The following is a 144,179-nucleotide window of genomic DNA, read 5'->3' as shown; positions in this document are numbered from 1 at the left end:
TTGAATGTTTTCTAGAAGGAGCTGTTGTTGATAAAGGGATCAAGGGATATTGGACCAGGGGAGGGGAGGGGGCAGAGGGCAGAGGGGGTTGGAGCATGAAGCTCCATGATTAGCCAATATCACATTAAATAACATAGCAGGCTCGGAGGGTTGAATGGCCTACTCCTGCTCTTATCTTCTACGTTTCTATGTGTTAGGGATGCATGGACAAAGCGATGCTATTGATTTGAGAGCCTTTCAGAGAAGCAGAAAGGACAAAACTAATCGGCCGAATGGTCTCGCCTTTACTGAATTCTTTCGTCTGCAGCTGAAGCCAACAGTTCCTCCAATCCAAAATACCACGTGCAGCGAATTTGCAGCAAATGTTTCACAATGAAAGGGCAAAACATGCCAGAAGCTGGCTCTCTAGATGGGCAGACCAGAAGGTTAGATAGCCACCAATGCTAACATCACCTGCTCTTTCCTACCCCTCGATAGTCATATCCACTGCTGTTCTCGGATGACACCCAAAAACATCAACTTGATGTAGAGATAATGAAGTGGAAATGTTAAAGACTCACCCTCCTGTTGACATTGAAATAATATGGAATTCTTTAGCACAGTTCCCAGCCTAGGAACGCCCCCAAAGCATCGTACAGCCGATGAAATACTCTGTGAAGACAAGCGATGGCCCAGTGATGTTACCACTTGACTATTAATCCAGACAGCTACGTATTGTCCTGAGGATCCAGGCTCAAATGGTGAAACTGAATTCAAAAATGATCTGGGATTAAGTGTCTAAGGATGACTGTGAAACCATGGCCGATTGTCGGTGGGAAATGCGTCTGGTTCACTGTAGGCCCTTTAGGAAGGATATCGTTATCAGATCTGGCCTAATTGTAACTTCAGACCCACAGTAATACAGCTGATTTTTAAACTTTTTTTTCTCTCTTTTACACTGATCCAGCTCCCTCAGGAGCATCTGTCAGAGTGACGGGATGTCTGACCCTCCTGTTCTTTCATTTTCTTTTTCTATTTCTTTTCCCCACACTACCGCCTAACTGCGGTAGTGCTTATTTTTCCCCCGCACCCATGTTGTGTGTGTGTGCAGGTGTGAGACACAGTGAAAGACACAAGGTGCGCGAATCTTCATTCAATTTCCACCACCAGGAAGAAAGGAAACACCCAAGTGGCCAGTGACAAGCAGTGCCCTTCACATCAAAGGGCAATGCTGCGTGGACAAACAGTGAAGGGGAGGGCAGGGATTAAATCAAAATAGAGTTGGAGGGAGAAATGATGCAGTCCACTCCCTGCTGCGCCCATCTCTCTCTGAAAATCACGACGATATTGGTGGACACCGCGTGTACCTTCTCCAGGGACACCGCGGTTCTGTGCAGCTGATTTTTTAAAACAGTTTTCTTCTCATTTATTTTAAATGTTTATAACTTTCAGTAACTACTTTATAAAAAATGTTGCAGCTGATTCTTAGCTGCCTTCTGGGCAATTAGGGTTGGCCATTAAATTCTGGTCTGGTCCACGTCCTTTCTAATCGAATAAAAGCGAAAACAAAAAGCTTCGTCCCTGCTGGAATTAAGAAAACTAGCAGCCAATTTGCATTCAACAAGCACCTAAAAAGAACAATGTGATAAATGTCCAATCTGTCTAGTGATGCTGATTAAGGGATTAAGTATTGCACCCCTTCCCCACCCAGGCCGAGAGGATCCACCACATTACATGGAGCATAAGTGTCTTTTAATTAATTCCACAGAATCGGTTGAATTGATCTGAGAAGGCAGGTACAGTTCCCTTTTACGCCTCGACCGAAAGTGGACACCTCCTACAGCGCAGCCCTCCCTATGCATCTTTGGATAATGTACTGAAATGGGGCTGAAATCCACGAGATTTCTGCTAGAAATTGAAAATAATCGTTGGGCGTTGAGGAAATATGAAGGACCTCGGAAATGCGAAATAGGGGAGATACAGGTAAACTACCCTAATTGACAGCACATAGACTTTAAAACTCACGTACACATAACATTGTGTTGGTAGTGGTGGGGCAATGATCCAGCTGACGAATCACATCATGTAAATGGCGGAATGGTTTTAGATATTTTCTAATCAAGCTGTTCAGAGGTATTGTATGAAATTCTGGAGTAAGTGGCCTCCTAACTCAGACTTGGAGATGCCGATGTTGGACTGGGGTGTACAAAGTTAAAAATCACACAACACCAGGTTATAGTCCAACAGGTTTAATTGGAAGCACGCTAGCTTTCCGAGAGACGCTCCTTCATCAGGTGATAGTGGAGGGCTCAATCCTAACACAGAATTTATAGCAAAAATTTACCGTGTGATGCAACTGAAATTATACATTGATTGTCTGTTAAGCCTTTCATCTGTTAGAATACAGTGATAGTTTCATTTCTTTCATGTGTAAACTATCACTGTATTCTAACAATGAAAGGCTTAATAGACAATCAATGTTTCAATGTATAATTTCAGTTACATCACACTGTAAATTTTTGCTATAAATTCTGTGTTAGGATTGAGCCCTCCACTATCACCTGATGAAGGAGCGTCTCTCCGAAAGCTAGTGTGCTTCCAATTAAACCTATTGGACTATAACCTGGTGTTGTGTGACTTTTAACTCCTAACTCAGAGGTAGGGTCAGTATCACTGTGCCACAACAGCCGCCAGCTCACTGTCTCTATTTGGAATGTGAATCAATTCCCATTTCAACATCCAGCTTAACAAAGCGAATGCAGCCTAATTATCATTGCTGTCCCATGTCTGATTGTTCTGCTAATGCTTTCCCACAGTAAGTATGACACTCAGCCATTCGAACCATCAAGTTATAGTAAGAAACCATTCGGACCGTTCTATTCGTGTCAGCTGTCAACAGAAAAGCTCAGCTTATTCTGGGGTATACACAAGGAGAATGGCAGCTGTCTTTTCGCTATGGTGAGTAACTTCAAAACTGAGTGGTATATTTTTAAGGTGAATGGCTTTAAAGGGATGTGACAGGCAACTTTTTTTTTCACACGGAGAGTGGTTCGTGTGTGGAATGACCTTCCAGAGGAACTGATGGATGCGGGTAAAATTATAAAGTTAAAAAAGACATTTGGATATGTACATTTGGAAACGTTTCGAGGGATATTGACTAAGCACAGCAGGTGGGAGTAGTTTAGTTTGGGATTATGGTTGGGCCAAAGGATCTATTTCCAATCTGTATGACTCTATGATTGGCAGCATAATGTTCCAGTCTTCATATGCTGTAGGAAAGATAGAAAGTGGGCAAGCGAGAAGGGGGAGTCACATTATTGATTAGAGATAACATTATGAGATCCAAGATGGCGGCGACTCAGCAAGTCTGAGTTTACAGTGCTCTTCCCAAAACCTGGGTAAAGTGAGTTACTCACCCCCACCACACTTACCAAACCACCCAAAAAAAAATTTCTAACCTTAATTAGCTGTTTACTATTATATTTAAGCAGTTTAATATTAAGTGGATAATGAGTAAACCAAAGGGATCCCGCAGCTCTCAGAAAACAAAGACCCCTCCCCCACCCTCCTCTCCTCCTCCGGCTGCAGCTGATGTAAAAACAGGCCTTGAAGAGATGATTGCCAGGCTGGAAACGACACTCGTCAATTTCATCGCAGAATCCAGACAGAGATGGAATGCATTGGAAGAAAAGTTACAAAAGTACAGCCAGGCTCTCGAGGAATTACAGGGCCGAGTGGAGGGGGCGGAGCTAAAGGCCACGACCTCCGAGGCTGCAGCACAAACAGCTGCAGAACAGGTGCGAGCTCTGGAGCAGAGAGGCCGGGCCTTTGAAATCTACATGGATGACCTGGATAATAGAAATCGGAGAAAGAATATCCGTCTTCTGGGCCTCCCTGAACAAGAAGAGAAGGGACAGTTAGTAGTATTTCTGGAGCGATGGTTGCCCCAGCTTTTAAACCTGGGGTCTGAAACTGATCGGGTAAGGGTGGAGTGGGCCTACCGGGTCGCAGTGCGCGGATCTGGCCCAAACCAGCGCCCACGCCCGGTCCTGTTCCGGATGCAGAGTTATAGGGAGAGGCAGATACTCCTGGACGCCTCCAGAAAGCTTGGAAAGGATCCTAAAGCTATGATTCATGAAGGATCCAAGATTATGTTATTTCAGGACTTCTCCCCGGCTTTGGCACGAAGGAGGAAGGCGTTTGATGAGGTGAAGAAATGTCTAAGGAACTTAAATATTCAATACACCTTACGCTACCCAGCGACGTTATGCTTTACCCACGAAGGATCCGAGTATAATTTTAGATCACCAGAAGAGGCTAAGGAACTTTTAGACTCGTTTAAATAAATCGTAAGAGACAATTTATGTTGGCTTGCCTCTTCCACACTCCGTGGGGAGAAATGGATACTTTACTCTACTTTACTTTTGCTTCTGGGAGCAGGGTTGTCTTCTCTTGCTATTTTATGTTATTATACTTAACTGTAATTTGTTGGAGTTGTAATTTTATAGTTATGTGTGTTTGTACGTGGCATTGATGCTATCAGATATACTCAGGTATGGGTGGGGAGGGGTGGGGGTGGGGCGCTCACTGTCAACTCTAGCTCGGTATTATATCTAAATCCTATTAAGGAGCGCCCGGGTTAAGGGTGGGACACTGTTTGGGAGAGGATATGGTGGACCTTTAGAAAGGAAGTAAGGCCCCCTGAGAACAATGGGGAGGATCTCCATTCAAACATGTTTTATTTTTTTTGTTCTTATTGTTTGGAAATAGTTTCCTTTTTATTATACTGTTACGAGTGTATTAGAGAACATTTTCTCTTGTTTGAAGGATGTAAGTGACTCAACTATACACTCTGGATAATTGTGGATTAGATTAGTAGTTAACTGAGTTTCATTGTTTTTCTTTCTTCTTTAGTATCATTCCTTTGAATTTTGATGATTATATATTTAAGATCTATTTTTATATTAATGTTTGTGCTTGAAAGTTCTGTTTATTTTTGTAAATCTGTCAAAATATTAAATTTCTAATAAAAATATCTTTAAAAAAAAGAGATAACATTATGATTGTACTTAGGGAAGATATTCCTCGGAGTTTATCCAGTGAAATTATTTGGGTAGAACTGCAAAATAAGAAAGAGATGATCATCTTACTGGCATTGTAATATAGCCCTCCAAATCCCCCACCCCCAACTGTCAGTGGAAAATTGAGAAGCAAATTTGTAAGGAGATCTCAAATATCTGTTTAAATAATAATTGTAATGAAATAGGATTTTAACTTTAAAAACATAGGACTGTCATGGTGTTAATGACTTGGATGGAGAGGAATTTAAGTGTGTACAAGTATTTTTTTTAATTTTAGTATGTGAGTGTGCCAACTAGACAAGGAACAAAACATGACCTTCTCTTAGAAAGTAGGCGGGGCAAGTGATTGAGGTATCAGTGGGGGAGTACTTTGGAGCCAGTGATCATAATTCTATTAGTTTTAAAATAATTGTGGAAAAGGATAAACATGATCTAAAAGTTAAAGTTCTAAATTGGAGTATGGCCAATTTTTACAGTGTTTGGCAAAAATTGATTGGGAGAGGCTATTTGCAGGTAAATGGGAGACCTTTAGAAATGAGATAACAAGAGTCCAGAGACAATATGTTCATGTCAATGAGAAGGACAAAGTTGGCATAGGGAATGCTAAATGACTAGAGAAATTGAAGGTTTTGTCAAGAGTAAGAAGGAAGCATATGTCAGGTACAGGCAACAGGGAACAAGTGAATTCCTCAAGGAATTTAAGGGCAGTAGGAGTTTATTCATGAGGGAAATTAGGAGGGCAAAAAGGGGATATGAGGTAGCTTTGGCAAATAGGGCTCAGGAGAATCCAAAGAAATTCTACAAATACATTAAAGACAAAAGAATAACTAGACAGAGATGTAGCCTCCTTAAAGATCAACAAGGTCGTCTAGGTGAGAACCCTCAGAAGATGTGAGATACTAACCAAATATTTTGGAGCATTATCTACTGTGGAGAAGGCTATAGAAGCTAGGCAACTTGGAGAAATAAACAGTGATATCTTGAAGTGTGTCTATTTTACAGAGGAGGAGTTCTGGATGGCCTAAGATGCATGAAGGTGGATATACCCCTGGGACCTGATCAGGTATCTCCCAGAACATTGTGGGAAGCTACAGAAGTGATTGCTGCACCCTTTGCTGAGATATTTGTTTCATCCAGGGAGAAGCCGGAAGACTGGAGATTGTCTAATGTGATGCCATTATTTAATAAAATTGGTAAGAAAGTCAGGGAAATAAAAACTGGTTAGCCTGACATCAGTGGTTGGTCAGTTTTGTTTGGAGGGGGCTCTGATGTCTAGGATTTACATGCATTTGAAAAGGCAAGGACTGATTAGGGATAGTTAACTTGACTTTATACATGGGAAATTGCATCTCAATAACTTGACTGAGTGTATTGAAGAAGGGACAAAGAAGATTGATAAAAGCAGAGCAGTAGATGTTGCCTGTGTGGACTTCAGCAAGGCATTCAACAATGTAGAGTGGTTGGCAAAGTTAGATCGCATGGAATTCAGGGAGAGCTAGCTATTTAGATACAAAAGAAGATAAATGACAGAGGAGGTGTTGGAGGGTTGCTTTTCAGACTGAAGGCCTGTGACCAGTGATGTACTGCAAGGGTTGGTGCTGTGTCCATTGCTTTCTGTGGTTTATATAAATTATTCGAATGTGAAAGTAGGAGTTATAATAAATAACTGTGCAGATAAAACCAAAATTGGTGGAATAGTTGTCAGTGAAGAAGGTTATTTCAGAGTATAACAGGACCTTGATCAAATGGTTCAAGGAGTAGCAGATGAAGTTTAATTTAGATAAATTTGAGGTGTATTTTGGTAAGGCAAATCAGAGCAGGACTTGCAAACGTAATGGTAGGGACCGAGGTAGTGCATTTTGGGGGTGCAGATTCACATTTACTTGAAAGTAGAGTCACAGGTAGACAGGGAATGACATAGGTATTCGGTGTGCTTGCCTATATTGGTCAGTGCATTGAGTATAGGCATTGGGATATTATGTTGTGGCTGTACAGGACACTGGAATATTATACAGGACAATTTTGGAATACTGTGTTCAATTCTGTTCTCCCTCCTGTAGGAAAGACATGAAACTTGAAAAGGTTCAGAAAATATTTACAAGGATGTTGCTGGGTTGGAGTGTTTGAGTGACAGGGAGAGGTTGAACTGGCTGGACCTGTTTTCCCTGGAATGTTGAAAGCTGAGGGGTGACCTTATAGAAGTTTTTGTAAATTATGAGGGGCCTGGATAAGGTGAATAACCAAGGTCTTTTTTCCCAGGGTAGGGGAGTTCAAAACCAGGGTACATAGGTTTAAAGTGAGAGGAAAATGATTTAACTTTTTCATGCAGAAGATGGTGAATGTATTGAATAAATTGTTGGAGGAAGTGGTGGAGGCTGGTACAATTATGACATTTTAAAGGTATCTGGATGGGTACATGAATAGGAATGGTTCAGAGAAATACAGACCATATGCTAGCAATGGGACTAGGTTAGTTGAGGATAGCTGATCAACATGGACAAGATCGACCAAAGTGTCTGTTTCCATGCTGTACATCGCTATGACTCTATTAGTGCAATTGCAGGATTGGGATCAGATATATAACAAAAATGTATTCCCTTATTAAAAAGAAAATTTGAGGAATATAACTCTTTCCCATGTAGCCTCCACAGTTCTTCTCATGGAACCAATAGCGAAGCAGCTGAGTTGTGTGTGCTGATTGCAATTGCAACCAGTTTTCAAACATTTCCCTTGATCACTATTTCTGTTAGCGCTGTTAACTGGAAAACTACTTAGTGATGCAGAATGGTGCCCTCAACTTTGATTCAATTCCAGAACTGGGTGAAGTTGACTTGAAGGGGTATATTTTTCTTCTCACCTAGCCTGAGGCACAGTGAGCCTCGGGCTAAACTACCACCAGTCAGCTCTCTCTAAATGAGAGAGCAGACCTATTGTCTTCTCAGACTATGGCGACTTTATTTACATAGTGAATCCAAGCAAAGGTAAACATTTGGAATATAGACACAGGTAGAGGAGGCCAACTGTTTGGAGCAGGTGGTTTCTGAGCTGTCAGAATAATGCTGGTTTTCCCAAGAAAGGCAACTCACAACACAGCATATGAGGTTCTGACACATTTTTATCTAAATTTGGCCAACAAAGTGAAACTTTGGAAAACTTGTCCTCAGCACATGATTGAATGAATAGGATCCATTGCAGAACAGGATATATATATTCTTAAAGAATTACACTCCTGGGTCAGATGACAGATACATTTCACAGATGTGAGGTGGATTAATTTAACTTTTAATCAAATGAATTATCTACTGCTTCAAATGTGGATCTGGATGGAATTTGTTAGAAAGGATTGATATTTGCTTTGCATCTTGCAAGGGATAGTGTCGTCTTCTTTTGAAGGCATCAAGGGGTATGGGGTGAATGGGGAAATATGACACTGAGATACTGGATCAGGCATGGTCATATTGCATGGTGAAACAGGCTCAAACAGCTGAATGGACCAGCCTACTCTCAGTTACCATTCTATATTTCATAAACAGGAGACCTCCCAATAATAATCATATTGTTAAAGCTGCTGTAAGTCACAGACCTGAAGCAGCCAAGTTGCACACAAGATCCCTCAAAGAATAGTAAAATAAATGTAAAAGATCTAATTTAGTGATGGTAATTGAAGATAAGTATTGGTCAGGGCTCCAAAAGATATCAGTTGCTTTCATCGTGCCCCATGGATTCATCTGCATTTATTTCAAACGGCCATTGGAAGAAGAAAAAAGACAAGAATTGCAAGTGACAAAATGAAACAGGAACAGGAATAAAGCATGTTTCCCAGAGCCTGCTCCATCATTTAAAACAATTATGACTGACGCTTTGTCTCAATACCCCACCTCTCCGATTCATTGAAAGAACAAAATTCTTGTCGAGTGGGCTTTGAATATATATTCAGAGCTGACCTCAATGCTTTGGGGTAGAAAGTTCCAAAGGTTCACGACCTGAAATGAAGAAAATTCTCTCACTCTAGTCCAGAACAATCAACTCATTAACCTGAAGATATGGCCCCTTCCACTCTTGTTCCCGATCCTTCATTCAGGAGAATCAAGACTTGTGTCTACCCTGTCAAGACCTTTCCAAAAATCTGTATTTCAATTCAGTCATCTCTCATTCTAAACTCCAGAGTATAAGGCTCTATATAATAAATGACACCGTGGATGTGGTAAAGAGAGATTGCATGACACAAATGTTTGAAATATAGGTAGGAAATTAAATTATGAAGAGGGTTTAAGCAGGCTATACAAGGAGTAAAGAATAAATTATAAGAGTGGGCAAAGATCTTGGAAATGGAACATAATATGGCTAAGTATGAAACTGCCCATTTTTGCAGGTGACAAAACAGATTTATTTATCTATTTTAACACTGCATGCTGTACTTTTGGATTCTTGAAAATCTAATTTTAAAAATGTGGGTTTGTTAGTGTGGTTGAACTTGCAATAACTTTTTAATGGCCATGATTTCAAGTGAGAGGAAGGTAACTACACAGAGGACTTAGTGGAAGAATGTTTGAGACACTGACTTTCATTTTTAGCTACTGCTGGGAACTCATTTGAGGGAGAAACATTTCTCAAGATTTGAAATGCACAGAAGTCATTTGATGGAGTAAAATGTGCCAGGCAGTATTCCCTAGAAAGGAATTTAAAGCTGTGATATCCTCTTAGAATAAAAGCTATTATTAATCCTAGACCAGCAAATTGATACACATTTAATCGAAAATAAGTGAATTTAAGTATTTGAGGTCCTTATAAAGAAAGGTATTGAAGGGATAGTATTGCATTGAAAGAAGCTAAATCTGGAATTTAAAAATAACTATTAAGAAAATGGTATGTACAATTCCAAACTATTTTTTGAAGATGAAGAGAGTTCATCAGCTGGACTTGGTCTTGCTAGGAATTCAGCAACTAAATTTTTTTTCTCGATTTGCAACATGTTTGTGAGTTGATCCAGAGTGTACCTTGTGATGCAGAGCTGATTCTGTTCAATTTACAAAGGGTTTTTGGGATATTACGACTGTGTTCTTAATAATCTAGTGGATTGTTTTGTAATTGTTTTTCTCTGATTCTGTTGTTAATAAACGTTTCTTTTGTTTTATTCTTAAAGTAGACAAAAGTCTGGAATGGATGATACCTGAAAGAAAGTTAACTTTGTACTGGCTAGAGTTTAAAGGAGTAAGAGGCAACAATGTGAAATATACAAGATCCTGAGGGAACTTGACAGGGTGGAAATAGAAAAGATGTTCCCACCGCCCCCATTGTTTGGAAAGTCCAGAACTAGGAATCAACTATGGGTCACTAACTTTCTTTCTCACATGAGTTCATGAGTCTTTAGAATGCTTTTCCTCAAATATTGATGGAAACAGATTGTTTGCATGATTTGAAGGCAGAGGCAGATAGATTATTCATAAGTGATGGGGTCGGGGAGGGGGGAGGGTTCTGTGGTGGAATGCAGTGAAAGGTTGTTGCAGACTGGAATGTGGAGTAATCAAATCAGCCATGATCTTATTGAATGATGAAGTAAACTTGCTCATGAGATAACTCCCCTCATGTCCACAGCCACCTGATGAAGGAGCAGCACTCCAAAAGCTAGTGCTTCCATTTAAACCTGTTGGACTATAACCTGGTGTTGTGTGATTTTTACCTTTGTATACCCCAGTCCAACACCAGTACTTCCAAAGCACTGAATTATGGATTGGCTATGGTATAAGAAGAAACCATTCAACATGTGTTTGCTGGCAACTTAGAAGAAAAACTCACAGTGCAACTATCTCACATTTGCCGTTCTTCCCCTGCAGTTATTCAACTACAGAAAATCATCCAATCATGAGAAATAAATGTAAAAAATGCTTGTAATCCTCAATGGGTCTGGCATCACCTGTGGATAGAGAAGCAGAATTATTGTTTTGATTTAAACTTAATGCTTCTTTATGCAACTGAAAAGAGGGAAGAGATGGAACAGAGGAAGAGCAAAAGACAGGTCTGGACTTGGGATAGACAAAAAGACACTAAATGCCAAAGATGATACAGAGCAAAAGGCAAAAGGATTGGTTATGGTTGTTGTAATGAAACAAAGCATTTGTCCACATTTAGTATGAAGAATAGAATAATGAACAACTCCAAAAACAAACACAAGGAAGACATTTATCAGACTGACACATGGAATTAAATCAGAATTAAAACTGGGAACAAAGTTCTGAAACTGCTCATATCAATATTGAGTCCATAAGGCTGTAAAGTGCCTAATTGGAAATGAGGTATTAGTCTTTGAGCTTGCATTGAATTTCAATTGAACATGCAACAGGTCAAGCTCAGAATTGTGAGGAAGAGGGCATGGCGATGAATTAAAATGGAAAGCATTGGAAATGCTTATTTTCAAATTCTGACATTAGAGGAGTGTGCAAAGGTTTCCAACAGCGTGAATCACTGCTCTTTAAAAAGATGGAAACTACAAAACAGGGTACACAAGAGTTGACAGAATAAGGAGAAAAGGCTGTTTTCAAAAGTATGACAAGGTCCTTCTTTTGTTTTAGGACAGGTATAGAAACCATGCGTATATAAAGCATAAACCCAAAGTTATGACATGTTCTCACTCGGTCTAGATGAGAGTGGTGCTGGAAAACTGGTCAGACAATTCTGATTCCTGATGAAGGGCTTTTGCCTGAAACATCGATTTTCCTGTTCCTCAGATGCTGCCTGACCTGATGTGCTTTTCCAGCACCATTCGAATCCAGACTCTGATTTCCAGCATCTGCAGTCCTCACTTTTGCCTATGTTCTCACTAGGGGCAATTTCAGGGTACACCTGCTAGATGGCAGATATCTGCTACGTGAATTGGTCAGCTCTGTTGACAATGGATCATAAACAAGCATCACCAACAAACTTCCCATTAAGTACAATAGGAAGAAATGAGTTCAATGAAGAGGCACAGAATGAAAAGCAGAAAAGGCATGCCAACCTTTCATAAAATACAACTGGGATCATTATGGCAATATCGAGGTACAACCTTTTAGAAAGATGTCCCAAACCATATGCCAGGAGTACATGGAGGTTGGAGAGAATGCAAGCAGGGATGGGGAATCTCAGATCTGGGTTGTTCTCCTTAGAGCAGCAGAAGTTTAAAAAGATTTGATAGAGGTGTGTGAGGGTCATGCACAGTTTTTCTCAGGAGAATAAAAACGAAATGTTTCCATTGACAGTCATATTTTTAACTAAAGGAACCAAAGTGTATGTAACTGACCATAGAAGAAGAGACATGAGCACTTTGCACAGCAAGGTTTATGTGCAGGAGAATGCAATTAGCAAGATGATGTGTGCTAATTCAATTGTGACTTTTAAAACTGTATGAGATAAATTGTTCTAGGCAAAATAGGTTTGCAGTGCCAACAGGAAATAGAGAAGAGGATGTCTCTAATCTTATGGGTTTTTTTTCAAAACCGTGCCACAGGCAGAATAGACTGAATAGCCTCCATTTGTGATGCAAGAATCTATGAGTCATTCAAGTATCAAAATGTGGAGTAAATGCACTCTTTACATTCCAATTAGTAGTTTCCAAATCTTTTAAGAAGGATCAATAACATTTAGGGTTCACCGAATCTCTAGGAATGTCTGCTGTCAGTCATTACAAAAACAGAAATTGCTGGTAAGGCTTAGCAGTCTGACAGTATCCGAAGAGAGAAATCAGAGTTAAAAATTTAGGTTCAATGCCCTTCCTCAGAACTACCTTCCCAGTAGTTAGTCTATTTTGAAGGGAATGAGTTGCCTTAGCTCCCAGGCAAATCCCAAGCTGAACATAATGCTGGATGTCTGAAGAAATTGAGGGTTGGTCAAGAATACAAAGGAAGCATATGTTAGGTATAGACAGCAGAGATTGAGTGAATCCTTCAAAAAATTTAAAGGCAGTAGGGATATACTTCACAGAGAAATCAGGAGGATAAAAAAAGGAAATGAGGTAGCAGTGGCAAATGGTGTTAAGGAGAATCCAAAGGCAGTCGACAAATATGTTAAGGACAAAAAAGTAACTACGGAGAGAATAGGGCCCCTTAAGGATCAACAAGGCTGCTAGAGTGTGGAATTGCAGGAGATCAGGGAAATGCTAAATGAGTGTTTTGCATCACTTTTTTTATACTGTGGAATAGGATATGGAAGATGGAGAACATGGGGAAATAGAAAAAAAACACTTTGAAAACTGTTAGAGAGGAGGTAGTGTTGATAATCTTAAACACAGCAAGGTAGATAAATCCGTACGAGCTGATCATGTGTCCACATAAATCTGTGGGAAGTGAGAGAAATGATTCCTGGGCCCCTTGCTGAGATAGTTGTATCATTGATAGCCACAAGTGTGGTGCTGGAAAACTGAAGGTTGGCTAATGTGGTGCCACAATTTAAGAAAGGTGGTAAGGAAAGGCCAGGGAACTTTAGACCAGTGAGCCTAACATCGGTGGTGGGCAAGTTGCTGGACGGAATCCTGAGTGATAAGATTTACATGTATTTGGAAAGGCAAGGACTGACTGAGGATAGTCAACATGGCTTTGTGCATGGGAAGTTTTGTCTCACTGACTTGATTGAGTTTTTTGAAGAAGTAATGAAGAGTATTAATGCAGAGACAATGGTGGAGGTGATCTATATTGACTTCAGTAAGGCATTCACAAGGTTGCTCATGGTAGACTGATTAGCAAGTTGAGATCATATGGAATACAGGGATAACTAGCCATTTGGATGCAGAACTGGCTCAAAGGTGGTAATGGAGGGTTTTTTCAGACTGGAGGCCTGTGACCAGTGTAGGTCTGACTGTAGGTTGTGGAAATGGCACAGGGTGATGCATTGTATACGGAGATTGGTGGGGTGGAATGTGAGACCAAGGGATTGGAAGTGTGGGGTTCAAGAGTGGAGGTACAGAAAGTGGAGGAGTTGTGCTGGAGGACATCATTGACCACATGGGAGGGAAAATTGCTGTCCTCAAAGTAGGAGACTCCGCCAACAGAGATATATTTCTCTCCCTACCCCATCAACATTCTGCAGAGACCATTTCTCCCAGAGTCCCTCATTAGGTCCATGCCTCCCACCAACCCACATTCCACATTCCTTCCCTTGTTACCACAAGATATGTGAAACCTATGTCCACACCAAGCCCCCACCTCCATTCAAGGCCCCAAACGATCCTTCCACATCTGGCAGAGATTTTCCTGCACATCCAAACACCTCATCTACTGTGTCCATTGCTCTCGACATGCTCTCCTCTACATTGGGGAGACAGGATGCCAATCACAAAAGGTTTCAGAGAACATCTCTGGGACATGAGCATCAAACAATCCCACCATCCTGTGGCCGACCACTTCAACACCTCCTCCCACTCCGCCAAGAATATTCACGTCCTGGGCCTCCTTCACCACCAAATCCTAGCCACCTGTCACCTGGAGGAAGTATACCCCATCTTCTGCCTTGAGACCTTCCAATCACATGGCATGACTGTCAATTTCACCAGTTTCTTCATCTCCCCTCCCCTCAACTCATCCCATATTCAATCCTCCAAACGCAATACTGCCCTCTTGAACTATCCCGCCTGTGCATCTTGCTTCTCACCTCTCCCTTCCACCCTCTGCTCCGATCACCACCAACCCCATCTGCACCTAACTATCACCTTCCAAGCTACTTTCCTCCAGCCTCACCCTCTCCTGTTAATTTCTCAGCCCCCTTCCCCCAACCCCTTCCTCTCTTCCTCCCTCCCCCGAGATGCGAGGGGAAATATTTTAAAGGGATGTAAGCAGCAACTATTTCACACACAGGGTGGTGCGGACGCTGGTATTATTACAAAATCGACAAGGCATCTGGATGGGTATATGAATAGGAAGGGTTTAAAGGGATTTGGGCCAAATGAGACTAGAACTCTTTCGGATATTTGGTCGGCATGGAAGGGTTGGACCTGAGCGTCTGTTTCCATGCTGTACAGCTCCGTGACTCGATGACAAAACAGATTATCATTGTTCTCACAAATGTATGTAACAGATCAAGAGGACGGTAAGACAGTTCCAAAGTGTGCATAGCATTATCAGATCATCTCAATTATATACTTTCCAGAACTCAGACTCAGTCAGTTGGAATTTGTTTTTGTTAAATTCAGTCAAACTGACGAGGCTGCTTTGAATTGTCCAGCGGAACGTGGTGATGATAATCCTCGAAGGGACGGTCTGTGATGCCGGTACTCTCAGGGTGGTGTGGCAGTGTTTCATTTCGAGTAGCTGTTGGGCTTTTCCTCGGGCAGCAATTATTGTGGATCCGGAATCACATACAGGCCAGACTCGGTAATGAGGGCAGACTTCACCCCGGGAAGGGTATTTCTTTTAACGACAATCTCTTCAATCGGTTTTTTGCTGTTGCTGCTTTTAAAACTGGGCATAATTGTCAGAATTTAAAATTCCAGGCCCCGTGATGGAATTTCATCTCATACTTCCAGGTCATTAAACCATTAGATGATGAATTCAGTAAATTCAATAACATAACCACTTGTACCCCGAACGTAGATCTTTGTTGGGGATGCTTTCTTTTGGGATCAACGGGATCATAAACAATAGCTTTAATTCAGTTAATTCGGATTCCAGAGCAGATATTTCTTTGATAATGTATTTGGAATCTACCCTTTGAGAGAGTGGAGCGAATTCACAGTTCAATTTGATCGTTTTGCCCCCGTTGTGTCTGTTTCACTCTTCGCCCCCACTCACTCTGTTCCCACATCCCTCTGTCCCTCCACCAATTCTGCCGGCTCCCATCTCTCAGCATGGCTTGAGCGAACAGGTTAACTCGGAGCTGCTTCAGTTACAATCTTAAACTGAATTTTGAATTAACACTTCCGATGACTGTGAAATCAAAAGAAACAAACGAGAAACGGTTAAAGAGGCGGAGAATAAGTCTTCTCACGTTTTATAAACGAGAGACTCAACTGGGGGGTTCAATTTATGCTGAGCAAGGAAATTCCCGCCTTTGAGGAGGGGAACGGAAGACACCTTGCCTCATTTATTGTTATAACCCTGAGCAGCAGGAACAGAGTACAGAGCGAGCCGGTCCCTGCACGATGTTCCGGGTGATTGTGGCGCTAGTTTTATCTTGTACGTACTTATATTTATTTAGACGTCATGTTAGTCCACCATTCATCATCGTTTTCAATCGAATTTTGTTCTTTTTTTTCAGATGGGCGTTTGGGTGAATGTTTCTCACAGACAACGATGTCATATGTGAGCAAGCTCGGTAAAAGTGTCAGATTTAAGTGTACCGTAGACAGCGGGAGCACTATAGTCCATTGGTACCAGCACCGAGAGGGTCAGGCGCCCTCCAGAATACTTTATTATGACAGCAAGGTCAATCGGGATCCGGGATTCGGCAGCAGGTTTAAAGCGGATAAGCAGAACACTGTGTGCACTTTGATAATCAATGATATCGTGAAGGAAGATGCTGCCACTTATTACTGCGCCTATTGGGATAGCACAGTGTTCAACAGAGGCAGAAATGCTTAACAAAAACACGGCGCTTCAGATCGCTCCTCCCTCAGCCACCACACAAACATTAACTCCTATTTATAAAGCGCCGTTAACATACTAAATCGTCCCAATGTATCTCAAAGGATACATTGTTAAAAAAATTCAATGCGAGGCTAAATATATGTCGGCGGATGTGTATTTGAAGCTGCCTTTTTATTTTGACTTGTGAGGGGGCAATTAACACAATAAAAACCGAAAGAACAGCGAATGCTGCAAATCAAAAACAAAATCAAATTACCAGGAAACGCTCAGCAGGTCTGGGCGCATCAGCGGAGAGAAATCCGAGTTAACGTTTCGTGTGGAGTGACCCTTGCTGTTCCGAGAACTGATTTCTGAGGAAGGCTCCCTGCTGAGAGCTTTCCAGAGAGTTTTGCTTTTGCCTCCGTTTTAGTCAAGGATTGGAATGTAGCACCGGTTTCGGAGAGGAGATGGGATGGCACCTGGGACGATCGGGAGGGATGTGGGACTGTCACTTTTGGAATGTACAGAAACAATGTGTTTTTCTAAAACAGGTTATTGATGAATTCGAGCACTGTACTGTCCACGTGACAGAATGCATAAATATCCAATTAATTCTCGTTGAGTTTGAGTGCGACCTCGCAGTCTTTTTTGGCGTAAAGTTACCCAGTGTTGGCTCAATAAGGGGTCGTTGACCTGGACCTGGAGGCACCTGATGTTATTTCGTCCAATACTCGACTGCAACAGCTTGAGAAAAAAAAAGACATTCTAGAATGTCTCATTCATTCACAACCAAGAGAGTTAAGTGATGAAGACAGATTCAACAATTTTGGCTGGCATGCCCTTCAGCTTACATGGTGAAGGGCCGATCTAATTGAGCGGCTGGAAAGGATGCGGAAGAGGCGGAGTTGGACAAAATCAGAGGTCAGACTTTTTACCTGACGAAGGAGCAGCGCTCCCAAAACTTGCGATTTCAAATATACTTGAAATGAGAAAGATCTGGGAGATGTTATATAAAGAATAATAAATTTCTGTGGTGGGGAAGATCCGGAAAGATTGGACAAAATCTTAAAATTAGAGCCGGGTCACTCAGGGATGATTTCAGAAAGCGCCGAAAATGGAGTTCCCACCCCCTAAAATGCTCAGATGTTCAGGATCCAATTAAACCTCATGATTCTGCTGTTGCTGTTTCCACATCCTCTGGACCCACCTTTTACTTCCCATTACTATCACTGTTTCCCTTGCACCGCTATCCGTTGAGATATCTAACTCTCCCATCCTCCACCCGGTCACAGATTTCCCTTTGGTTGATTCCTCCCCCTTCCCTATTTCCCTGCCTTCTCTCTGGGTTAAAAACCCTGTCGACATCTCAGCGTTTTCCAGCTCAGGTTTCTGAAACGTTAGCTCGGTTTCTCTCTCCACAGCTACTGCTGGAGTATTTCCAACATTTTCTGTTTATATTGCAAATAACCGACCTGGAGGGCAGGGGGCGGGGTTCAACCCTGACCAATGTCTCACTGACTGGTTTGAAAGAAGCGATTCATTTCTTTTTAGTTTCTATCCAGCTGCTTGAGAGAACAGTTGAAGACCGAGTGAACATGTCGCTGTATTACTGGCTCATTGTGGTAACCGCATTGCCCTGTATGTGTTTCTGACGCTATTATTCAGATATCGTTGTTCATTTGCAACCACCAAGCGGTTATTTGTAACCCTGTATATTCTTTCCTTAGGCGGATATTTTGCACAAACATTGAAACAGACTGTCCCATCTATTACCAAAAATGTGGGTAAAATCGCTCAATTCAAATGCGAAGTCGAAGGAATAACCGTCAGTGACAATTACCCCCTTCACTGGTACCAGCAAAAACCCGGTCAGGCACCCACCCGAATCCTTTATTATGGATCAGGCACAACGCGGGATCCGGGATTTGGTGATCGGTTCAAAGCTTGGAATTTTAACAAAAACGGATTCTCCCTCAGAATCGAAAAATTACAGAAAGAGGACACGGCCACCTATTACTGTGCGTACTGGTTATATACACACTGCGAGGCATCAGCACAATGTTTGTACAAAAACACTGAACCATTCGAAGCTAAGCTATCAGAGAAACCCACACACTCCTCCCCTAGTTGGGTAAAGTAGCAACAACACCACAGCTGGATTTGTGTCTGAGCTTTTTCCGCCTGAATCTGTGAATTCGCCAGCCAGCAAATTGATCAACTTACCTCTTCTGATCTTGGAGCGATAGCACCGGGAGTCGACTCACTGTGGAGTTCGCGGCTTTGGGGAGAGCAGGATTCGCGCTGGCGATGTTGCGGTGTTGTTCCCCCTGTGCGGGAGGGTGGAGTTTATACTGCGGAGATCTGGGCTGAGTGAACAAAGACGTACAACATAATATTTCTGTTTTGCTTGGAGTAAATTGAAATTTGGGAACTTATGCTTGAAAGGATATTGGAATCCAGTAGACACTTCTGAAAGCAAGCTGGACAAAGATTTGAAATTATCCAGGAAATTGGTGAGGACGTACCTGGAATTTTGGATGTAGTTTTGGTCTCCTTATCTGAGGACGTTGTTGCTATGGAGGGAATGTAGCGATGGCTCACCACATTAGTTCCTGGAATGGCGAGACTGACGGATAAACAGGGAATGTGTCTGTTTGGGTTGTGTTCTCTAAAATTAGGAGTGGGAATCTCATAGAAGCTTATAAAATTCGAACCGAATTAGATTCGTTAGATGCAGGAAAGACGTTCGAGTGGTGGAGGAACCACTCCAGAACCCTGTGGCACAGTTTAAAGAATAAGATAAGCCAATGATCTTTTAGGAATGAGATGAGGCGAAATTACTTCAGCCAGAGAATTGTGAACCTGCAGAATTCCTTATTACAGAAAGTTGTCGAGTCCAAGCATTGAATGTTTTCTAGAAGGAGCTCAATGTGGCTGTTGTTGATAAAGGGATCAAGGGATATTGGAACAGGGGAGGGGAGGGCGGGGGGGGGGGGGCAGAGGGGGTTGGAGCATGAAGCTCCATGATTAGCCAATATCACATTAAATAACGTAGCAGGCTCGGAGGGTTGAATGGCCTACTCCTGCTCTTATCTTCTATGTTTCTATGCGTTAGGGATACAGGGACAAAGCGATGCTATTGATTTGAGAGCCTTTCAGAGAAGCAGAAAGGACAAAACTAATCGGCCGAATGGTCTTGCCTTCACTGAATTCTTTCGTCTGTAGCTGAAGCCAACAGTTCCTCCAATCCAAAATACCACGTGCAGCGAATTTGCAGCAAATGTTTCACAATGAAAGGGCAAAACATGCCAGAAGCTGGCTCTCTAGATGGGCAGACCAGAAGGCTAAATAGCCACCAATGCTAACATCACCTGCTCTTTCCTACCCCTCGATAGTCATATCCACTGCTGTTCTCGGATGACACCCAAAAACATCAACTTGATGTAGAGATAATGAAGTGGAAATGTTAAAGACTCACCCTCCTGTTGACATTCAAAGAATATGGAATTCTTTAGCACAGTTCCCAGCCTAGGAACGCCCCCAAAGCATCGTACAGCCGATGAAATACTCTGTGAAGACAGGCGATGGCTCAGTGAAGTTACCACTTGACTATTAATCCAGACAGCTACGTATTGTCCTGAGGATCCAGGCTCAAATGGTGAAACTGAATTCAAAAATGATCTGGGATTAAGTGTCTAATGATGACTGTGAAACCGTTGCCGATTGTCGGTGGGAAATGCGTCTGGTTCACTGTAGGCCCTTTAGGAAGGATATCGTTATCAGATCTGGCCTAATTGTAACTTCAGACCCACAGTAATACAGCTGATTTTTAAACTTTTTTTCTCTTTTACACTGATCCAGCTCCCTCAGGAGCATCTGTCAGAGTGACGGGATGTCTGACCCTCCTGTTCTTTCATTTTTTTTCTATTTATTTTCCCCACACTACCGCCTAACTGGGGTAGTGCTTATTTTTCCCCCGCACCCATGTTGTGTGTGTGTGCGGGTGTGAGACACAAAGTGCACAAATCTTTATTTAATTTCCACCACCAGGGAGAAAAGAAACACCCGAGTGGCCAGTGACAAGCAGTGCCCTTCACATCAAAGGGCAATGCTGCGTGGACAAACAGTGAAGGGGAGGGCAGGGATTAAATCAAAATAGAGTTGGAGGGAGAAATGATACACTCCACTCCCTGCGGCGCCCATCTCTCTCTGAAAATCACGACGATATTGGTGGACACCGCGTGTACCTTCTCCAGGGACACCGCGGTTCTGCGCAGCTGATTTTTTAAACAGTTTTCTTCTCATTTATTTTAAATGTTTATAACTTTCAATAACTATTTAATAAAAATGTTGCAGCTGATTCTTTTTTTCACAATCCTTTTTTTTCCCTTTACCCCCGCACTACCGCCTAACTGCGGTAGTGCTTATTTTTTCCCCGCAACCATGTTGTGTGTGTGCAGGTGTGAGACACAGTGAGAGACACAAGTGCACAAATCTTTATTTAATTTCCACCACCAGGAAGAAAGGAAACACCTAAGTGGCCAGTGACAAGCAGTGCCCTTCACATCAAAGGGCAATGCTGTGTGATCAAAACAGTGAAGGGGAGAGCAAAGACTAAATCAAAATAGAGTTGTAGGGGGAAATGATGCACTCCACTCCCTGCTGCGCCCACCTCTCTCTGAAAATCACGACGATATTGGTGGACACCGCGTGTTCCTTCTCCAGGGACACCGGGGTTCTGTGCAGCTGATTTTTTTTAACAGTTTTCTTCTCATTTATTTTAAATGTTTATAACTTTCAATAACTACTTTATAAAAATGTTGCAGCTGATTCTTAGCTGCCTTCTGGGCAATTAGGGTTGGCCATTAAATTCTGGTCTGGTCCACGTCCTTTCTAATCAAATATAAGCGAAAACAAAAAGCTTAGTCCCTGCTGGAATTAAGAAAACTAGCAGCCAATTTGCATTCAACAAGCACTTAAAAAGAACAATGTGATAAATGTCCAATCTGTCTAGTGATGCTGATTAAGGGATTAAGTATTGCACCCCTTCCCCACCCAGGCCGAGAGGATCCACCACATTACATGGAGCATAAGTGTCTTTTAATTAATTCCACAGAATCGGTTGAATTGATCTGAGAAGGCAGGTACAGTTCCCTTTTACGCCTCGACCGAAAGTGGACACCTCCTACAGCGCAGCCCTCCCTATGCATCTTTGGATAATGTACTGAAATGGGGCTGAAATCCACGAGATTTCTGCTAGAAATTGAAAATATTGGTTGGGCATTGAAGAAATATGAAGGACCTCGGAAATGCGAAATAGGGGAGATACAGGTAAACTACCAGAATTGACAGCACATAGACTTTAAAACTCACGTACACATAACATTGTGTTGGTTGTGGTGGGGCAATGATCCAGCTGACGAATCACATCATGTAAATGGCGGAATGGTTTTAGATATTTTCTAATCAAGCTGTTCAGAGGTATTGTATGAAATTCTGGAGTAAGTGGCCTCCTAACTCAGATTTGGAGATGCCGATGTTGGACTGGGGTGTACAAAGTTAAAAATCACACAACACCAGGTTATAGTCCAACAGGTTTAATTGGAAGCACACTAGCTTTCTGTGCGACGCTTCTTCATCAGGTGATAGTGGAGGGCTCAATCCTAACACAGAATTCATAGCAAAAATTTACAGTGTGATGTAACTGAAATTATACATTGAAACATTGATTGTCTGTTAAGCCCTTTCATCTGTTAGAATACAGTGATATTTTCACTTCTTTCATGTGTAAACTATCACTGTATTCTAACAGATGAAAGGCTTAACAGACAATCAATGTTTCAATGTATAATTTCAGTTACACCACACTGTAAATTTTTGCTATAAATTCTGTTAGGATTGAGCCCTCCACTATCACCTGATGAAGGAGCGTCGCTCCGAAAGCTAGTGTGCTTCCAATTAAACCTGTTGCACTATGACCTGGTGTTGTGTGACTTTTAACTCCTAACTCAGAGGTAGGGTCAGTATCACTGTGCCACAACAGCCGCCAGCTCACTGTCTCTATTTGGAATGTGAATCAATTCCCATTTAAACATTCAGCTTAACAAAGCGAATGCAGCCTAATTATCATTGCTGTCCCATGTCTGATTGTTCTGCTAATGCTTTCCCACAGTAAGTATGACACTCAGCCATTCGAACCATCAAGTTATAGTAAGAAACCATTTGGACCGTTCTATTCGTGTCAGCTATCAACAGAAAAGCTCAGCTTATTCTGGGGTATACACAAGGAGAATGGCAGCTGTCTTTTCGCTATGGTGAGTAACTTCAAAACTAGGTGGTATATTTTTAAGGTGAACGGCTTTAAAGGGAGGTGACAGGCAACTTTTTTTTCACACAGAGAGTGGTTTGTGTGTGGAATGACCTTCCAGAGGAACTGATGGATGCGGGTAAAATTATAATGTTAAAAAAGACATTTGGATAAGTACATGAATTTTAAAAAAAAGGTTTGGAGTGATATTGGCCGAGCACAGCAGGTGGGAGTAGTTTAGTTTGGGATTATGGTTGGGCCAAAGGATCTATTTCCAATCTGTATGACTCTATGACTGGCAGCATAATGTTCCAGGCTTTATATGCTGTAGGAAAGATAGAAAGTGGGCAAGCGAGAAGGAGGAGTCACATTATTGATTAGAGATAATATTATGATTGTACTTAGGGAAGAGATTCCTCGGAGTTTATCCAGTGAAATTATTTTGGGTAGAACTGCAAAATAAGAAAGAGATGATCATCTGACTGGCATTGTAATATAGCCCTCCAAACCCCCCACCCCCAACTGTCAGTGGAAAATTGAGAAGCAAATTTGTAAGGAGATCTCAAATATCTGTAAGAATAATAATTGTAATGAAAGAGGACTTTAACTTTAAAAACATAGGACTGTCATGGTGTTAATGACTTGGATGGAGAGGAATTTAAGTGTGTACAAGTATTTTTTTTTTAATTTTAGTATGTGAGTGTGCCAACTGGACAAGGAACAAAACATGACCTTCTTTTGGAAAGTAGGCGGGGCAAGTGATTGAGGTATCAGTGGGGGAGTACTTTGGAGCCAGTGATCATAATTCTATTAGTTTTAAAATAATTGTTGAAAAGGATAAACATGATCTAAAAGTTAAAGTTTTAAATTGGAGTATGGCCAATTTTTACAGTGTTTGGCAAAAATTGATTGGGAGAGGCTATTTGCAGGTAAATGGGAGACCTTTAAAAATGAGATAACAAGAGTCCAGAGACAATATATTCATGTCAATGAGAAGGACAAAGTTGGCATAGGGAATGCTAAATGACTAGAGAAATTGAAGGTTTTGTCAAGAGTAAGAAGGAAGCATATGTCAGGTACATGCAACAGGGATCAAGTGAATTCCTCAAGGAATTTAAGGGCAGTAGGAGTAAATTCATGAGGGAAATTAGGAGGGCAAAAAGGGGATATGAGGTAGCTTTGGCAAATAGGGCTCAGGAGAATCCAAAGAAATTCTACAAATACATTAAGGACAAAAGAATATCTAGACAGAGATGTAGGCTCCTTAAAGATCAACAAGGTCGTCTATGTGAGAAGCCTCAGAAGATGTGAGATACTAACCAAATATTTTGGAGCATTATTTACTGTGGAGAAGGCTATAGAAGCTAGGCAACTTGGAGAAATAAACAGTGATATCTTGAAGTATGTCTATTTTACAGAGGAGGAGGTTCTGGAGGGCCTAAGATGCATGAAGGTGGATATACCCCTGGGACCTGATCAGGTATCTCCCAGAACATTGTGGGAAGCTACAGAAGTGATTGCTGCACCCTTTGCTGAGATATTTGTTTCATCCGGGGAGGTGCCGGAAGACTGGAGATTGTCTAATGTGATGCCATTATTTAATAAAATTGGTAAGAAAGTCAGGGAAATAAAAACTGGTGAGCCTGACATCAGTGGTTGGTAAGTTTTTTTTGGAGGGGGCTTTGATGTCTAGGATTTACATGCATTTGAAAAGGCAAGGACTGATTAGGGATAGTCAACTTGACTTTATACATGGGAAATTGCATCTCAATAACTTGATTGAGTGTATTGAAGAAGGGACAAAGAAGATTGATAAAAGCAGAGCAGTAGATGTTGCCTGTGTGGACTTCAGCAAGGCATTCAACAATGTAGAGTGGTTGGCAAAGTTAGATCGCATGGAATTCAGGGAGAGCTAGCTATTTAGATACAAAAGAAGATAAATGACAGAGGAGGTGTTGGAGGGTTGCTTTTCAGACTGAAGGCCTGTGACCAGTGATGTACTGCAAGGGTTGGTGCTGTGTCCATTGCTTTCTGTGGTTTATATAAATTATTCGAAAGTGAATGTAGGAGTTATAATAAATAACTGTGCAGATAAAACCAAAATTGGTGGAATAGTTGTCAGTGAAGAAGGTTATTTCAGAGTATAACAGGACCTTGATCAAATGGTTCAAGGAGTGGCAGATGAAGTTTAATTTAGATAAATGTGAGGTGTATTTTGGTAAGGCAAATCAGAGCAGGACTCGCAAACTTAATGGTAGGCACCTAGGTAGTGCATTTTGGGGGTGCAGATTCACATTTACTTGAAAGTAGAGTCACAGGTAGAAAGGGAATGATATAGGCATTCGGTGTGCTTGCCTGTATTGGTCAGTGCATTGAGTATAGGCATTGGGATACTATGTTGTGGCTGTACAGGACACTGGAATATTGTACAGGACAATTTTGGAATACTGTGTTCAATTCTGTTCTCCCTCCTGTAGGAAAGACATGAAACTTGAAAAGATTCAGAAAATATTTACAAGGATGTTGCTGGGTTGGAGTGTTTGAGTGACAGGGAGAGGTTGAACTGGCTGGACCTGTTTCCCTGGAATGTTGAAAGCTGAGGGGTGACCTTATAGAAGTTTTTGTAAATCATGAGGGGCATGGATAAGGTGAATAACCTAGGTTTTTTTTCCCAGGGTAGGGGAGTTCAAAACCAGGATACATAGGTTTAAAGTGAGAGGAAAATGATTTAACTTTTTCATGCAGAAGATGGTGAATGGATAGAATAAATCGTTGGAGGAAGTGGTGGAGGCTGGTACAATTACGACATTTTAAAGGTATCTGGATGGGTACATGAATAGGAATGGTTCAGAGAAATACAGGCCATATGCTAGCAATGGGACTAGGTTAGTTGAGGATAGCTGATCAACATGAACAAGATCGACCAAAGTGTCTGTTTCCATGCTGTATATCGCTATGACTCTCTCAGTGCAATTGCAGGATTGGGATCAGATATATAACAAAAATGTATTCCCTTATTAAAAAGAAAATTTGAGGAATATACCTCTTTCCCATGTAGTCTCCACAGTTCTTCTCATGGAACCAATACCGAAGCAGCTGAGTTGTCGTGTGTGCTGATTGCAATTGCAACCAGTGTTCAAACATTTCCCTTGATCACTATTTCTGTTAGCGCTGTTAACTGGAAAACTACTTAGTGATGCAGAATGGTGCCCTCAACTTTGATTCAATTCCAGAACTGGGTGAAGTTGACTTGAAGGGGTATATTTTTCTTCTCACCTAACCTGAGGCACAGTGAGCCTCGGGCTAAACTACCACCAGTCAGCTCTCTCTAAACGAGAGAGCAGACCTATTGTCTTCTCAGACTATGGCGACTTTGTTTACATAGTGAATCCGAGCAAAGGTATACATTTGGAATATAGACACTGGTAGAGGAGGCCAACTGTTTGGAGCAGGTGGTTTCTGAGCTGTCAGAATAATGCTGGTTTTCCCAAGAAAGGCAACTCACAACACAGCATATGAGGTTCTGACACATTTTTATCTAAATTTGGCCAACAAAGTGAAACTTTGGAAAACTTGTCCTCAGCACATGATTGAATGAATAGGATCCATTGCAGAACAGGATATATATATTCTTGAAGAATTACACTCCTGGGTCAGATGACAGATACATTTCACAGATGTGAGGTGGATTAATTTAACTTTCAATCAAATGAATTATCTACTGCTTCAAATGTGGATCTGGATGGAATTTGTTAGAAAGGATTGATATTTGCTTTGCATGTTGCAAGAGATAGTGTCGTCTTCTTTTGAAGGCATCAAGGGGTATGGGGTGAATGGGGAAATACGACACTGAGATACTGGATCAGGCATGGTCATATTGCATGGTGGAACAGGCTCAAACAGCTGAATGGATCAGCCTACTCTCAGTTACCATTCTATATTTCATAAACAGGAGACCTCCCAATAATAATCATATTGTTAAAGCTGCTGTAAGTCACAGACCTGAAGCAGCCAAGTTGCACACAAGATCCCTCAAAGAATAGTAAAATAAATGTAAAAGATCTAATTTAGTGATGGTAATTGAAGATAAGTATTGGTCAGGGCTCCAAAAGATGTCAGTTGCTTTCATCGTGCCCCGTGGATTCATCTGCATTTATTTCAAACGGCCATTGGAAGAAGCAAAAAGACAAAAATTGCAAGTGACAAAATGAAACAGGAACAGGAATAAAGCATGTTTCCCAGAGCCTGCTCCATCATTTAAAACAATTATGACTGACGCTTTGTCTCAATACCCCACCTCTCCGATTCACTGAAAGAACAACATTCTTGTCAAGTGGGCTTTGAATATATATTCAGAGCTGACCTCAATGCTTTGGGGTAGAAAGTTCCAAAGGTTCACGACCTGAAATGAAGAAAATTCTCTCACTCTAGTCCAGAACAATCAACTCATTAACCTGAAGATATGGCCCCTTCCACTCTTGTTCCAGATCCTTCATTCAGGAGAATCAAGACTTGTGTCTATCCTGTCAAGACCTTTCCAAAAATCTGTATTTCAATTCAGTCATCTCTCAGTCTAAACTCCAGAGTATAAGGCTCTATATAATAAATGACACCGTGGATGTGGTAAAGAGAGATTGCATGACACAAATGTTTGAAATATAGGTAGGAAATTAAATTATGAAGAGGGTTTAAGCAGGCTATACAAGGAGTAAAGAATAAATTATAAGAGTGGGCAAAGATCTTGGAAATGGAACATAATATGGCTAAGTATGAAACTGCCCATTTTTGCAGGTGACAAAACAGATTTATTTATCTATTTTAACACTGCATGCTGTACTTTTGGATTCTTGAAAATCTAATTTTAAAAATGTGGGTTTGTTAGTGTGGTTGAACTTGCAATAACTTTTTAATGGCCATGATTTCAAGTGAGAGGAAGGTAACTACACAAAGGACTTAGTGGAAGAATGTTTGAGACACTGACTTTCATTTTTAGCTACTGCTGGGAACTCATTTGAGGGAGAAACATTTCTCAAGATTTGAAATGCACAGAAGTCATTTGATGGAGTAAAATGTGCCAGGCAGTATTCCCTAGAAAGGAATTTAAAGCTGTGATATCCTCTTAGAATAAAAGCTATTATTAATCCTAGACCAGCAAATTGATACACATTTAATCGAAAATAAGTGAATTTAAGTATTTGAGGTCCTTATAAAGAAAGGTATTGAAGGGATAGTATAGCATTGAAACAAGCTAAATCTGGAATTTAAAAATAACTATTAAGAAAATGGTATGTACAATTCCAAAGTATTTTTTGAAAATGAAGAGAGTTCATCAGCTGGACTTGGTCTTGCTAGGAATTCAGCAACTAAATTTTTTTCTTGATTTGCAACATGTTTGTGAGTTGATCCAGAGTGTACCTTGTGATGCAGAGCTGATTCTGTTCAATTTACAAAGGGTTTTTGGGATATTACGACTGTGTTCTTAATAATCTAGTGGATTGTTTTGTAATTGTTTTTCTCTGATTCTGTTGTTAATAAACGTTTCTTTTGTTTTATTCTTAAAGTAGACAAAAGTCTGGAATGGATGATACCTGAAAGAAAGTTAACTTTGTACTGGCTAGAGTTTAAAGGAGTAAGAGGCAACAATGTGAAATATACAAGATCCTGAGGGAACTTGACAGGGTGGAAATAGAAAAGATGTTCCCACCGCCCCCATTGTTTGGAAAGTCCAGAACTAGGAATCAACTATGGGTCACTAACTTTCTTTCTCACATGAGTTCATGAGTCTTTAGAATGCTTTTCCTCAAATATTGATGGAAACAGATTGTTTGCATGATTTGAAGGCAGAGGCAGATAGATTATTCATAAGTGATGGGGTCGGGGAGGGGGGAGGGTTCTGTGGTGGAATGCAGTGAAAGGTTGTTGCAGACTGGAATGTGGAGTAATCAAATCAGCCATGATCTTATTGAATGATGAAGTAAACTTGCTCATGAGATAACTCCCCTCATGTCCACAGCCACCTGATGAAGGAGCAGCACTCCAAAAGCTAGTGCTTCCATTTAAACCTGTTGGACTATAACCTGGTGTTGTGTGATTTTTACCTTTGTATACCCCAGTCCAACACCAGTACTTCCAAAGCACTGAATTATGGATTGGCTATGGTATAAGAAGAAACCATTCAACATGTGTTTGCTGGCAACTTAGAAGAAAAACTCACAGTGCAACTGTCTCACATTTGCCGTTCTTCCCCTGCAGTTATTCAACTACAGAAAATCATCCAATCATGAGAAATAAATGGAAAAAATACTTGTAATCCTCAATGGGTCTGGCATCACCTGTGGATAGAGAAGCAGAATTATTGTTTTGATTTAAACTTAATGCTTCTTTCTGCAACTGAAAAGAGGGAAGAGATGGAACAGAGGAAGAGCAAAAGACAGGTCTGGACTTGGGATAGACAAAAAGACACTAAATGCCAAAGATGATACAGAGCAAAAGGCAAAAGGATTGGTTATGGTTGTTGTAATGAAACAAAGCATTTGTCCACATTTAGTATGAAGAATAGAATAATGAACAACTCCAAAAACAAACACAAGGAAGACATTTATCAGACTGACACATGGAATTAAATCAGAATTAAAACTGGGAACAAAGTTCTGAAACTGCTCATATCAATATTGAGTCCATAAGGCTGTAAAGTGCCTAATTGGAAATGAGGTATTAGTCTTTGAGCTTGCATTGAATTTCAATTGAACATGCAACAGGTCAAGCTCAGAATTGTGAGGAAGAGGGCATGGCGATGAATTAAAATGGAAAGCATTGGAAATGCTTATTTTCAAATTCTGACATTAGAGGAGTGTGCAAAGGTTTCCAACAGCGTGAATCACTGCTCTTTAAAAAGATGGAAACTACAAAACAGGGTACACAAGAGTTGACAGAATAAGGAGAAAAGGCTGTTTTCAAAAGTATGACAAGGTCCTTCTTTTGTTTTAGGACAGGTATAGAAACCATGCGTATATAAAGCATAAACCCAAAGTTATGACATGTTCTCACTCGGTCTAGATGAGAGTGGTGCTGGAAAACTGGTCAGACAATTCTGATTCCTGATGAAGGGCTTTTGCCTGAAACATCGATTTTCCTGTTCCTCAGATGCTGCCTGACCTGATGTGCTTTTCCAGCACCATTCGAATCCAGACTCTGATTTCCAGCATCTGCAGTCCTCACTTTTGCCTATGTTCTCACTAGGGGCAATTTCAGGGTACACCTGCTAGATGGCAGATATCTGCTACGTGAATTGGTCAGCTCTGTTGACAATGGATCATAAACAAACATCACCAACAAACCTCCCATTAAATACAATAGGAAGAAATGGGTTCAATGAAGAGGCACAGAATGAAAAGCAGAAAAGGCATGCCAACCTTTCATAAAATACAACTGGGATCATTATGGCAATATCGAGGTACAACCTTTTAGAAAGATGTCCCAAACCATATGCCAGGAGTACATGGAGGTTGGAGATAATGCAAGCAGGGATGGGGAATCTCAGATCTGGGTTGTTCTCCTTAGAGCAGCAGAAGTTTAAAAAGATTTGATAGAGGTGTGTGAGGGTCATGCACAGTTTTTCTCAGGAGAATAAAAACGAAATGTTTCCATTGACAGTCATATTTTTAACTAAAGGAACCAAAGTGTATGTAACTGACCATAGAAGAAGAGACATGAGCACTTTGCACAGCAAGGTTTATGTGCAGGAGAATGCAATTAGCAAGATGATGTGTGCTAATTCAATTGTGACTTTTAAAACTGTATGAGATAAATTGTTCTAGGCAAAATAGGTTTGCAGTGCCAACAGGAAATAGAGAAGAGGATGTCTCTAATCTTATGGGTTTTTTTTCAAAACCGTGCCACAGGCAGAATAGACTGAATAGCCTCCATTTGTGATGCAAGAATCTATGAGTCATTCAAGTATCAAAATGTGGAGTAAATGCACTCTTTACATTCCAATTAGTAGTTTCCAAATCTTTTAAGAAGGATCAATAACATTTAGGGTTCACCGAATCTCTAGGAATGTCTGCTGTCAGTCATTACAAAAACAGAAATTGCTGGTAAGGCTTAGCAGTCTGACAGTATCCGAAGAGAGAAATCAGAGTTAAAAATTTAGGTTCAATGCCCTTCCTCAGAACTACCTTCCCAGTAGTTAGTCTATTTTGAAGGGAATGAGTTGCCTTAGATCCCAGGCAAATCACAAGCTGAACATAATGCTGGATGTCTGAAGAAATTGAGGATTGGTCAAGAATACGAAGGAAGCATATCTTAGGTATAGACAGCAGAGATTGAGTGAATCCTTCAAATAATTTAAAGGCAGTAGGGATATCAGGAGGATATAAAAAGGAAATGAGGTAGCAGTGGCAAATGGTGTTAAGGAGAATCCAAAGGCAGTCGACAAATATGTTAAGGACAAAAAAGTAACTACGGAGAGAATAGGGCCCCTTAAGGATCAGCAAGGCTGCTAGAGTGTGGAATTGCAGGAGATCAGGGAAATGCTAAATGAGTGTTTTGCATCACTTTTTTTATACTGTGGAATAGGATATGGAAGATGGAGAACATGGGGAAATAGAAAAAAAACACTTTGAAAACTGTTATAGAGAGGAGGTATTGTTGATAATCTTAAACACAGCAAGGTAGATAAATCCGTACGAGCTGATCATGTGTCCACATAAATCTGTGGGAAGTGAGAGAAATGATTCCTGGGCCCCTTGCTGAGATAGTTGTATCATTGATAGCCACAAGTGTGGTGCTGGAAAACTGAAGGTTGGCTAATGTGGTGCCACAATTTAAGAAAGGTGGTAAGGAAAGGCCAGGGAACTTTAGACCAGTGAGCCTAACATCGGTGGTGGGCAAGTTGCTGGACGGAATCCTGAGTGATAAGATTTACATGTATTTGGAAAGGCAAGGACTGACTGAGGATAGTCAACATGGCTTTGTGCATGGGAAATTTTGTCTCACTGACTTGATTGAGTTTTTTGAAGAAGTAATGAAGAGTATTAATGCAGAGACAGTGGTGGAGGTGATCTATATTGACTTCAGTAAGGCATTCACAAGGTTGCTCATGGTAGACTGATTAGCAAGTTGAGATCATATGGAATACAGGGATAACTAGCCATTTGGATGCAGAACTGGCTCAAAGGTGGTAATGGAGGGTTTTTTCAGACTGGAGGCCTGTGACCAGTGTAGGTCTGACTGTAGGTTGTGGAAATGGCACAGGGTGATGCATTGTATACGGAGATTGGTGGGGTGGAATGTGAGACCAAGGGATTGGAAGTGTGGGGTTCAAGAGTGGAGGTACAGAAAGTGGAGGAGTTGTGCTGGAGGACATCATTGACCACATGGGAGGGAAAATTGCTGTCCTCAAAGTAGGAGACTCCGCCAACAGAGATATATTTCTCTCCCTACCCCATCAACATTCTGCAGAGACCATTTCTCCCAGAGTCCCTCATTAGGTCCATGCCTCCCACCAACCCACATTCCACATTCCTCCCCTTGTTACCACAAGATATGTGAAACCTATGTCCACACCAAGCCCCCTCCTCCATTCAAGGCCCCAAACGATCCTTCCACATCTGGCAGAGATTTTCCTGCACATCCAAACACCTCATCTACTGTGTCCATTGCTCTCGACATGCTCTCCTCTACATTGGGGAGACAGGATGCCAATCACAAAAGGTTTCAGAGAACATCTCTGGGACATGAGCATCAAACAATCCCACCATCCTGTGGCCGACCACTTCAACACCTCCTCCCACTCCGCCAAGAATATTCACGTCCTGGGCCTCCTTCACCACCAAATCCTAGCCACCTGTCACCTGGAGGAAGTATACCCCATCTTCTGCCTTGAGACCTTCCAATCACATGGCATGACTGTCAATTTCACCAGTTTCTTCATCTCCCCTCCCCTCAACTCATCCCATATTCAATCCTCCAAACGCAATACTGCCCTCTTGAACTATCCCGCCTGTGCATCTTGCTTCTCACCTCTCCCTTCCACCCTCTGCTCCGATCACCACCAACCCCATCTGCACCTAACTATCACCTTCCAAGCTACTTTCCTCCAGCCTCACCCTCTCCTGTTAATTTCTCAGCCCCCTTCCCCCAACCCCTTCCTCTCTTCCTCCCTCCCCCGAGATGCGAGGGGAAATATTTTAAAGGGATGTAAGCAGCAACTTTTTCACACACAGGGTGGTGCGGACGCTGGTATTATTACAAAATCGACAAGGCAACTGGATGGGTATATGAATAGGAAGGGTTTAAAGGGATTTGGGCCAAATGAGACTAGAACTCTTTCGGATATTTGGTCGGCATGGAAGGGTTGGACCTGAGCGTCTGTTTCCATGCTGTACAGCTCCGTGACTCGATGACAAAACAGATTATCATTGTTCTCACAAATGTATGTAACAGATCAAGAGGACGGTAAGACAGTTCCAAAGTGTGCATAGCATTATCAGATCATCTCAATTATATACTTTCCAGAACTCAGACTCAGTCAGTTGGAATTTGTTTTTGTTAAATTCAGTCAAACTGACGAGGCTGCTTTGAATTGTCCAGCGGAACGTGGTGATGATAATCCTCGAAGGGACGGTCTGTGATGCCGGTACTCTCAGGGTGGTGTGACAGTGTTTCATTTCGAGTAGCTGTTGGGCTTTTCCTCGGGCAGCAATTATTGTGGATCCGGAATCACATACAGGCCAGACTCGGTAATGAGGGCAGACTTCACCCCGGGAAGGGTATTTCTTTTAACGACAATCTCTTCAATCGGTTTTTTGCTGTTGCTGCTTTTAAAACTGGGCATAACTGTCAGAAATTAAAATTCCAGGCCCCGTGATGGAATTTCATCTCATACTTCCAGGTCATTAAACCATTAGATGATGAATTCAGTAAATTCAATAACATAACCACTTGTACCCCGAACGTAGATCTTTGTTGGGGATGCTTTCTTTTGGGATCAACGGGATCATAAACAATAGCTTTAATTCAGCTAATTCGGATTCCAGAGCAGATATTTCTTTGATAATGTATTTGGAATCTACCCTTTGAGAGAGTGGAGCGAATTCACAGTTCAATTTGATCGTTTTGCCCCCGTTGTGTCTGTTTCACTCTTCGCCCCCACTCACTCTGTTCCCACATCCCTCTGCCCCTCCACCAATTCTGCCGGCTCCCATCTCTCAGCATGGCTTGAGCGAACAGGTTAACTCGGAGCTGCTTCAGTTACAATCTTAAACTGAATTTTGAATTAACACTTCCGATGACTGTGAAATCTAAAGAAACAAACGAGAAACGGTTAAAGAGGCGGAGAATAAGTCTTCTCACGTTTTATAAACGAGAGACTCAACTGGGGGGTTCAATTTATGCTGAGCAAGGAAATTCCCGCCTTTGAGGAGGGGAACGGAAGACACCTTGCCTCATTTATTGTCATAACCCTGAGCAGCAGGAACAGAGTACAGAGCGAGCCGGTCCCTGCACGATGTTCCGGGTGATTGTGGCGCTAGTATTATCTTGTACGTACTTATATTTATTTAGACGTCATGTTAGTCCACCATTCATCATCGTTTTCAATCGAATTTTGTTCTTTTTTTTCAGATGGGCGTTTGGGTGAATGTTTCTCACAGACACCGATGTCATATGTGAGCAAGCTCGGTAAAAGTGTCAGATTTAAGTGTACCGTAGACAGCGGGAGCACTATAGTCCATTGGTACCAGCACCGAGAGGGTCAGACGCCCTCCAGAATACTTTATTATGACAGCAAGGTCAATCGGGATCCGGGATTCGGCAGCAGGTTTAAAGCGGATAAGCAGAACACTGTGTGCACTTTGATAATCAATGATATCGTGAAGGAAGATGCTGCCACTTATTACTGCGCCTATTGGGATAGCACAGTGTTCAACAGAGGCAGAAATGCTTAACAAAAACACGGCGCTTCAGATCGCTCCTCCCTCCGCCACCACACAAACATTAACTCCTATTTATAAAGCGCCGTTAACATACTAAATCGTCCCAAAGTGTCTCAAAGGATACATTGTTAAAAAAAATTCAATGCGAGGCTAAATATATGTCGGCGGATGTGTATTTGAAGCTGCCTTTTTATTTTGACTTGTGAGGGGGCAATTAACACAATAAAAACCGAAAGAACAGCGAATGCTGCAAATCAAAAACAAAATCAAATTACCGGGAAACGCTCAGCAGGTCTGGGCGCATCAGCGGAGAGAAATCCGAGTTAACATTTCGTGTGGAGTGACCCTTGCTGTTCCGAGAACTGATTTCTGAGGAAGGCTCCCTGCTGAGAGCTTTCCAGAGAGTTTTGCTTTTGCCTCCGTTTTAGTCAAGGATTGGAATGTAGCACCGGTTTCAGAGAGGAGATGGGATGGCACCTGGGACGATCGGGAGGGGTGTGGGACTGTCACTTTTGGAATGTACAGAAACAATGTGTTTTTCTAAAACAGGCTATTGCTGAATTCGAGCACTGTACTGTCTACGTGACAGAATGCATAAATATCCAATTAATTCTCGTTGAGCTTGAGTGCGACCTTGGAGTCTTTTTTGGCGTAAACTTACCCAGTGTTGGCTCAATAAGGGGTCGTTGACCTGGACCTGGAGGCACCTGATGTTATTTCGTCCAATACTCGACTGCAACAGCTTGAGAGAAAAAAAGACATTCTAGAATGTCTCCTTCATTCACAACCAAGAGAGTTAAGTGATGAAGACAGATTCAACTATTTTGGCTGGCATGCCCTTCAATGGTGAAGGGCCGATCTAATTGAGCGGCTGGAAAGGATGCGGAACAGCCGGAGTTGGACAAAATCAGAGGTCAGACTTTTTACCTGACGAAGGAGCAGCGCTCCCAAAACTTGCGATTTCAAATATACTTGAAATGAGAAAGATCTGGGAGATGTTATATAAAGAATAATAAATTTCTGTGGTGGGGAAGATCCGGAAAGATTGGACAAAATCTTAAAATTAGAGCCGGGTCACTCAGGGATGATTTCAGAAAGCGCCGAAAATGGAGTTCCCACCCCCTAAAATGCTCAGATGTTCAGGATCCAATTAAACCTCATGATTCTGCTGTTGCTGTTTCCACATCCTCTGGACCCAGCTTTTACTTCCCATTACTATCACTGTTTCCCTTGCACCACTATCCATTGAGATATCCAACTCTCCCATCCTCCACCCGGTCACAGATTTCCCTTTGGTTGATACCTCCCCCTTCCCTATTTCCCTGCCTTCTCTCTGGGTTAAAAACCCTGTCGACATCTCAGCGTTTTCCAGCTCAGGTTTCTGAAACGTTAGCTCGGTTTCTCTCTCCACAGCTGCTGCTGGAGTATTTCCAACATTTTCTGTTTATATTGCAAATAACCGACCTGGAGGGCAGGGGGCGGGGTTCAACCCTGACCAATGTCTCACTGATTGGCTTGAAAGAAGTGATTCATTTTTTTTTAGTTTCTATCCAGCTGCTTGAGAGAACAGTTGAAGACCGTGTGAACATGTCGCTGTATTACTGGCTCATTGTGGTAACCGCTTTGCCCTGTATGTGTTTCTGACGCTATTATTCAGATATCGTTGTTCATTTGCAACCACCAAGCGGTTATTTGTAACCCTGTATATTCTTTCCTTAGGCGGATATTTTGCACAAACATTGAAACAGACTGTCCCATCTATTACCAAAAATGTGGGTAAAATCGCTCAATTCAAATGCGAAGTCGAAGGAATAACCGTCAGTGACAATTACCCCCTTCACTGGTACCAGCAAAAACCCGGTCAGGCACCCACCCGAATCCTTTATTATGGATCAGGCACAACGCGGGATCCGGGATTTGGTGATCGGTTCAAAGCTTGGAATTTTAACAAAAACGGATTCTCCCTCAGAATCGAAAAATTACAGAAAGAGGACACGGCCACCTATTACTGTGCGTACTGGTTATATACACACTGCGCGGCATCAGCACAATGTTTGTACAAAAACACTGAACCATTCGAAGCTAAGCTATCAGAGAAACCCACACACTCCTCCCCTAGTTGGGTAAAGTAGCAACAACACCACAGCTGGATTTGTGTCTGAGCTTTTTCCGCCTGAATCTGTGAATTCGCCAGCCAGCAAATTGATCAACTTACCTCTTCTGATCTTGGAGCGATAGCACCGGGAGCCGACTCACTGTGGAGTTCGCGGCTTTGGGGAGAGCAGGATTCGCGCTGGCGATGTTACGGTGTTGTTCCCCCTGTGCGGGAGGGTGGAGTTTATACTGCGGAGATCTGGGCTGAGTGAACAAAGACGTACAACATAATATTTCTGTTTTGCTTGGAGTAAATTGAAATTTGGGAACTTATGCTTGAAAGGATATTGGAATCCAGTAGACACTTCTGAAAGCAAGCTGGACAAAGATTTGAAATTATCCAGGAAATTGGTGAGGACGTACCTGGAATTTTGGATGTAGTTTTGGTCTCCTTATCTGAGGACGTTGTTGCTATGGAGGGAATGTAGCGATGGCTCACCACATTAGTTCCTGGAATGGCGAGACTGACGGATAAACAGGGAATGTGTCTGTTTGGGTTGTGTTCTCTAAAATTAGGAGTGGGAATCTCATAGAAGCTTATAAAATTCGAACCGAATTAGATTCGTTAGATGCAGGAAAGACGTTCGAGTGGTGGAGGAACCACTCCAGAACCCTGTGGCACAGTTTAAAGAATAAGATAAGCCAATGATCTTTTAGGAATGAGATGAGGCGAAATTACTTCAGCCAGAGAATTGTGAACCTGCAGAATTCCTTATTACAGAAAGTTGTCGAGTCCAAGCATTGAATGTTTTCTAGAAGGAGCTCAATGTGGCTGTTGTTGATAAAGGGATCAAGGGATATTGGAACAGGGGAGGGGAGGGCGGGGGGGGGGGGGGGGCAGAGGGGGTTGGAGCATGAAGCTCCATGATTAGCCAATATCACATTAAATAACGTAGCAGGCTCGGAGGGTTGAATGGCCTACTCCTGCTCTTATCTTCTATGTTTCTATGTGTTAGGGATACAGGGACAAAGCGATGCTATTGATTTGAGAGCCTTTCAGAGAAGCAGAAAGGACAAAACTAATCGGCCGAATGGTCTTGCCTTCACTGAATTCTTTCGTCTGTAGCTGAAGCCAACAGTTCCTCCAATCCAAAATACCACGTGCAGCGAATTTGCAGCAAATGTTTCACAATGAAAGGGCAAAACATGCCAGAAGCTGGCTCTCTAGATGGGCAGACCAGAAGGCTAAATAGCCACCAATGCTAACATCACCTGCTCTTTCCTACCCCTCGATAGTCATATCCACTGCTGTTCTCGGATGACACCCAAAAACATCAACTTGATGTAAAGATAATGAAGTGGAAATGTTAAAGACTCACCCTCCTGTTGACATTCAAAGAATATGGAATTCTTTAGCACAGTTCCCAGCCTAGGAACGCCCCCAAAGCATCGTACAGCCGATGAAATACTCTGTGAAGACAGGCGATGGCTCAGTGAAGTTACCACTTGACTATTAATCCAGACAGCTACGTATTGTCCTGAGGATCCAGGCTCAAATGGTGAAACTGAATTCAAAAATGATCTGGGATTAAGTGTCTAATGATGACTGTGAAACCGTTGCCGATTGTCGGTGGGAAATGCGTCTGGTTCACTGTAGGCCCTTTAGGAAGGATACCGTTATGAGATCTGGCCTAATTGTAACTTCAGACCCACAGTAATACAGCTGATTTTTAAACTTTTTTTCTCTTTTACACTGATCCAGCTCCCTCAGGAGCATCTGTCAGAGTGACGGGATGTCTGACCCTCCTGTTCTTTCATTTTTTTTCTATTTATTTTCCCCACACTACCGCCTAACTGGGGTAGTGCTTATTTTTCCCCCGCACCCATGTTGTGTGTGTGTGCGGGTGTGAGACACAAAGTGCACAAATCTTTATTTAATTTCCACCACCAGGGAGAAAAGAAACACCCGAGTGGCCAGTGACAAGCAGTGCCCTTCACATCAAAGGGCAATGCTGCGTGGACAAACAGTGAAGGGGAGGGCAGGGATTAAATCAAAATAGAGTTGGAGGGAGAAATGATACACTCCACTCCCTGCGGCGCCCATCTCTCTCTGAAAATCACGACGATATTGGTGGACACCGCGTGTACCTTCTCCAGGGACACCGCGGTTCTGCGCAGCTGATTTTTTAAACAGTTTTCTTCTCATTTATTTTAAATGTTTATAACTTTCAATAACTATTTAATAAAAATGTTGCAGCTGATTCTTTTTTTCACAATCCTTTTTTTTCCCTTTACCCCCGCACTACCGCCTAACTGCGGTAGTGCTTATTTTTTCCCCGCAACCATGTTGTGTGTGTGCAGGTGTGAGACACAGTGAGAGACACAAGTGCACAAATCTTTATTTAATTTCCACCACCAGGAAGAAAGGAAACACCTAAGTGGCCAGTGACAAGCAGTGCCCTTCACATCAAAGGGCAATGCTGTGTGATCAAAACAGTGAAGGGGAGAGCAAAGACTAAATCAAAATAGAGTTGTAGGGGGAAATGATGCACTCCACTCCCTGCTGCGCCCACCTCTCTCTGAAAATCACGACGATATTGGTGGACACCGCGTGTTCCTTCTCCAGGGACACCGGGGTTCTGTGCAGCTGATTTTTTTTAACAGTTTTCTTCTCATTTATTTTAAATGTTTATAACTTTCAATAACTACTTTATAAAAATGTTGCAGCTGATTCTTAGCTGCCTTCTGGGCAATTAGGGTTGGCCATTAAATTCTGGTCTGGTCCACGTCCTTTCTAATCAAATATAAGCGAAAACAAAAAGCTTAGTCCCTGCTGGAATTAAGAAAACTAGCAGCCAATTTGCATTCAACAAGCACTTAAAAAGAACAATGTGATAAATGTCCAATCTGTCTAGTGATGCTGATTAAGGGATTAAGTATTGCACCCCTTCCCCACCCAGGCCGAGAGGATCCACCACATTACATGGAGCATAAGTGTCTTTTAATTAATTCCACAGAATCGGTTGAATTGATCTGAGAAGGCAGGTACAGTTCCCTTCTTTCATGTGTAAACTATCACTGTATTCTAACAGATGAAAGGCTTAACAGACAATCAATGTTTCAATGTATAATTTCAGTTACACCACACTGTAAATTTTTGCTATAAATTCTGTTAGGATTGAGCCCTCCACTATCACCTGATGAAGGAGCGTCGCTCCGAAAGCTAGTGTGCTTCCAATTAAACCTGTTGCACTATGACCTGGTGTTGTGTGACTTTTAACTCCTAACTCAGAGGTAGGGTCAGTATCACTGTGCCACAACAGCCGCCAGCTCACTGTCTCTATTTGGAATGTGAATCAATTCCCATTTAAACATTCAGCTTAACAAAGCGAATGCAGCCTAATTATCATTGCTGCCCCATGTCTGATTGTTCTGCTAATGCTTTCCCACAGTAAGTATGACACTCAGCCATTCGAACCATCAAGTTATAGTAAGAAACCATTTGGACCGTTCTATTCGTGTCAGCTATCAACAGAAAAGCTCAGCTTATTCTGGGGTATACACAAGGAGAATGGCAGCTGTCTTTTCGCTATGGTGAGTAACTTCAAAACTAGGTGGTATATTTTTAAGGTGAACGGCTTTAAAGGGAGGTGACAGGCAACTTTTTTTTCACACAGAGAGTGGTTTGTGTGTGGAATGACCTTCCAGAGGAACTGATGGATGCGGGTAAAATTATAATGTTAAAAAAGACATTTGGATAAGTACATGAATTTTTAAAAAAAAGGTTTGGAGTGATATTGGCCGAGCACAGCAGGTGGGAGTAGTTTAGTTTGGGATTATGGTTGGGCCAAAGGATCTATTTCCAATCTGTATGACTCTATGACTGGCAGCATAATGTTCCAGGCTTTATATGCTGTAGGAAAGATAGAAAGTGGGCAAGTGAGAAGGGGGAGTCACATTATTGATTAGAGATAATATTATGATTGTACTTAGGGAAGAGATTCCTTGGAGTTATTTGGGTGGAACTGCAAAATAAGAACGAGATGATCATCTTACTGGCATTGTAATATAGCCCTCCAAACCCCCCACCCCCAACTGTCAGTGGAAAATTGAGAAGCAAATTTGTAAGGAGATCTCAAATATCTGTAAGAATAATAATTGTAATGAAAGAGGACTTTAACTTTAAAAACATAGGACTGTCATGGTGTTAATGACTTGGATGGAGAGGAATTTAAGTGTGTACAAGTATTTTTTTTAAATTTTAGTATGTTGGTGTGCCAACTAGACAAGGAACAAAACATGACCTTCTCTTAGAAAGTAGGTGGGGCAAGTAATTGAGGTATCAGTGGGGGAGTACTTTGGAGCCAGTGATCATAATTCTATTATTTTTAAAATAATTGTTGAAAAGGATAAACATGATCTAAAAGTTAAAGTTCTAAATTGGAGTATGGCCAATTTTTACAGTGTTTGGCAAAAATTGATTGGGAGAGGTTATTTTCAGGTAAAGGAATGGTTGGAAAATGGGAGACCTTTAGAAATGAGATAACAAGAGTCCAGAGACAATATATTCATGTCAATGAGAAGGACAAAGTTGGCGTAGGGAATGCTAAATGACTAGAGAAATTGAAGGTTTTGTCAAGAGTAAGAAGGAAGCATATGTCAGGTACAGGCAACAGGAATCAAGTGAATTCCTCAAGGAATATAAGGGTAGTAGGAGTATATTCATGAGGGAAATTAGGAGGGCAAAAAGGGGATATGAGGTAGCTTTGGCAAATAGGGCTCAGGAGAATCCAAAGAAATTCTACAAATACATTAAGGACAAAAGAATAAGTAGACAGAGATTTAGGCTCCTTAAAGATCAACAATGTCATCTATATGAGAAGCCTCAGGAGATGTGAGATACTAACCAAATATTTTGGAGCATTATCTACTGTGGAGAAGGCCATAGAAGCTAGGCAACTTGGAGAAATAAACAGTGATATCTTGAAGTGAGTCTATTTTACAGAGGAGGAGGTTCTGGATGGCCTAAGATGCATGAAGGTGGATATACCCCTGGGACCTGATCAGGTATCTCCCAGAACATTGTGGGAAGCTCCAGAAGTGATTGCTGCACCCTTTGCTGAGATATTTGTTTCATCCGGGGAGGTGCTAGAAGACTGGAGATTGTCTAATGTGATGCCATTATTTAATAAAATTGGTAAGAAAGTCAGGGAAGTAAAAACTGGTGAGCCTGACATCAGTGGTTGGTAAGTTTTTTTGGAGGGGGCTCTGATGTCTAGGATTTACATGCATTTGAAAAGGCAAGGACTGATTAGGGATAGTCAACTCGACTTTATACATGGGAAATTGCATCTCAATAACTTGATTGAGTGTATTGAAGAAGTGACAAAGAAGATTGATAAAAGCAGAGCAGTAGATGTTGCCTGTGTGGACTTCAGCAAGGCATTCAACAATGTAGAGTGGTTGGCAAAGTTAGATCGCATGGAATTCAGGGAGAGCTAGCTATTTAGATACAAAAGAAGATAAATGACAGAGGAGGTGTTGGAGGGTTGCTTTTCAGACTGAAGGCCTGTGACCAGTGATGTACTGCAAGGGTTGGTGCTGTGTCCATTGCTTTCTGTGGTTTATATAAATTATTCGAATGTGAAAGTAGGAGCTATAATAAATAACTGTGCAGATAAAACCAAAATTGGTGGAATAGTTGTCAGTGAAGAAGGTTATTTCAGAGTATAACAGGACCTTGATCAAATGGTTCAAGGAGTAGCAGATGAAGTTTAATTTAGATAAATGTGAGGTGTATTTTGGTAAGGCAAATCAGAGCAGGACTTGCAAACTTAATGGTAGGGACCTAGGTAGTGCATTTTGGGGGTGCAGATTCACATTTACTTGAAGGTAGAGTCACAGGTAGACAGGGAATGACATAGGTATTCGGTGTGCTTGCCTATATTGGTCAGTGCATTGAGTATAGGCATTGGGATATTATGTTGTGGCTGTACAGGACACTGGAATATTGTACAGGACAATTTTGGAATACTGTGTTCAATTCTGTTCTCCCTCCTGTAGGAAAGACATGAAATTTGAAAAGGTTCAGAAAATATTTACAAGGATGTTGCTGGGTTGGAGTGTTTGAGTGACAGGGAGAGGTTGAACTGGCTGGACCTGTTTTCCCTGGAATGTTGAAAGCTGAGGGGTGACCTTATAGAAGTTTTTGTAAATTATGAGGGGCCTGGATAAGGTGAATAACCAAGGTCTTTTTTTTCCCAGGGTAGGGGAGTTCAAAACCAGGGTACATAGGTTTAAAGTGAGAGGAAAATGATTTAACTTTTTCATGCAGAAGATGGTGAATGTATTGAATAAATCGTTGGAGGAAGTGGTGGAGGCTGGTACAATTATGACATTTTAAAGGTATCTGGATGGGTACATGAATAGGAATGGTTCCGAGAAATACAGGCCATATGCTAGCAATGGGACTAGGTTAGTTGAGGATAGCTGATCAACATGGACAAGATCGACCAAAGTGTCTGTTTCCATGCTGTACATCGCTATGACTCTTAGTGCAATTGCCGGATTGGGATCAGATATATAACAAAAATGTATTCCCTTATTAAAAAGAAAAATTGAGGAATATAACTCTTTCCCATGTGGCCTCCACAGTTCTTCTCATGGAACCAATAGCGAAGCAGCTGAGTTGTTGTGTGTGCTGATTGCAATTGCAACCAGTGTTCAAACAGTTCCCTTGATCACTATTTCTGTTAGCGCTGTTAACTGGAAAACTACTTAGTGATGCAGAATGGTGCCCTCAACTTGGATTCAATTCCAGAACTGGATGAAGTTGACTTGAAGGGGCATATTTTCCTTCTCACCTAGCCTGAGGCACAGTGAGCCTCGGGTTAAACTACCACCAGTCAGCTCTCTCTAAACAAGAGAGCAGACCTATTGTCTTCTCAGACTATGGTGACTTTGTTTACATAGTGAATCCGAGCAAAGGTATACATTTGGAATATAGACACTGGTAGAGGAGGCCAACTGTTTGGAGCAGGTGGTTTCTGAGCTGTCAGAATAATGCTGGTTTTCCCAAGAAAGGCAACTCACAACACAGCATATGAGGTTCTGACACATGTTTATCTAAATTTGGCCAACAAAGTGAAACTTTGGAAAACTTGTCCTCAGCACATGATTGAATGAATAGGATCCATTGCAGAACAGGATATATATATTCTTAAAGAATTACACTCCTGAGTCAGATGACAGATACATTTCACAGATGTGAGGTGGATTAATTTAACTTTCAATCAAATGAATTATCTACTGCTTCAAATGTGGATCTGGATGGAATTTGTTAGAAAGGATTGATATTTGCTTTGCATCTTGCAAGAGATAGTGTCGTCTTCTTTTGAAGGCATCAAGGGGTATGGGGTGAATGGGGAAATATGACACTGAGATACTGGATCAGGCATGGTCATATTGCATGTTGGAACAGGCTCAAACAGCTGAATGGATCAGCCTACTCTCAGTTACCATTCTATATTTCATAAACAGGAGACCTCCCAATAATAATCATATTGTTAAAGCTGCTGTAAGTCACAGACCTGAAGCAGCCAAGTTGCACACAAGATCCCTCAAAGAATAGTAAAATAAATGTAAAAGATCTAATTTAGTGATGGTAATTGAAGATAAGTATTGGTCAGGGCTCCAAAAGATATCAGTTGCTTTCATCGTGCCCCGTGGATTCATCTGCATTTATTTCAAACGGCCATTGGAAGAAGCAAAAAGACAAAAATTGCAAGTGACAAAATGAAACAGGAACAGGAATAAAGCATGTTTCCCAGAGCCTGCTCCATCATTTAAAACAATTATGACTGACGCTTTGTCTCAATACCCCACCTCCCTGATTCACTGAAAGAACAAAATTCTTGTTGAGTGGGCTTTGAATATATTCAGAGCTGACCTCGATGCTTTGGGGTAGAAAGTTCCAAAGGTTCACGACCTGAAATGAAGAAAATTCTCTCACTCTAGTCCAGAACAATCAACTCATTAACCTGAAGATATGGCCCCTTCCACTCTTGTTCCAGACCCTCCATTCAGGAGAATCAAGACTTGTGTCTATCCTGTCAAGACCTTTCCAAAAATCTGTATTTCAATTCAGTCATCTCTCAGTCTAAACTCCAGAGTATAAGGCTCTATGGTCAGCCTCTAATTTTCACATTAAATACCACAACATGAAGGGTCACACCCTTGCAACTTTACTAATTGCTCTCCTTGGTCAGTACTGCAGGTTCCAACTGATTATGTCCATTGTTCAATATTCTGTGGTCTCTGTATTCATAAATTACCTAACTTACATATTTTCACCGGCAGAGAAATCTGTTGCTCAAACCTTGACTCAGTCTCCATTCGCAATGACCAGAGCTCTGGGGAATACTGCACAGTTTGAGTGTAGGTTTGAAGGGATCAGTTTTGACAATGCGATTATCCACTAGTATCGGCAGATCCCAGGTCAAAGGCTGCAGCGCATGTCATACTTTAAGAATCTGAAATATAAATGACGTGGAGGACAGTATAAGTGGTCTGATCTAGGTAAAAACAATGCGTGCAGATGCTGGAAACCAGGTTCTGGATCATTGGTGCTGGAAGAGCACAGCAGTTATGGCAGCATCCAATGTGCAGCGAAATCGTCGTTTCGGGCAAAAGCCCTTCATCGGGAAGGGCTTTTGCCCGAAACATCGATTTCGCTGCACTTTGGATGCTGCCTGAACTGCTGTGCTCTTCCAACACCACTGATCCAGAAGATGGTCCGATCTAGCAAGTTTGCAGATGACACTAAGATTGGTGGAGTAGCAGATAGTGAAGGGGACTGTCAGAGATTGCAGCAGAATATAAACAGATTGGAGAGTTGGGCAGAGAAATAGCAGATGGATTTCAATCTGGGCAAATGCAAGGTGATGCATTTTGGAAGGTCTAGTTCAAGAGCGAACTATATGGTCAATGGAAAAGCCCTGTGGAAAATTGTACTGAGATCTGGGAGTTCAGGTCCATTGTACCCTGATGGTGGCAGCGCAGGTCGATAGAGAGGTCAAAAAGGCACACTGCATCGGACGGGGCATTGAGTAGAAGAGTTGGCAGGTCATGTTACAGTTGTATAAGACTTTGGTTCAGCCATATTTAGAATACTGCATCCAGTTTTGGTCACCACATTATCAAAAGGATGTGGATGTTTTGGAGATGGTGCAGAGGAGGTTCACAAAGATGTTGCCTGGTATGGAGGGTGCTTGCTATGAAGAGAGGTTGAGTAGATTAGGATTATTGTCATTAGAAAGACCAAGATTGAGGGGGGACCTGATTGTGGTCTACAAAATCATGAGAGGTATAGACAGGGTGGATAGCAAGAAGCTTTATCCCAGATTGGGGGTCTCTATTAATATGCGTCATGAGTCCAAGGTGAGAGGGGAAAAGTTTAAGGGAGATATGTGTGGGAAGTTCTTTATGTAGAGGATGGTGGGAGCCTGGAACGCAATTCCAGTGGAGGTGGTAGAGGTGGCTACCATTTCAGATGTAACTGGACAGATACATGAATGGGCAGGGAGCAGAGGGATACAGATCCTTAGAAAATAGGCAACAGGTTTAGATAGAGGATCTAGATCAACACAGTCTTGGAGGGTGGAAGGACCTGTTTCTATGCTGTGATTTCATTTGTTCTGTGTAATCTGTTTAACATTCAGCAAGATATCGCTGACTTAAAAAACTTGCTTCAAAAAAATTCTGCGACCAAAATCTGCAACTTGCTCATGAGGAATATCAAGGAGGATGACTCTGGGGTTTATTTCTTGCTTTCTGGGCTAGCACAGTGACTGAAAGCCAAGGAAAACAAAAAGTTAATGCTGTCCTGCTGATTCTTTACAAGCTGTTATCATACAAATGGCAGGAGTAGTGTTTTGAGATTTCCACCAACTTTAAATTCCATGGTGTGCTGCACAAGCAATTCATTGCTTTTAAGGGGTTCTGTGCATTGTTTTGTTAAACTGAGGAGAACAGATATTTTGCTAATCCCGTGAGATTTAATTATGACAAGTGTGACTGTTCTATAAATGGATGTACCAATCCACTTACTGTTTAGATGAACAGTTCCATTCCTTAATCATTGTCGGAGAATTGAGCCCAATGGATCTGAGACCACAAACAAGGATTGTAGTGAAATTGACAAGTGGTTTATTACACAAAACAATATCACGGAAGATAAATTTACAGAGTGCATTTTCTTGGCCATGTCTGATTTTTATGTTAGCCTGTTTGGTCAAGACTGGAGCACTCTGGGTAGTTTCTGTATATGTTGGCAGGCTTGATTTCTGTGTCTTACAGGCCAGCTTCTGTGCTTTTTTATGTTGTCATGCTGAGGGTGAGCAGGGTGGCAGATCTTTTTCACCACATCTTTTTCACACAATCATTTTTGAGTAAACCCAGTAATAGGGTTCAAAGCCTACCATTGTCAAATGACCATCAATGAATATGTCATGTAAACTAACACATCACATCCAATATGTATTGCAGTTGCATTAAAAAAAAGGAATAGTGTGGCCATTCAGCTCTTAGAGTCTGTTCTGACATACAGTGAGTTCATGGTGGGTTTGTGATGTAATTCCATACAACAACTGTGGATTCCCATCTGTAAGATAATGTTTCAAGACTAGTCATCAGAATCCTGGCAAATTCACATACCAGAACTGAAAAATGTATTGCTGGAAAAGCGCAGCAGGTCAGGCAGCATCCAAGGAGCAGGAGAATCAACGTTTCGGGCATAAGCCCCTCTGTTTGTAGAGCGAGGAAGAGAGCTTTGTCAAGGAAGGCATTCTTGCAAGAGAATTCGCTGTAGGTTAAAATCAACTAGGAGAAAGTGAGGACTGCAGATGCTGGAGATCAGAGCTGAAAAATGTTGCCCGAAACATCAATTCTCCTGCTCCTTGGATGCTGCCTGACCTGCTGCGCTTTTCCAGTAACACATTTTTCAGCTCTGATCTCCAGCATCTGCAGTCCTCACTTTCTCCAAATTCACATACCACTCTGGTGGTTGAGTGATTTCATTTTAATAAAGTAGACTCAGTAATACAATGAAACTATTGGATTGTCTTGAATACTAATTGAGTTTCCTTATAACTATTAATCAATGAAACCTGTCACCTATATGTGAACCAATCACGCAGCAGGAGCATTGCCCCTGGCCAGCCTGAACAAGTCAATGGAATGTATGAAGTGCTGCAAAAAAAATTCAACTAAGAATAAAACAGGAGAATTGATAACCTTTGGCATTAGATACTGCACAATACTTCTCACTCATACCTGCATTCTTGTATCTATAGACTGTTCAAGTAATGAAATGACAGAGTCATACCTTAAATCAATGTCCCAAGTTTGACTATCTCCTTGTAAGCCTGTACCAAAAATGCAGGCAGTGCCTCCATATACAGATGGAGAGACCAGCGAGGAGTTTTCAACATTAACTCTGAAACCAATGAAATTTCATGTAGATATTTTTAAATCAACAAGCTCAGACATGTTTTGACACACCTCTAAAGCAGGTGGGACTTAAAGCCGAAAATCCTGGTCCAGTGAAAGGGGCATTACCACTGTACAACTTCAGCCCTTAGAAACTCCATCTCTGACATGAACTTTATTGTAAACAGGCAAAGATAAGATGGGTGGGAAACTTCCAGCTGATGATGATCTGCCGTCCTCAACTGACTAATCAGTGTTCCTCCACATGAGAAAATACTGGACATTGTTGCGCCCATAGTCAAATGGTTCCATAAAGCTCTAACTGCAATACTGGCATCTACGTGACTGTGTACAATTTCTCAAACAAGTCTTCTGCATTAAAATTACGACAAATCAAATTAGCCAATTACTTCCCCTAATAGTCTGATTTCAGTTTTCTGAAAAACGTTGGAAAGTCCAAATTGATAGTGTTATCGAGCAATATTTTGTGTCTACTTCTGAGGCAGGAGTCCTGGGATCAATTCTCACATGGTCAGAGGTGTGTCATAATATCTCTGAACAACTTAGTTAACATTATCCAGACAGCCACAACATGTTCAGAGATTTCAGCTTGGTTCTACCTGGACTACTCACCTCCATTCCTTATCACAATCTTAGTCCAAATGTAATAAATTACAGCACAGCGTCACTTACCTTAAAAGTAAGGAAGCATTTAACCAAATATGGCATCACAGATCCTCAGTAGAGTTGAGGTCAGTGAGAATTGTGGACCAGGGTCTCTGCAACAGCCAAAATCATGCATAGCACAAAGAGACCTGATGTTGTTGGAAGCCAATCATTCCAGTTCTGAAACATTACCATGGGAGACCATCAGAGTGGTGACCTAGGTTCAAACATTTTCAGTTGCTCCAACAATTCCTACCATTATGAGATCAGAAATAAGGATATTTGCTGGATTGCCATGTACATGACTATTCATGACTCATCAGATATTGAATCTGTTTATGTCTTACTGTAGCAGAACATGGACAAGATTCAGGCTTGAGCTGAGAAGTTCACACAGTCATAAGCAAAGACCGTCTGTAACAAAAGAGAATTTATCTCCTTCCCATGGCATTCAACTACATTACCATCACGCAGACCAACGCCATCGACATTCTGTGGACTACCATTGATCAGAAAACTGACTAGACAACTATATAAATGCTGTGGTTAAAAGTTAAGGTTAGGTATGTTATGGGAAAAAAATCTCAACTCCTCACTCCCTAAACATTGTGTTCCTTTACATATATTCCTGTTCATCTTGAGATTATGACAGTTTATTCTGAAAGTTTATCCTCCTCTTTATTATCTTCTGGTCATCTTTTGTTGGTTTCTAAAATGTTTGCAATCCTTAGGCTAGCAACTAACTTTTGCCATACCCATTTGTTTTCTCTTTCGATATGATGATATCCTCAATTGCCCTTGTTAACCATAGCTGATGTATCTCCTTCCACAAATCCTGTTTCATCATTGGGATATATCTTTATTACAAGACATGAAGAATTTTCTCGAACATCAACTATTGTTTCTCAACTATCTTTGTTGCCAAACTGCTTTTTCCAGTTCACTGCAGTCACTCTGCTCTCACTCATTTCCAATGACCTCCATTTAACCCTGACCTGATTTTCAACAAATACCAGAGTGTTTTTCCAAATTTTCACTAACAGAAATTTTATTATTGTTACTTCATGCCATACTTGGTCAATTACATTTTTGATGTCAGAGCAGTTATTGTCATCTCACCTCCAGCATTCAGATTTATTGCTTGGACAAAGCTATCAAGAGCTCAGGAGCTGAGTGGTTCTGGTGCAACGTTATCTAAGGGTTAATGATCAGATTTCTGAGAATATGGTAGTTGATAGCACTGTTGATCACATTTTGCTTCATTTTATGTATGATCAACAACAAAATTAGGGGGGGTGATAATTGATTGGATTGGATTTGTCTTGCTTTTTGGGTTTATGACATACCTGGGCAATTTTCCATATCTTCAGGTAGATGCCAGTATTACAGCTGTACTGGAGCAGTTCAACTAAGTTTGCAGCAAGGGTTTGGAGCAGAGATCTTCAGCACTGTTTACAGACTATTGTCAGGGGCTATAGCCCTTGCATATCAGTATCTTCAAATATCTTTTGACAATACAGGTTGTGGATTAAATGGGGTGAAGCAAAGCAGATTTTTATAAAGGCCTGAGCCATATCTTTTGCACAGACGTGCTTCTGTCCAATCACTGAAGACGGATATGTTTGTGGAACCTACTGCTCAAGAGAATTGTTTAATTGTCCACGACAATTCATGACTAGATACATCAGGATTGCACAGCTTAGCTCTGATCTATTGGTTAACAAAGTACCTATGTCTGTTGATCACTTAAGAATTTGCTGTTTGTCAGGAAACAAACTCTACATTGTAGCTTCACAGAGTTGATACTTTTTTTTTGGTATTCCTTGTGCTATTTTATTCTGGTGTACCCTCCTGCACACTTCACTAAACTATAGTTTTTCCTAATCTGATGGTAAAGATGCAGTGGTGAATCTGTTGAAATAACTTTCCAAAACCTCCTAGATATGGGAGTAGTATCAGACAAATATGACAGTTGTATTTGCATTTAATAAAGTGGAGAAGGATAAATTTGCAGTCACAGGATAATCAGTCAACCAGCAGTAGTAAACGTTTGTGAAGCCATTAATCTGACAACAAATTTAACTCTTAAAATCTATAGGCAAATAATAAATAGAAATTGTGTAGCACTGTTGTTTTAAAATATGGATAAGAAAGTAAGTTATTAAAAGGGCATTAGCAAGATAAAATGGCATATGAGAGTGAGCAGAGATCTGAGGAATGGAGTGCAATGTGGAAAAGTATGAAACCTTTCATGTTGGCAGGTGATGAAACAGACCGATATCTGTATTTTAATATTATATACTCCAAGTTTGGGTCCTTGGAATTCTAACTTGAAAAATGTGGGTTTCTTTGTATTTTGGAGTTAGCAGTTAACTGGAAAACTAAATAGATACAGTTCCAAGTAAGAGGACATTACTCATGCTCAATGGGGAACCAAACAGGGGGCTTGGAGGAAGAACGTATGAGATTTGGACTTTCATCTTAACGTGAACTGCAAAGTCATTTGCAAGACAAGCATGCATCAAGCTCTGAAGTGAGCACAAATCACTTCATGGACTAAAATGTGCTCAGCGGCATTCCTAAGAAAAGGAGTTCAAAGTTACATCATTATCTTAGGATAAGAAGTTATCATTAATCTAGATCAACATGTTCATGTACACTTAATGGAAAACAAGGGGCATTAAGTCTTTGAAGTCTTTTTATAAAGGAAGTTAAAAATCACACAAGACCAGGTAATAGTCCAACAGGTTTATTTCGAAGTACAAACTTTTGGAGCACTGCTCCTTCGTCAGGTAGCGAGTTCATCAGATGACTAGCTACCTGACAAAGGAGCAGCGCTCCAAAAGCTGGTTCTTTGAAATTGACCTGTTGGACTATAACCTGGTGTTATGTGATTTTTCATTTGTCCACCCCAGTCCAACACTGGCACCTCCACATTATGCTCATAGAGAAAGGAATTGAGGTTTGGTTCTCGGCTACCTTCATACTATATTTCGAGGGTGTCTGGTCTGGCCCGTAACTTCCCCATTGTAGGAAAATCCAGAAATAGGGAATGCTTAAACATAATGGATCAGTAATTTAGGATAGGAGTGAGGAGATCTTTTTTCTCACATGGTCATTAGTCTTTGGTACACTTTTCCTCAAATGTTGGTGAAACTAGAGTCTTTGAATATTTTGAACGTAAAGATTGATGGATTTTTCATAAGCACAGGGGTGAAGGGTTGTTGGATAATGAGTAGCAACCAGGTGAGACTAAATGCTAAATATGTCCCAGAACAAAAATAATTGGTCATGGTTGTAGTAATGAAACAACACATTTGTCCACAGATAACATGAATAATAGAATAATGAACAGCTGTCTCTAAAAATAAACACAGGAGAAACATTTATCAGACTGACACATGGAATTAAATCTGAACCAAAACTGGAAATGGAGTTCTGAAATTGTTGAAATCAATACTGAGTCCAGAAGGCTGTAAAGTGCCTAATAGTAAAATAAAGTGTTGGTCTTTGAACTTGCATTGAATTTCAAATAAATATGCAACAGGTGAAGCTCAGAATTGTGAGCAAGGTGCTGAACTAAATTGGCAAGCAGCCAGGACTATGTATTTTCAAATTCTGAGGCAGTTATAGACCAGTGAGCCTTACGTCTGTTGTAGGAAAGGTTTTGGAAAGGATTATCAGAGATAGGCTTTATAATCATCTAGCAAGCAACAATTTGATTGGAGATAGCCAACATGGTTGCACCAAGGGCAAATCGTGTCTCACAGACCTCACTGAGGTTTTTGAGAAGGTGACGCATGTGGATGAAGGTAGGGCAGTTGACGTGATGTACATGGACTTCAGTAAAGCCTTTGATAAGATTCCATATGGTAAGCTTTTAGACGAAATGTGGAGGCATGGGAGTGAGGGTGATTTAGCAGTTTGGATTAGAAACTAGCTTTCTGTAAGAAAGCAACGAGTCATGGTTGATGGAAAATATTCAGCCTGGAGTCCAGTTGCTAGTGGTGTGCCACAAGGATCTGTTTTGGACCACTGCTGTTTGTCCTTTTTATAAGTAACTTGGACGCAGGCATAGGTGGATGGGTTTGTAAGTTTGCAGATGACACCAAAGTCGATGGAGTGGTGGAAAGTGTGGAAGAATGTTTCAGGTTGCAGGGGAATTTGAATAAACTTCAGAATTGGGCTGAGAGGTGACAAATGGAGTTCAATGCAGCTAAATGTGAGGTGATTCACCGTGGGAATAATAACAGGAAGGCAGAATACTGAGTCAATGGAAATATTCTTGGTAGTGCGGGTGTGTAGAGGGATTTTGGCACCTTTTAGATCCCTGAAAGTTGCCACCAGGTTGATAGTGCTGTTAAGAAGGCATACCGTGTTAGGTTTTATTGGTAGAGGGATTGAATTCTGGAGCCGTGATGTCATGGTGAAACTATACAAAACACTAGTGCAACCTCAACTGGAATATTGTATACAGTTCTGGTTGCCCCATTACAGCAAGGATGTGGAAGCATTGGAAAAGGTGCAGAGGAGATTTATCAGGATGTTGCCTGGTCTGGAGGGAAGGTCTTATGAGGAAAGGCTGAGGGACTTGAGTCTGTTCTCATTGGAGAGAAGAAGGCTAAGGGTGGGGGGGGGGGGTGCTAATAGAGACATATAAGATGATCAGAGGATTAGATCGGGTGGACAATGAGAGTCTTTTTCCTAGAATGATGATGTCTGCCTGTACAAGGGGGCATAGCTGCAAATTGAGGTGTAATACATTTAAGACAGATGTCTGAGGCAGGTTCTTTACTCAGAGCATGGTAATGGCGTGGAATGTCCTGCCTGCCAATGTAATTAACTTAGCTACTTTAGGGCATTTAAGCAGTCCTTGGATAAGCATATGGATAATGATGGGAAAGTGTAGGAGGATGGGCTTAGATCAGTTCACAAGTCGGTACAGCATTGAGGGTCGAAGGGCCTGTTCTGCGCTGTATAGTTCTATGTTCTGTATGATGACTTTCAGTGTTTGCAGTTTGAGGTACACACAAAGATTGAGGGTATTTTCAGCTCAAGGTTCTGGCAGAATTTGGGATGAAACAGAAAAATCGTTTTCCTCCTGTCCAATAGTCACTTAAATAGGAAAGGTAGATTTGAGGGTCCTTGTGTTGCAATGCCCCTACATCTGCACCAGGAGATCTGGGTTCAATCCTGTATGCTCCAGAGGTGGATGATAACATCTCAGAACAAGTTGATGAGAAAATAAGAAAACGTAGATCTGCAATGCTATTTTCAATTGATCGGTTGGAAGGAGACAAGGAAACGTAGCAAAACATAAACAGGAAATGTCTACACAATGATTGATTAACACTTCCAATGGAGACAGGGCAATGTAGTTTAGGTGACGAGCCAACTGAAGTGAAACTATCTATAACAGGATGAAAACACTCACCCATTCAATGGAAGGTCATCCTTGAGGCCACAGGAAGATTCAGCATTGGGTGAAACTGATTAACATAATTTCCAGATTTCTATTGGCCCCTTGAGCAAATCTAAAACAATTCCATGTTGACTACATCATCATAAATTGCAATTTTACTAACCGCTTTCTGTCAGTACAACAGGCCCCAACTGATCATTTCCATTGTTCAATATTTTGCATTCGCAAATAACCTGATCTGTAATCTTTTTCACCGGCAGGGAGATCTGTTGCTCAAACCTTGACTCAATCTCCGATCTAAATGACCAGAGCTCCAAGGAAGGATGTACGATTTGAATGTAAGTTTGAAGGGAGTGATTTCGACAATGTGATTTTCCATTGGTACTGGCAGATCTTGGGTCAAGGATGTTATGTTTCAAGAATCCGTTTGACATTCAACAAGATTCCGTTGACAAAATAGCATTCGCTGTAGAAACTTTGGAGACAAAAATGTGCAGCTGACCGCCATTCTCACACGTCTTCAGTTTTTATCACGATCACCAGAAGAATTCCAGCCTTATAGCCATTTGACCACCTCAGGCCAGCAAAAGGAGTCAGGCCACAAAGGATTAACCCCCTGTGAATAAGATGGCACTTGAGCACAAACACAACAATCAGTTTCTTTCCCCGTCATTTGGGCACTCTGATAAGCCAAATTCAAAAAGGCTTTATGTTTTAGTTGCCTTCCCAGGGACAAAGAGGTGTCAGCCTGAAATTCTTCCACCCTCGAAGTGAACCCCCCCCCCGACAAAGTCACCAAAGTCACCAGTATCCACTGTATTTCCCCCCCTTAATCCTTGTCTGTCCCTTCATTGACTCACTTACAGTCAGTTCTATGAATCCAATGACGTTGTCCTTGCACTTTTACAATGGCAGAGGTGGTCAGCAACACCTGAAATGGTCCTTTCCACCTTGACCCCAACTTTCTCCAGTCCCGCAGATATTTTCCCACTCTTTCACCACTGCTGTAACAGTATCATCAGTCATTGGTATGGCTTTGATCCACCTACTAAATACATCTACTATTACTAGACAATATTTATAATAACGTGCTCAAGGTAATTCAGTAAAATCAAGTTGAAGACCAGCAAAAGGCCGGCCAGGCAAAGGGATGGTTCCAGAACATAGGACATCTGTTTTACAGCATTTGACTTTTTACATATCAAACATGCTTCAGCTCTTTTCTTAGCTGCTTTCTGGAAATCCGGGTCCCATCAGGTTTGTAATAAAGTATTAACCATTCCCTCCTTGCCCAAATATGTACAATTATGCACATAATAAATTAAGATAGGTCAAAGCAAAGAAGGAACAAAAAATTGTCATGCAGGGCTAACCCACAGCTTGGTTTGAGTATTGAGGGAGCACCCCATTTGCTCTTCAGCAGGGGCTTTCCCCCTGTAATTTCTGTATCTCCCCCAAGTCTCCCATACCCGTCCTTACACTGTGTGTAATGGGATTTTGATGGGAACCCAATGGGACTAGAAGTTTGGGGAGGGGGTGAAGCTACCTGCTTGGCAGCAGCGCTTACCCGCTCATTCCTTTGGAGACTATGTCAGTTGTGCCAGTGTGAGCCAAACATTTGATAACTGCCAGACTGGTTGGACAAAAACAGCATGACTAATAGGCTGTCCCTTGGAAGTTAAAAAATCCTCTATGTTAGCACAAGGCTCCTTAATTGTGGTCACATCAAAAGCACACTGAGAGTCAGTATATATATTTATTGACTTTTCCTTATGCAAGCATATCGACTCCTGCAGTAGTTCCAAGGTAACAAAAAGGACTCTTCACTCTACAGTGGCCACATCACGGTAAAAACGAGGGTCTGCCATGTATCCCTGAGATTTCACTGTCTTGTTCTGAGTCCCAAAGTACAGGGCCTGCCTGTCCCCATTTCTAAGATCCCTTCAGAAAAGGGTTACTCAGCAGTGGTCAGTGGATGGGCATCTGAGTGAGGTTCCACCCCCACTGGGTACCCTGCTCTCAATCAACCTCATCAGGGTTGACACATGGGGTAGATGGATTGCAAAGTCGCTGGCCATATTTGGTTTTTACCTGTAACATGGATGGATCATGGTTTGGGTTCATTCAGGCCTTCCCATTAGAACCCACTTCTCCCCTCATTGCCAACTGGGAATTGTTCTTGGATCAGTTTATATTGTTTGTCCGGATTATGTCAGTGACACCAGAAGGAATACATTGCGAAAGCATAGAGTTAAACAAAGGTAAGTTAGCTTCTCGATTAAAGGCTTGATCGCCTACACATGTTCCATAACAGGCAACAAACTGCTTCCACTAATCACCTCCTGACTTCCCAGGTTTGGGTTTGAATTCCAGTACGTCACTTATGTTTACAGGCTGTTGTAAGGCTCATTCTAATGACTGGATTAAGTAGTCCGCCTGGGCATTATTGTTGGGGAATCTCTCCTTCAAGTCCTCGTAACTGCAGACAGGCCCTGCAACCACCCTGGCCCATCTATCCTTGCCACTTGGTGACTTCTTCAGGGCACAAGATCATATAGCAAAGAGCAAACAAGTCTCAAAGAGTGGCATTATATATCTGTATTGTCCTTCGGACAGATTGAGCATTTTGGGCCTGGTTTCCCCTTGCAGTCAGGGACTTGGTTCATTAACAGTATTGTTTTCCAGGAAGGTCCTTGGTTGAGGATGGTCCAGGCCGCTCATCACATGATGTTGGCTATTTAAGCCAGTGATCGATACTGGATCTTTCATCTTCAGAGTAAGGGGTAGGTTTAGAATCAGGAGATGTTCATGGCTCAGCAGGTATTAGATTAGATTACTTACAGTGTGGAAACAGGCCCTTCGGCCCAACAAGTCCACACCGACCCGCCGAAGCGCAACCCACCCATATCCCTACATTTACTTCTTACCTAACACTACGGGCAATTCACCTGACCCGCACATCTTTGGACTGTGGGAGGAAACTGGAGCACCCGGAGGAAACCCACGCAGACACGGGGAGAACGTGCAAACTCCACACAGTCAGTCGCCTGAGTCGGGAATTGAACCCGGGTCTCAGGCGCTGTGAGACAGCAGTGCTAACCACTGTACCACCGTGCCGCCCATATCCTGGGATAAAATCCCCATTCCTCATCCCTATCACTGTCATCCCCATCCTCAAGTAGTGTTGGTATGCCAGACATAGGCTCAGGATCCTGAGTAGATCTTAGGTTCATTTTACAGTGCTGTTGCGTCAATCGTTTTTGTTTTATCTTCCTCAGCCTTAGTGTTCTTATAGTGTTTTTCCTGTTCCCTTTTTTTGCCTCCCATCTATCCATTCACATTCAGTTTTAACATCTCCCAGCTTTGGGAGTTGCATCTGTCGAATAAAACTCTATCCCCCTATCACATGCATTATTCCGCCACTGGCCGGAAAGGTACCTTTCCATTTAATATTGGTTTTATCCTTCCATTCTTCAATTAATAATTTACCCAATTTCTCACAATTTTCTTTCAAATTAGGTTTACCGCCTGTTCACAAGAGATCATTCCCAGGCCCCTAGTTTCCTAACCAAATAGAGGGTACAGAATCAAGACTTCAATGTCATATACATAATATAATAAAATGTTTAAATAATAACTTTACAGTCATTAGTAACATCTCTAGCACTTCCATTTTAATTTTCTAAATTTTCAAAAAGTTGATTAACTATCGTTCTGCCCTAAAACTTTCAGTGCACCCACTGCATCTACTGTTTTAGCTGCTGATCCATTTTGTTCATGCTCAGTGTTGCAATTTCCCCAAGAGTGACCTTTCTTTTACAAACTTTGCTTTCAATTCTTTAAAATTTCCTTTTTTGCCCTGTCATTAATACATTCAATGTAAATATTCAAGAAATTCATGCATCCTTACTATCCGGAAATAGCTGAGTAATCAAGAGAACTTCATTAAAAACTCCAACAATTAGACTTTTATACTCTTAAGCAAGTTTATCATATAACACAAAATCTGAATGACTACAGCACAGAAGGTTATTGAACCAATTGTTTCAGTGCCAGTTCTTTGCATGAGGAGCACAGCAAGTCTTGCTCTCCCTTAATATTTCTTCTCTTGCTCTGCTTCCTACACTTTCCCTCAATTTACCTTTATTTCTATTGCCAATTACACTTACATTACTCAATTTGTTTTAAGAGATGGTCCAGATGAAAATTAATCATTACAGCCATGCTTCAAATTAACCATGAGGCAATGACACAGATCACTGACAATGTATAAAGTTATAAAAGCCAACTGATCTTGCCAATTAATTCTGATTTGATCATTCAGGACTAATACAAATGGTTTAAAATATATTGACATACATAACCATATTCTCTACTTGAGAGATTGAAACTGAACAAGTGGCTGTGGCATTTCACTGTTAATTAATAAGAACAAACAAATTTTAATGTCACAAAATGATTCAAATCTGCTTAGGGTTGTATACAGAAAATTCTATCAGGATTGTCCTATTATTTGAATACTAACCAACATTTAATCTTTGTTAAAATAAATCAAATTCCACTCAGCTATTAAATTACATGTTCTGCTTGCATTCTGAACTGCTGTAGGTCTGATTTAAACTACCAGCACTCCAATTTAACCTTCATTAATTCCACAGATTTTAAAAGGCACCAAACCCAGAAAAACAAATTAATATGGTCAAGCCCATATAGGAAATTAATACTTTCATGTTTATGAGCATAAACATACCAGTTTAGAACCATAGAGATAATCAATTTATCATGCCTGTTTTTACATTCACAAAAATAAACTCAGAACTGAATAAAATGTCATTTACAGCATAATGTTATCTCCAACTAACCAAATGACTAAACAGATAATGTTTAGAATTATCATGTCAATTTGTCGATTCCAATAATGCTATTGTATAGATGTATCAATAAAATGTAAATGAATGCTTCTCTGGCTACCATAATCATCTTCATTAAATATTCTGGGTGAAAGGTTATTGATGGTAGACTGGAATATGGAGTAACTATGACAGTACTTCTGTTGAATAAAGGGAACTATGGAGCTATGAGGGAGGAGCTGGCCAAAGTTCAATGATGCAATACCTTAGCAGGGATGACCGTGGAGGAACAATGGCGGATATTTCTGTGTATAATGCAGAAGTTGCAGGATCAGTTCATTCCTAAAAGGAAGAAAGATCCCAGGAGGAGGCATGGGCGGCCGTGGCTGACAAGGGAAGTTAAAAAACATATAAAGTTAAAAGAGAAAAAGTATAACAAAGCAAAGATAAGTGGGAAAACTGAGGACTGGGAAGCTTTTAAAGAGCAACAGAGGATTGCTAAGAAGGAAATACGCAGAGGAAAAATGAGGTACCAAGGTAAACTGGCCAATAATATAAAGGAGGATGGTAAAAGCTTTTTAAAGTATATGCAAGGCAAAAAAATGGCTGGGACTAAAATTGGGCCCTTGAAGACAGAAACAGGGGAATATATTACGGGGAACAAAAAAATGGGTACTTCAGATCTGTGTTCACTGGGGAAAACACAAGCAATCTCCCTGAGGTAACAGTGGCTGAAGGACCTGAACTTAAGGGAATCTATATTTGCCAGGATTTGGTGTTGGAGAGACTGTTAGGTTTGAAGGTTGATAAGTCTCCAAGGCCTGATGGTCTACATACCAGGGTACTGAAGGAGGTGGCTCAGGAAATCGTGGATGCGTTGGTGATTATTTTCCAGAGTTCGATAGATTTGGGGTTGGTTCCTGAGGATTGGAGGGTGGCAAATGTTATACCACTTTTTATGGAAGGTAGGAGAGAGAAAGCAGGAAATTATAGACCAGTTAGTCTGACCTCGGTGGTGGGAAAGATGCTAGAGTCTATTATAAAGGATGAAATTACGGCACATCTGGATATTAGTAGCAGGATAGGACAGAGTCAGCTTTATGAAGGGGAAATCATGCTTGACTAATCTTCTTGAATTTTTTGAGGATGTAACTCTGAAGATGGAAGAGGGAGATCCAGTAGATGTAGTGTACCTGGACTTTCAGAAAACTTTTGATAAAGTCCCACACAGGAGGTTAGTGAGTAAAATTAGGGTGCATGGTATTGGGGGAAAAGTACTAGATTGGATTGAAAATTGGTTGGCTGATAGGAAACAAAGGGTAGTGATAAACGGCTCCATTTCGGAATGGCAGGCAGTGACCAGTGGGGTACTGCAGGGATCCGTGCTGGGACCACAGCTTTTTACAATATATCTTCGTGATATAGAAGATGGTATCAGCCATAACATTAGCAAATTTGCTGATGATACAAAGCTGGGTGGCAGGGTGAAATATGATGAGGATGTTAGGAGATTACAGGGTGACCTGGACAAGTTAGGTGAGTGGGCAGATGCATGGCAGATGCAGTTTAATGTGGATAAATGTATGGTTATCCACTTTGGTGGCAAGAACAGGAAGGCAGATTACTACCTCAATGGAATCAATTTAGGTAAAGGGGCAGTACAGAGAGATCTGGGTGTTCTTGTACACCAGTCAATGAAGGCAAGCATGCAGGTACAGCAGGTAGTGAAGAAGGCTAATAGCCTGCTGGCCTTCATAATAAGAGGAACTGAGTATAGAAGCAAAGGGGTGCTTCTGCAGCTGTACAGGGCCCTGGTGAGACCACACCTGGAGTACTGTGTGCAGTTCTGGTCTCCAAATTTGAGAAAAGACATTCTGGCTATTGAGGGAGTGCAGCGTAGGTTCACGAGGTCAATTCCTGGAATGGGAGGATTACCTTACACTGAAAGACTGAAGCGACTGGGCTTGTATACCCTTGAGTTTAGAAGACCGAGAGGGGATCTGATTGAGACATATAAGATTATGAAAGGATTGGACACTCTGGCAGCAGGAAACATATTTCCGCTGATGGGTGAGTGCCGAACCAGAGGACACATTTAGGACAGAGATGAGGAGAAACTTCTTCACCCAGAGAGTGGTGGCTGTGTGGAATACTCTGCCCCAGAGGGCAGTGGAGGCCCAGTCTCTGGATTCATTTAAGAAAGAGTTGGATAGATCTCTCAAAGATAGTGGAATCAAGGGTTATGGAGATAAGGCAGGAAGAGGATATTAATTAGGAATGATCAGCCATGATCGTATTGAATGGCGGTTCAGGCTCGAAGGGCGGAATGGCCTACTCCTGCACCTATTGTCTATTGTCTAACTAGATCATCCATGATCTTATTGAATGGTGTAGCAGACTTGGTCATCAGATAGTCTGCTTTGTAAGTGTGTGTATCTAATCAAGTGGTGTCTTTGACTTATTGGAGCAGCTTGACATGGCAAATGGTGTTAGCATTCTCTCTATGGATTTCCAAAAGTCACTTGATAAGGAATCACAACAGATTTTTTGTCTGCATTGGAAACCATAGAATTAAACTGACAGTGGCTGTATTGACAATAAATTGTCAACATATCAGAAAGCAGGAAATAATGGTGAATGTACGTTATTTTCCTCAGTCCTCTGAATTATAGAATGGCTATGGTATAGCAAGGAGCTATAAAACCTGCTAGCAATCTGGAAGAAAAATTTATTTAGTGCAACTATAACACATTTTGTCTTTTCCCCTGCAGTTTTTCAACTTCAGAAAATTATCCAATCATGAGAAATAAAAACAACAAATGCTAGTAATACTCAATGGATCTGGCATCACCTGTGGATACAGAAACAGAACTATTGTTTTAACTTAAACCCTTTGTTTCTTCTCAACTTCATGTTTAATGCCACTGAAAAGAGGGAAGAGAGGGAACAAAGGAAAAGAAAAGGAAGGTCTGGGATTGAGTCGATGTCAGAAGAGACTAAATGCCAATGGTGTCACTGAACAAGAGGCAAAAAGATTGGTCATGGTTTTCATAATGAAACAAAACATTCATCCACACTTAGCATGGAAAGTAGAATAACGCACAGCTCTCTCCAAAGATAAACACAGGGAAAATCTTTATCAGACTGATACTTGCAATTAAATCTGAACCAAAACTGAACAGCTCTGAAATTGTTCCAAGTTTGTATTGAGTCCAGAAGGTTGTAAAGTGCCTAATAGAAAAATGGGGTGTTAGACTTTGAGCTTGTATTGAATTTCAATTGAGCACACAACAGGTCAAGTCAGAATTGCAAGCAAGAAAGCATGGTGCAGACTTAAAATAGCAAGCAACCAGAAATACGTATTTTCAAATTATGAGACTGGAAGAAAGTGTGCAACTTTTCCACCAGGATTCATAATTTAATAGGTGTAATTTACACAAGGGGTTGGTAGGATAAGGTGAGAAGATTGTTTTGTTTAAGGGTCACAGAATCCAACAGCAAAAGATTTGTGCAAAATCTTTAAAAATAACAACTTAAACCCAAGGTCATGACATGCAACACCAGGGGACATTTTAGGGTACACTTGCTAGATTGCAGACATCTGTTAAGTGACAAGCTCAGCTCTCTAGACAGTGGACAATAAACAAGCATCACCAACAAATTTCCCATCAATAGCATTGGGAATAGTGGGATTAATTAAAATGCACAGAATGAAAAGCAGAAATGGTGCACTAGAATTACATAGATTACTGAATAGACCCCAACCAAGATTATTATAGCCATATCAAGATACACCCTTTTAGGAACATGCCACACCTTTATACCAGTGGTGTGATGGAGATTGGATAGGGATTTTCAGTTCTAGGGTGAAGTTGAGTTGTAATATTTTCTTCTTTCAATTGGAGAAGTTAAAGAAAAATGTAGTGCAGGTGTTTGGTGGTCATGCATAGTTTTACTAGAGTAAATATAAAGGCAATGTTTCCACTGGCAGTTTTGAGTTTATTTTTTAACCAAAAGAAACAGAATGTAAATAATTGGTAAAGAAGATGATGAGACATAAATAGCTTGCACAGCAAGATTTTTATGTTGTAGAATGCAGTCAGAGAGGGAATGGGTTAATTCAATTGGGTTAGATAAATTGTTCAAGACAAAATAGGTTTGTAGAGACATGATAGAACAGTGGAGGATGTGTCTAGTCTGATGGTTCTTTCAAATGGCTGCAGCTGAACGGCATAGACTGAATGGTCTTTGTTTACAATGCAAAAATCCATGATTCATTAAATTTTCAACAGTGGGATTAGATGCACCTGGTACATTTCAATCAACAGTTTCCAAATCTCTTGAGGAGTAACAATAACACACAGGGTCCATTCAGTCTCTAGGAGTCACTATGCCCAGTAGTTAGCCTATTTTTAAGCCAGTGAGTAGCTTTGGATCCCAGTCAAATCTAAATGCAATACTTCATCAGCAAGTAGATTACCATAGATCTCTCACAAATTTATGTGACAGGCACAAAGATTAAAAGATGGATTGGCAGTTCCAAAGTGTGTATAGATTTATCAGATCCTTTCATTTGTTCACTTTCCAGAACTCAGAAATGCAGTCATTTTTTTCTAATTCAGTCACACTAATGACGCTGCTTTGTATTGTTCAGCACAAAATTGTCTTGATGATCCTTGAAGGGGGTGATGTGTGGTGCAGGTATTCTCAATGTGGTGTTGTAGTGTTTCATTTTGAATAGCTGATGGGGTTTTTATATGACAGTGTTTGCTGTGGTGCTGGAAAAGCACAGAAGGTCAGGCAGCATCTGAGGAACAGGAGAATCAACGTTTCAGGCATAGGCCCATCATCAGGAATACCTCACTTTCTCCCAGTCTTTGCTGTGGATCCAAAATCACACATAGTGCAGACTCAGTAGTGACAGCAGATTTCCTCATTTGTTTTAACAATGTTGTCATTTATTGGACAGTGTTGCCGACACCTTTTTAAAAGAAAATGATTTAATTGTCTAAATTTAAAATTCCAGATAAGGTGTTGGAATTTCAAACGTACCTCCAGATAATTGATCCATTATATCATGAGTTCAGTAAGTCCAGCAACATAACATACAAACATAAGAAATTGGAGCAGTAGTAAGTCAACTGGCCCACTGAGCCTGTTCCCCCACTCAATAAGATCATGACTGATCTTTTCGTGGACTCAGCTCCATTTACCTGCTCGCTCACCATAACACTTAATTTCTTTCATGTTTGAAAATATACCTAACATTGCTATAAAGCCACTTAAGGAGGTCGCCTCACTTGCTTCTCTTGGTAGGGAGTTCAACAGATTCACAACCCTTTGGGTGAAGAAGTTCCTCCACAACTCAGTCCTAAATCTTCTTAGCCTTATGTTGAAGACATGCCCCCGATTCTTGTATCACCTGCCAATGGAAACAACCTCCCTGCTTCTATCTTATCTATTCTCTCCATAATTTTATATGTTTTTGTAACATCTGCTCTCATTGATCTAAGTTCCAATGAGTATAGTCCTGGTTTGCTCAATCTCACATCATAAGCCAACTCTCTCAACTCCAGAATCAATCGATTGAACCTCCTGTGCACCCCCTCCAGTGCCAGTACATCCTTTCTCAAATAAGATACCGAAACTGTACACAGTACTCCAGGTGTGGCCTCAGCAGAACCCTATACAGCTGCACCACAACCTCCCGATTTTTAAACTCCACCCCTCTAGCAATGAGGAACAATATTCCATTTGCCTTCTTAATTGCCTATTGCACCTGAAAACCAGCTTTTTGCGATTCATACACAAGGACCCTCTGCATAGCAGCATAGCACAACTTTTCACTATTTAAATAATAGTTTATTTTCCTGTTATTCCTACCAAAATGGATAATATCACATTCACCAACATTGTACTCCAACTATCAGACCCTTGCCCACTCACTTAACATATCTTTTTTCCTCTGCAAACTTTCAGTGTCCTCTGCACACTTTGCTGTTAGTGTCATCTGCGAATTATGACACACTACACCCAGTCCTCAACTCTAAATTATGTATATAAATTGTGAACAAGTACAGTCTCAACACTGATCCCTGAGGCATACCATTAGCCAACCAGAAAAACACCTATTTATCCCACTATTTCCTTTCTGTTAGTTATCCAGTCTTCTATCAATGCTAAAACATTACCTGCAATGCTGTACACCTTTATTTTGTAAGGCACCTTGTTGAATGCCTTCTGCAAATCCAGATACATCATATCCACTGGCTCCTAGTGGCCCACCGCAGTCATAATGTCCCCATAGAATTTCACAATTTTAGTGAAAATGACCTGCTTTACATAAATCCATGCTGTTTCAGTCCTATGAGACAATTTCTATCCAGATGTCATGCTATTTCTTCTTTGATTATACATTCAAGGTATGTTCCCACTACAGAAATTGAGGTGACAGGCCGATAGTTACTTGCCTTTTGTTTACCTCCCTTCTAAAACAGTGGCATTATGTTTGCTGTGTCCCAATCTGCTGGAATCACCTCAGAGACCAGCAAAGTTTCATAAATTTCCACGAGCCATTGGCCAGGAAACCTGTCTACTTTTAGCCCCGTTAGCTTGCCTAACACTAGCTCTTTAGCGATAATGATCATTTCTAGGTCCTCATGGTTCATAGCCTCCTTGTCAACAAGTATTAGCATGTTTTTCGTTTCCTCTACTGTGAAGACCGACACAAAATACCTGTTCAACGCCTTGGCCATTTCATCATTTCCCATTATTAAATCCCCCTTCTCATCCTCTAAAGGTCCAATGCTTATCTTAGCCACTCTTTTTCATGTTATATATTTGCTACCCATTTTTATTATCTGAGCTGGTTTATTCTCATAATCTATCTTACCTTGATTTTTAGTTCTTTTTTTTCATGGCTTTCAGTTGACTTTTAAATATTTCCCAATCCTTTAGTTTCCACTATTCTTTGCCACTTTTTATGTATTACATTTCAATTTGATACCTTGTTTTTTTTCTTTAGTTATCCGTGGATGATTATCCCTTTCTTACAGACCTTCCTTTTCACTTGTATATACTTTTGCTGAGCACTGTGAAAAATGGCTTTGAAAGTCCTCGACTGTTCCTCAATTGTCCCACCATATAGTCTTTGCTGCAACCTACCTTGACCAACTCCTCCCTGATACAATTGGAGTCTCCTTTGCTCACACATGAGACACTGGTCTTGGATTTTACCCTCTCACCCTCCATCCATTTTTAAAATTCAATCAGACTGTGATCGCTCCTTCCGAGTTGATCCCAAACTGAGTTCTTTAATTATTTGTCTCATTATCCAGGCTTTTTGACTCTGATCTCCAGCATGTGCAGTCCTCACTATCTCCAAGGTGACAGGAAAGTTACACTGGATGATTTGGTTTTCCTTTCTGAAATATCCAGCATCAATGTTATACTATAGTTGAACTGAAAAACTTAATGCATTATGGGAGCTTCAAATAGAGCCAGTGTAAAATAATGTGAGCGGGACTAAGAACATTACTAAAATAAATCTTAGTTTGCAGAGCATTTGCAATAAGTGGATGAATTAGTCATGCAAATACGTGTAAGCGGGTGACAGGTTGTTGGGTTTACAGAGACTTGGCTGCGGGGATGGGACCTGAATAGTTAGTGGCATTCAGTTTTTAGAAAGGGCAGGTAAAAAGAAAAAGGCGGGGGGGGGGGGCTCAGGATGGCATTGTTGATTTAAAGAGGACATTAACACAATAGCGAGGAAGGATATGGGCTCCCAAACTGCAGTGTTAATGGTGGGAAAGACTTTATCAAGAAATTTAAAGATACAAGCCATAAAGGTACAGCTGTAATTACAGGCAACTTTAATTTGCATATAGGTTGAGCAAATCAAATCAGTAATTATGCTATAAAGGATTAATTCCAGGAATATGTATGACATGGTTTTATGGATCAAAATGGAACTATAAACCAGTGAGCCTGACGTCAGTGGTGGACAAGTTGTTGCAGTGAATCCTGAGGGACAGGATGTACATATATTTGGAAAGATGAGACTGATTAGGGATAGTCAACATGGCTTTATGTGTGGGAAATCATGTCTCACAAACTTTTTTTTTGTAGATATTTTTATTGAAATTTAACATTTTTGCAAATTTACAAAAATAAACAAAACTCTCAAATACAAACATTGATGTACAATTAAATCATATATACAATAGTCATAATTTAACAAAGAAAAGAGAAAGAAAGAAAACAAAAAAAGAAAAAAAAAGAAACGAAAAAAGAAAGAAAAAAAAACTCAACTTTCTACTAATCTAACCTATAACTAACCAGAGTGTATACCTAAGTCTCTTACATGCTCGGAATGTATAAACATCAAATATAATAAAACCCGTATTCGCGCAGGATTCCTCTCCCAAGGGGCCCCGGAGCAGCCCGGTCTGAAATCTTCACTAAATAAAAGCCCTTGTTAGGATAGCCGAAATATCTGCATTTATATAATTCAAAAAGGGCTGCCATATTTTATAAAATAATTCAGTCTTTCGGTGCACCATATTTGTGAGGAAGTCAAGGGGGATATATTCCATAATTAATCTGTGCCAATTTGAAAGTCCAGGGGGCCCTCAGCCACCCAGTTCACCAAAATATTTTTCCTTGCACAGAAAGAGAGAATAGAAAATAGTCTCTTCCCATGCATATCCAGAGATGAGAGGTTCGAAAAGCCCAAAAGGAGAGATACAGGGTCCACCCTAATTTCCGTTCCTAAAATTTCTGTCAGGGTATTTGCCACTTTAGTCCAGTATCTGCGGATTTTCTGACAAGTCCACAGACAATGTACAAGAGTACCCACCTCTATTTTGCATTTAGGACACATTGGAGATGCTCCTGCCTTAAATTTTGCCAGTCGAGCCGGAGCTATATGGGCCCTATGAAGTATCTTTAGTTGGATAGCCTGAGTTCTGTTACAGATAGCAATTCTTCTAGCATTTTCCCAAATGTCATTCCACATATCCTCAGAGATTTCTAGCCCCAAGTCCTGCTCCCATGTTTTAAGCAGGTCATCCATGACTCCTGAGACTCCATCATGTAGCAAATGGTATATAGTACTAACGGAGGATGCCCCCGCTGGTCGTAAGACATTACGTTCTCTGTCTGATTTATAAAGACTATCTATTAATGTAGTCTTCCTCTGTATATAATCTCGAACTTGGAAGTATCGAAAGAGATCCCCATTAGGTATTCCGAATTTCAGACGCAGCTGCTCAAAGGACATCAGGATCCCATCTTTAAATAGGTCCCCTAAGCATGAGATGCCCCTGGATCTCCAGAGTTTAAAGGTGGCATCTGTAATCCCCGGTTGGAATCCCCATGCGCCTACTATTGGAGCATGGGGGGATGTTTTATGTGAGTTACCCTCATTTTGCCGCATTATATTCCAGGCCTTAATTGTGTTTAATATTATGGGATTTTTACAGTGGTCTGTAATGATTTTCCTCTTATCTGAAAATAAAAGGTTAATAAGTGGGTATTTTACTTGGGAGGCTTCGATATCCAGCCAAATTGATTGTGGATCAAATGAAACCCAATCAGCTATGTAACTTAGTAGGGAGCTTAACTGATATTTCCTAAAGTCTGGGAAGTCCAGTCCTCCCCTTGCCTGTGGAAGCTGTAGCTTCTTCAGCTTAATAAGGGGCCGTCTATGGTTCCAAATAAAGGAGCCCAACCAGCCATATAATTTACGTAGGGCTAGCCTTGGCAGCATCAGCGGGAGCATTCTCATAGGATATAAGAGACGGGGCAGAACATTCATTTTAATTAATGCTATTCTCCCTAGCCAGGAAATCGGAAGGTCTATCCATCGCTGGAGGTCCTGCCTTATCCTTTCCATTAATTGTACAAAATTAGCCCTATACAGCTGATCAAATACTGGCGTGATAAAAATACCTAAATATAAGAAGCCCTCCAGGGACCAACGGAAGGGAAAAGGGGATCCGTCCATTAAGTGGGGTATCATAGCCAGACCACCCATTGGCATGGCTTCCGATTTTGAAAAATTAATTTTATAGCCTGAGAATGCACTAAATGTATTAATAACTTGAATTAGATGAGGCACTGACATTAAAGGATTACTGAGGAATAAGAGAACGTCATCTGCATAGAGGGTAATTTTGTGTTTACCTGTACCAATCCTCGGGGCCGTTATATTAGGATCAGTCCGGATGGCTTCTGCTAATGGTTCGATTATCAGTGTAAACAACAATGGTGAGAGAGGACATCCTTGACGGCAGCCCCTACCCACACTGAAGCCATCCGATCTTAACCCATTAGTAATAACAGCTGCTTTGGGGTCATTATACAATGTTGAAACCCATTTGGTAAACACCTGTCCAACGCCAAACCTTTCCAATGTGTAAAATAAATATGACCATTCAACCCTATCAAATGCCTTTTCCGCATCCAATGAAATTACTACTCCTGGTATCTTTCCCTGATGACAGGCTTGGATCATATTCAAGACCCTTCTGATATTATTGGATGATCTGCGGCCCTTAATAAATCCCGTCTGGTCCTCCTTTATAATATATGGCAGTACCCTTTCTAGTCTTAGTGCTAACATTTTTGAGAGAATTTTAAAGTCTACATTTAGTAAGGATATTGGTCTGTAAGATGCACAATCTTCTGGGTCTTTTCCTTTTTGGAGGATAAGAGAAATATTTGCTTCTTTCAGCGTGGGCGGGAGACAGACCTGACTATGCGCAAAATTATACATATCCATAAGTGGGTCAACCAATATTCCTGTAAATTCTTTACAGAATTCAGCTTGAAAACCATCCGGGCCCGGTGCTTTTCCGCTCTGAAGTTGCCTAATTGCCTCAAGTATTTCTTGGACTGTTAAAGGGGTATTTAGGGCCGACACCTGTTCCGGAGTCAGGCCCGGGAAGGTCAAATTTTTTAAAAATGACTGCATCCTCCTAATCCTATCTTCACAATCCTGCGATCTATATAGTTCAGAATAAAATTCTTTAAAGGTCGCATTGATCTTTTTATGATCATGAGTCAGGGTACCTGTACTTTCCTTGATGGTCGGAATAGTTTGAGGGGCTTTCTTTTTCTTTGCAAGAAATGCTAAGTATCTACCCGGTTTGTCGCCATATTCATATAATCTTTGTTTCGCAAATAATATTTCCCTTTTAGCCGTTTGAGTAAGCGCGGTGTTTAAAGCTGTCCTAAGAGCTGTAATCCTCTGCAATTTTGTGATAGAAGGTCTATCAGCGTATGCTGTTTCAGCTGCTTTTAGGCGAGCTTCGAGCAGACGCTGTTGCTCTCCCTTCATTTTCCTCTGGGTCGCTGAATAGGAGATGATCAAACCTCGTGCACAAGCTTTGATGGTCTCCCACATCATTGACGGATTGCTAGCCGTACCAGTATTAATTTCTAAAAAAGTTTTAAGTTCTTGGGAGAAGTACTTTAAAAATTTGCTATCTTTTATCAGGAAGGGGTCCATACGCCAATGCCGAGCAGATGTCCCATTGTTCTTTACCTTAGTTTCCATGTATACAGCGGCATGGTCAGAGATTGCTATAGTACCTATTTTACAGGTTGCTATAGAGTTTAGAAAAATCGATGGGGCAAAAAACATATCAATTCTTGTGTGACATTTATGTGGATTAGAGTAGAAAGAAAAATCTCTACCCTGTGGATGGAGACATCTCCATACATCTACCAATCCTAATTCTTTATTCAGGTCCGCCAGTTGTCTAGATCTGGGAGATACTCCAACGGCACTCTTGGGAATCCTGTCTATTTCCGGATCCATAATACAATTAAAGTCTCCCCCTATAATTGTATGACGGGCACCAAAGGCCATCAGTTTTGAAAAAGCTTCCGTTATGAACTTAAAGGGGTGTGCCGGGGGGCAGTATACATTTAAGATCCCATATTCCTCTCCATTTATGAGGGCTTTAATCAAAATATATCGTCCAGATTCGTCTTTTATCTGATTTAGAATTTTCAAAGGGAAGTTCTTCCGGACAAGGATAACGACTACCCTGCTTTTTGAATTAAAAGAGGAAAAAAAGGCCTGATCAAATCCGCACTGTCATAATTTTAACTGTTCTTTATCCGACAGGTGTGTCTCCTGTAGGAGAGCTATATCAACTCTCTCCTTCTTAAGATTTGATAATATTTTCTTCCTTTTAACTGGCGAATTACTCCCCCTGACATTCCAGGTGCACCACTTAACCGACTGTTCAGCCATAATCATCTGGACAGATCCGAGACCTCTCGGGAGGGGAAACCCTATCTAGAACATCCCAAGCATGGAGCATACAAGATTTACAAAAGTAAAGACTCTCTGATACACTCAAAACAATATAACAAAAACCTCTTTCTAAGTATAAAAAATATAAAACATTCCGAATTGGAGATTTTCTCCCTTGTTCCCAGGGAGCGTCACTTCCTCTCCCACAGTCCATCTTACCCTCTTCCAACCAGTGCCCCACCCTTGACCCAGGTGTTCCTCAATACAATGAGGAGAATTCAAATATAATATAAAGCTAGAGTTAACAGTGAACACCCCACCCCCACCCACACCCACATCTAAATATATTTGGGAATATTAATACCATATATAACTATAAGATTACAATCTCAACATGTAATACTTAAATATAATACCACAAAATAACAGGGGAAAGAAAAACAACCCCGCTCCTAAAAACAGAAGTAAAATAGAATATGGTAACCACCTTTCCCCATCAACATTAACCAAACGCCCCAACATATATATATATATATATATATACATACACACATAGGGGGAAAGATAAGAAAAGATGAAGGGATGTAAACCAAAATAATGGGAAAGGCAGACCAGCGTCCACAATCTCTTACAGTTTATTTAAGAGAGTCCAAGAATTCCTTAGCCTTCTCCGGTGATCCGAAGTTATATATGGATCCTTCGTGGCTAAGGCGTAGCGTCGCTGGATATCGTAAGGAGTACTGGATATTTAAGTCCCTTAAACACTTCTTCGCCTCATTGAATGCCTTCCTCTTTCGGACCAAAGCTGGGGAGAAGTCCTGGAACAGCATGATCCTGGATCCTTTGTGGGTCATAGCTTGGGGATTTTTCCCAGATTTCTTGAGGCTTCCAGGAGCATCTGCCTCTCCCTATAGCTCTGCAGCTGGAACAGGACCGGGCGTGGGCGCTGGGTTGAGCCGGGCCCACGTACTGTGACCCGGTAGGCCCATTCTACCCTTACCTGGCCTGATCCATTATGCAGATTTAAAAGTTGTGGCAGCCAATGCTCTAAGAATGCTGTCAGCTGATCTCCCTCTTCCTGCTCGGGCAGGCCCAACAACCGAATATTTTTTCTACAGACATCGATTTTCGAGGTCATCAATGTGGTTTTCTAGGTTCTGGACTCGATTCTCGAGAAAACGGATGTGGTCAGCTGTTGATTTTATCCCAGTCTCTGAGGCTGCGGCCTTCGACTCCACCTCTCTGACTCGGCACCCCAATTCCTGAATGTCTCTGCCCTGCTTCTGCAGCTCGGCTGATAGTGCTTCTCTGCTCTGCCGAGACTCATCGATAAAAGCATCAATCTTCGCCTCCCACCTGGCAAACATCTCCTCAAAGCTCATCTTCACTGGTAAATCTCCTGAAGTAGCTGAAGACACCTTTGTTGCAGATGAAGAGGGAGAGGGTGGGGGAGGGGTCCCTGCTTTCTTAGAGCCGCCTGTTCCCTTCCCTTTACTCATTTTCCAGCTAGTATTAGACTATTTAAATGTACTAATAGGTAACTATTTAAGGTTAACAACTATTATAAATGGTTTAGTGAGTGTGGTGGGGGTGGATAGCCCACTTTTCCCAAGTTTTGGGTAGAGCACTGTGGACTCAGTCTTGCTGGGTCGCCGCCATCTTGGATTCCCCCCATGTCTCACAAACTTGATTGAGTTTTTTTTTGAAAAAGTAACAAAGAGGATTGATGAGGGCAGAACAGTAGATGTGTGTGTATGGACCAGTAAGGCGTTTGACTAGGTTCCCCATGGGAGACTGGTGAGCAAGGTTAGATCTCATGGAATACAGGGAGAACTCACCATTTGGATGCACAATGGCACAATGGTAGAAGACAGAGGGTGGTGGAGGGCTGTTTTTTCAGACTGGAGACCTGTGACCAGTGGAGTGCCACAAGGATCGGTGCTGAGTTCTCTACTTTTTGTCATTTACATAAATGATTTGGATGCGAGCATAAGAGGTACAGTTAGTAACTTTGCAGATGACACCAAAATTGGAGGCGCAGTGGACAGTGAAGAAGGTTACCTCAGATTACAACAGGATCTGGATCACATGGACCAATGGGCTGAGAAGTGGCAGATGGAGTTTAATTTAGATAAATGAGGTGCTGCATTTTGGGAAAGCAAATCTTAGCAGGACTCATACACTTAATGGTAAGGTCCCAGGGAGTGTTACTGAACAAAGAGTGCAGGTTCATAGCTCCTTGAAAATGGAGTCGCAGGTAGATAGCATAGTGAAGAAGGCATTTGGTATGCTTTCCTTTATTGGTCAGAATATAGGAGTTGGGAGGTCATGTTGCGGCTATACAGGACATTGGTTAGGCATGCAATTCTGGTCTCCTTCTTATCGGAAAGATGTTGTGAAACTTGAAAGGGTTCAGAAAATATTTACAAGGATGTTGCCAGGGTTGAAGGGTTTGAGCTACAGGGAGAGGCTGAATAGGCTCGGGCTGTTTTCCCTGGAGTGTCAGAGGCTGAGGGGTGAACTTACAGAAGTTTATAAAATCATGAGGGGCATGGATAGGGTAAATAGACAAAGTCTTTTCTCTGGGGTGGGGGAGTCCACAACTAGAGGGCATAGGTTTAGGGTGAGAGGGGGAATGTATAAAACAGACCTAAGAGGCAACTTTTTCAAGCCGAGGGTGGTACATATATGGAATGAGCTGCCAGACTAAGTGGTGGAGGCTAGTAGAATATGTAAAAGTCATTTTGATGGGTATATGAATAGGAAGGGTTTGGAGGGATATGGGCCAGGTGCTGGCAGGTGGGACTAGATTGGGTTGGGATATTTGGTCAGCATGGACGGGTTGGACCGAAGGGTCTGTTTCCATGATGTACATGTCTACGGCTCTATGACCCAATCTAGAAGCTTTCTCCCTCGTAAGTTCCGTTAGGTACTGTTCAGGAAATTACCGTGGATACATACCATGAACGCCTCCTCAAGACTGCCTTGACCGACTTGGTTTGACTGATGAATATCCAGATTAAAATCCTCCCATGATAATCGCCGTACTACTTTTACATGCATCAATTATTTCTTTGTGTTTTTTTGCTCACCCCGCCGTGATGTTATTACTGGTGGCCGATAAACTTCGCCCATTAGTGAATGACAACCTGTACCCCGAATGTAGATCTTTGCAATGCTTGCCGTGGATTTCCCACTGGAATAAGCAGGATAGTAAACAATAACTAAAGTAATTCGTTCAGAGCACCTATTTTGCCGATATTTCGGGAATCTAACCATCGAGCAAGTGCAGCGAATTTGCTAATCCTATTGCCACAGTTGTGTCTGCTTCACTCCTCACCCTCACCACTCCACTCACTACTGTCCCCAGTCTAACTGTACACATCTCCCAGGCTGGACTGGACTGAGCGAGCAGATGAATTCGGAACAGCTTGTTTAAAAGTTACAATCCTAAACGGAATTTTGAATTAACACTTTCCGTGGTCTGTGATACCAAAAGAAGTAAACAAGGAACAATTAAAGACAGAGAGTAAGTGTTCTCACATTTTATAAAGAGGCATTAAACTCGGCAAGGAGCAATGTACGGCAGATGCTGGAATCTGTACTGAAACTAAGAAATGTTGGAGATCACAGCGTCCATGGAGGGGAAGCAAGTTAACATGAAGTGACCGCTCTGATGAAGAGTCTTCTCGACTTGAAGCGTTTGCTTGCTTTCTCACAATGGTTGCCGCCTGAGCCGTTGAGTTCCGTTGGGGGCGGCACGGTGCACAGTGGTTCGCACTGCTGCCTTTTCGCGCCAGAGATCCGGGTTCAATTCCCACCTCAGGCGACTGACACGTTCTCCCCGTGTCTGCGTGGGCTTGTTCCGGTTTTCTCCCACAGTCTAAAGATGTGGGTGAATTGGCCACGCTAAATTGCCCGTAGTGTTAAGTGAAAAGGTAAATGGGGGGGGGGGGTTGCGGGTCGGTGTTGGGCCGAAGTAATCTAATCTTCAGCAGTTTTCTTTAAAGTGGGCGGGTTCAATTTATGCAGAGAAAGGAAATTCCCGCCTTTGGGGGAAAGAGGCGGAAGACACCTCGCCTCCTTTATAGACATAACCTTGAACAACATTAACCTCGTATCGAGTGAGCGAGCCAGTCATTGCACGATGTTCCGGGTGATTGTGGCGCTAGTTTTATCTTGTACGCACATATTTATTTAGGCGTTTTGTTAGTCCACTATTCATCATCGTTTTCAATCGAATTTTGTTCTTTTTTTTCAGATGGGCGTTTGGGTGAATGTTTCTCACAGACACCGATGTCATATGTGAGCAAGCTCGGTAGAAGTGTCAGATTTAAGTGTACCCTAGACAGCGGGAGCACTGTAGTCCATTGGTACCAGCACCGAGAGGGTCAGGCGCCCTCCAGAATATTTTATTATGACGGCAAGGTCAATCCGGATGGGGGATTCGGCAGCAGGTTTAAAGCGGATAAGCAGAACACTGTGTGCACTTTGATAATCAATGATATCGTGAAGGAAGATGCTGCCACTTATTACTGCGCCTATTGGGATAGCACAGTGTTCAACAGAGACAGAAATGCTTGACAAAAACGCGTCTCTCAGCTCGCTCCTCACGCAGCTAGCATAAAAATAACAACTTACATTTATAAAGCGCCACTAACGTCGACACATCATAAAAGGAAATTTAATACAAGGCTAGGTGTGTGTCGGCGGATGTGTATTTGAGGCGGGCTCTAATTTTTTAATTGTGAGGGGCCATTTTGGGTATGATATGAGTTAAAGATGTGTTGCTGGAAACACATTTTCCGCTCTGATCTCCAGCATCTGCAGTCCTCACTTTCTCCTATGATCTGAGTTAGCCTTTAATCGTTGTTAAGTGCCGAGTTGGATTTGTGAGAAACAAAGTTCACTCACTGCAATAATTTCAGTCCGAGACAAGATCTGAATCAGCAGAGCTCTTTATTTCACACTTGCAAGTGGGTGTGATGTCCACAAGGCAGGGACAAAACACACCGAATTCAACAAGCACTCGATATTTATACAATTTGGTTCCTATATGTTTGTTTCTTATTTCATTGTCTCCCCACCACACCGTTTACATCCTCCACTTCCCTAAGACCCTCCTGCTTATCTCGTGTCTTATCCGGTCTTGTCTGTGAAAAACATGCTCATTCCTATTCTCAGGGCTGTTTGCCCTTACCCTGCTTCCCTAACCATTATTTACTCCTTCCATTGGTGCCTTCCTCTCAGCATCCTGCCATTAAGACTCGTTTAATTGTGTTTTGTTCCTGTGTTTCTGTAAAAGTGGGAAACAGATGTTTATACAGGCATATTGAGTTTAACTGTCTGTTTTCACAGCATCTTATCACGAAGCCCTTCTAACTAAGGTTACCATTTGTTACATTCTTAGCAAACCAATTAGCATTTCCTCCACAGAGTTCACATTCTTGTTGACTCAGCTCCTGGCTGAAACAATTACGCACTGATGGAGTTCACTTATTTTTTATATAAAGAATTTTAGAATTGCAGAAGAAACATAAATTTCCTATATCTCACAGATTTGAATTAGATAGAATGTTTTATTAAATTTCATGAAATCACTTAAGATCAATTTTCGTATATTCTTACTCAAGCTAAAAGAGCGGTGTGTTAAACTGCATAAACACGCTCAGAGGCAGCACAGATTCTGTGAAATTGCGAAGTGGCTGAACCAGCCTTAACCCGGGGGCCTTATTCGGAAACGGAATATGAGGATGACCCGGAACCACAGGAAGAAGGACGTCATTGAATTTAGCCAAGGATGGGAATGAAGCACATGCTTCGGAGAGGAGTTGGGTTGGCACCTCGGAAGATCGGGAGTGGTGCAGAGGTGGTGTTGCCACCTTTCCAATTTGTAAAAAAAAATGTGCTTGGCTAAAACAGGCAATTTCTGAATTTGGGTCAAGCACTGTCCACGTGACAGACGACGTATAAATGTCTGTTGAATCCTAGTTGAGTTGGAGCGTAACCTCGGATTTTTTTTCGCTGTGGACGACTCGCCCAATGTTAGCTCAATGAAGGATCGTTGATCTGTACCGGAAGGCTCCTGATATTATTTCGTATCATAATCTACCACAAAAGCAAAAAAAAACATTTTGGCAATGACCCATCCATTCACAAGTTAAAATGTTAAACTGTGATGACAAATTCAATAATTTTGGTTTGCATTCCCTTGATTAAGAACTGGTTTATTTGAGCTATTTGAAATGAGAAAGATTTGGGAGTGCGTAGATAAGGAGCAATAAAGTTATTTGGTGGGGAAAGAGTACAGAAACATTGGACAAAATGTTAAAATTATTGCCGGGGTCACTCAGGGATGATTTCAGAAAGCGCCGAGGAGTGGAGTTCCCACCCCCTACAATTTTCAGAAGTTCAGGATCAAATTAAACTTCATGATTCTGCTGTTGCTGTTTCCACGTTCTCTGGACCACCTCTTGTTTCTGTTCACTTCCCATTACTATCACTGTTTCCCTTGCACCGCTATCCCTTGAGATATCTAACTCTCCCATCCTCCACCCGGTCACAGATTTCCCTTTGGTTGATACCTCCCCCTTCCCTATTTCCCTGCCTTCTCTCTGGGTTAAAAACCCTGTCGACATCTCAGCGTTTTCCAGCTCAGGTTTCTGAAACGTTAGCTCGGTTTCTCTCTCCACAGCTGCTGCTGGAGTATTTCCAACATTTTCTGTTTATATTGCAAATAACCGACTTGGAGGGCAGGGGGAGGAGTTCAACCCTGACCAATGTCTCACTGATTGGTTTGAAAGAAACGATTCATTTCTTTTTAGTTTCTATCCAGCTGCTTGAGAGAACAGTTGAAGACCGTGTGAACATGTCGCTGTATTACTGGCTCATTGTGGTAACCGCATTGCCCTGTATGTGTTTCTGACGCTATTATTCAGATATCGTTGTTCATTTGCAACCACCAAGCGGTTATTTGTAACCCTGTATATTCTTTCCTTAGGCGGATATTTTGCACAAACATTGAAACAGACTGTCCCATCCACGACCAGAAATGTGGGTAAAACCGTTCGATTCAAATGCGAAGTCGAAGGATTAACTATCAGTAGCAGCGATCCCCTTCACTGGTACCAGCAAAAACCCGGTCAGGCACCCACCCGAATCCTTTATTATGGATCAGGCACAACCTGGGATCCGGGATTTGGTGATCGGTTCAAAGCTGAGAAATCTAAAAATAACGAATTCTCCCTCAGAATCGAAAAATTACAGGAAGAGGACACGGCCACCTATTACTGTGCCTGCTGGATATATACACACTGCGAGGCATCAATGCAATGTTTGTACAAAAACACTGAACCATTCGAAGCTAAGCTATCAGAGAAACCCACACACCCCTCCCCTAGTTGGGTGAAGTAGCAGCAACACCACAGCTGGAGCTGGGTCTGAGCCTTTTCCGCCGGAATCCGTGAATTGGCGAGTGATGTGACGCCAGCCAAGTCTCAGCCGTGTTGATCAACTTACCTCTTCAGATCTTAGAGGGAAAGTACTGAGAGCCGACTCACTGTGGAGTTCTCGGCTTTGGGGAGAGCAGGATGCGCGCTGCCGATGTTGCGGTGATGTTCTCCCTGTGCGGGAGGGTGGAGTTATTTCTTTGCGGAAATGTTTCTTTAGTCAGAGTGTGGGCAGTGTCAACCCGCCCAATGTCGCTGGTGGACGGGGCTGGATCAGGGAAGCCTGGGTGTTATTTAGCTCTGGCCCCACTGCAGCAATAAAGGACACGCCAACATGTAACTTCGCGTTACTTCACAGACGGCGTCCTGAGCTGAGTAAACGGAGATACTGTACAAAACCATGCTTCTGTTTTACTTGGAGTTAGTTGTGATTTGGGACAGTTCTGCCTGAAAAGATGGTGGAAACAAATCCTGGAGTCAGTTCCGAAAGCAAACTAGGTAACGATTTGAAATTATACAGGACATTGGTGAGGACGCACTTGGAATATTGTGCGCAGTTTTGGTCTTCTTATTTGAGGAATGTGCAGTGAAGGTTTACCACATAGACTCCTGGCATAGCAAGGCTGACTTATCACCAGAGGTTGAGTCGGTTAGGATTGTATTGAGTGGAAGTTAGGAGAACGACTAGAAATCTCATAGAAACCAATATAATTCTAACACCACTAGACTGGTTCCATGCAGGAAAGATGCTCCCGGTGGCGGAAGAATCCAGGACCAGGAGTCCCAGTTTAAGGAATCAGGTAAGGGCCTTTTAGGACTGAGATGTGGAGAAGTATCTTCAGCCCAGAGAGATGAAAATCATTACTACAGAAAATGTTTCAGGCCACAAATATTGAATGTTTTCAAGAAGGAAGTAGATATAGCTCTTGATGTGAAAGGGAACAAAGTAAGTTGGGATGGGGGAGGAAGAGGGTGGTAGGGAAGGCAGGATAAGAGTATTAAACTCCATGCTAAAAATGTGTTGCTGGAAAAGCGCAGCAGGTCAGGCAGCATCCAAGGAACAGGAGATTCGACGTTTCGGGCATAAGCCCTTCTTCAGGACTCCTAGCAACACATTTTCTAGCAACACATTTTCAGCTCTGATCTCCAGCATCTGCAGACCTCACTTTCTCCTATTAAACTCCATGTTCTAGATTAGAGTGATGTTGGAAAAGCACAGCAGGTCAGGCAGCATGGAGAAGCAGAAAAATCGCTGTATTCCTGATGAAGGGCTTTTGCCTGAAATGTCGATTTTCCTGCTCCTCGGATGCTGCCTGACCTGCTGTGCTTTTCCAGCGCCACTCTAATCTAGAGGAGAAAGTGAGGACTGCAGATGCTGGAGACCAGAGTTGAAAAAATGTGCTGGAAAAAACACAGAATGCCAGGCAGCATCCGAGGAGCAGGAAAATCGACGTTTCGGGCATAAGCCCTTCTTCAGGAATCACTCTAATCTAGACTCTGGGTTCCAGCATCTGCAGTCCTTGATTAGAAAGCTTTTCCAAAGAAGCAGAACTGACAGAACGATAGAGGCTAACATTTTTTTCCGATCCAAAATATCACGTTTAGCGAATTTGCTGCAAATTGTAACTTCAAAAGACCCCGATAACTGGCTCTCCGGATGGACAAGGCAGGAGGTTAAAATAGCTGCCAGTGTTAATATCACCTGGCGGCTCTCCCGATTATGAAGTCATATCTGCTACTATTTTCAGATGATGTCCTGAAACACTAACTTGCTGTCGGGAGCGTTGAAGCAGAAAAGTTTTTTCAATAAATATTTTTATTGAAAAGCTTTTTAAAATCTTTCACAAAACATTTATATATAAAGAAAAACAATCATCCAAACAGAAAAAGCAAAACTATAAAGAACAAGGCCATAACATTGTACTTTTGTTACTAAACAACCCACTATTCTACCAAAACAAACCTATCTACTTAACTAAAACTAAACTACAAACTTATTGAATAAATACTAGCTTAAATTACATTCAAGTTACTTAAATTAGATAATGTCTTACTACTTTATTCCATCACACCTCCACTGAGGCTCCCAACCCTAGGAGTATCCCCTACAGTACCCATATTCTTTTCTTTCCAATCTCCTCCTTCTGTGGCCCCACAGGCACCCATAAAGATTCCCACGGCTATACCATGGCCCTGATTAATATTGCTGACAAGTCAGTTTCAATATATTTTAAAAAGGACCACCACATCCTATAAAATTGTTCCGTTTTGTGGTGCACCATATTTGTGAAGTAATCTGGGGGGAGATCCTCCTTCACCATCTTACACCATCCCATAAGACCTGGTGGTTTTTCTGATTGAGTAAGATGTTCTTCCTCGCGCAATGGGCCAGGATATTATACAGTCTCTTCCCATGTTCCCCAGAGAGGGGAAGTTTGGCAGCCCCAAAAGAAGAATGACTGGATCCATATTAATTTCAGTCGGTGGCACGGTGGCACAGTGCTTAGCACTGCTGCCTCACAGCACCAGAGACCCGGGTTCAATTCCCGCCTCAGGCGACTGACTGTGTGGAGTTTGCACGTTCTCCCCGTGTCTGCGTGGGTTTCCTCCGGGTGCTCCGGTTTCCTCCCACAGTCCAAAGATGTGTGGGTCAGGTGAATTGGCCATGCTAAATTGCCCATAGTGTTAGGTAAGGGGTAAATGTAGGGGTATGGGTGGGTTGCGCTTCGGCGGGTCGGTGTGGACTTGTTGGGCCGAAGGGCCTGTTTCCACACTGTAAGTAATCTAATCTAAAAAAAATACAGCGCAGAACAGGCCCTTCAGCCCTCGATGTTGCGCTGACCTGTGAATTATTCTCAGCTGGCCCCCCTACACTATCCCAAAATCATCCATGTGCTTATTTAAGGATTGTTTAGATCTCCCGAAAGTGGCTGAGTTGACTACATTAGCAGGTAGGGCATTCCATGCACTTATCACTCTCTGCATAAAGAACCTGCTTCTGACATCTGTCTTAAATCTATCGCCCCTCAATTTGTAGTTATGCCCTCTCGTACGAGCTGACATCATCATCCTACAAAAAAGACTTTCACTGTCTCCTCTATCTAATCCTCTGATCATCTTGTATATTTCTATCAAATTCCCTCTTAGCCTTCTTCTCACCAATGAGAACAGGTTCAGACTTTCCTCATAAGGCCTTCCCTGCAGACCAGGCAACATCCTGGTAAATCTCCTCTGCACCTTTTCCAATGCTTCCACATCCTTCCCGAAATATGGGGACCAGAACTGTACACAATATTCCAAGTGTGGCCACACCAGCGTTTTGTATAGTTGCAGCATGATATTGTGGCTCTGGAAGTCCCTCTACAAATGAACCTAACACACCATATGCCTTCTTAACAGCACTAAACACCTGGGTGGCAACTTACAGGGATCTATGTACATGGACTCCAAGATCCCTCTGCACATCCACACCACCAAGAATCTTTCTGTTAACCCAGTACTCTGCCTTCCTGTTATTCTTCCCAAAGTGTATCTCCTCACATTTAGCTGCATTGAACTCAATTTGCCACCCCCAGCCCAATTCTGCAGTTTACCCAAGTCCCCGTGCAATCTGTAACAGTCTTCCAAACTGTCCACTACTCCACCGACTTTAGTGTCATCTGCAAATTTACTAATTCATCCACTTATGCCTGTGTCTAAGTTATTTATAAAAATGACAAGCAATAGTAGTCCCAAAACAGATCCTTGTGGCACACCACTAGTAACCGGACTCCAGGCTGAATATTTTCCATCAACCACCACTTGCTGACTTCTTTCAGAAAGTCAGTTTCTAATCCAAATGGCTAAATCACCCTCAATTCCATGCCTCTGCACTTTCTCCAACAGCCTACCACGTGGAACCTTATCAAAGGCTTTACTGAAGTCCATGTATACCACATCAACTGCCCTAACCTCATTTACATGCTTGGTCACCTTCTCAAAAAACACAATGAGGTTTGTGAGACATGACCTGCCCTTGACAAACCATGTTGACTATCTGAAATCAAATTGTTGCTTGCTAGATGATTATAAATTTTATCTCTTATAATTCTTTCCAAAACCTTTCCTACAACAGAAGGGATTGATAGGAAGGGTGAGGGGAGTTACAAATTTAAAATATTCTATATGAATGCATGAAGCATTAGAAATAATGTGGATGAGCTTGAAATTGGCAGTTACGATGTTGTGGGGATGACTGAGACATGGCTTCAAATGGACAGGGCTTGGGAAATGAATATTCAAGGCTATAGGTGCTATTGTAAGGACAGACTGACTGGCAGAGGGGGTGGGGTGGCCCTGTTGGTAAGGAATGATATTCAGTCCCTTCCGTGGGGGGACCTAGAATCAGGGGATGTAGAGTCAGAATAAGGAGCTGAAATTGGCCTGTCGTAAAGATATTACTACAGTTGTTATGGGGATTTCAACACGCAGATAGTCTGGGAGAATCAGGATGGTACTGGACCCCAAGAAAGGGAATTTGTGGAATGCCTCCAAGATGGATTCTTAAAACAGCTTGTGCTGGAGCCTACCAGGGAGAAAGCAATATCTGGTGTTGTGCAACGAACCGGATTTGATCAGGGACCTTGAAGTAAAGGAGCCATTAGGAGGTAGTGACCACAATACAACAAGCTTTAATCTGCAGTTTGAAAGGGAGAGGGTAGAATCAGAAGTGACAATGTTTCAGTTGAATAAGGGGAACTATGGAGCTATGAGGGAGGAGCTGCCAATGTTCAATGGTGCAATTCCCTAGCAGGGATGGCAGTGGAACAACAATGGCAGGTATTTCTGGGTATAATGCAGAAGATGCAGGATCAGTTCATTCCAAAAAGGAAGAAAGATCCTAAAGGGAGGCAGGCCGTGGCTGACGAGGGAAGTTAAGGACCATATAAAGACAAAAGGGAAAAAGTATATCATAGCAAAGATGAGTGGGAAATCGGAGGACGGGCAAACTTTTAAAAAACAACAGAGGATTACAAAAAAGGAAATATGCAAAGAAAAAATAAGGTACAAAGGGAAACTGGCCAAAAATATAAAGAAGGATGGTAAAGGCTTTTTTAGGTATGTGAAAAGAAAAAAAATGGTTAAGACTAAAATTGGGCCCTTGAAGACAGAAACAGGCAAATTTATTACAGGGAACAAAGAAATGGCAGAAGAGTTGAATTGGTACTTTAGATCTCTCTTCAATGGGGAAGACATGAGCAATCTCCCAGATATAATAGTGGCTGAAGGACCTGAACTGAAGGGAATTTATATTAGGCAGGAAATGGCGTTGGAGAGACTGTTAGGTCTGAAGGCTGATAAGTCCCTGGTACTGAAGGATGTGGCTCTAGAAATCGTGGATTCATTGGTGATCATTTTCCAATGTTCTACAGATTCAGGATCAGTTTTGCAGATTGGAGGGTGGCTAATGTTGTCCCACTTTTTAAGAAAGGAGGGATAGAGAAAACAGAGAATTATAGACCAGTTAGTCTGACCTCAGTGGTGGGAAAAATGCTGGAGTCAACTATAAAGGATAAAATTACGACACATCTGGATAACAGTAATAGAATAAGTCAGAGTCAGCATGGATTTATGAAGGGGAAGTCATGCTTGACTACTCTTCTGGAACTTTTTGAGGATGTAACTCTGAAGATGGACAAGGGAGATCCAGTGGATATAGAATACTTGGACTTTCAGAAAGCCTTTGATAAAGTCCCACGTGGGAGGTTAGTGAGCAAGATTAGGTATTAGAGGCAAAATATTGACATAGATTGAAAATTGATTGGCTGACAGGAAACAAAGAGTAGTGATAAACAGTTCCCTTTCAGAATGGCAGGTGGTGACCAGTGGTGTGCCACAGGGATCAGTGCTTGGACTGCAGCTTTTTGCAATGGACATTAATGATATAGATGAAGTTATTAAAAGTAATATTAGCAAATTTGCTGATGATACAAAGCTGGGTGGCAGGGTGAAATGTGAGGAGGATGTTAGGATACTACAGGGTGACCTGGACAGGTTAGGTGAGTGGACAGATGCATGGCAGATGCAGCTTAATGTGGATAAATATGTGGCTATCCACTTTGGTGGCAAGAACAGGAAGGCAAATTACTACCTAAATTGAGTCAAGTTAGGTAAAAGGGCAGTACAATGAGATCTAGGTGTTCTTGTACATTAGTCAATGAAAGCAAGCATGCAGGTACAGCGGGCAGTGAAGAAAGCTAATAGCATGCTGGCCTTCATAGTAAGAGGAATTGAGTGTAGAAGCAAAGAAGTCCTTCTGCAGCTGAACAGGGCCATGGTGAGACCGTGCCTGGAATATTGTGCGCAGTTTTGGTCTCTAAATTTGAGGAAAGACATTCTGGCTATTGATGCAGTGCAGCGAAGGTTCACTAGGTCAATTCCCGGAATTGCAGGACTATCTTACGCTGAAAGATTGAAGCGAGTTGGCTTGTATATGCTTGAGTTTAGAAGGCTGAGAGGGGATCTGATTGAGACATATAAGATTATTAAAGGATTGCATACTCTGGAGGCAGGAAGCATGTTTCTGCTGATGGGTGAGTCCCGAAGCAGAGGACACAGTTTAAAAATAAGGGGTGGGCCACTTAGAACAGAGTTGAGGAGAAACGTCTTCACCCAGAGAGTGGTGGGTGTATGGAATGCTCTGCCTCAGAAGGCTGTGGAGGCCAAGTCTCAGGATACTTTCAAGAAAGAGTTGGATAGAGCTCTTAAGGATAGTGGAATCAAGGGTTATGGGGATAAGGCAGGAACAGGATACTGATTGAGGATGATCAGCCATGATCATAATGAATGGTGGTGCTAGCTCGAAGGGCAAAATGACCTACTCCTGCACCTATTGTCTATTGTCTATAAGTAAGGCTCACCGGTTTATAATAACTTGGGTCATCTCTACTGTCCTTCTTGAATAAGGGCACAACATTTCCAATCCTCCATTCCTCTGGTAGTAAACCTGTAGACAATGATGACTCAAATATCAAAGCCAAGGGCTCTGCTATCTCCTCCCTAGCTTCCCAGAGGATCCATGGATAAATCCCATCTGGCCCAGGGGATTTGTCTACTTTCAATCCTTCTAGAATTGATAACACCTTTTTGTAATTAACCTCAATCCTTTCTAGCCTAATATCTCATATCTCATTATTCTCCACTACAATATTCTCCTTTTCCTGAGTGAAAACCAATGAGAAATATTCATTTAGCATCTCTCTGATCTCCATAGGGTCCACGCTCAACTTCCTACTTCTGTCTTTGACTGGCCCTATTCCTACCCTAATCATCTTTTTATTCCTCACATACCTATAGAAAGCTTTAGGGTTCTTCTTTATTCTATTTGTTAAAGACTGCTCGTGTCCTCTGTTTGCTCTTCTTAATGCTCTCTTTAAATGTTTCCTAGCTGATCTGTAACTCTCCATCGCCTCATCTGAACCATCTTGCCTCATCAACTCATAATCCTCCTTCTTCTTCTTAGCAAGAGATGCAGTTTCTGTGGTAAACCCCAGTTCCCTTACCTTATCACTTCCTCCCTGCCTAACAGGGACATACCTATCAAGGACATGCAATATCTGTTCCTTAAACCAGCTCCACATTTCCATTGTCTGCATCCCCTGCATTTTGCTACCCCATTCTATGCATCCCAATTCTTGCCTAATCGCATTATAATTGACCTTGCCCCATTGATAACTCTTGACCTGTGGCATGTACCTATCCCTTTCCATTGCTAAACTAAACGTAACTGAATTATGGTCACTCTCTCCAAAGTGTTTACTTACAGCTAAATCAAACACTTGGCCTGGTCCATTACCAAGCACCATGTCCAATGTGGCCTCCCTTCTTGTCGGACCTTCGACATACTGTGTTAGGAAACCCTCCTGTACACATTGGACAAAAACTGATCCATCCAACATACTAGAGTTATAGCATTTCCAGTCGACGTTGGAGAAGTTAAAGTTCCCCCATAATGACCACCCTGTTCCTTTCACTCCTACCCAGAATACTTTTGCTAATTCTCTCTTTCACCTCCCTGGAACTCTGCGGAAGCCTATAAAAAACTCCAAGCAATGTGACCTCTCCTGTCCTGTTTCTAACCTCAGCCCCCACTACCTTAGTAGATGATTCCTCATCTAAAGTTCTCTCAGCCACTGTAATGCTATCCTTGACTAACAAGGCCATACCTCCTCTTCTTTTACGGCCTTGCCTGTTCTTAATGAAATATCTAAACCCTGCAACCTGCAACATCCATTCCTCATCCTGCTCGATCCATGTCTCCGAAATGGCCACAACATCGAAGTCCCAGGTACCTATCCATGCTGCAAACTCATCTACCTTATTTCGGATACTTCTGGCATTGAAGTAGACACACTTCAACCAGTTTGCTGTCTGCCACCACATTCCTGTAACCCTGAAATCCTATCCCTGTCCTTCCTTCTCTCATCCTCCTGTGCACTGCAACTACACCTCCAGTTCCCATCCCCCTGCTGAGCTAGTTTAAACCCACCTGAATAGCACCAGCAAATTTCCCAGGCAGGATATTAGTTCAAGTGAAGACCGTCCTGTTTGTACAAGTCCCACCTTCCCCAGAATGAGCCCTATTATCCAAAAACCTGAAACCCTCCCTCCTGCACCATCCTTGCAGCCACGTGTTCAGCTGATATCTCTCCTTATTCCTTGCCTCGTGATCACGTGGCACGGGTGACAAACCAGAGATAACAACTCTGTTTGTTCGAGCTCTCAGCTTCCGCCCTAGCTCCCTGCCTTACATCCCTATCCCTCTTTCTACCTATGTCGTTGGTACCTACATGGACAACAACTTGAGGCTGGTCACCCCCTCCCTTCAGGACCCCAAAGATACGATCCGAGACATCACAGACCTTGGTACCTGCGAGGCAACACACCAACCGCGAGTCTCGTTCACTCCCAACAAACCTTCTATCTGAGCCTCTAACTATTGAGTCCCCAATGACTAGCTAGCATTTCTGGTGCCATATGAGCCCTATATAAGATCTTCAATTGCATAGCCTGTGCTCTGTTACATACTGAAATTTTCCTTACATTTTCCCAGATATCTTCCCATATCTCCAGTGAAATATCGTGTCCTATCTCTCGGTTCCACGCCTTATGGAGTACCTCCATATCCTCCAGAGCACGTCCTTTCTGTAAATGAAATAATGTACCAAGTGAAAGAGTACTCATATACTGGAGTCCCTTTTCTTTACACCTGATACATAACATTGGGCCAGGAGTGTGGTCATCCTCTGTATATAGTCCCTTATCTGGAAGTATCGGAAAAGGTCCTTATTGGATAATCCATATTTCTGACTTAACTGACTGAATGACAAAAAGACCTCTCCCTCCAAAAAATCTCCCAAACATAGAATTATTTTCTTCTCCCATGTCTTAAAGCCAGAGTCCATTGTCCCAGGTTGAAATCCTTGGGCTCCTACCAATGGGGTAAATGGCAAAGTCTTAAACCAATTGCCCTCATCTTGCCACATTATCCTCCAAGCTTTCACCGTAATCAAGATATTTGGACTATTGCATTGCTAGGTCATTGATTTCATCTTATCCATAAATAATAAATTAATTAGAGGACATTTCGACTGTGAGGCTTCAATATCAAGCCATATCAATTCTGAATTCCCTCGTACCCAGTCACCAACACACGTTAACAAAGCATTTATTTGATATTTCTTCAAATCCAGAAGATCCACCCCTCCCTCAGCTTGCTAAAGCTGTAATTTAGTGAATTTAATTAGAGGACGTCTATGGCACCAAATAAAGGACCCTAGCCAACTATTAATCCTCCGTAATACTTGTCTAGATAACAGTAATGGGAGCATTCTCGTGGGATGTAGCAGTCAGGGAAGGACATTCATCTTAATCAGAACTATTCGGTCCAGCCATGATAATGGTAATCCCTCCCATCGCTGCAAATCCTGTTTTATCCTCTCTAGTAATTGTACAAAGTTAGCCTTATATAGCAGGTGGAAGGAAGGGGTAATAAAAATTCCCAAATACAGAATATCTTTTGGTGACCACCTAAACGGGAATTGCTTTTTATTCTTCAAGTTATGCATCTCCACGAACCCCACTGTCATATAACCTGAAAACTACCATATGAATTAATTGATTGGATCAGTCGGGGAATAGACTTCTCCAGTTCGGCCAAGAATAAAGGGATATCATCAGCATATGGGGTAATATGGTTCTCCCATTCCCACCTTTGGCGTTACTGTTTCAAAGTCTCTTCTAATAGTGTCGGCTAATGGTTCAATCGCCAAGGTAAATAGCAGCAGTGATAAAGGGTACCCCTGTCGACTACCTCTTCTAATATTAAAATTATTTGACTGAATACCATACTGCTACCCATCTGGCAAAGGATCCCCCCAAACCAAGACGCTCTAGAACCTCAAATAGATATAGCCATTCTATCTGATCAAAGGCTTTTTCTGCATCAAAGGAGACCACCTACCCTGGAATCAATCTTTGCTGACATAACTGTACGGTATTCAGTACTCTCCTAATATTGTTAGAGGGACTGCGGCCCTCAATAATATCTATCTGGTCTTCTTTTATAATACGGGACAAAACCTTCTCCAACCTCAGAGCCAACATCTTTGATAAAATTTTGAAATCTACATTCAATAGCGAGATTGGTCTCTTTAAAGTATATTCTTCGGGGTTCGTCTCTTCCTTTAAAATAAAGGCGATTTTAGCTTCCGTAAGAGTAGACGGCAGACAATCCTGTGTATAAAAGTATTTATACATCCCCAGAAGTGGTTCCACTAATATCTTTTATGAATTCCTTATAAAATTCAGTTGGGAATCCATCTGACTAGATTAGATTACCTACAGTGTGGAAACAGGCAATTCAACCCAACAAGTCCACACCGACCCGCAACTCACCCATATCCCTACACTTACCCCTTCACCTAACACTACGGGCAATTTAGCATGGCTAATTCACCTGACCTGCACATCTTTGTGACTGTGGGAGGAAACCGGAGCACCCAGAGGAAACCCACACAGACACAGGGAGAATGTGCAAACTCCACACAGTCAGTCGCCTGAGGCGGGAATTGAACCCGGGTCTCTGGCACTGTGAGGCAGCAGTGCTAACCACTGTGCCACCATGCCACCCTGATCTTGGTGCTTTGCCACTTTGGAGATGTTTTATTGCTTCCTGCACTTCCTGTACTGTTAGGGGCGCATTCAAAAGGGAAGCCTGCTCCTTACTCACATTGAGGAGGTGCAGATTTTCAAAGGACTGCATTCCCATTGTACTATATTTGCTTTCCTCCAACCGATATAACACATCAAAATATTCCCTAAACCTAGCATTGATCTTTTTTGAATCAAGGGTAATTGCCCCAGTCTTCTCCCTGACAGAGATAATAGATTGGGAGGCTTTTTTTCTCCTTACTAAATAACCCAGATGTTTACCAGGCTTATCTCCGAATTCAAACAGTCTTAGTTTGGCAAAGGAGATCTCTTTTTTTAGCCACTTGTGTGTATTGAGTCGCGGGCAGCCCGGAGAGCTGTGACCCGCTGAAGTTTAACCAATGACGGTTTATTATAATATGTTTCAATTACCTTCAGTCAGGCCTCCAGCAACTCCTGCTGCTCCTCCCTCTGCCTTTTTCTAGTCGTTGAATACGAAATAATCAGACCTCATAAATATGCCTTAGTGGTCTCCCAAAGTATTGCCGGATTACCAGCTGTACCTGAATTAATATCCCAAAAGGTCCTGAATTCCCTTGTAATATATTCAATAAATTTACTATCCCCTAACAAAAATGAATCCATGCGCCAGTGATGTGCATTTGTTCCACTGCCCTTGGCTTTAATATTTAAGTATACTGGCGGATGATCCGAAGCAGCTATATTCCCTACTTTACACACAAATATTCTGTCCAGACAATCAGATGGCATAAAAATATATCAATTTGCTTATGACATTTGTGTGGGTTGGAATACAACATGAAATCTCTTCCATTAGGGTGGGGTTACCACCACACATCCACTAATCCCAACTCATCGCACATGTCCACGAACCGTTTAGACTGCCAGGCCTTTGGCACCTTGTCAATCTCTGGATCTATAAACCTTCTCCAATAATCATACATTGAACCCCAAGATTAAATAATTTAGCCCCTGCATCAATTAGAAATTTAAGAGGGTGCGTCGGGGTACAATATACATTCAGAACACCGTATTCTTCTCCATGTATTAGGGCTTTCAAAATAACAAACCTTCCATGATCATCCTTAATCTGTTCCATTACTTGTAAGGGGAGGTTCCTTCTTATCAGTATAGCTACCCATCTATTCTTAGAACTGAAGGATGAGAAAAACACCTTGCCATAACCACCCCCTGCTCCCCCGCACCCTCCCCCCCTCCACTACCCACCTCACCCCCAATGTTGTAGTTTCAAATGTTCCTTGTCAGTTAGGTGCGTCTCTTGCAGCAGGGCAATATCCACCCTTTCCTTCCTGAGGCCCGACAAGACCTTTCTTCTTTTAACCTTTTATATTCCAGGTGCACGACCTGAACAAATCACTAGCCATGGTCATCGAGAACAGCCCGTGGTTTCCCAGGAAGAAGTAACTTATCTGAGGCGTGATGAGTTACAAAGATACTAACTCGATGAAATCTAAGAACTATTCCAATAGATCTAATAAAATAACACTACATTTAACTGAAGCAAATACCCAAATAATCCCCCATTCACTCAGGATCTTCCCTCTGCCCATAAGAGGCCCCCTTCCCAATCCCTATTACCATCTTAACTCCCTCTAGCTGAGGCTGTGCCTTAGCCCCAGGCAATTCACAAATAATAAAGACTTGTTATTTACATTCTGAAACAGTGGATACCTCTCCCCCAATCCACCCCCACCCCCACCCCTGCCCCACATCGTAGTCAGAAATATAGTCACCCCAAATGCAAAATCAAAGCAATGTCATTAAAAAGAAGGATCCTAGCTATTACCCAGTCAATCGATAGATAAAATAGTTCCAATTTAACAAATTTTAAACAAAAGCATACATGTACAACCAATAATCACAAAAAAGGGGACGAGGGAAAGTGGGGGAGGGGGGGTAATTCGAAAAAAAAATGCAAACCAATGTTCCCAATAATGCCCCCTCCCCTCTCATCCCAATTCAGGTCCTTCATTTCAGAGATTTCACAAATCCTTTGCCTTTTCAGCAGAGTCAAGTCATATATTGATCCCCCATGTGTTTTGCGCAACATGGCCAGGTACCTCATGGAGTATTAGATACTTAAGTTCTGTAATTCTTTTTTATCATCATAAAATGTTCTTCTCCTCTTGACCAGGGTCCTGAAAAATCTTGAAAAAAACATTATCTTTGAACGTTTATACATTAAGACTTGTGAATTCTTTCCCAGTCTTCTTGCTGCTGCTTCCACTATTTACTGTTTTTCTTTTTACAGGAGCTGCACTACGACCACACAGGGGTGCTGTTCCAGCCTGGACCTACGTGTTGTGATCCAGTAGGCCTGCTCCACACTTACCAGGCCTGACTCCAAGTATAGCTGCAGAAACCTTGGGAGCCATCCCTCTAGGAAGCCAGCGAGATCCTTGCCTTCATCACATTCTGGGAGGCCCAGAATCCGTAAGGTTTTACTTCTATTTTTATTTTCTAGATTATTGACTTGATCTTGAAGGACCCGAACCTGGTCTTCCTCCTGAGGCCTCAACCAGGGTCTCTAATGCCGTGGTCCTTTCCTTCACTGCCTCCAGTCTTCGTTCCAGGAGCTGCATTTCCTTCTCATGCTTTTTTAGCATGGCAGACAGTGGCTCCACTGCTGCTTGAATCCAAGCAAACTCTGAGAGTAAGTACTGCTGTCCTGCTGGATCCAAAGGGACCATCCAGAGACTGAGTACTGGCTGCAGGCACCCCCGATGCAGTAGGGGAGTGCCCTGTCTGCTAACCTCCTTTAGGCCCTTTTCCTTTACCGGTCTTCATCCTGGCCTGAAGGTGTTTCAGGTGAAATCATCAGTAAGTTTAAATTAATACTTTTTCCTCCTTGGAGTGGTTAAAAATGGGGTAAAGGTCCACTTTGCCCAGGGGTATGGCAGAGAGCTCAACACAGCAGACCACTCAGACTGCTGCCATCTTGGATCCCCCGAAGCAGAAAAGTTAAAGATCCACCCTCTGGTGACATTGAAAAACAAAATCAATTCGGTAGCACAGTTCAAATTTAGGAATGCCCAAGCATTTTACAAACCTCAGAATACGAAGAGAGATGATGGCTCAGTGATATTAGCACCAGATTATTAATCTAGACTGGTCACAGGCCTCTAGTCTGAAAAACAACCCTCCACGACCACCCTCTGTCTTTTACCTTTGACCCAACTAGCAGTAGCAAGTGGCAAGTTCTCCCTGTATTCCGTGAGACCTAACCTTGCTCATCAATCTCCCATGGGGAACCTTGTCGAACGCCTTACTGAAGTCCATATAGATCACATTTACCACTCTGCCAACATCAATCATCTTTGTTACTGCTTCAAAAAGCTCAATCAAGTTTGTGAGACATGATTTCCCACACACAAAGCCATGTTGACTATTCCTAATCAGCCCTTGCCTTCCCAAATACTTTTACATCCTGTCCCTCAGGATTCCCTCCAACAACTTGCCCACCACCGACATCAGGCTCACTGGTTTATAGCTCCCTGGTTTGTCCTTACTGCCCTTCTTAAAAGGTGGCACCACGTTAGCCAACATCCAGTCTTCCGGCACCTCATCTGTGACTATCGATGATACAAAAATTTCAGCAAAAAGCCCAGCAATCACTTCTCTAGCTTCTCACAGAGTTTTAGGGTATACCTGATCAGGTCCTGGGGTTTATCCACCTTTATGTGTTTCAAGACATCCAGCACTTCCTCCTCTGTAATATGGACATTTTGCAAGATGTCACCATCCATTTCCCTACATTATATATATTTTGTGTCCTTTTCCATAGTAAATACTGATGCAAAATACTCATTTAGTATCTCCCCCATTTTCTGGGGGACCACACAAAGGCCACCTTGCTGATCTTTGAGGGGTCCCATTCTTTCTGTAGTTACCCTTTTGTCTTTAATGTATTGATAAAAACCCATTGGATTCTCCTTAATTCTATTTGCCAAAGCTATCTCATGTCCCCTTTTTGCCCTCCTGATTTCCCTCTTAGGTATATGTGTTGTTTTTCAGACTGGAGGCCTGTGACCAGTGGAGTGCCACAAGGATCGGTGCTGGGTCCTCTACTTTCTGTCATTTATATAAATGATTTGGTTGTGAGCATAAGAGGTATAGTTTGTAAGTTTGCAGATGACACCAAAATCGGAGGTGTAGTGGACAGCGAAGAAGGTTACCTCAGATTACAACAGGATCTTGATCAGATGGCCAATGGGTTGAGAAGTGGCAGATGGAGTTTAATTCAGATAAATGCGAGATGCTGCATTTTGGGAACGCAAATCATGGCAGGACTCATACACTTAATGGTAAAGTCCTAGGAAGTGTTGGTGAACAAAGAGACTTTAGAGTGCAGGTTCATTGCTCATTGAATGTGGAGTCGCAGGTTGATAGGATAGTGAAGAAGGCGTTTGGTATGCTTTCCTTTATTGGTCAGAGTATTGAGTACAGGAGTTGGGAGGTCATGTTGCGGCTGTACAGGACATTGGTTAAGCCACTGTTGGAATATTGCATGCAATTCTGGTCTCCTTATCAGAATGATGTTGTGAAATGTGAAACGGTTCAGAAATGATTTAAAAGGATGTTGCTGGGGTTGGAGGATTTGAGCTATAGGGAGATTCTGAACAGACGAGGTCTGTTTTCCCTGGAGTGTTGGAGGCTGAGGGTGACCTTATAGAGGTTTACAAAATTATGAGGGGCATGGACAGGATAAATAGACAAAGTCATTTCCCTTGGGGTCAGGGAGTCCAGAGGGCATAGATTTAGGGTGAGAGGAGAAAGATGTAAAAGAGATCTAAGTGGCAACTTTTTCACACAGAGGATGGTACGGGTATGGAATGACCTAGCAGAGGATGAGGTAGAGGCTGGTAAAATTGCAATATTTAAAAGGCATTTGGATGGGTATAAGAATAGGAAGGGTTTGGAGGGATATGGGCTGGGTGCTGGCAGGTGAGACTAGATCAGGTTGGGATATCTGGTTGGCATGGATGGGTTGGACTGAAGGGTCTGTTTCCATGTTGTACATCTCTATAACTATGACTCTACTGCCTTTATACTCTTCTAAGGATTCACTCAATCTATCCTGTCTATACCTGACATATGCTTCCTTCTTTTTCTTAACCAAACCCTCAATTTCTTTAGTTGTCCATCATTCCTTATACCTACCAGCCTGTCCTTTCATCCTAACAGGAATATACTTTCTTTGGATTCTCGTTATCTCATTTCTGAAGGCTTCATTTTTTCAATCTGCCCCTTTCCCTGCAAACATCTGCATCCCATCATCTTTTGAAAGTTTTTGCCTAATACTGTCAAAATTGGCCTTTCTTCAATTGAGAACTTTGAGTCTGAGCTAATTGAGAAGTTCACGAGGTAACCTTGCTCAGCTCACATGTCTGATACAATTACTTTACAAAATGGCTTCTTTGCAAGGAGGGCAAACTTTTGACCATAAAATGGCATCCTGACGCATTGTGCCAGAATTGCTTCAATGTTAGGCTTAGAATAACGTTTTTTGAAGCTCGGAGCAGACTCCTGCTTTTTAAGCACTGAATCATTCCATACCTGAGGCTGAGATGTCACCATAAGTTTGCATTTAAACTGATTCATTAGTCTACAAATTAAACATGCTTTCTTTTCAGGGTTGTGATTCAAATTCAAATAAGACAAAGGATCTGATTAGTTAGAATTGACAGTGGGCAGTCTGTAAGGTCTGTAGAGTGGTCTGCAAGGATAGCAAGTAAGTTAACAGTCCATCCATATTACCTTTTATAGAGTTTGTATTTAATAACCAGTGGCTACTCAATATCATCATAAAATCCCAAAATGGCAATTAAATTGAATCCATAGCAGGTAAGCACTAAGAGTTAATTTTCTACTGGCTTCAGCAGACTCAGCACTGAAATGGTCTCTCTCTCTCTCTCTCTCTCTAGTGTCCTTTTGAACTCTCAAGTCAGGGTCTTGTAACAGCAAAGATGTTTTTTTTCTCTGTGTCTGCCCCGTTTGCAAGGGGGAAGTAAGAACCTATTGTAATTGACAGGATCTGACATTAATTACAAAGTTTTTGATAGTGCTGAGTTTCGTTTCAGGGTCAGAATCAAACACTGGCATTAATTTCACAAGGAAATGGCCGTGAATATTATCACTTGGTGTCCTGTTCACACGGATTCACCGATGGTAAGGCAAATGTTCTTAATTGCCTTACAGCATCCTGTTATCACTTAGTGAGCCCAGATGCCCCTATCTTCTGCATTCCTTAAGTTCCCCCTTTTTCTGAGCCTTCCTGCCTGTCTATTTTCTAGTGCAGTAAATGTGTTCTATAATTCAGCATTACATTTTATCTAAATGTTTAAAGACAAATTTTAAGGTTGCAGACCTTCTCACTCTGGGTACTTAGGGGTGGCCAATAAATACTGGACTGGTCAGCATTGTCCAGTTCAGTGGATGAATAAAAATATATAAAGAGATTGGTCACTGTTGAAATTAGAACAACTGATGTCCTCGTTGCTTTCAAATAGCACCGAAAAAGAGTAATATGAAAAATATCCAGACAATCTGTTTTGTGATGTTGGTTAGGGATTTGTATTGCACCAATTCCCCACCCAAGTCGAAAGGACCCACCACATAGAGTCACAGAGTCATACATCCCGGAAATTGACACTTCGGTCCAACCAGTCCATGCCGAACATAATCTTAAACGAAACTAATCCTTCCAACCGGCCCCTGGCCCTCATTCTTCCAAACCTTTCCTATTCATGTACGTACCCAGGTGTCTTTTAAACATTGTAACTGTGCCTGCATCCATCACTTCCTCAAGAAGTTCATTCCACGCGAACCATTCTCTGTGCAAAACAATTGCCCCTCATGTCTTTTCTTTAAAATCTCTTTCCTCTCACCCTAAAAATGTGCCCCATAGCTTTGAGATCCCACATCCTTGGGAACACACACTTAAAATTAACTAATCTATACCCCTCATGATTTTATAATCCCCTGTATTGTAGAGAGTTCCACATGTGTCTTTCAAGTCGTGGCACAGAATATTGTATGGGGAGAAAGTGAGGTCTGCAGATGCTGGAGATCAGAGCTGAAAATGTGTTGCTGGAAAAGCGCAGCAGGTCAGGCAGCATCCAACGAACAGGAAATTCGACGTTTCGGGCATAAGCCCTTCTTCAGGAATGAGGAAAGTGTGTCCAGTAGGCTAAGATAAAAGGTAAGGAGGAGGGACTTGGGGGAGGGGCGATGGAGATGTGATAGGTGGAAGGAGGTCAAGGTGAGGGTGATAGGCCGGAGTGGGGTGGGGGCGGAGAGGCCAGGAAGAAGATTGCAGATTAGGAAGGCTGGATACAGACTCCCTTTAACGCCTTATCTGAAAACGGTATTCTGGCAGCCCTGTGCTTCCTGGAATGTCACTTTGGATTATATATTGAAACGGCCTTAAACTCTGGCTTCTTGTAGCTGAAACCTCCAGGAACTGAAATGGACCATCGGACTTGAGGAAATAACCAAGTGCATAGGAAATGCGAAATGAATGAAATGGCAGATAAGTCCCGGAATCACAACAATCACATCAATTAGAACTAAATGCGTACACGAGCTTTATGTAGAGAGCGGTGATACTATAATCTATCTGACGAAGCAGATCATGTAACTAGTAGGAGAGGGGAAACATTTTAGATAATTTCTAATCAAGCGGTTCAGAGATATTGTAACAAAACTCAGCAGTAGATGGCCTCCTGGATCAGAGCAGGGACTCACCCCCAGCAGCATTGTTTTACACTGTCTATATTCGGGATGCGAATCATTTCCTGTTTAATTATCCGGTTTAACACAATGAATGCAACCTAATCATCATTGTTGCACCATGTCGCTCCATTGTCTGGTTGTTCTGTTGATGCTTGCCCCCAGTGAGTGCGACACCGAGCCGTTGGAACCACCAACCAGAGACCATTTGGCCTGTCGTATTCTTTTCGGCTCTTTCCAGAAACCCTCACCTTGTCCCAGTGCCCTGTCTTTTCCATTGGCAATGCATTTCTTTTCTTTTTTCGAGTTTCTACAACTCTCTTCAGAAAGCCAGAGATGAATCTGCCTCCACCGCTCTCTCAACCAGTGCCATCCACATCCTAAACATTTGCTGTGTGAACATTTTCCCCTCATGAAGCTTCTCTAACCGATAATCGTAAATCTGCGTCTTCTGCATTTTGTTGCATCAGTGGAAACTGATCCTCCCTATCCACTTTCTTTGTGATTTCTGTCTGTCTCCTCAGCTATGTGACTTTTCGATATTTTCTATTTGCAGGTGAACATTTTGCCGAGGTCTTGAGACAGTTACCAATATCGATCACTAGGCCCAAGACATCAACAGTCAAAATAGCATGCGTCACACAACACACGGAAACTATCCACTGGTACTAACAACAGCCCAACCAGGCACCTCGAAGGATAATTTATTACAGCAAAAGCGGCGTTCTGCTGGATCCGGGAATCCCCTCTCAGTTCTCAGTTGAGTAAAGTGTTTCTTCGTTCTTCCTTGTAATTGATAACATTGAACCGTCTGTTGCTGCCATCTATTACTGTGCCTATTGGTTCCCCACAGTGAGAAACAACAGTAAGAATCTCATAGCAAAAGCCCCAAGGCTGCCTTCTACCCAGCGCAGTCGCACAAGATTCCAGACCACAGATGGAGTCCTTGTTACTGAAATTCCAAATCGCAAAATCGAAGTCAGAATTAACTTCAATGTCAACATTTCAGAGTCAAATGGATTTGCTGCTGTAAATTCAAGGATTGACGTGCAAAAAGTGATTAGAGCGAACTGGTGCAGGGATTCAAGCGTTGCTTCCATCGTGCAGTGGTTATCACGTCTGCTTTACACGGTATGGGCGGCACGGTGGCCCAGTGGTTAGCATGGCTGCCTCACAACGCCAGAGACCCGGGTTCAATTTGCACATTTTCCCCGTGTCTGTGTGGGTTTACCTCCGCGTGCTCCGGTTTCCTCCCACAGTCCAAAGATGTGCAGGTTAGATGGATTGGCCATGCTAAATTGCCCGTCGTGTTAGGTGCTGGAGTAAATGTAGACGAATAGGTCTGGGTGGGTTGCGCTTCGATGGTCGGTGTGGGCTTGTTGGGCCGAAGAGCGTGTTTCCACACTGTAAGTAATCTAATCTAAAACAAAATCTAATCTACTGAAGCTCACTTGGTTCGTTTGACCTTTCTTCCGCGGTAGATGAATTTGAGAACCTTTGTGGCATATGCCTTTTGGTGGTTCTTTTTAGCTTTTTTTTAACTTCTCAATGTGTTAAGGTGAGGTAATAAATGGTTCTGAATCAGTTTGTGTAAATTCGAAGAATATTGAATATAATTGATGTTCATAGCCATTTAATAATTACTCAATAAACCAGTAAACCCATCTTCCCTGCTTGTTTTAACAATGCATTTTCTGTGGCAAGTTTCCTGCATGGATCAATTCCAACCCATCTCCAATGATCCTATGCATTGGTCTGAATTTCCCACTCGACCTTAAAATGTGTCTTTGTAAAGCAATGCGCGCACATCATGAACAACTCTTGATTTCCTTCATTTTGAAAGATACGTTATTCCCATTGTTTCCCCCAATTGTCAGTAGGGCAAACTTCCAGAGTCTTAATTTCAAATAGTTTGCAATCAAATAAACAGGCACCGCGAAACAATTGATATTAGATCTTAATCTCATTTTATTTTTGTAGTGTCCTGTATTGAAAGGAAAACATGGCCAACGGTTGGTCAATGTTATACTCTTTTTTTGATTGCTCACGTGTATAGTTTAGAAGCAGCGTCTTACAGACTCATTAGAAACACTTCACATGTAAAATCTCCCGCGAGTTACATTCCCATGTGCTCTTCCTGAATTCAGAATAAATTGGAATGTTTCACACTGCCCAGCAATGCTCTTTCAGGGCTTGAGACAGACTGTTGGGCTTTGGTTTCTGGAGTTTAGTCAGGATTGTGGTCGTGCCACCGGAAACTGTGGTAACAGTCACCATGTGGGGGTCAGTGGCGGAGAGGAGCGACGAGAAGCCGAGATTCCCTTCACTCCTGGATCTCAGACATACCTTACACCGTTTCAGGGGTAAGCCGAACATCTCATTTTGATCTGCATTTAATTTTGCTCAGGCTGTTCACTCATTCTTCCAGCGGGCAGAGTCGGGTGGTTATAGGTTTGTGAGTGCCTGGTGTGATGTTAAGCGTATTGCACCGGTTACTGTGTTATTGTCATCTGGGAATCAGCGACAGACAAGCTACCCATTTGAACATGAGAACAGAACAACCAGGAGCAGGAGTGGGCAACTCAGCCCCTTGAGTCTGCTCTACACTTTAATACGACCTTGACTGATCTCGCCTCGACCTCAGCTCCACTGACCTGTGCTCTCCCCATAACTCGTTAACACATTACTAATTAAAACTTTGTATCTGATTTATTTAGTTTCCTGGTATCCACGGAATCTGAGTTAGTGATTCTGAAGAGATTCATAAGCCTTTGAAAGAAGCAACTCATTCTCATTTTTGTTTAAAATTTGCCAACCACACATCTATGACTCAATGAGAACCCTTTTCATCCTTCTAAATTCTTCAGAGAATAGGCCTCAACTGCTCAATCTGTCCTCATAAAACAAACCTTTCAACTCTGGAATTAATCTTGTGAACTTTCTCTGACGCCTCCAATCCAATTACATCCTTCTTGAAGTAAAGGGAGCAAACATGTGAAGGATGTAAATAACAAATTCTGCTTACCTTCCCTATTCCACATGCATTAGGACACTCAGATCCACTTACATATATCGACATTACTGTCCACTTTAATAATAAGTTGCCTTTTTATTCTTTTGACCAAAATGAATAACCTCACATTTATCCACGTTTAGATCAATATGCCGAACTTTGGTTGACTTCCTTCAGCTTCCTATATCCATTTGCAAATTTCTTATTTCATAGTTGAAACTTATTTTCCCACTTGTTCTATCTAGTATCACCTGTAAATATGATTATAGTACATTCTTTCCATTCACCTCGGTCTTTAAGATAGATTGTAAATAGTTGGGGCCCAGGGACGATTCCAACTATTTACAACTTGCCAACCAGTAAAAGGCCCATTTATTCATACTCTGTGCTCTCAGGTTCACATTTAACCCCTAACTTCGTGTGATCGTACCTTGTATATTAATCTTTTGTGTGCAACCTCATCAAATGCTTCTAGAAACCTATACATACTACAGTCATAGAGTCATAGAGTCGTAGAGATATGCAACATGGGAATAGACCCTTCGGTCCAACCCGTCCATGCCGCCCAGATATCCCAACCTAATCTAGTCCTACCTGCCAGCACCAGGCCCATATCCCTCTAAACCCTTCCTATTCATATACCCATCCAAATGCCTCTTAAATATTGCAATTGTACCAACCTCCAGCACTTCGTCTGGCAGCTCATTCCATATACGTTCCACCCTCTGCGTGAAAAAGTTGACCCTTAGGTCTTTTTAATATCTTTCCCCTCTCACCCTAAACCTATGCGCTCTAGTTCTGGACTCCCCGATCCCAGGGAACAGACTTTGTCTATTTACCCTATCCATGCCCCTCATAATTGTTCAGAGGGCTTCCATTATGCACTACCATATTACTTCTTCAAGCTACTCTAGCAAATGAATTAAACACGATTTACGCTTCATTAAACCATGCCGACACTGAAGGATTCTGTTTTGACTTTCCAAATGTTCTTCTACTCATTCTTTAAGAATGGATTCCCACAATATCCCAAAGCCAGACATTAAACAAACTTGTCTATAATTTTGCATTCTGCCTTCTCCTGCCCCAGTCCCTATTTGAATAAGGGCAGTATATTAGCACTTTTCTAATCAACTGGAGCCTTTCCAGAATCCAAGCAATTTTGGAACGTCATCTATTGGTGCAATTGCAGGACTTGGATCAAACAAACAGGAAAAACAAAATTCCAATATCAAAAAAAGGAATGATAATTCTTCCTTACGTTTCAGTGGTTCTTCTCATAGAACCATCAGTAAAACAACTATACCACTGTGCACAGTATTTGAAATTGTACGCAGTGTTTACATGTTCCCTTTATTCCCTGTGAGGGTTCTGTTACCTCCATTGGCTGGACAGCTGGTTTACGATGCCGAGTGATGCTCCCAGCTTGGATTCAATTCCTGCACTAGATGAGGTTACCATGAAGGGCTCTACTTCTCAACTTCTCATCGAGCCTGAGGCCTACCATCAACCTAAATGAGAGAACAGTTTCTGTCGTCCTCTGGGACTACGGTGACTTTATTTGTATAGTGAATCCAAGCAAGGATAAACATTTAGAGTACAGAGACAGACAGAGGAGACCAGCTGTTTGGAACAGGTGGTTTCCCAGTTGTTAGAATGACGCCGTTTGTTATACCAAGAAAGGCAACCAACAATACAGGACATGAAGTTCTAACACTATTATTTAACTTTGGATAGAAGAGTGAAACTAAGTAAAACCTTTCCTCAGCACAGGATTTAATGAATAGGGTCCATAACAGAGTGGGATGCATATGATTTTTAAAAAAAGATTAGTCTCGTGGTCAGGTGACGGATACATTTCACAGCTTGTGAGGCAGATTCACCTGACTTCGAAGCACACGAATTATCTCCTGTTTCAAATGTGAGCCGAGATGGAATTGGTTAGAAAGGATTAGTATTTACATTGCCTCTTGCAAGAGTTAGTTTTTCTTTTATTTTGAAGGCATTAAGGGGTATGGGGTAAAAGGGGGAGCATGGCACTCAGAGGCGAAGGCATGATCATGTTGCGTGGCGGAACAGCCCCGAAGAGCCTAATAGACTACCCTGCCCTAGTTTCTATCTTATGTTTCATGAACAGAAGACTTCCCAAAAACATTTCACGTTATTAAAGCTGTTGTAAATCACAGATATGAAGCGGCCAAGTTGCACAAAAGATCCCCCCAAGAGCAGTAAGGTAAATATGAAAGATCTAGTTCAGTGATGATAGTTGAAGACAAATATCGGTCATGGCACCAAAAGAAATCCTTCGCTTTCTTCGAGCTCCGTGGATTCATCTGCATTCACTTCGAACGGCTATAAGTGGAGCAGAGAGAAAAATAGCAAGTGACAAAATAGGAAACAGGAATTGGAATTAACCGTGATTTCTGGAGCCTGCTCCGTCATTTAATACAAGTATGACCGATGATTTGCCTCAGCTCTCCATGTCACTTGATTCTCTGAAAGAAGAAAATTCTTGTTGTATGGACTTTGAGTATACTCAATCCCAGAGCCAACCTCAATCCAATGGTTCACAACCTTCAGTGAAGACATTTCTCCTCGTCATAGTCCAGAGCAATCAACTCCTTAATGTAAAGTTGTGGCCCCTTCCACCGCCGTTATAGATCCTCCATCCCGGGAAAACAACAGTTGTACAAAACCTTTCAGAGTATTTCGTATATTTCAATCCGATGACCTCTTTCTTCTAAAGAATATTAAGGAATATTGGTCAACCTTTCACTTTCGGACAACCCTTCCCTTCCCGGAACAGATCGAGTGAATGTTTGCTGCACCACCTCCTATAATGATGTTTCCTTCCTTAAACTAAAACTGTGACGCTCTCATCAAAGGCACACCCACTTGCAGCAAGGCGTCTTTAGCCTCAAACCTGATACCACTGTATGAAAGACAAACATACGATTTACCTTCCTAATCGCTTGGGACACCCAAGTGCTAACTTTCTGCATTCCTTGTACGAGTACAGCCAAACTTCCCAGTATGTTATTTTCAGTGGCGAGTGTTAAAGAGAGGAAGTTGTAAGGGCGCCTGGTCAGACCTGACCCAGTAATATTACCATCTCTGGTCGCCTACATAAAATACACTGGGAGCAGTCACGGAGATGTCACAGGATAATTTTCGTTGCTCGTAGTTTGAGCTACACTCAAAAATTGAGGATATTTTCGCCTCGAGGTTCTGGCAGGGATTGGAGTGGGGCGGAGAAAATCCACACAACACCGAGTTATAGTCCAACAGGTTTATTTGGAAGCACTAGCTTTCGGAACGACGCTCCTTCGTCCGATGGTCGTGGAGAATAAGATTGTAAAGTGTCTTACAATCTTATTCTCTGCAACCACCTGATGAAGGAGCAGCGCTCCGAAAGCTAGTGCTTCCAAATAAGCCTGTTGGACTATAACCTGGTGTTGTGTGTGTTTTTTAAACTTTGTACACCCCTGTCCAGCACCGGCGCCTCCAAATTCTGTCTAAAATTGTTACTGAATAGAAACGGTAGAGCTGAGCGTTCTTGCTGTACAGTGGTAGTGCATCGACATCTGTACCAGGAGGCCTGGGTTCAAGAGGTGTGTGATGCCAACTCTGATTAAGTTGATGAGGAAAGTACTAAAAGCGTAGATTTGCAATGCTATTTTCAATTCAATTGCTGGAACGGGGCAAGGAAACGCAGGAAAATGTGTACAATCTAAAGTCTCCGGCAACAGTAGAAAGTAACTTGCGCAGCGAGTGATCAAAACTTGCAAAGTGTGGTTGAGGTACGGGCAGATTTAAATGAAGCTGTGAATGCTCAGCTACTCAATGTAACCGTCACCTTTGATGCTACGGGAAGATCCAGCATTCGTTTAAAGAGATTGACATCTTTTCCGGTACTGCTTGAGTCCTCCGCGGATATTAGTAAATTCGAATCAGTTCCTTGTTGACTCCACCAACATGAAGGGTGACATCCTTACGATTTTACTAACCGCTCTCCTCGGTCAGTACAGCAGGTTCTAACTGATTATTGCCATTGTTTAACATTCTGCGATCTCTGAATTCACAAATATTCTGATTTGCATCTTTCACTGGCAGGAAAATCGGTCGCTCAAACCTTGACACAGTCTCCAATCTCAATGACCAGAGCTCCGGGGAAGACTGTACGGTTTGAATGTAAGTTTGAAGGGAACGATTTCAACAATGCGATTATCCATTGGTACCGGCAGATCCCGGGTCAAAGGCTACAGCGCCTGCTATATTTCAAGAATCCGTCCGAGACTCAGCAAGATGTGACCGACAGAGTACTAAATGCTGAAAAAAACTCTGAGACCAAAACGTGCAGCTTGCTCATGAGGGCGATCAAGAAGGAGGATTCTGGGGTCTATTACTGTGCGTTCTGGGATAGCACAGTAACTGAAAGGCAGGGGAAACCCGCACAAAAAGCGATCGCCATCCTGCTGATTCTTTGCAAGCTGCCGACAGACAACCAACAGGTGTACCCCTGGGAGATTTCAAGCATATTTAAACACCGCGCTGCGCTACACACGCAATTCGTTATTTTCAGATGTTCTTTACATTGTATTGTTAAATTGGGGATAAAATTATTTTGCAAATAACATCCAGTGTGATCATGACGGGCGTATGATCTGATTCCATATACCTACTGTGGGTCCGCATCGGTAAATTGGAAGGTTACTGCGGGGATAATATTCATTCAGATTCCTGGAATAAGGGTCTGTGTATAAGTTCACATAGCACTATGGTAGTTAACTTTGGTTTTAACGTTGACTTTAAAACCCATGAAATTGCATGTGGATATTTTAAAACCATCTTGTTCAGTCAGATCATGACATACCCCTGAAGCATGGCATACCTTTGAACCCGGACCTCCTGATACAAAGGTCATGATTTGACCATTGACCCCTTAGAAATTCCTTCTCCGATAGGAATTTTCATGTAATCAGATCAAAGAAGGTTGGGAAACTCCAGCCGATGATGATCTGCCTTCCTCGACTGAAGAAACAATGCTCCTCCACATTGCATCCATTGTCAAATGTTTCCATAAAACTCCAACTAAAATCCTGGCAACTAACTGACTGTGCGAAACATTGCTCAATCCTCTACGTGACGAATCAAATTGGCTAATCCCTTCTCCAAACATTCTTCTGTAAAGTGACGGGAGGTGTAATTGATATTGCTATCAAGCAATACTTGGTGTCAGAGGCCTGAGGCCAAGTGTCATAATACCTCTGAACAACTTACAATTATCTATACAGCAATATGTTCACAGATTTCAGTTTTGAATCTGCCAGGGCCACTCATCTCCAGAGATTTTCATCATCATGAAGTGCTTTGAGAGTGTCCTGATAGCACCCCCCCCCCCCCCCCCCCCCCCCCAGCGACTGGACGCCCTGAAGTTAGCATATGGACCCAACTGCTCAACATATGGTGCCACTTCCACCACCCTCCATCTGGCCCTCACCCACCTGGAGAAGAAGGACTACTGTTTGTGGATTTCAGTTCTGCACTTAACACCATCATTCCACAGCACTTGATTGGAAACCTGAGTTGGCAGGGCCTAAGTACCTCCCTTTGTAACTGGATCCTGAACTTCCTGACTGGGAGACTTCAGTCAGTCTGGATTGGGAAAAGCATCTCTAACACTATCGCAATGAACATGCCCCCCAGGGCTGTGTGCACAGTCCACTGCTCCTCACCCTGCTGACACAGTACAGGTGCACAGGTTGAATCATGTCATCAAGTTTGCTGATGATATGACTGTAGTGGGTCCCATAGGCAGGAACAGATAGTTAGCATACAGAGAGGAAGTGCAGCGGCTAACAGACTGGTGCAGAGCCAAGAACCTGTCTCTGAATATGGACAAGACATAAGAAATGGTTATTGACTTCAGAAGGGCACTGAGCAACCACTCTCCACTGGGTATCAATGGCTCCCCGGTGGAGGTCGTGAAGAGCACTAAAATTCTTGGCATACACATGGTGGAGAATTTCAGTTGGACCCTCAACACCGGCTCCATAGCCAAGAAAACCCAATAGCGTCTCTACTTTCTATGTAGGCTGAGGAAAGCCCACCTCCCATTCCCTATCCTCACCATATTCCACAGAACTCACCATATTCCATTGAGAGTACATCGCATCGCTGCCTGGTTCAGGAATTGCACCGTCTTGGATCAAAGGACATTACAATGGATAGTGAGGGCAGCTGAGAAGATCATCAGGGTCTCTCTTCCCTCCATTACAGGCATTTGCTCCACATTCTGCATCCAAAAGGCTAAAGAGGATTGTGGAAGACCCACACAGTTCTCACTCAAACTCTTCTCCCTCCTGCCATCTGGCAGAAGATACTGGAGCATACTGTCTCTCACAGCCAGACTATGCAACAGTTTCATCTCCCAAGCCATCAGGCTCCTTAACACAGTATAATCAGACTCTTTCCCATCTGAAATTCTTTTGTATTGCAGCTAGCAAAATGTATAGGATTCACCATTCTTTTATTACACTGTAACTCGTGTGTATTGCACTTCTTATGCACTTTATGCCATGTACGATTGTATAGTTTGTGCTGTCCATGTAGCACCCTTGGTACTGGAGAAATGTTGTCTCATTTTTACTGCATCAGTTGTATATGATAGAAATGACAAGCTACTCTACTCTACTCTACTCTAAGAAATGTATAAAACCAGAGCTCAGTATTACTGACCTTAATAGCAAGGAAGGTTTTGAACAAGAATGGCATTAAGGAGACTCAGTAAGATTGACATCAATGAGCATGATTGACCAGAGGTCTGTCCGATAGTTGGAATCATACATAGCAAAAAGGAGATACCTAAGGTCATTGAAAGCCAATCATTCCAGTTCTGTGACATCAGGGGGGTGACCAGAAATAAGAATGATCAGAAATAATAATATCTGCTGATGATTGCAGTAGTCATAATCATTCATGATTGATCAAGTATTGAATCTCAGCCTATCCATAGCAGAATCTAGACAACATTCATGGTTGAACTCAGAAGTTCTCACAAGTGCTAAGCAATGACCATCTGCAACATAATGGAATTTAAACACCTCCCTGTGATTTTCAACTGCATTACCACCATTAAGATCAAGCTCCTGGGGCTATCATTGACCAGGAAACAAAATAGTCAACTACGTATTATCTGTGGTTAAAAGACAAAGTCGGGGGCTGGTTTTGTTGTGAAAAAACTCAATCCCTCACTCCCTAAATCCTGTCGACCACTTACACATCAGCAGAATGGTGAAATTATCACCAATTTCCCGGATGACAGAGGCTATAACAACAATCAAGATGGTGAACACCATCCAGAGAAAAGCTGCTCACTTAACTGGAACTTCATTCAACACACTTTCCATCAATAATTTACAATAGCAGCAATGTGCTCTGCAATATGTTCTAAAGCAAAGTCTCATTTTCAAAAGAGAAAAGATAGTAGGTTCATGGGAACACCACCATCCCTATAAGATTTCCTGCAAACCCCACACTGGAATCATATTACTGTTTTTCTCTGTCATGAGATCAAAATGTTCATACTCCCACCTTAACTATGCTGAGTGCACGTGCATGTGCAATGACTTATGTAGTTCTGGAGTGCACATACTACAAAATATGAATAACCTTTAATAACAAAATATGTTTAGCCCCAGATTTAGATTTCTCAAATTAATTAGCATGTGTTGCTTATTTAAAAAATGCCTGGGTTTTCCTGTTTTCAAGCTTAACTAAACTTCATTTTCATTGTCTTTTATGATCTCACTGGATAGTGAAACTAGATTATATAAACTTTCACAAAGGTTAAAACCAAAAATTACAAGTGTTAATCCACATTATATTCTATGTTGTTTCCAACTTAGTAAATGTGTATATTTGTTTGCAGTATCTTTACGCCATCGTCAACACTTGTGTTTCCAAACATATTTGCGTTATCTACAAACTTGGCGACAGTTCATTTACTTCCCTTATCCAAGTCATCATAGAGTCATAGAGTCATAGAGATGTGCAACATGGAAACAGACCATTCGGTCCGACCCATCCGTGCCACCCAGATACCCCAACCTAATCTAGCCCCACCTCCAGCACCCGGCCCATATCCCTCTAAACCCTTCCTATTCATATACCCATCCAAATGCCTCTTAAATGTTGCAATTGTACCAGCCTCCACCATTTCCTCTGGCAGTTCAGTTCATATACGTTCCACCCTCTGCGTGAAAAAGTTGCCCCTTAGGTCTCTTTTATATCTTTTCCCTCTCTCCCTAAACCTATGCCCTCTATTCTGGACTCCCTGACCCCCGGGAAAAGACTTTGCCTATTTACCCTATCCATGCCCTTCATAATTTTGTAAACCTCTATAAGGTTACCCCTCAGCCTCTGATGCTCCAGGGAAAATAGCCCCAGCCTGTTCAGCCTCTCCCTGTGGCTCAAATACTCCAACCCTGGCAACATCCTTGTAAATCTTTTCTGAACCCTTTCAACTTCTTTCCAATCAGAGGGAGACCAGAACTGCACGCAATATTCCAAAAGTGGCCTAACCAGTGCCCAGTACAGCCGCAACATGACCTCCTGACTCCTGTACTCCATACTCTGAGCAATAAAGGAAAGCATACCAAACGCCTTCTTCACTATCCTATCTACCTGTGACTCCACTTTCAAGGAGCTATGAACCTGCACTCCAAGGTCTCTTCGTTCAGCAACACTCCTTTGGACCTTACTGTTAAATGTATAAGTCCTGCTAAAATTTGCTTTCCCAAATGCAGCACCTCACATTCATCTACCATTTCTCAGCCCATTGGCCCATCTGGTCAAGATCCTGTCGTAATCTGAGGTAGCCCTCTTTGCTGTCCACTACACCTCCAATGTTGGTGTCATCTGCAAACTTACTAATAGTACCTCTTATGCTCGCATCCAAATCATTTATGTAAATGACAAAAAGTAGAGGACCCAGCACCGATCCTTGCGACACTTCACTGGTCGCAGGCTTCCAGTCTGAAAAACAACCCTTCACCACGACCCTCTGTCTTCTACCTTTGAGCTAGTTCTGTATCCAAATGGCTAGTTCTCCCTGTATTTCGTTTGATCTAACCTTGCTAATCAGTCTCTCATGGGGAACCTTGTCGAATGCCTTACTGAAGTCCATATAGATCACATCTACTTCACTGCCATCATCCATCCTCTTTGTTATTTCCTCAAAAAACTCAATCAAGTTAGTGAGACATGATTTCCCACGCACAAAGCCATGTTGACTATCCCTAGTCATTCCTTGCTTTTCCAAATACACGTACATCCTGTCCCTTAGGATTCCCTCCAATAACTTTCCCACCACCGAGGTCAGGCTCACTGGTCTATAGTTTCCTGGCTTGTCCTTTCCGCCCTTCTTAAACAGTGGCACCACGTTAGCCAACATCCAGTTTTCTGGCAGCTCATCTGTGACTATCAATGATGCAAATATCTCCGCAAGAGTCCCAGCAATCACTTCTTTAGCTTCTCACAGAGTTCCCGGGTCATAAATAATTGTGGTCCAATACTGACCCCTGATGCACACTACTTATTACAGGTTGTTATTCTGAAAATGTTCCCCCCACCCACCCCTTATACCAAATGTCTGCCAAATTGTTTGCAAGCCTTCGTTTCACTAGCTAATCTATAAACCATGCTAATTATTTCTTCCAATAGAGTGGTCTCTAATTAATTATCTTAATGTATGGTATCTTGTCAAGCACCTTCTGAAAAATCCAAATATCTTACATGCATTGCTTCCCTTTATCTATTTTGCTTGTTACATCCTAAAAAAAGATCCTAGTAAATTTGCCAGGTATAACTTCCCCTTCTTGATACCATGCTGATTCTGCATGATCATATTCTGTATTTCTGAATGTTCTCTAATTATATCCTTTACAAAAGACTTGCATTTCCCCAATATCAGTCATTAAGCAAACTGGCCTAGAGTTACCTGCTTTTTCGTTTTCTTTTTTTTTAAGAAAAGCGTTACAGTAGCAATTTTCCAATTCTCCAGAACCATTCAGAATCCAAGATTTGTGGAAGATTGCTATGAGATTACTATCTCATCAGTTACTTCCATTAATTAGATTGGATTAGATTAGACTTACAGTGTGGAAACAGGCCCTTCGGCCCAACAAGTCCACACCAACCCGCCGAAGCACAACCCACCCATACCCCTACATTTACCCCTTACCTAACACTAGGGGCAATTTAGCATGGCCAATTCACCTGACCCGCACATCTTTGGACTGTGGGAGGAAACCGGAGCACCCAGAGGAAACCCACGCAGACACGGGGAGAATGTGCAAACTCCACACAGTCTGTCGCCTGAGTCGGGAATTGAACCCGGGTCTCAGGCGCTGTGAGGCAGCAGTGCTAACCACTGTGCCACCATGCCGCCCAATCTCGTAGAATGCATCTCATCAGCTTCAGGGGGGCCTTTTAGTTTCTTTAGTTCTATTAGTTTCCCGAGCATCTTTTTTTCTAGTGACAGTTATTGCATTTATTTCCTCTCGTCCCACTGCTCCTTAATATTTAGTTAGTTTTGAATGCTAATGTACCTTCTATTATAAAGACTGATGCAATTTATTGAATTAACTCATCTGCCATTTCTTGGTTCCCAGTTGTCATTTCCCAGCATTATTCTCCAAGGCCCTATGTTCACTTTGGCTTTTCGCTTCCTTTTCATATATTGAAAGCAGCTCTGAATTCCTATCTTAATATAACTTCCAAGTTTACCCTCTTCTCCCTCTTTATTTCTTTTTGTTGTTGGCTATCTTTTGTTGGTTTCTAAAATGTTCCCAATCCTCTGGCTTACACCTGATACTTGCCATATTGTATGTTTCCTCTTTCAATCTGATGCTATCCTTAATTTGCCTGGTTAGCCATAGTTGGTTTATCTCTGTCCTCAAATCCTTTTTGGTCACTGAGATATTTTAAAGCTGCTAGCTATGAACTGTTTTCTTAAATATCTGTCATTGTTTCTCAACTGCCTTTGTTGCTAAACTCCTTTTTACACTCTATTCAAGCCAACTGGACTCTCACCCATTTCCAACCACCCTCATTTAATTTTCATCCAATTTCCAATGATTGGAAGAGTGGTTTTCCCAATTTTCATTGACTGAAATTTTATTAGGGCTCCTTCATGCCACACTTGAAGTAATCTTCCCTCCAGTATTCAGATTTAGTGTTTGAGTTTGGACCAAGGCTGTAATGAGGTCAAGGATTCATAGAACTGGCTCTGGTGGAACGGAGTTTGAGTATCAGTGATCAGACTATTTCTAACCATATGCTTCTTTATAGCATTATTGATCATATTTTCCAAAATTTTACTAATAATCAAGAGCAGATGGATTAGGTGGGAATTGGCTGAATTGCATTTGTACTTTTCTTTGTACTTGACATTAATCAGTAATTTTCCATATTTTTGGGTTGATGCCAGTCTTGTAGCTGTACTGGAGCAGTTGGATGACAGGTACAGCAGATCTTCATTGATATTGCCATAAGATTGTCAGCGCCCATAGCCTTTGCATAACCAGTGCTTCGGCCATTGTTTGATACTCTCGGGAGTGAATTGTGTGGGTTGAAGGAAAACAGATTGTTACAAATGCCTGAGGCATGTCTTTTGCACCAATGCACTCATCCTTCCTTTCATTAAAGGTGGAGATATCTGTGGAACCTTCTCATCCAGATAATTGTTTAATTGTCCACCGCCATTCATAACCAGATGTGTTAGGATTGTACAGATAAGCTCTGATCCATTAGTTGTGGAACTACTTAGGTCTATCTATAACTCAATGAAAATGCTATGTGTTGTAAACAAAGCTTGTGTTCTAGCTTCTGTTAGGACGGGGCTACCGTCCCGTGTTCGTTTGAAGGAGAGAGACACAGGATCTGATTCAAAATATAAGCTGTTTTAATGAGAGAGAGCTGTACACAGGACATGCAGTGAGATATTTACTCTTCACTGGAGAAGGCGCGTTCTGATCTATTGTTCTCTTTGTCTAGCTTTTAGCCCCTCACATCCCAGTGCTACATCCTTATTTGGTAAGAAGCGGTATTCTCTAATAGTATTGGTTCCAGAAGAGATAAGATTCAGTTACCTCAGTATGAGCTACGTGCAATCTAACACGGTTTCAATGTCCTGTTATCTGTTCACCCTCCCTGTGGCCCCATTATGCCATCAGTGTTTCAGTCTGTTCTTAGTGTAACATAATGGCTTACTGTTGTCTAGTGAAGCTAACAGTTTCCAGACTTGCTAGTACTACCTTACGTGAGCACTACCTAACAATAAAGTTTCTGAACACAACCTACCCTTAATAATGCTTCCTAACACTTCATAAAGTTAATATCTCATTTTGAGATATGCCTGGTGTTTCTTCTGGCAAAGCCTCCTGTACTCTTCACTGAACCAGTGTTTCTCCCCTAATCTGATAGTCAGTGGTGAATATGTTGTACTATGAAATTACAGACTATGTTTGAGTACAATTCTGCTGTTATTGATGCCCCCAGCATCTCATGGGCCCTCAGTCTTGAGTTGCTAGATTTTTCTAAATCTATCACATTCAGCATAGTGGTAGCAATGTGCAATCAATCATGGTGGCTCAGTCGTTAGCACTGCTCCTTCACAGCACCAGAAACTTGGGTTCAAATCCAACATCAGGCTGTGTCTATGTGGAGTTTGCACATTCTCCCTATGTCTGTGTGGGCTTCCTCCAGGTGCTCTAGTTTCCTCTCACAGTCCAAGGATGTGCAGGCTAGGAATGGGAAATGAGTTAGCCATGGGAAATACCAGGTGGGGTGCTCTTTGGAGGGTCAGTGGGTTGAGTGGCCTGCTTCTACACAATAGGGTTTCTATGATACAATGGAGGATATCCTCTGCATGAAGAATTATGCACCTGTCTCACCAACTCTCATTTTACCCGAGTAATTCCCAACTTGACAACCTCTCTTGACTCAGCTCAACTACTGACCTCACCCTTTGCTTACCCTAGCCATTTTCTCAGTTTCTATCCTTGTCAGCTGCTATGATACCCATCTGCCACTCCGGCCACCTACCACCCAACCAAAGTTCGAATCCTCCAACCTGTTACTTATTCACTTATCTCACCCACTTACACATCTGCACAATCACTGTTTATGCATTCAGTCACACATTCATTCTCTAACATGCTGAGATTGTTTAAATGACACAAAACTGTTCAGCGAGTTAGTGAACATTTACAAAAATACAGCAGCTAATGTCTGAAAATGGAGTGCAAGTAGTTCTTCCCTGATGATCCAGCAATAGGTTCAATTTGCTTAAATTTAAGATGTGTTTCTATTTCTTAAGAAGTCAGAATGTGAGGATTGCTCATGGCACAGAAACGCAGAAACAGACCAGCAATCCAGTGGTGATCGCCATTCCTCAGATGAAACTGGCCAGAGTTAAATTTTCAGATCATGACCTTAAATCAGAAGACGAATGAAATGTTCACATCTAATCCTCAATTTTCATACAAAAAGGTTGTTTTATTTTGCATTCTAGTGAGTGTTGCAATACCCTTCAAAGATGATACCTGTCAGTCAGTGATGGAACTACTTCATTACAATTTTAGGTAATTACATTTGCAAACCCAAGGAGCACAGCCCCATAGGAATAAGAATTAGTTGGATTGTTCTTTCAAGGAACTTGCATGTACATGATGGGGCAAATGGTTCCATTTTGTGTTGCATGATTCTCTGATCCTCTCAGGGTATAACACAGACCCTAAGGACATGAGGCAAAGCATATACTGCAAAGCAAAACAAACATTTGCATCTATACATACCTTTAAGACAAGAGGATATCATAAAGTACTTTGCAGCCATGAAGATCTCACTTTTCTATTTTCTATTTCAACTTGCTTTTGTAAACTTTCTAAACTGCTGAAAGGAAAAACGTGGCAGTCAATTGTGTACAGCAAATGCCACAAATATCAATATGATAACAAAAAGATTATTTTGCGAATTCAATTATAGAACGAACATTGACCAGAACATGGGGGATAAATTCCTGATTTGCTTCAAAATTGTGCAATTGATCTTTTACATGCACCTGTCAAGGCCTTGGATTAACATCTCATCCAAAACATGGCTGCTTGCATCATCTGTCAATGCTGTACTGGCTTGTCAACCTTGATTGCTAGAGTTTAAACCCGAGAGTTAGACTGAAACCCACAATCTGCTCACTCACAGGCAAACATGTTATGAGCTGAGCCACAGCTGTGGTCACTTTGGTGACCGCCAGTCCATGTGCCACCCCAATTCCCATTTGAATGCGTGATGCAAACCCAGGAACAAGAGGTATGATATTTCAGGATCATACTTTTCCTCTACCTGAATTTTAACCACAACATTTAATGACCAATGAATTATGAATTAGAATTTTAAATGAATACAATAGTTGCCACTTTTCTTCTGTAAGATTCTGTTGATTACCTACCTACCACCTCTGTAACCTCATCATGCTCTACAAACATTTCCATTTATATAATATTCTCCAGTCTTTTGAACCCGGAAATTTCTGCATTCTTCCCTTGATGGATTCTTGTGCATTTCCAATTTCATTTGCTCCATCTCTGTTGTGTGTCTTCCAATATCTAGGCACTGAATGTTGGAATTTCTTCCCTAACCTTCTCTGCCTCCTATTCCTTCAAACTTAACTCTTTTACCAAGTTTTAGCTTACTTGTACTACCATCTAGTTATGTGTCAAACTTAGTCTAGTAAAAATTTCATTGTTGTCGAGGGATATTGTATCATATATAAGATGCTGTTAATTTACAATTTGTTGATATGATTGCACATCTAGTACCATATGGATCCTAACTAATCCTTGAATCCGAAACCAATCTGCAAGCAACAATTTTCAATGCAAAATACCCCAGAATATCAAATTCTCCCTAAAACATACTCTGGGGTATCAGTCGCAGATGAACATGGACCAGTTTACTTTGCCCTGTCTGTATCGACCAGATTTTCAGCATCCGTGTTTGGTCTGTAAATTGCTGCTTGAACTAATTCTGATTAAAACTCACCAGTTTGAAGCTTTTCCCATTGATGTTGGTTGCCTCCTAAGAATTGCAAGTACTGGACGCTTTTGTGTGTTAGATTTCCAGCATCCTCAGGATTTCCTGCTTTCCCAAAGTAACAACATAGCAGATAGCAAATGTAACATTCCTGACCAGCGTCTTGTTCATTTTCAGTCCTCTGAACATCGTGTTGACAATATGCGCAGGGCTTCTTGGCAGCTGGAAGTTTTTTTCCAACATGGAATGAGCATTAGGAAAGAGATGACTTGATCAGGTGTATGCTAGAACCCTGTGGGAAGCTAGGGAAGTGATTGCTGTGCCTCTTACTGAAATATTACAGATTGAAGATATAATATGGTAGAAATCTGATAGCCACAGGTGAGATGCCGGAAGACTGGAGGTTGGCTAACATGGTGCTACTGTTTAAGAAAGGTGGTAAGGACAATTCAGGGAACTATAGACCGGTGAGCCTGATGTTGGTGGTGGGCAAGTTGTTGGAGGGAATCCTGAGGGGCAGGATTTGGATGTATTTGGATGTACATGTATTTGGATAGGCAAGGACAGATAAGGGATAGTCACATGGTTTTGTGCATGGGAAATCATGTCTCACAAACTTGATTGAGTTTTTTTGAGGACGTAACATAGAGGATTGATGATGGCAGAGTGGTAGACATTATCTATACGAACTTCAGTAAGGCATTTGATGAGGTTCCCTATGGGAGACTTATTAGCAAGGTTGGATCTCATAGAATACAGGGAGAACTAGCCATTTGGATGCAGAACTGTTCAAAGATAGAAGACATTAGGTGGTTGTTTTCAGACTGGAAGTCTGTGACCAGTGGAGTGCCACAAGGATTGGTGGCAGATTACAATGGGATCTTGATCAGATGGGCAAACGGGCTGAGAAGTGGCAGGTAGAGTTTAATTTAGATAAATGTGAAGTGCTGCATTTTGGGAAAGCAAATCTTAGCAGGACTTATACACTTTATGGTAAGGTCCTAGGGTGTGTTGCTGAACAAAGAGACCTTGGAGTGCAGGTTCATAGCTCCTTGAAAGTGGAGTCACAGGCATATAGGATAGAGAAGAAGGCGTTTGGTATGCTTTCCTTTACTGGCCAGTGTATTGAGTACAAGAGTTGGGAGATCATGTGGCGGCTGTACAGGACATTGGTTAGGCCACTGTTGGAATACTGCGTGCAATCCTGAACTCTTTCCTATCGAAAGGATGTTGTGAAACTTGAAAGGTTTCAGAAAATATTTACAAGAATGTTGGTAGGGTTGGAGGATTTGAGCTACAGGGAGAAGTTGAATAGGCTGGGGCTCTTTTCCCTGGAGTGTCTGAGGCTGAGGGGTGACCTTATAGAGGTTTATAAAATCATGATGGCATGGATAAGATAAATAGACAAAGTCTTTTCCCTGGGTGGGGGAGCCCAGAACTAGAGGGCGTAAGTTTAGGGTGAGAGGGGAAAGATATAAAAGAGACCTAAGGAGCAATTGTTTCACGCAGAGGATGGTTCGTGTATGGAATGAGCTGAGTGGTGGAGGCTGGTATAATTGCAACATTTAAAAGGCATCTTGATATGTGTAGGAATGGTTTAGAGGGATATGGCCCAGGTGCTAGCAAGTGGGACTTGATTGGGTTGGAATATCTGGTTGGCATGGACGAGTTGTACCGAAGGACCATGCTGTATATCTCTATGCTCTATAATTGATGTTAAGTGGCAAAGGAAAGGATACCTGTTTAACGTACAAAAGTATCTCTGGGCTCTTTTGTAGCTGTAGATTCCAGCAAAATGGAAGAAAATATTAGATGAAAGGAGCAAACGTTTGACTCAGGATATGTGTTTTCAGAACAGTCTTATTGGGTGGGGAGGGAGAACTGGCGTGACTTGGGAAATATTTTCACTTGTATTGGACTTTGATAATTAAAGGTGGGGGAAAAAGGCAAAAGAATCTGGAGGTTTATAAAGCAGTGGCTTAAACCATGCTTGGAAATCATCCTTGTCCGTGGTACATAGCAGCAAGATCTCTCAACTTTGTCAGAGACTTTACAACTAAGAAGATCTTTTAGGGAAGTTGTTCTAAGACTTTGACTCATTAACAAAGAAGAAATGGCGAGAGATGTCCTGGCCATTATTGTGTGCAGTTGGCAGGCGAACCTACTGCCGCATGTTTGCAGCTCCAGTCTTTGTGAGTGGGGGCCGTTCGTTGGGACGTGCTGTTGATTTGTATCTTGTATCACAACGTTGAAACGGTCAGGTTGAAAAGTGCTTGTGTAATTCAATCGTTTTACAGATTGAAGATATAATATGGTAGAAATCTGACTGAAAGGCGTGGCTTGTGACAGATGTCGGATAGAAACTAGGTTACAACGATAAGGAGCAGTGCCTCGCTATATACCAAGAGGAAGTTGTCAGCCACGCAATATTTTGTCATATTCATTGCCCTTTATATTTGGTGTAGATTAGTAAAAGAGCATCACAGACTGGAACTATGTGGCTCTATTGGGTCGCTTTAATACCACTTTTTCTGCGTAAGTTGATTTTATTTTGTTTTTTGTTTACTTCAGTCTGTAAAGCTATCTCTAATTTGGTATTTATTTTCCCACAGGCAAGTGTTTTGCACAAGATTTAAAGCAGAATCAACTTTCGTTCACCAGGAAAATGGGGGGTTCTATTTTAATTACGTGTGAGCTGAGTGAATCAGTCGGTTTTGTCCCCATCCATTGGTACAAACAGGCATCAGGGCAACAACCTGTCTGGTTGCTCCTTAGCGATGGGAAGGATAATACACTCAATGAAAGATTTAAAGCTGTGAAATCCGGACTCAGGCAACACTTTCTGCGTATTGCAAACATACAACCAGAGGATTCCGCCACCTATTACTGTGCCTATTGGAGAGTCACAGCGTGAAGCGGCAATTCAGTCCGCTTACAAAAACCCCTCAATCTTGTAATTCAAATATTGTGCCAAAATCAGACCCGACTCATGACTGAGAACAGTCACAACATTCCTTTAAATAAAGTACACTCTAGAATATTACAATATGAAGCAAATAGCTACCCACATCTCCCAATGAAAGTAAGAAACTGCAGATGTTGTAGACTCGAAGTAAAATCGTGAAGTGCTGGTTTGGTCGCATTTGCGATTATTATGGACTCGAAACGTGAACTCTGTTTCGCTTGCCACAATGCTGTTAGGGCCGGTTGAGTTTCTCTGGCACTTTCTGCTATGATTACATCCTCGCCATCCCTCCTCCATTCCGGTACAGATCCCGGAGCATCACAGTAGAACAAAAACAGGCGAAGCAATTGTGTGAAATATCCCGTTGATTCTTCCATTGATGGGAGTAAAGGTGTGCTCAGGACAGCACTAACACCGACTGAGTCTTGTTCTCCCACCGACCCCCCATTGTATGCCAATCGCGACTGTTTGCCATTTGTTTTCGTCATTCAACATTAACCACCTGTAAATCTTTATCCTCATTGATACGCGTTTCCTTCCGCAATCTTCCATTCTTTCTGTCTTAGCCCACATTTTACAGTTTACTCACATCCTTATCTTATGTTTCGCTACCCCACCATTATTCAGTCCCTAAGGTTACACGAGTAACGCTTTTGGTGACACTCTCTCCCTTCCAACTTTTCTCTTGACCTCCAGAGCGCTAACCCCAAACGCACCGTTGAGTCTACAAATACATCACAGCTTCCTCTGCTCAGTCTCCCTCCTTTTCGCTGTCACGGCTCCTTTTTTAACAACTTCATTCTGGATAATTAAAAAAAAGTACGTACAAACACTTACCCGTGTGAACTTTTGCCATTCGATGAGATTATGGTGAATTCGAAGCTCAACTCAATTTATTATCATCTGCTCGATATTTCTCAATCCGAAAGATTCGAAATTGACCGGGAAAATGTGAATCGACTCCTAGCAGCCACAGTTGTTTTTGAGAGGGTGTGAAGATAGTGGAGGGTTGGAATTCCAGCTTCCACTCCCCTTTATATGAAGAAGTGATTCCTGACATTGCCTACAAACAGTCCACATATCATCATTGCTCTGTGTTCCTCCCGGAAGAACTTGTTCCCCTGTATCTACCTAATAACATCATTCTAGTATTCTAAAATACACTAATTCGACTGTACTTCAATTTACTGTAATCAAAAGAGCAAAACGAGATTTCTGCAATTTATTCTTGTTCTGGTGAACCTACTCTGCAAACCTTCCAGCACAAAGTTACCTTCTGGAGTTAAAGCGTCAGAAATTGCAATACTTTCAAATTGGACCTGGTCAAGATTATACGCATCTGAACCAGAACCTTTTCACTTCGTATTCCAGTTCTTTGACAGTGTGATTCATTGGCAAATCTTGCAATACTGAGTTGGAGATCAGGGAACAGCACATATAATTTAGGCTGACCTTCCTGTGTAGTACCGAGGCAGTGCTACATTATTGAGGCGCTTCCTGCCAGCTGGTACATGAAACTGAGGCCTGGCTTGCGCTTTGAGAACAGACAAGACTCGTGGCAGAGCAGGAAACTTCTCCTTGGGTGCCCTGGCGACTCTTTATTCCTCAACCAAAACTACATCTCCTTCCGCTGGTACATTGCCGTTTGTTGGGCTATGCCTTGCCGCCGTTTTTATTACCTTACCACAGTCATGGTTTTGTTGTCCAAGCGAGCAAGATCGGAGTATTCTAATTGATTACACTTTGTTCCTGAGGCCTATCCTGTAGCCACGCGATCACCAAAATTCTATTTTTCTTTCACATTGCCTAGATTCTCATCATTAAGCAGTGTAAATATTCCAGTTTATCTTTTTCAGATTCAAAGTAAATTCTTCGCATCGAACTGCACTTGCCATAGTTTTACCCATTCACTTAAAGCAATTATTTTTCCTTTGTAATTTGCTGTTCTCATCTAGACAGTCGGCTGTATTTAATTTGCAAATTTGGATACACAGCTGTCCACTAATACACATGGTCAAAATGTGACTCAGAAAGTCCAGCACAAGATACCGAAGTAAAAAAAAAGCTGTAAATTCCCATCAAACAGAATACACCCTCATGGCAAATTCCTCACTATGTTTTGCTTCCTAAAATAATTAGCATCCCATGTCACCTTGAGTTTTGGATTTTTACTAATAAGCTTGTGGAGAGCCTTATCAAATCCCGTCAGAATATCAATGTAAATCACTTTTTTTAAAAAAATCGCCTGTCCGCTATATTCGTCATCACCAGAAAAAAAGTCAACTAAATCGGACAGATATGACCTTTTTTTTAACAGAGATATGCAGATTCTCTGAGTACGTATACCTTGAAGTGCGCGGTCAATGTTTACTCATGAAGACAGAGATCTCTCAAGAATTAATGGCAAACACATTTATAATGTCCTTACTCTTCACATTACAGTCCAGGTTGGAATATACTAAAGCGTGGAGATTCATTTTTCTGAATTCCCATTACTTCCACAATTATCTTTATTTTTAAACTAAGCTCTTCAGCCCTGACATACTTTTAGGTTTCCTGGTACCCGTTCATTTATTCGTGTTTTTTTTCTCCTCGCCTGTGAAAATTGAAAAACAAATTAGCATTTATAGTCTCACCTGCATGTGCGTTTAATGGACCCATAATTCCAAACTGACTGCTTGATGTCTTCCTGTTGACTTCCACTGAGCAGAATTAAACAAAGAAGACAAACTAAATATATTATTAAAACTAATATTACCACCACTGGTCTCCGGCAGTAGTAAAACATGATAAAATCGGGGAAAAAAACACTTGGCAGATTTGATAGCGTCTGTGGAGGGAGAATCAGAGTTAATATCTCGAGTCGAATGTGTCTCTTCGTTGGCACTAAAACCAAGTAGAAATACGTTAACTTTAATGTTGGCCTGGTGAGGTTCAGGAAAACCGAAAAGGATGTCTAGGATTAGACAGAATGGGAGAGATAATCGAACAAAGATGTAGTGGAGCAAAAGTCATTGAGTGTATTTAAGATAAAAGCAGACAGGTTCTTGTTTAGTAAGGGGATCGAGGGTGACGGGGAGAAGGCAGGACAATGGAGTTGAGAACATATCAGTTATTACTGAATGGTGGAGCAGAGTCCATGCCCCCAATGGACTAATTCTGCTCTTACGTCTTATAGTTTTATCTTACAAAAGGAATGGTAATGGTGAGAGGGAGTGATAATGGCAGAATAATGAATAGTTCTGTCTCAAAGCAAAAATATGAAAAGAATATACAAATCATGGTAGGGCCTTGAGTGGTATAGAACAGAGGATTCTCAGGGTGCAGGTACATAATTCTTTGAAGTTTGCATCAAATATAAACAGGATGGTCAAAATGTGTGTGGCACACTTGCGCCATTGCTCAATCCTTTGAGTATAGGAGTTAGGAAGTCACATTGAGGCTGTACAGGACAATAGTGAGGCCGCTTTGCAATATTGCACCAAATTCTGGTCGTGTAGTTATGGGAGAGATATTATCAATCTGGAGAGGGTTCAGAAGAGATTTAGCAGGATTTTGCCAGGTATGGAAGGTTTGAATTATAAGTAAAGGCTCAATGGGCTGGAATGTTTTCGCTGGAGCTTGCGAGGTTGAGAAGCAACCTGATAGAAGTTAATAAAATAGAGTCAGAGCCATGGAGATGCATAGCATGGAAGTAGACCCTTCTGTCCAATTCGTCCATGCCAATCAGATATCCCAACCTAACCTAGTCCCATTTGCTACCACTTGGCCCATATCCTTCTAAACCCTTCCTGTTCATATACCATCCAGATGTCTTTTAAATGCTGTAATTGTACCAGCCTCCACCATTTCCTCAGACAGCTCATTCTACAAACACACCACCATCTGGGTGAAAAGGTTGCCTCGTTAGGTCCCTTTTAAATTTTTCCCCTCTCACCCTAAATCTATGCCCTCGTATTCTGGAATCCCCCACCTCAGGGAAATGGCATTTACCTTATCTATGCCTTCATGATTTTGTAAACTTCTATAAGGTCACCCCTCCAACACTCCAGGGAAAACAGCCCCAGCCTTTTCAACCTCTCCCTATTGCTTATACTGTACCTTTAAGAGAGAGTGAAAGCTGAAAAGTCTGACAAACATCTGTCATGTGACTGCAGGTAGAAAGTGTACTGGACAACTTAAAGTTGTAACATTTAAGCTGTAACTCAGATACTGAGTTGTTTTCATAACAATTCGAATTTAGCTAATCAATTTAAATTATGACCCAAGATACTAAAACCCAATTGAATTTGAATATTACGATTTTGACAATATTGAACAAATGCGATGATTCAATGTTTTGAGGTATAAAAAGCAGACATTTTGGACAATTAGTCAGAGAAAAAGAGTACCTTTTGCAATCTAATGACTGCTATTCCAAACACTCCCTACAAAAGATCCCTTTTTCATATGAAACATCTCTGCAGCAGAAGACCAAAAATGGCCCAGGGAGATTAACACCGCTGTCTGGCTTTGAAAATTGATTTGCTGTAAATTTAATCAGGGCTTTATCAAATCAGTTTATTGTTACAGAGCGGGAGGCAGATAACAATTTTTTTTAAGAGGAAGGAGGATTAGGATTGTGAATAGTTGTTTAATGTTCACATTTGGAGTTAAAGAATAAAATTGCTATTTTTCTTAAATAGTGAAATTTGGGGTAGTTCTCTGTCACTCATATTTTAACAGATTATGAGGTGAGGTGTGCTTTTCTATGTGCTTGGTTTAATTAGCAAAAGCGTTTACCCCACATCTTAACATGTTCAAATCCTGCAAATCTGGCAACATCCTTGTAAATCTTTTCTGAATCCTTTCAAATTTCACATCATCCTTCTGATAGAAGGGAGACCAGAATTGCACATAATATTTCAAAAGTGGCCTAACCAATGTCCTGTCCAGCTGCAACATGACCTTCCAACTCCTATACTCAATGCTCTGACCAATAAAGGAAGCATATCAAACACCATCTTCACTATCCTATCTACCTGGGACTCCATTTTCAAGGAACTATGAACCTGCACTCCAAGGTCTTCTTGTTTAGCAACATTCCCCAGGATGTTACCATTAAATGTATGAGTCCAGGCCTGATTTTCCTTTCCAAACTGCAGCACCTCACATTTATCTAAATTAAACTCCTCTGCCACTCCTCAACCCATTGGCCCATCTGACCAAGATCCTGTTGTACTCTGAAGTAACCTTCTTTGCTGTCCACTACATCTCCAATTTTACTGTAATCTGGAAATTTACTAACTATACCTCCTAAGTTCACATCCAAATCATTTATACAAATAACAAAAAGCAGTGGACCCAGCACCAATCCTAGTGGCACACCACTGATCACAGGCTTTCGGTCTGAAAAGCAACCATCCACCACCACCCTCTGTCTTCTACCTTTGAGCCAGTTCTGCATGCAAATGGCCAGTTCTCCCTTCATTGCATGTGAGTTAACCTTGATAACCAGTCTACCATGAGGAACCTTTATTGAAAGCCTTACGGAAGTCCATATAGATCATTTTCACTGCTCTGCCCTCATCAATCCTCTTCCTTACTTCTTCAAAAAAACTCAATCAAGTTTGTGAGACATGATTTCCCACACTCAAAACCATGTTAACTATCCCTAATCAGCCTTTGCCTATCTAAATACATGTAAATCGTATCCCTCAGTGTTTAAATCACCATTCTCCGGTGTGTATATTAGTAACGGAAATCATATGCTAAAAAACAGTGAGACAAAGTGCGCTTTTGTTCAATTCATGGATCACGCCGTGGCAAGAGGAAAAAAATATAATGGAGGACTGAAGTCATGACCTGAAACTGTGGAAGAATATGGTCTCCTCCTGTGAGGTCAGTATTTCCATGACTCCTCCCACTGTTGTGATGATCCAGGTTCCAGTTAGAGGCCGACCGGGTCGGAGTCACTTCTTTCAGACTGTCAGTGCCCTCCAGTGGGACTAGGCGCAAGACGTTCTATGCAAAAAGCTCCGGATTAGGACAGTATGTCACTTTATTTCGTCCTGGCGATCACCCTGATGTCTTGTAAGTTTGCTACAAGAAAATTAAACCGTTTCGACTATTCACTCTGACACGGCATCGTTGAATGTGTACTGCGTTCTACCCATGTTGGTTCTCTTAATGAACTGCAGTCCGATGAATTGTAAACACTAACACCAACGGCATGGGTCTCTCTGATGATAATGATTCTATGTTTGTGTTTCCAGCTGCTGGTGAAGCCCTTGTGACCTTGAAGCAGGTTTTATCGCTCACCCGGGCCACGGGGATGACGGCACGATTCATCTGTCGGATTGAAGGGTTGGATAACATAGCATCCCAACCCATCTACTGGTACCAGCAGAAAAACACAGTCATTCGCGGGATAGGCATTCTCCGGTCCCAGCAACTCACCTGGCTTCACACCGACTTCAACTCCCGATTCAATATCGAAGTTGTGGAAAGTTCCACCCTCCTTATCATCAATGACATTGTACTGAGTGACACAGCTATCTACCACTGCGCTGTCACGGTGCTATGGTTGTGTTAAACCTTCGTACAAAAACCTTTTGTTTTCTCATGCTGAAGAAAGACGTTCCCACAGTTTATTGATCTATCAGTAATCACCCTACCCCCATCCCCAAAACGCAGATGTGGAATAATGGTAGGTCTGAAAGGGATTTCCTCCTTTCCATCTCCAAACCACAGAGCCACTTCCTCCATCCAGTGGCCGGGTAAACCATAGTTTGTTCAGCACGATACCTGGGACACATGAGTTCACGCTACAGATACCTTGTGCATTGTGACGAGTTGTTGGTTTCCCTCCACCCACCACCCTCCTCCCTCGCAACGCTTGAGCAAGGAGCATCCACACACAGCAAATGGCAATGACCATTTCCAGCAAGAGAGAGAATTTAACCATCAAGCCTTGACATTCAATGGCATTGCCATCAATGAATCCGCCATTTTGTGGGGCTTATCGTTAATCAAGAAGTGATCAGGTCAGAGGCTATACTAAAAACAGTCTAGCAAAACTGGAATCCAAAGGAATGAGAGGGAAAACTCTCCACTGGTTGGAGTCATAAAAGGATAATGGTAGTGGTTGATGGAGGTCAGTCGTCTCAGCTCCTGGATATCTCTGCAGAAGCTCTTTAGTGTAGAGTCCTTGAACTAATCATCTTCAGGTATTTCATCAATTACCTTCCCTCCATCAAAAGTCTGAAGTGGTGATGATTGATGATAACTACAAAGTACTGAGGACCCTTTGCAAATCTTCAGGTACTGAAGCAGCCCCTGGGCTGAGAAGTGGCAAGTCACCTTTGCACCCAACCCCCATGCCAATCAATGACCACCTCCAACAAGGCAAAATTGACTTGATTGGCACCACATTTACAAACATTCATTCTCCACCTGTGATCCACAATCACAGCATTCTGAACCATCTACAAGATGCACTGTAGACATTCATCAAGTTTCCTTAGACAATACCTTCCAAACTCATGATTGCTACCATCTAGAAGGGCAAAAGCAGTACATAACTGGGAATACACACCTGCAAAGTCCTCTCCAAAACACTCACCATCCTGATTTTGTAACATATTGTTTTGTCTTCATTTTTCACTGGGTCAGGAGGCCAGAATGCCCATGTAGAACAGACACTTTGCATTGGCCTTTTGTTGGTTGGGCCAATATTCTTTTGCTGAAAATGTGTTGCTGGAAAAGCGCAGTAGGTCAGGCAGCATCCAAGGAACAGGAGGTTCGACGTTTCGGGCATAAGCCCTTCTTCAGGAATGAGGAAAGTGTGTCCAGCAGGCTAAGATAAAAGGTAGGGAGGAGGGACTTGGGGGAGGGGCGATGGAGATGCGATAGGTGGAAGGAGGTCAAGGTGAGGGTGATAGGCCGGAGTGGGTTGGGTTGGTTGGTCTGGGTGTCCCAGAGGTGTTCTCTGAAACGTTCCGCAAGTAGGTGGCCTGTCTCCCCAATATAGAGGAGGCCATATCGGGTGCAGCGGATGCAATAAATGATGTGTGTGGAGGTGCAGGTGAATTTGTGTGGATATGGAAGGATCCCTTGGGGACTTGGAGAGAAGTAAGGAGGAGGTGTGGGCGCAAGTTTTGCATTTCTTGCGGTTGCTGGGGAAGGTGCCGGGAGTGGAGGTTGGGTTGGTGGGGGGTGGACCTGACGAGGGAGTCACGGAGGGAGTGGTCTTTTCGGAACACTGATAGGGGAGGGGAGGGAAATATATCCCTGGTGGTGGGGTCCATTTGGAGGTGACGGAAATGACAGCGGATGATACGCTGTATACGGAGATTGGTGGGATGGTAGGTGAGAACCAGTGGGCCACCCGGACCAACCAATCCCACCACCCCGTGGCTAAACACTTTAACTCCCCCTCCCACATGCAGGTCCTTGGACTCCTCCACCGCCAGACCATAACAACACAACGGTTGGAGGAAGAGCGCCTTATCTTCCGCCTAGGAACCCTCCAACCACAAGGGATGAACTCAGATTTCTCCAGTTTCCTCATTTCCCCTCCCCCCACCTTGTCTCAGTAAATCCCTCGAACTCAGCACTGCCTTCCTAACCTGCAATCTTCTTCCTGACCTCTCCGCCCCCACCCCACTCCGGCCTATCACCCTCACCTTGACCTCCTTCCACCTATCGCATCTCCATCGCCCCTCCCCCAAGTCCCTCCTCCCTATCTTTTATCTTAGCCTGCTGGACACACTTTCCTCATTCCTGAAGAAGGGCCGAAACGTCGAATCTCCTGTTCCTTGGATGCTGCCTGACCTACTGCGCTTTTCCAGCAACACATTTTCAGCTCTGATCTCCAGCATCTGCAGACCTCACTTTCTCCTCCAATATTATTTTGCCCTTATCTAAGTATCCTTCAGAAGGTAAACAAGAAATTGATTTCTTTTGCAATGGATGGTGCACCAGCCGTACTTGACATGAATTTGAATTTTGTTGCATTTTTCAGAAATGGTCATGATTAGCCCTCTTTTGTTGTGGTTCTGTTCGCCGAGCTGGAAGTTTTTGTTGCAAACGTTTTGTCCCCTTTCTAGGTGACATCTTCAGTGCTTGGGAGCCTCCTGTGAAGCGCTTCTGTGCTGATTCCTCCGGCATTTATACTGGTTTGAATCTGCCGCTTCCGGTTGTCAGTTGCTGTCCGCTGCAGTGGCCAGTATATAGGGTCTAGGTCGATGTGTCTGTTGATAGAATTTGTGGATGAGTGCCATGCCTCTAGGAATTCCCTGGCTGTTCTCTGTTTGGCCTGCCCTATAATAGTGGTGCTGTCCCAATCAAATTTGTGTTGTTTGTCATCTGAGTGTATGGCTACTAGGGATAGCTGGTCGTGTTGTTTCATGGCTAGTTGGTGTGGTTGTTAGCTGTCTTCCTGTTTGTCCTATGTAGTGTTTTGTGCAGTCCTTGCATGGGATTTTGTACACTACATTGGTTTTGCTCATGCTGGGTATCGGGTCCTTTGTCCTGGTGAGTTGTTGTCTGAGGGTGGCTGTTGGTTTGTGTGCTGTTATGAGTCCTAGTGGTCGCAGCAGTCTGGCTGTCAGTTCAGAAATGCTCCTGGTGTATGGGAGTGTGGCCAGTCCTTTGGGTTGTGGCATGTCCTCATTTCGTTGTCTTTCCTTAAGGCATCTGTTGATGAAATTGCGTGGGTATCCGTTCTTGGTGAATACCTTGTATAGGTGCTCTTCTTCCTCTTTTTGTAGTTCAGGTGCTCTGCAGTGTGTTGTGGCCCTTTTGAATAATGTCCTGATGCAACTTCATTTGTGTGTGTTGGGGTGGTTGCTTTCATAGTTCAGGACTTGGTCTGTGTGTGTGGCTTTCCTGTATACCTTCGTTGTGAATTCTCCATTCGGTGTTCTTTGTACCATCACGTCTAGGAATGGGAGCTGGTTGCCCTTTTCTTCTCCGGAGATCGATGAGCCCATGGGTGTTCCGTTGATTTGTTCATATATCTGGTTGTTGAATGTGAAGTGTGTTGTGAGGCATAGGTCCAGTAGTTTAAGTATGCCGCCTTTGTTCCTTCACTGTCACTGGGTCAAAATTCTGGAATTCTCTTCCTATAAGTGCATTATGGGTCAACTTACAGCATTTGGACGAGAGCGGTTCTAGAAGACAGCTCACCACTACCTTCTCAAGCAAACTAAGGATGGACAACAAATACTGGCCAGCAAGCAAAACCCATGTCCCATGAGTGAAGAAATAAAAAAGCTCGGATGCGTTTTTTTGTGATTTATGGGCAAGGATTCCCAAATCCATCTGTTCCATAGCTTTCTGCAGTTTTTCTATGTTTAAATAATATTCAACTCCTCTATTCTTGCCAACATATATAATCTCACATTTTCTGAAATCATATTTCATCTTTTAAGTCTTTGCCCACTTGTTTAACTTGTCTATGCAGATGCTTTATGTCATCCTCACCACTTGCCTTCTCATTTATTATGGTGCAGTAAATTTGGAGCCACTGAACCATCAGGTCCTTTCATGGAAATTAAATGAATATTAGATTGACAGTCATAATCCACTAACATAATGTTGTGGCTTCTGAAGAGTAGTGAAGATTATGCCAGACTGTATGACACAAAGCCCACAAACAGCACAGCCTCCCAGGCATTCCTGCCCTCGATCACAGAAGTTTTAACCAACAGCACATGAGAGAGGTTGGACCAGCCATCATCTCCTAAAGAGCTGACCAAGGCCATCAAATCCTTTGACAAGAATAAAAAGTTCCAGAAGTGGTAGCTTACCGGCTATTCAGCTCTGTGGGACTTGTTTGATCAGGATCTGCTGGAGGTATACGAGAAGATGATTATGGCAGGTAACATGCTAATCCATAAGGAAAGGTATCATCACAATCATCTACAAGCAGAAGGTGAAAGGAAGGAAATTAGAAGTTGGTAACCAATTTGTCTGTTGAATGTGGATGATAAAATCCTGTTTAAGGTCATCGCCAATCAGGTCAGATCTGCTCAGGGACGAGTGATTCATCCTAACCAAACCTGTGCTATACCAGACAAGATCTCTGAGAGCATTGTGCTCCTCAGAGATACAATCAGCTACATGCAGGACAGGAGCATTTGCTTCATTGCTCTGGACCAGGAGAAGGCCTTTAACTGGATATTATACACATGCATGAGGGATGTGATCTCCAAATGGGCTTTGTAGAGGGAATCTGCAATTCATCTGACTGCTGTACACACCATCTTTAGTGCAGACTTAATCCATGGGTGGGAATCAGAAAACTTCCTGATAAGATGTGGAGAGAGGCTGGGCAGCCCACTGTCTGGTTCCTTGTTTGTATATTGTATAGAGCCTTTTGCTGAGTCCATAAGGAAAGATGCAAGCCTGAGAGGTGTGTCTATCCCAAGCAATGAAGGCCTGTAAATCAGAGCCTCCCCGCACATGGTTGATGTTGCCATTTTCTGCACAGATCCACTGTCAGTACACAGACTCATGAGCATCTGTGATGAGTTCAACTGGCCTTGGGAACCAGGATAAATTAAGGGAAGAGGAAGGCCATGTTCTTTGTAAGCTGGGTCGACCAATCCTTTCACCCATCACTGTGAGGATAGATTACCTGAATGTGCTCGGAATATGGTTTAGAGAGGTTGTAACATGTGAAAAAATTTGTGAGAAGTGAACCACCAAGATGAGGCAGAAACTGGGCAGATGAGGGCACTATTCCCTCATCACTGTGAATTAAAACCTCGTCATCAGGAGTGAAGTACTCTTTGTACTGTTGCATGTAATACATGTTAATGTATGTAGGTCTAGCCTATTCCCTGAGCCTGCACCACTGCAGTCACCCGAGCCATCTTCCACTTCATCTGGACACTAAGTACAAAGGTCTAGATAAGGAGGGGAAGGATGTACCTAATACAAACTTCATCCTGACAGCCAACTTTGTGTGTGGCTGCATAAATGGGTGGCACGGTGGCACAGTGGTTAGCACTGCTGCCTCACAACGCCTAAGACGCGGGTTCAATTCCCGACTCAGGCGACTGACTGTGTGGAGTTTGCACGTTCTCCCCGTGTCTGCGTGGGTTTCCTCCGGATGCTCCGGTTTCCTCCCACAGTCCAAAGATGTGCGGGTCAGGTGAATTGGTCATGCTAAATTGCCCATAGTGTTAGGTAAGGGGTAAATGTAAGGGTATGGGTGGGTTGCGCTTCGGCGGGTCAGTGTGGACTTGTTGGGCCGAAGGGCCTGTTTCCACACTGTAAGTAATCTAATCTAAAAGTTGTATGTGGACCTGGGTATGTAATAACCAAGTGTTATTACATACTGAAGTTCTATCTATTCCCAGTGCTGTGGAGGATGGGCCTGGCCTCGTTGCCATGAAACACCCTAAAGTAGTTTGAATCACAAACTATCCACTGCTTTTAGTCATTTGGATAAATGATTTCGATGTGAACATAGGAGGTATGGTTGGTAAGTTTGCAGATGACACCAAAATTGGAGGGATGGGAGATAGCAAAGAAGGTTAACTCAGAGTACAACTGAATCAGATGGGCCAATAGACTGAGATGGAGTTTTGTTTCGATAAATGTGAGGTGCTGCATTTTGGAAAGGCAAATCAGGGCAGGACTTATATATTTATTGGTAAGGTCCTGGCAAGTGTTACTGAACAAAGAAATCTTGGAGGGCAGAAATATAGTTCTTTGAAAGTGGAGTCTCATGTAGATAGGATAGTGAAGAAGGTGTTTATTGGTCAGAGTATTGAGTATATGATTGGGAAGGTCATGTTGTGGCTGTACAAAACATTGGTTAGGCCACTTTGGGAATACTGTGTGCAATTCTGGTCTCCCTGCTATAAGAATGATGTCATGAAGCTTGAAAGCGACCAGAATAGATTTACAAAGATGTTGCCAGGGTTGGAGGTTTTGAGCTACAGGGAGAGGCTGAATAGGCTGGGGTTATTTTCCCTGCAGGGTTATAGGCTGAAGGGTGAACTTATAGAGGTTTATAAAATCATGAGAGCATAGATAGGATAATAGACAAGGACTTTTCCTGAGGTGGGGGAGTCCAGAACTGGAAGACATAGGTTAAAAGTGAGAGGGTGAAGATTTAAAAGGGACCTAAGAGATAACTTTTTCATGCAGAGAGTAGTTTGTGCATGCAATGAGCTGCCAGAGGAAGTGGCGGGGACTGGTATAATCACCAAGATTAAAAGGTGTCTGAATGCTATATGAATATGAAAGGTTTAGAAGGATATGTGCAAAATGCTAGCAGATGCATTTGGATTAATTTATGATGTCTGGTAAACATGAATGAGTTAGACTGAAGGGTCTGTTTCCATGTTACATTCCTCTATGGCTGTAGTTGGACTGTTCTGCATTACCTGTTCCTCATAGAAAAGTTTGACTAAAGCATTGACTAAAAGTCCATTAGGCAATGTTCAGCATGTGGTGTCCTTGACACCCTTAGGGTAAAGGAGAAGGTTGATTCTGTTGGATGGTTACCTGAGCAGACTGCCAAAATTATTTGGCAAAATGACTAATCGTGTGAACTTTCCAATATGTTGTTTGACTGGTGGTGAGAAGGGCATTGCCCCTCAAAGTCTTCATGACACTGGCCACCACCACACACTGTCCTCAAAGCAACTGTGGAAGTGGGGAGCAAATGGAGACTGTCACACATCTGCTTCAGGAATGTCCATTTGCAAAGAAGAGAGAGACATGCAATGTTTTTTTTTGCTGAGATTGGTCGCTGAACAGCTCCATGATGCAGAACTCTGTGCTCTACCAGCTGTTTCCCAGGATGCACACAGAGACAAACATCAACTGCTCTTGGAGGACCATCAACTCCATGAAAGACGCTCTTTGGTCAACCTGAAACTAGTTGGTTTTGACCAGGTATTGTAGCCTGAATATTTCAAGGTCCACAACTACATGTTGAGTGATGTACTAAAGCTTAGCCGCCAATGCACAGTGAAAAAATATCTCTGTTTCAGATTGTTCTGCCAAAGTATAACAGGGATCTGTTCAGTTCTCAGACTCCCATTGCCTCATACTCAGTGGCTAGCACTGCTGCCTCACAGCACCAGATTCCTAGATTCGATTCCAGCCTTGGGCAACTGTCTGTGTGGAGTTTGCACATCCTTCCGTGTTTGCATTGGTTTCTTCTGGGTGCTCCAGTTTCCTCCCACAATCCAAAGATGTGCAGGTCAGGTGAATTGGCTAGGCTAAATTGCCCATAGTGTTAGCTGCATTAGTCAGAGGAGAATGGGACTGAGTGGGTTACTCTTCGGTGGGTCGGTGTGGATCTGTTGGGCCAAAAGGCCTGTTTCCACACCGTAGGTAATCTAAACATCTAAACAAAAATACATGGAAATATTTTCCTACATGAGTTAAAAATGCCTTTCTCTTTGGGCAGTCAAATACCAATATGTCCTCTGTTTTTTTTTTCTGTCTCAAAGACTGCTTAGAAAGGATTGAGATGTATATGTACTGATAGGGAAAAGTTTATTTATGATTAAAGTATATTTTTGTAATTAAGAAAGAAACCTACCTCTAAACTTGATTCTCAACTTGATTCAAATACAAATCTTCATTCCCCACTTCACCCTTTCCCGATCCCTCACACCTCACCCTGACAATCTGTGTACCAGGTGTGGGCATGGGTGGAACACCAACCCATTGGTTGGTGTGACAAAGAACAAAGAACAAAGAACAAAGAAAATGTACTGCCCAGGAACAGGCCCTTTGGCCCTCCAAGCCTGAGCCAATCCAAACCTTCTGTCATCGCCCAGTTCCTAAACATCTGTATCCCTCTGTTCCCCACCTACTCATACATCTGTCCAGACATGCCTTAAATGAATCTGTCATGCCTGCCTTTACTTCCTCTGCTGGCAACATGTTCCAGGCACCTACCACCCTCTGTGTTAACTACTTTCTGCATATATTCTCCTTAAACTTTTTGTCTCCACCTTGAAAACGTGACCTCTCATTATTGAATCCCTCACCCTGGAAAAAAAGCTTATCTCTATCTATCCTGTCTATACCCTTCATGATTTTGTAGACCTCATTCAGGGTTCCCCCTTAATCTCCTTTTTTTTTCTAATGAAAACAGTCCTAACCTACTCAACCTCTCTTCATAGCTAGCACCTTTCATATGAGGCAACATCCTTGTAAACCTTCTCTGCACTCTCTCAAAAGCTTTCACATCCTTTTGGTAATGTGGTGACCAAGACTGTACACAGTATTCTAAATACTGCCAAACTAATGTCTTGAACAATTTCAACATGATCTGCCAGCTCTTATACTCAATACCCCATCCGATGAAGGCAAGCATACCATATGCCTTCTTGACCACTCTATCAACCTGTGCAGCCACCTTCAGGATACAATAGACCTGAACTCCCAGGTCTCTCTGCTCATCAACTTTTCCCAAGGCTCTTCCATTTACAGTATAGTTTGCTCTAGAATTAGACCTCCCAAAATGCATCACTTCACATTTGCCTGGATGGAACTCCATCTGGCATTTCTCCACCCAACTCTCCAGTCTATCTATATTCTCCTGTGTTCTTTGACAGTCCCCTCTGCTTTCTGCTTCTCCACCAACCTTCATGTCATCTGCAAACTTACTGATCAGACCAGCAATGGCCTCTTCCAGATTATTTATGTATATCACAAACAACAGTGGCCCCAGGACTGATCCCCGTGGAACACCACTGCTCACTTTCTCCATTTCGAGAAACTCCCTTCAACTACTACTCTTCAGTTCTTTATCCGCCTAGCTAGAATACCCTGCACACCATGTGACTTCACTTTATCCATTAGTTTGCCATTAGTGACTTTGGAACTGATGCAAGTGTGAGACTGGGGAGACATTAGCCCTCAAAATGCATTCAGTGACAGCTGTGTCTGGGGGATTGTAGGTCGGATTCAGTCTCTGTATCATTGAAACTAGACCAGTTGAGGTGGACAAATTGTTTGATATTGGGTGTGCCCACTTTGGCCAGTGTGGTTACTGTAAAAGGGTTGGAGACTCCGCTGGTGAATAATCAGAGCGAGTGATAGGTTATTGTGAGGGGGTGTAACACAGTGGTCTACAGCAGTGCTTACGTGAAAGTTTTCGGCGCTGGAACGAAACTCTTTGTCACAGGTGAGACTTCGATGTAAGTAGCGATGTATTGCACTAACAGTGGAGATGTGCTGACTAACCGGATCATGGCTTTCAGAAGAGCGGGCGATATTTTCTGATCTATGCAGGTTTAGTTCCTTTGGGAGAGAGTCTATGCGTCTGAGTTGGTTATTGTCATGTAATATAACGCAGTGCCACCTCTGGAGCATGGAGAAAAATATTCGGCTCTGGGACTCGGCTCATTGTTACGGGTAAGAGGTGTGAGTGTGGTGAAGTGTTCAATAGGGTTCGGAGGGATTTATTTACAAAAATAACGTTTGGTGTGGCGGTCAATCTGTACAATATTTGATGGGGGTGTGGCTGGCCACGGTGCCAGCTTCTCGTGGTTGTTGGAGGAGATTGGCACCAAAACCCTATCTCCGTTCGGTGTTTCCCCGAATAGGTCAGCCTCAGGATACAGGCAGTGGCCGGGTTTTTGTATGGTAGCATGTCACTGTGGTGAGGGGTAAAGGTCTTCGGAACTGGGACTAAACTGGTAGTTACAGGTGAGTGGACAATGGTTAAGGAGCGATATTGCAGCGAAACTCGCTCCAGGTTGATACCGAGAAGGTCTGGGGCACTTGGGTCAAAGGCGGCTTGACGGTTTCTGGACTGCAGCTTTATAACGGATTCGGGAGTGCTGAGTGCATGGCCCCGGGCACCTAACGTTGCCAATATTAAAATTGATCATCCGGTAACACCGCGAAATGTATCATGTAGTATTGTGGCCAAGATGACATCAACAAGATCCCTACCTGTCTGTTATAGGAACTCCGCGCTAATCTGGATCTACCACTTAAATTGTGTTTGCAGAATTTTCCGATTGCTACAGTTACTCTGAAAACCCTGTCATGTTTAATGAGGGAAATATCTAACGGTCAGTTAAATAAAGCACTGGAAACAGTAACAATTCATAGATCCAATGATACTAATGCAGATGGGTAATAGCACAAGAGTTACAGTAAGTGACCTGGAACATTAGTCCTTAAACGCGGCAGTAATATTCACCGCTGCAGATTTTGTACGGTACCCTGTCGCTGTGGCCGGTACAGGTTTGCAGTTTGGCAGTGGGACCAGGCTCATTGTAACGGGTGAGTTTGATTTTGTTGCTCATCCCGGGGTCATGTTCCCTTGCAGCTATACACCCTGCAATTTGTGCAAACTGATTTTTAAAAATCTTCCGTTTTCGGTGCTGGGACTGAACTGTGAGTCCCTGTGAGTCTTCAAATCTAGCAATTTAATCATACACGGGAATAGTTCACATTCTGCTTCAGGGAGGCACGAAAAGGGACGTTTAGTGGCGACAGGTTGTTGGGAATTTGTTAATTTGTTGGGAATGGAACTCTAGAAACTGGGGAGATACAGTGGGACCCGAAGATGAACGAGGAACTTAGTTTCCCGTTCGAATCAAAAAAGATGCTGCCTAACCTGCTGTGCTTTGACCAGCAACACATTTGCAGCTGTGATCTCCAGCATCTGCAGACCTCATTTTTTCCCGTTCGAATCGTTCACTGCTCTCACACAAGTGTCGCCTCTATGGGCAAAGTCCAACATAAAGGAATAAGCAGTGAATTTATGATACACAAAGCACGCTGAGTTTCTCCTCCATTCTCTGTGTTCGTTTGAGATTCGAACATGCACCATATTTTGCCTATATGAATTTATATATACTCCTTACAAAATTTCGACTTTCAGATTGAAGGTACGTTATTTTGGAGCAGCGTTAAGAACATGACTAAGGTCCCAAACTGTTTAGAATGTACATAAATCTGCACTTTAGGGGCTAGTGGATGTCTATGACATCGGAGCAGTAATTGATTTCTGGAATAAAGCGAGGGTAACTTGATAGGTCAGGACGGGGGAGGACTGTGGGAAGGGGAGGCGAGCTGTCCGGTGTAGGTCTGCCCGCGCAGGTGAGAGGGACTGAGAGGCGACGTGGTGGACCCGAGCCTCAAAAGGCCGGGAAGGTGGGCCTCTCAAAAGGCCGGGAAGGTGGGCCGTTCATTGCCGATCAGCCAAAATGAGGAAAGACCTGCATTTAATTCATGTTCAGCTTCAATATTACGGCGGGTCGACGCACTTTTAAAAGTTGCTTATCATGCGTTGATCACTTTAACTTAATTACCGTTGGTTCGAGGAAATTCTTAAAGAAAGGAAAGGGGCAACTTCGTATCTTTCAACAAAGAAAGCGGCCAGGGAAGCATAAGTGTTAAGTCAATTGGGAAGGGGCGCGGGTAAAATTACAGGATGATAGATTAGAGAAGGAAGGTATTAGGTCTATCATACACGCACCACTTCTATCCAGTTGGCGGGTCTCCTTTGCTCACTCGTCATAACTTTATCTATTCCTACTTTTCAAAAATTGAATTAGTTTCCACAGATGTTACAGTCAGCGCATTCCAGATCACAGCCTTTGTTCAAAGTATAACTTTGAACAAAGGCTAAACATGTTGGGAGTTCAGAACAATGAGAGATGATCTCATTGAAGCACTTAGGATTCTTTAGGGTCTTGGCAGGGTAAATGCTGAGGGGACGTTTTTCCTCATGGGAGAGTTTTGGATCAGAGGGCATAGCCCCAATTTAAGACTGGGATGAGGGGGAATTTCCTCTCTAAGTGTTGTGAGTTTTTCCAACTGTTTGCCGCGAAGAGCTGTGTTGGGCAGATTCCTTGCGGATACAAAAGATAGACAGATTCTTCATCAGTAGGGGAATCAAAGGCAGGTAATGGGCAGGAAAATGGACGTTAGAAATGTCGGATCAGCAGGCTGGAGGGCTCGAACTGTCTACTCCTATTCTTAAATCTTATGGCCTTATGGTTGCACACTTATGGTCGCTGGTTCTTTGCACAATTGGTTTACGAATGCTCCCATGGTTGCCTCATACTGGAAAAAGTGAGGACTGCAGATGCTGGAGATCAGAGCTGAAAATGTGTTGCTGGAAAAGCGCAGCAGGTCAGGCAGCACCCAAGGAGCAGGAGAATCGTCGTTTCGAGCATGAGCCCTTCTTCAGGAATCATGGCCGAAACGTCGATTCTCCTGCTCCTTAGATGCTGCCTGACCTGCTGCGCTTTTCTAGCAACACATTTTCAGCGCTGCCTCATACTGGAAGCTATTTCTCCTTTTCACTCCACCCACATGTGTGTGTTGCAAACTTATGTTTGTCCTTAACTGAGAAGTTTACAGACATTTCTCTTTTTTTTGTTTGAATCAGAAACAACTGCTCAGCCACCAAAAATACAAATCTTCCCTCCTAACAACACGGAACTGGAGAGAGATAAAAAAGCGACCATCGTCTGTCTCCTGACTGACTTCTTTCCCAATGTCATTCGGGTTCAATGGTCTATCGGGGAAAACAGCGCACTCGAAGACAAAGTGTCAACTGACTCAGTGGAAAAACAAGAAGACGGCAATTACTCAGTGATCAGTCGCCTGAAAATCACTAAGTTTGAATGGGACTCGAGCAGCATTCACTGCAGCGCGGAGCATGAAGCAACTCCAAACAAAGCCACGATTAGCAAGCACTCCATTTCCGGTACTGTTTCCATTGTCTCCTCTTAGCTTCTACTTCTTAGTACAAGCGGGTTCAGGAATTATTTTGCATCAACTCTCATCTGACTGAAATGTTCGATTTTACACTTTCATTTTAAATTAGTGTATTTTATTTTAAAAAATAACGTTCAGTAGAGTCATAGTCCAGCTTTTAATCACATAGAAAAGTTATACCGAAGGTTCAATCAGATTGAATTCCCCCTGCCCTTTAGACAAGCTTTCTCAGAAGCTTATTAACTCCAATGCAGTTTTGGTGTTACTTAAATAACTTAACAGGAGTGATTGCAAATGGAATCTTGCGATTTTCTGTTCAATGTCTGTTAGAGATCAGGTTCTGTACTTGAGGTCGGTAAGTACCAAGGTTGTTCTAGCAAGGGCCGATTTAGCACAGCTTCTGACAGGGGATGAAAAATCTTCCCAGCATTTGTGTTGGAAACGTAACTTTTATTTCAATATAATATTCTCCCTGTGCCCAACTCCCTGCTTGCGTAGTACTCCGGATTCTGAACGATCAGTTCTGGAATCTGTAAATTTGATAAATTGTCACGAGAATGGGGGGGAGGTGGCGGGGGGAGTAAACTTTTCAAAGCCAGCGGGGTTGTCCCGAGCGCCCGCGGAACCTGGCCGGGAGATCCGCTGCAATTCCGGAGGGAAAGGAATGGAGCATAAGTGGCAGTTTTCAATACAACACCGAAAGACGAATAAAGGTCTGTGCATCAAACCTAAAAAAAAGTGTATGAAACCGGAGCAACATGATCAGTATTGAATTCACGGTATCAGTCCAGGTTACAGTGCAATGCTGATCCTCCAGTGGGGACTGAGAAGTGAAACGTTCATTGAAAGAAAAAGCTAATGTGTTACACCCACTGTTTTAACGGCAGAAAATTCTTTCTTTAACACTTTTTAATTCCTTGCCAAACCGAACTCCTTTGGCTCAGAGATTACTAACTCCCCGCAAGTATGCTTCGCTTACTCAGTGCCATAACAGATTATCTCCAAATGGATAGACTAATTCATGTTTCCACCCCCCTCTCGCCAGCCTCTGCATCGCTGGATTCTCGAATGGCTTCTAAAATGTGTCGTTTTTCTTTTTCCCACCCGTAGCTAATGTAAAAAATAATGCTGCAGACCAGACGTGTTCGCCGAGTACTCAGAACCAAACAGCAACGGAGACTAAAGGTAATTCCTGTGATTGCACGAACCGGTTTGCCAAGTCTAGGAGAGGCTTCCAGTGTTCAGGCAATTAACTCGGAGGCCAGGCCGTGAAACTGGGCTCGGTGTCTCGGTTGGTCGGTGGGTCGACACCCGCACAACGTGCAGAAACGCTCTTACCTTGTTAGAAAGACACAACTAATCCAGTATTGTTGTTCAGGGAAGACAGTCTGTTGTCCTTACTGGGGTCTCACCCATACCAAACCCAGCCCATCTCTCACTGTCGGACTGCTCGGCCAGAAAAGGGTTTAGAGAAACAAATAAAGTGAGCAAAGTAATACATGGGTAAAGGTGGTCTCAGAAGGATGAGAATGGAACTAAGGAAAATAAACTGGGGGAAAACAGTACTGACTAAGGAAGAGCTAGAACAGTAATGGGAAACATTCAAAAGAATGATGAATAGACCCCAAGACAAATAGATTCCACTGAAAAATCACAAATTAGACAGTAATAACAGACCACGAAGATAAGAAAGAAATCAAATTAATGAAAACTGTGTTCAAATACATGTCAAAAAGAGACAATATGAGATTAACTGATCAAGGAATGCTAATGCGTACATATATGTATGTACGTATTTTATATATATAGATGGATAGATAGATTCTATAGCGTTAAAATAGAAAAGGGAAACAATCGGGATAGTTGCAGGACCACTAAGAGATGCAGAGATATTTCAGGAATGACACCAAATATTAAATAAATATGACAGAAATATTAAATACGTCCTTCACCCAGGGAAATTAACATGGTGTACATGCCATTAAGATTAGAGTTCGAAAAAAATGTGCAAGCATTTACAAATAGAAAAGGAGCGGTAATTGACTGACTAATCAAACTTTGAGAACATACACATCTGCCATTCCCGTCTCCTACTGCTAGTTCGTTAAAACATATGTCCAAGATTTTGCTCATTAACTAAGAGATCCTTACTGGGCTCGGTGTCATATTTCGAATGATTAGTTGGAACATCTTGAGATTTAAAAAAATTTACTAACAATGTTTAAAAGGCATTTGAATAAATACTTGGATAGGAAAGGATTAGAAGGATATGGGCCAAATGCAGGAAAATGGGGTTTGCGCAGGTCGACATTTTGATCGACATGGACCAGTTTGGGCCAAATGGCCTGTCTACATGCCGTAGGACTCAAAGAGTCTAAATTCAAATGGTTTCGGATACAGATAGGTTGCGTTTGCGCCTTTTATAAGAAGTCAGGGAAAAACTAGGAGCGGCGTCTTACAGATTTTTAGAAAATAGCGACATTACTATGAAAGAGAGATCGGCAATGAATGCTCTTTCGAAAATATAAAAACTGGAAATCAAACAAGTCTTTGGGAAATATATGATCGATGTCACTCAAAAAAGAAATAATGGAAATGTAGAAACCTGGAAATAGAAAGTTTATAGTCCATTGTGCCTGCATCAGCTCCCTCCCAGTTACTTCCACTTAATTCCAGTTTTGGTCCAAAGTTCTGTTGGTTACAGCCTTTCAAATAGATAACCGGATATCTTTACCAAAAAAAAATTCGTTTAAAAACCTAGATAATAAAAACGATTAGCCGGTACAGATTTCAGTAAAGGAGGTTGTGATCGACTTGAAGTAGCAGGACCAGCAGACAAGGGTAATACGGTACATTTAGATTTCCGACTCATGTATGTTGAATGTGTGGGGTCAGAGAGCTAGGTGCCTCCAAAAAGGAAGCCTTAAAAGTGGCTAATCAGACTGGAAAAAAATTGCTGGGAAAATGTTTGAATAGGACTTGTGCTAGGGACATTTTTGTTCAGCATTGACACAGATGATTTGGACTCACGAATTGGAAGAATAATTCCAACATTTCAAGATGTCAACTTGATGGTGAGGGAGTGTAGTATAAAGACAGGAACGTCGTGATTAATTACAGGAAGACATTCACGAATCCGTAGAATGAGCATGCTTTTAAGAATTGTGCTTTCATCTCTATAAGTGTTCGATACTACGATTTGGTAGGAAGAATAATGAGACAACATAATCCCTGAAAGTACATTTGCAAATAGTCCAGAGAAACAGGGTGAGCTGGAATCCAGATACACAAGTCACCAAACGTGATTGTGGGGATTAGTAAACTTACACAGAAAAACTGGAATTTTCTTCCAGAAGAATACGATTGGATAGGAGAAAAGTTTCATGTATGCGTGGAGAAGCCTCATTTGACTCCATTTGGGCTGACAATGAACGGTGCTATTCTCTAAATTATAACTTTTAAAGACGCACTAGAAAAGAAGCGAAACTGATTTTCTAGGCTACCAGAACAGAAAAGTTACACCTAACCGAGAAAAATAAACAGCCTGCTTAACTTTTCTGTAAGGGAGAGTTAAGGCACAAACAAATATATGTCATTATAAGATTATAAAATTATTTTACAGATAGATGAAACAAAACTAGATAGGAACAAAACTAGAAAGTACTATTGGCTCAGTGATTAGCACGGCTGCCTCACAGTTCAGTTCCAGCCTTGGGCGACATTGTCCCCGTGTTTGTGTCTGTTTCCTCCTACAATCCAAAGATGTGCAGGTTAGGCTCCATGCTAAATTGCCCATTGTGTTCAGAAATGTGTAGGTTAGATGCATTAGTCCGGGGCAAATATAGTGTAGGCGAATGAGTCTGAGTGAGTTTCCCTTCGGAGGGTCGGTGTGGACTTGTTGGACCGAACACTGTAGGGATTCTAAAGTCAGTAAAAAAAAAACTCAAACTAAATTATCGAGAGGGTAGTTAAAAGGTAAAGGGAGTGAACTGAAGGGTACCGACTAGGGGACTGGTATCGATACAGATAAACCATGTGCGCGAAAAAAGAGGGATATTTTGAGCTGAGTCGAAGCTAGGGTTTGGGAGCATAAACACAGATGTGGAGCAGTTGGGCCAAATGGATTTAGATTTAGAAACGCCAGTACCACCTTCGCGGAGCTCGGGATTTTTCTACCTATTGCAAGTGTTTGAGGTTCCATTTGGCTATTTCCCAACATTGAACAGCTTTTGGTCTTTCCCGGTGAGAACCTCCTGCTGCACAATGTAATGTTTTGTCCCTGTTTAGATGTGATTGTTCTCTGGTTTAAAGCAATCTAACAAAACTGGAAAGGACAATTCATTTATCAATTCTAAATCCACCGGAAGTAGCTTTTTCCATGGTTTCGTGAGTGAAATGCTTAAGACTGGATCTGACAATCCATTTTAAATACGGAGTTTTGACAAATAATTACTCAACCGAATTACGAGCAACGGAAATCTTACTTAATTATCAAAGTACTTTGCCAAATCTAGCAGATACATGTTTTTCACCCGCTGTAGTTTACAAACGGAGTTCATTGCCCATTAGTCACTTTTCTCAAATGATTACACTTCAATTTAGCATGGTCTCCGTTATTACAGAACCGCATTGTGCATAAATGCCGTATTTTGTGTTTCTTATTTTTTCAGAATGGCCTTTGAGTTCATTGCAGTTGGCGTCTTTTACATACACGCTGCTGCTGATGAAGAGCGTGGTCTATTGTGGGATTATCTCGTTCATCTTGTACAAAGTGGAGGACCGTGACGTGAAGAAGCCACTTAATCCGGTATCGACCACCTCCCATTTCAAAATTTGATAACAGATCTCTATTTGGCTTATGCTCCGATTTCCTGTTTACACCCAGAAGTTGTACTTTAACTGTCAGTATGATCAGCTTACAACTGTCATGTAAATATATCCGGGGCGGGGGAGGGGTTGGGGGCCGGGGGATGGGGGGGGGGGTGGGGTTGGGGTGGGGGTGGGGTGGTGATGGGGGTTATTTTCAAGCTTGTGTGTGTGAATAACGAGCAAAGCCTTTTGTGTGGATGACGCATTCTTGTTAATCAAGTTAATGTGATGGTTTCCAGAAGTATTGTTTGATGTTTCAAATGCTGCACTTTGCGAATCTTTCGCTACAACAAAATTGTTGTCTTCAGTTATAAGTTCATTTTGTAATTTTACTTCACAATTTTGCAAATTTGACAATAAAATATATTTCAAACTCATTTGATTATTTCCCCTGTTTTGCTCTCAACGAGGCAGTAATCACCAATTTAGTCATATATGTTCTAAAGGGTATCACCTGAAAATGCAGCAAAAATGCCAAATCCTACTCAAAGTATCCC

The 144,179-nt window shown here is 42.1% G+C and overlaps 2 protein-coding genes across 2 annotated transcripts; both read left to right on the top strand.

Annotated features, from left to right (window-relative positions):
• Positions 1–36,401: 36,401 nt before the first annotated feature.
• On the top strand, positions 36,402–76,202 carry LOC132815181 (uncharacterized). The gene is made up of 3 exons (XM_060823996.1): positions 36,402–36,461; positions 36,551–36,883; positions 75,880–76,202. The coding sequence occupies exons 1-3, from the start codon at positions 36,419–36,421 to the stop codon at positions 76,200–76,202; spliced, it is 699 nt and encodes a 232-aa protein (XP_060679979.1). The 5' UTR covers positions 36,402–36,418.
• Positions 76,203–78,464: 2,262 nt separating this feature from the next.
• LOC132815351 (immunoglobulin lambda-1 light chain-like) lies at positions 78,465–143,753 on the top strand. Its single transcript, XM_060824219.1, has 6 exons — positions 78,465–78,529; positions 78,619–78,924; positions 136,312–136,362; positions 138,482–138,802; positions 139,924–139,998; positions 143,484–143,753. Exons 1-6 carry the CDS (start codon positions 78,487–78,489, stop codon positions 143,648–143,650), a joined length of 963 nt encoding a protein of 320 aa, XP_060680202.1. The 5' UTR covers positions 78,465–78,486; the 3' UTR covers positions 143,651–143,753.
• Positions 143,754–144,179: the final 426 nt, after the last annotated feature.

Source organism: Hemiscyllium ocellatum, chromosome 4 (assembly GCF_020745735.1).
Source record: "Hemiscyllium ocellatum isolate sHemOce1 chromosome 4, sHemOce1.pat.X.cur, whole genome shotgun sequence".
Lineage (NCBI taxonomy): Eukaryota > Metazoa > Chordata > Chondrichthyes > Orectolobiformes > Hemiscylliidae > Hemiscyllium > Hemiscyllium ocellatum.
This window is presented reverse-complemented; position numbering and strand designations above follow the sequence as displayed.

Coding starts and splice junctions, on each gene's coding strand:
- LOC132815181 (XM_060823996.1), top strand. CDS start 36,419: ATGTCGCTGTATTACTGGCTCATTGTGGTAACCGCTTTGCCCT. Junction 36,462..36,550: donor TGTGGTAACCGCTTTGCCCT/GTATGTGTTTCT, acceptor TTCTTTCCTTAG/GCGGATATTTTGCACAAACA. Junction 36,884..75,879: donor CTGCGCGGCATCAGCACAAT/GTTTGTACAAAA, acceptor CTTTTTTTTCAG/ATGGGCGTTTGGGTGAATGT.
- LOC132815351 (XM_060824219.1), top strand. CDS start 78,487: ATGTCGCTGTATTACTGGCTCATTGTGGTAACCGCATTGCCCT. Junction 136,363..138,481: donor GACCAGGCTCATTGTAACGG/GTGAGTTTGATT, acceptor TGTTTGAATCAG/AAACAACTGCTCAGCCACCA. Junction 138,803..139,923: donor TAGCAAGCACTCCATTTCCG/GTACTGTTTCCA, acceptor TCCCACCCGTAG/CTAATGTAAAAAATAATGCT.